Consider the following 144,179-nt stretch of genomic DNA (forward strand, 5'->3'; position numbering starts at 1 on the left):
TATTGCCTGACAGGCAAGCGCAACAGCACTGCTCTCCACACTCTGAGGAACATCACCTATTCATCATTTGCATCCTGAACTCCTTCTAACGTTGTCATCAGCCTACATCTGTCATCGCCGTCTGCAAGCAGAGGGGACCAAGCCGGCAAGTGTTTTGCCACTCCACATAGACCACTGTGTTTTTTATTTGCACCTTCTCATTTCAACCTCATTCAGGTTCCCAGACATTCATGTTTTCACTCGCTTCCTTCATGAAACAGATAAAGTTTGGCAGTAACTGGTCGCAGGCAGCCTTGCCAAGTTCCCAGAAGCTTGTCTCTTACGTCTGGTTACACTTCAAAGACGGTGGGGTTTTTTGCCTTTGAAGTGCACTCCTAAATCAACTGACTGCTTTGGACTCCACATCTAGTCTGTGTGTCATCTGGGCTAATGAACAGGAGATGTCTGGACATCTCTCAAGGTGTTTTAAGACCACCGCAGTATGGTTTACAAAGACCACAAACAACTAGATCTATTACCTAAAATAAAAAAGGCATTTGTTTATTAAATCAGGTTTTGCAGACTTTCTAATATGCTGGTGTTTTTTATTACTCGTGACCTAAAAGCACTACAGTTAGCATGTTACTGCGTTCTTCCTTGCTAGAAGTCAGGGCCAAATTACAGGCTAATCTGGACTGTCCAAACTTTGACTCTAACAGAAGAAAGGCTGAGTGGGAAGACAGTCTCTTAAGTGCTCAGAAGGGGGAGTGGATGGATGCTCACAGTATCTTTTTGACTGGTAGGAAGCTTCCACCGCTTTGTTTATACATATTTTCAATTACAGCACTGGCTATCTCTATTCAGGTAAAATTCCCAAGGGAGACTGATGGGATTTGTAGAGAAAAGAAATTAACCTAGAATTACATGGTATAATGCTTATAATCTGTCTTTTGGCGTGGAGTTGAGCCGGGAAGTTAAGGGTAAGCCTTTGACCAGCTGTCTACAGTTCTCCCCCTAGATCCTTACAGTAAGCCTCCAGCTTAGACAGAGAAAAGTAGCAAGATGCTGCTGTACTGGAGCCATCGCTATTTCGTCAGTGTTGTGGATAATACACAGCTTATATGGCTCTGAAGACTCCAAAGGAGGAAAAGGAGTTTATGAGGACAAAGAGGAGGGGATGTAAGTCGGAAAACATACACTGAGAAAGGAAAGGATGCTATTTTGTCACGGTACAGAGCAGGGTGGATGAAGCAAACAGAAAACCAGGAAAAACATTGCCTTCTGAGAGAATAAGCAAAGAGATTTTTTTTATTATTGTACAATTTTTTGCATCTTTATTTAATTTTGAAGTTTCCGTTACTGATTCTCTCTTCAAGACTTGGTAAACTGGATGAAAAGATATGCATTTTGGTTTTGTACTACAGGAATAAACTCCCACGACATGAAATCTCTTTCTCACAACAGAATTTTTTTTCTCTCATTTTGTTACCCAAGGCATCTTTGAGATGGTTATCAATAAATGACAGTAACTGGATAAACAGTCTGTTATCTACTTTTCCTTTCATCAGTTGTTGAAAAATCTGCACAAACTACATACGACAGCGCCAGCAGAAGAAAATACCACTTGTTTCACTCAGACAGACACATACTGCTAAATATAGATTTTACAGAACTCTTGGTTTCTAAGTTCATAGGATTCATTTCCACTGCTTCTCAGGGGCTCTTTCTCATCTCCCATGTCATTGTCTTTCATCTGTGCAAAATAGGCAGGAGAAGCTTTGCATTCATAGTGCCTGTCAAGAGATTTCAGGTGGATCAACATATGAAGAGCATAGGCAAGAACCAGCAGCAGAATCAGCGACATAACCAATCCCATAAGTATTGCTGGGGAGAAAAAGGATGCACAGTCTTTTGCATAGGCAAAATGTCCTTCTTGAACGTTAAAACCTTGAATCTACAAAGAGAACAAAAGGGCTCATATTAAATAAGGTACTTGTGTCTCGGTTACAAACCACTTCATGAATTTGCTCCTGATGGCAGTAAGAATTTTTAATTTAATACCTGCATATTGCAAAACTGTATCTATTAGTGCTAGATGGAGTTAATGCTCAGAGTTCATCCAGGTCAGTCTTCTAGAACCTGCCAGCTATTCTAATCCCCTTCACTCTGCGGCCCAAAGGATTTGCAGTTGTGTTTTAAACAAAATCTTCTATGATCACCCTTGATAGCCCAGTAATATTTAATTGTAAGCGTAGTACCTTTCAAGTTAATGGTGCATTTCCAGCATCACTTGCTGAGAATCTCCAGAGTCTTTGTTTCAAACTGCATAAACTTCAACATGACAAACAAGGAAATAATTGCCTACCCTAATATTAGATTTTTCTCACCTCATAAAAGTGTGTAAATCATCTAAACTACCTGAAGTTGCATACAACTATGGCCAATACCAGTAAGTTTCACGTGTGGCTTCTGTTCTAATATGAAGTTTACCACACTGGCATTCAGGGAATTGACTGTCTGCTCCACTAAATCAGTCCAGGGGCATTTATCACATGGTGAGAAAAGGGCATCAGCTTTCCCCCTCAATCCCCTTTTTCAGCTATTCGTGCCCTATGACTTGGGTATCTAAAAGCAAGACATCCTAGTCCAGTTATCTTAGGCTCCCTTATTGTCAAATGCAGAGAAACAGGCACTTCCAGAAGATGATTAATCTCATCCTAAAATAAGGACCTAAGATGAGTCAGAGGAATTATCCACTGGCTTTAGAGGCAGGCTGGGGTGACTATGATCAGGGCACAAGGTTAAAATTACTAGGCATCAAAAGTTAAATGAGATGAATCTCATACGTGGTGACTGATGCCCTCATTAATGCCAGGTTTAAGAGCCCAGCTCAGACAGATCTAACCCTGAAAGTTAAATTCACTCCTCACACTAAAGGGAAACCCAAGCAAGAGACTACAGAAAATCTATATAGTTCTTCATTTCCTTTGACAGAAAGATAAGTATAATAATTTAAGTCTTCATTTCTGTTTCAGGTTCTGTGGAGATCCTATAAACTGTACATGGAAGGTAATTATATTTTCTTGGCAGTGAAGTGCAAAATTCTCCATCAGTCTACCTATGGGACCCATTTGGAATAATTCCATGACATTACCTGGAAATCAATAAAAGTGACTTCCCAAAGCTTAGACAGGTCATTTGCAGAGCTGGGTATGAGAAGTGCATCATATCTCTGCAAGCTGCTCACATGCTCACAGTGGTAGGAGTAACTTGCCGGTGCATATATTCTGGTTGCATTAAACGTTGCTTGTATGGAGTGGTTGTAAAGAAGCTGCAGTCTGTGTAAACTGAACCAGTTCTGAACAGACAGCTCGTAATAGCTGGTTGTTAACAAGAACCTGAAATTATTGTATGGGGAAAAAAGATTGATAAGAAAGCAAGTCTAACTAAGGGCTGCAACTATTAAATTCACATGTTGAACAATCTTAGAAGGCACACTGGTATTATACTAGTGTTTCACCCATTTACATCAGTGTGAGCTCTAGCTCCTTCTATTTACTCTCGAAAATGATTTGAGTTTCTTCATTGTTGTGGCTGAAGGAGTTTGCTGCTCTCCCACACACTGAGAGGAAAGATGGGGGATTTTCCCTAAATGACTGAGAAAAAATGGTACAACATTGATATTGTACTTCCATCCAAGATACAGAAAACTATTTACCAAGAAATGCTGTTTTCTTTGATCACCAAGAAGCAAACATAAACTCAGTCACAGTCTGATGCCTGAGCAGCCCACACTATCAGTTCTTGTGGCAAAATTCCCAGACAAAAATGTAGCTAATTAGCAAGGTTTAGCCAAAATCTCAGACATGGGAAGACTCTATGCAAAAGAGATGACCTGAACTTTTCTCGTGAATGGAAAAGTCAACACAGAAGAAGAAATGCCTCAATAAAACAAGGAAGGCAAACGACAGACCTATTAAATGCAGGTGGCTTGATTATACAATCAACAGTTCTATCATGTCATTTTTGCTTACACAAATTCTCCTAAAACAAATGGCACAAACAACAGCAAAACAATGGGTATTAACACATGATTATCTAATATTTTTTTTATCAAATAAACTTACCTAATAACAAGTCCCTTTAGATTGCCAACGTCACCAAACTTCAGAGAAAGCCTAGGTCAAAAAGCAAGTAACATCAGGCTAGCTGAAAACTCCAGAAGTCTCAAGAGAAAAAGCAGCACAGAAGATTAAGCATAGTTATAAATGAAGCCTTTTGCTCAGTATACCTTTGAAATCAGTTGGAAAAAAAACCTGAAAGGATTAAATCTTCCTCCAGTGAAATTCAGAAGTCCACCTGTTGATCTGAACAAGGCCTAGACTATCCAGAAAGGACAGAACTGCATGCTTAATTTTCAACACAATTCAATCCCACTGCTTCCAAAATCAGTTGACAACTAGGTTCATTTGATCTGTGTTCTCCTTCTCTAGCCCTGATATCTTAGTCGTGTATCATGTCTGTGTGCCATTAGAAAGCATAAACAACCACACTATTCTCATCTTTTTAAATACTAGAGCATAAAAAATGCAGATGCCATTTCAGTTAAAATTTCACACGTGTTCATTATTAGAGCAATATAAATACACTGACTGTGAGGTAGATGCTCATCTGTGGTAAGCATGGGCACCTGAAATTCACTAAATTGAAAGGCCCCAGCAGGTTAATTGTAAACTAACGTATGATCTACTATCCTTCCACCATCTCTGGAATTAATGCACTGTAGCACTGCATGATTAAGTGGCATACATTATTTTTTGTTGTTTAACAATAATATTTTGCCTCTTAAAACCTGCATAATAGATTCTCACTGTTGACATAAACTTTTCAGACCAAGTTAGAGACAAAATATAGTGAAAACGTGAAGCATCTGAAAGACTTCCAAACTTAAACATGAAGAATATTTAAAAAAAAAAAAAAATAGCCCTATGATTTCATAGATCTACATTTCTTCTTGTACCTTGACTAACACTGGTCCAATAAGCCAGGACACTGGAGCTAGACTATCACTTGCTTTATTGCAAAGGGAAATTATAGATAGTTGAAGATTAGAGACAGGCAAATATGGCATTTAACTCACTGGCTCAATCCAGAAGTTAGTGCATAAAAAAACCCCATCGGCTGGATTATTATATTCATATGGCAAATGCATATGTGTTTGATGTCAAACATTTTGTTTGACTGGCTCCAGCTACTTTGCATTGATTAGACAGTACAAGCCAGTTTGGAAGCTGGCCTAAAGCCAGAACAGAGTATTGTCTTAACAAAGAAGGCTGGAGAAGGGAGAAGTTTAAGGGGCTTTTCTGGGGTGAGAAAAACTGGGCAATGCATCGTGTGAGCACTCAGCCATCCACTGTCATAATTTAGGTCAGTTCTTAAACCTGAGATTACAGAGTAACATTCAAGCCAGTTTTTCCCTTTCTTCCCCGCTACGGTCACATGCAGGCTGACTGAAAGTCTACCCAAGGCTCATATTTGGCAATTACGCTGAGTCTACTGGCTCATGAGCCAAGATTATGCATTTTCCTATCCATAGAGCATGACTTCTACATATAGGGACCTCGATCGCTACTTGGATGCTGTCAGTGGCAATGAATGAATGGATACTTGAAACATACAGTTTCTAATGACTTGATATGTGGAATCTAGCAGAGATGCCACGGATCTGTCAAATGTCCTGAAAAATCCCTCCTAGCAAGATCTCCCTTCTTTGTTAGGATTCTGGAGCACGTTCAAAGGGCAGGAGTTAGTGGGAGTAGTATTTCTTAATGTATCCCAAATAAGCAAAGAAAAGAGGACAAAATGCTCAGTAGTCACAATATGTCTCTTGACCCCAGCAAAACCATGCCAGCCTCAGCTTCAAAATAAGCATCAAGGTCCTGCCTGCCTTTAGCAGCTGTGTCCCTATTTTGAGGCTACTCAGAAACCTATGGGGGAAACAAAGAGAAAGATCAAAAGACATGGCATATAAGATGGCTCTGGACCCACAGATTTTGAAATCAAACTTCAGATACGGTGAAACACTCATAAAAGGCATGTCAAGGGTATGCTGCAGAGTAGTTCTGCTTCCCAACTCTTCCTGTAGCTTTTTTAATGAATATTGTGTTCTATAAATTCCCAAATATATTCCAACATAACACAACAAGCAGAATATACAGTCCTGTGGTGGGCTGACCCCAACCAACAGGTAAGACCCACGCAACCACTCACTCACTCTGCCCACCCCACAGCAGACGGGAAAGAAGAGGAACAGCAAAAGGCAGAGCACTCATGGGTCAAGATAGATTTTAGTAAGTGAAGGGAAAAGGAAAAAAAAAAAAAAGATCAAAGTTTTGCAAGGGCAGTCACTGACCATCTCCCATAAGCAGACCAATGCCCAGCAAATCTCAGCAATGGCCACCCTGGAAGACACAACCACTACCTACTTCTTCCTCTACCCCAGTTTTTATTGCTGAGTATGACATTATATGCCAGAGACTAAATATGACTTTGGCCAACTCAGGTCAGCTGTCCAGGCATTGTCCACTCCCAGCCTCTTGCCAACCTCAACCTACTCACTGTGGGGGGGCAAAGTCACAAAACGAGAAAGCCTGGACGCTGTGCAAGCACCGCTCAAAAAAAAAAATTAATCCATTCTCTACCTCTGCCTTTCAAAACAGTGCTGGATTAGTTCCCATGCTGATGACGTAAAACTCAGACTGCCCTGTTAAATACTATGATACCACAAGCAGAAAACATGGCTTCTTTTTCAATTATACTTTTAGTTTTCTTGTAATCTCACTAAAATTTCTGTGCATCTTGGGTTATCCTTTACAGATGTATAATTTCTGTGGAAACATGTTTAGATGTACAGGTGAAATGTTGTATAGGAGCTAAATGAAACTGCTGGGTTTGGTCATGTTATTTTTATTCTTGTGTGTCATTACAGATTTAAGCTCCATTTATGGGGTAGACTCAATGCTCATGTTCAGCACATACCCAGCTAGGTATTCACCTCCTAATTTTTAGACTGTTGCCTACCAGAGTGGAATCCACAACCTGATATTAGACACGAATCCAGCAAGCACGGTGGGAGAGAACTGGTCAGGTACACGACAAAGGAAATCAAAAAACCTACATGCCTTTCTAGTATAGCCATGGGATTGGAGAATTTTGGAACCAGTTAGGTTAATATATGGCTGTCACTCAGGTTTAGCTGAAGCAAAGCATTGTGCTCTTCATGCTGAAGAAATTAATGACAGACTGGGATGCAGAGTTCAGGTTTTCTGAGACTCTTTAGGTCTCATGCAAACCTGCACTGAATTCACTCTTTGGCTTCAGCAACTCATGGATCACACCCTGGGACTTGGGGCTGCCAAACTATGTTTCTAATTACACATTTGCACCTTGTACCAGTGGTTTATATTATTGATGGCACACACCCTATGAAGGGATAACTAGTCATGCAGAGCCAGCCCCTAAGCCGCCATATTCAGCAAAGGATCCACTATTCAATCTCCTAAGCGGCTACGTAAACCAGCTGGAAACTAAAGAGATCGACAGCTTCAGCCTCACAGGCACTCAGAGCAAAACTGGCTGGCCACAAGTATTGGCTACACCACTGCAAGAGACGGAGACAGCTATGTACATCTGTGTGCCCCATGAAAGACTGGTCTGAAAGTATGATCTTACCCATGCTGTCCTGCTGCCCGCAACATCAGGACATTATAGGAAAGAACTTGCCCCTGGGGGTCTGAACCACATAATACAAGGTCCGTTTCCTTCAGCATGTGTTTACTAGACTTGTTATCTGGTACTAGTTCCATTGGCAGAGTAGAATGCCACCTTACATTGCATTGTCTTCACTGCAGTTTGAATCTCCAACATCCACTGTTGCATGGACACCAAATGTCTTCTCTGTCAAATCCAGCTGCGTGTGGTTTTCAAACTTAATCATGATCCTCTTGGCCCAGAATAGAATGCAGGGGATGCCATTAACCGTGACGTTGAGAGGACTGTAGTGGCTGTGTGTGAACGGCCTCCAGGATGCTCTTTCCCATTGTCCTTTCCTGCTCAAGTTGTAGCTGACAACCTGATTGACCACATAAAAGATCAGTATCAGAAGATGTGTATTCCAGGAGTTACTCTCCATCCTACCAGATTAAACAAGGACAACACTTGGAGAGCATCTGTGGAGCCAGCTCTCAGCCACAACAATACTGAATTGAGGAAGCAGAGAAACCTCTGGATAACCCCTTCCCACCATGGGAATGGCACCACGCAGACCTCCAGCTCCAGCACAACTGGCCAGAGAACCAATATAAGTTATATTTATTCTACCAGGGTAGTATCACTGGGGCAAACCACATTCTTAGCATGCTCCTATCTCACCACAGAGCTGCACAATATAAAAAATTGAAGCAAAACGAGAAGACAATGTGCTCACCCCAGCAGAATACTCTCTAGAACACCTGTAAGAATTACTTCAACACACTAAAGAGGGCTCAGCTTGGGCCAAAGACACAGCCTACCATGCCAAAAGCATACTAGGCAGCTGTCCAGGTGAAAGAAATGTCCAAGTCTACTTCTACCTGCAGGCAGTTTGGCTCTTGATGGCTTTAAAACCAGGAAAATGCCTGCTGCAGAACAGGATGGCTCAAGTATGGATCCCTGCCTTTACAAAATCAGTCATTTGCAAGATTAAAACCTGAGGACTGCAGCTTCCGTGTCATCTGTAGACATCAGAAAAATGCTATCATTTCTAAGACAAATTTCATGGCAGAAGGAGGGCAATTTGGCTGTCAGACAACATAATTTGAGACAGTGAGTTAGAGCTCAGAAAGGACTTAAAAATTTAACTGTCATTTCCATATTTCAGACTGAGATTTCCAGACAGCAGCTCTTTCCCATCTACACATATGTGCAATTTGAATACTATATAACATATACAATCTCTGCATGTCTGTTTTGCATGTCATATGATTAAGCAAGTTCAAATCATGTACAAACAAGAGAGGTACTCTGAGTCTCAGTCATAAACAGCATCTTACCAGGCTCCAGAAGGGACGCGGTTAAGCCTCAAAGCTTTGTCTTGGCTTAGTGAGATTTTTTTTTTTCTGTTCAGATTAGCGAATCACATCTCCCAGCTCAGACCCTGAAAGACCCCTTTTGATACTTGACCTTACATATGGCACAAGGCTGCTTTAGGATTAAAATTACTAAGTACTCACAGCAACAAGCTGAAAACAAGGTAAAATCACGGTCAGAAAACATGATGCAACAGCCAGCAGGAAAATGTTGACTATGACTGTCATTTGTATAAATGATAAGGCTGTCTTCTCAGAATTAAAGATGAGAGAGATTTAATGAACAGATCATTTACATTAGATTGCATCATTTACAGGGGTTTTGATACGGAAGCCTTTTATGCTCAGTTTGTGAGAAGACCTACAGGCTGGAACTCAGGAAAAATGCCCACTAAATTTAAACAATCAGCAGTTTTACTTCAGCTATTCTTTCAGTACTAAGCGATGTATGCAAAATACTGCAGCAGTCAAATGGCACTGTACAGGATACGGATGACAGGATTTGGTTCTTTCAGTAAAAGCCTGTGCCCAAACTCACTGCCAGCCAGCATGAGCCAGTGACTGCAACTGAAGTCTCACCTCACTCACCTCTCAGAAAAGCAAAAGATACCTTGTACAGCAGGTGGTGAATCAGTACCACATCACAATGATTTAGACAGTTTTGTTGGCTATTGCTTGTAAACAATGCATTATTTAATTCAATAATGCAAATTAAAAGATCTCAATGTGCTGTGAAAAAACTTCACAGATCCAGTTCCTTCAAACATTACCTGTGTAATTGCTACTTGATTTACATTAAATTTTGGCTTCACACCACCATCATAATGTCGACCTGCGGAAGAAAATATGTTATTAGCCTACAAAGAAAACGTTCAATCATTTCTAAAAGCATAATCTTGCATGTTCTTATGCAAACAATAATTAACCCTGCACAAAATGTGTATTTCAGAATACCCGATTTTGTTTTGGAAAATATTTGGCTACGTGCAAATATTGACCTCAAATACATGCATTTTCTAGTTTACTTCACTTTAGTCATACAACGAGGTTCCTCTTCTTTTCATTGAACATCTTGCCACCCTTACTGAGAAGAATTTCAGTGTCCCAAAATGACAGGATTCAGCCTACACATGCATTTATTCATCCCAAACACACTTAACAAAAACTCTGTTGTCAAGAGGTGTGTGTTGAATTGCATGGCAAAAGCATGTAACTATGGGTGGGAATTTCTTCCCCGGCACTCTCCAGAGTTGGGAAGCTGTGACAAATAACCTGGCCTGAGTGCTTGCCAGGAGAGTGAAGTTTCACAGATGACAGATCATTTCGTGGACACTCTCACAGCTTCATCCTTCAAACATTTAACTCTGTTTTCATTTGGTTCAAAAAAAAAAAAAAAGAGTGAATACTTCTTTCTTCTACATTCTCACTCCATCTCAGAGTCGGTCAGTAAATTATTATTTTAACCAGGAATATCCCCTAAAGGGTATCTTTTAAAGAAGAATATGCTTTAACAATACATTTGACAGAAGAGTCACTAATGTCAACAGAAGAAACACCTGGGAATTAAGATCTTTTACATCCACACTAACAGAAACAGTATCCAGCCATTCAGCCCACTGAAGAAAAATAGCCTTACCATTTCTTTGCAGAGAATCTTGATCTGAAAACACACGTGAACTAGAAGAGAGGAGAAAAATATTTACTGTACAGCATCTGGATTTAAAGTCTGCAGCAAGTTTGCTGGGGAGACCTCCTGTTTCTTCTTCTTTCAATAAAATATTCAAAACGTAACTCAGATCCTTTGTTGGTTAATGCCACAGGGACAAGGCAAATTAATCCTAAAGCCACTGTACCCAGGCTAAAAATGCCTCCTTTTCAGAGACACCCCAGGTGAATCAGCCCCACCAGGCATTCGCATGTCCTTACCATATTGATTGAAGGCTTCATTACTCATCTTTTCCCTTTCCATGGGACATCAGTTCTGGGTTAGAGACTGAACCAGTTCCAGCCCACAAGCAGGAGAACATACGGACAGCGCTGCATCATCCTCAGCCCTCACTGAGGATCAGAAGCAACACATGGAATTCCTCCAGAATAGAGCAAATGCAGTGGGCTAGTATGCTTTAAGCCCAGATGTACAGCCTTCTAAAGACAGCTCCTGAATTGTTTCCAGGCAATCCCAAATCCCATGGAAGTCAGCTGCAAGGTAGAGAGCAAGTGAAGCACATCTCAGGTAACAACTACCAGGCTCATGAAATTTTCAGCCTTTGATTATCTTCTTTGGTATAATTTAGGGATAAGTCTTCAGCTGGTGTAAGTATGAGCTGCTTTCCTGAACTAGAGAATCAGGCCCAGTAGATTCATATACATCACCAAAAGACCTCCAAGGTCAGACAAAGTCCAAGAAACCAGGCTCCCCCTTAGGACCAGGCTCTCTTCACTCCTTGAGTCACAGGAACACCTTCCTGCCCCCTCCACACCACGGCAGCTTCCCTGGGACATGCAGCCCCCTACTGGGGATTGATCTACTGATCTGATGACACGTGTCTGCTTCTCAAGCCTGCCATCAGCGTTCCCTAGCAGGTGAACACACCAGCACTCCCACACTCACAGCTGAGTATGGTCCCACAGAGACCCTGTACACCCTGCCCCACCTTTGCCCGCACAGCGCTTTCCAGGCCATAAGTGATGGTGGGACCAGAGCTGCCACTTCACATGGAAATACATTTCCATCTTCTTTTCTTGCCTTGTTTCTTACCAGCTTTCCAACCCACTACAAAAGCAAAGTACTTGAAACACCAGCACATAAGAACTAGGGATAAAAGCAGTTTTCAGTACTTATGTGTAAATTGTACTATAAGGTATCTGAATTGCAGGGTCAAGCCTTGACCTCAAAACAGCTGGGTGAACCCACTCCCCAGTGGATTCCCTGGGTAGGGGAATCTGTGTTACCCACTAGCATGTACTGCAGGAGTGATCCCAGCCTAATTTCCATCGCAGCATCCTTACTGGCAGATAAATATGAGTTCGAACAACGTAACACCGTGAAAGGAGAAACGTGGGATGGCTTACAGCCTACCCTGCTTTGCAGACATGCCCTTGCGGCTCTGCCAGTTAGGGAGCTTGACCGCACTGAACCTGGCTTGCCTGAAACCCAAGGCAATATTACCCACTTCAGCAAAGCCCAGGTTTCACATGCAATGTGAAACACCCAAGGTTCAGGAGGGCAGGCTCTTTCTTCTGATCAGTGTCTCTCCAGTGAGAATGTCCTTTTGCAGGCATTCTTTCTGCTGCCGCAAATAGATCTCTTGTGTCCCCTTGCAAACTCTTCAAACCCAGAAGGCAAAATAGACAGAAGTGAAGTAAAGTCTGTATTCCAGCTTGTCACTTTGCCGCCAAACACCAGGGATGATGAGCAGCTTTGCTCCAGACCATCAGGAAGGCTGCTTGGTCCCTTCAGCAGCCAGGGCAATAAAGCAGAAGACAGTCTCCAGAGAAAATGTACCACAGCACGAAAAGATAGCCAGGCTCTGCAGCACCGCAGCAGTGACTGTGATCTGAGCTGAAAGAACCTTAAAAAGATCTTAAGTTCAAAAAAAGTTCAATGCAGGTAACACTTCAAAATTAATATGGGAGTTTTAATTACATATAGTGAGACCACCTCTCTCCTCAGTCAGAGCTGTAAATCCCAGGGACTCAAGGAGGCTGCGCGCTTTCAGCGTGCGTCCCACTCTCCCTCACCGCACTTTCAGAGCCGGGGTTAGCGGTAAGATGAGGTCTCTAGGCCGCTCGAAGGCCTTGTCCCAGTAGCAAGCGGCCTTCAGAGAAGGGTGGAAATAATCCTGGTTTTGACAGGTAACAAAAGACATGGCTAAAATGGGCCAAACCTAATTTTCTTCCTCAGGTAAAACTCTCTCTTAGGTTGTTTAACAATCAGGAACATGGGTTTTGTGATTTGATGCAGCCTTATTTTTCTTTTCTAGTCTTCCTTCATGACAGATTGTGCCTTCAGGCTGGAAAAGGCAATTTTGGGGCATTTTTTTCATGGTAATAGCTACAAAAATGAGGCCCACCAAAAGGAAATGTAAATTTTTTAGTTATACTAACTGCAGTTGTATTTAGTTGTACCTATCTATATTTAGTTATACTTTTAGCTCCTCCCTATATACATAATGAAAAGCTCATAGCCCATTACTCCAGTTTGGAAATCACCATGCTGTAGTGAGCAGAGTAAAACATTAGGATGAGGGGACACTGGCGTAAAGCTGTGTAATTAATTTAATTCTCTCACTGGACTTGAAAGTTTTTTATGTTGTTCTGGGAAGTGGAAGGATGATTTTTGTTTTCACAATTGTCAATTAAAAAAAAAAAATCATTACTTAGCTTCCTATCTGGGATAAGGCTAATACCACGGTGATGCTCATTAAATCACCTTGAGGAATGCTAACTGATAGGCAACACCACGCCTTGAGGAGAGCATACAATGAATATATGAGGCAGATGCCCCTGTGGGGTTACATCCTGAGCAGAACAGTTATAGCTGGCCCCCACGCAGCCCGCGGGCGCAGGTTGGGAGCTCGTGACAACGCAGTTCGACTCCCCTGCATCCCATGTAAAACCACAGCAATGTGCAGCTGTGCTGCTCCAGAAAAAATGTCAAGTGTCTGCTCTCAGCATGAAGATACTCAAATATAGATGAATGTGCACAGCTAATGAAATATTCATGCTTTCATAAGGAATGCAGCAAAGACAGTGACCCAGGAACCACAACAAAGTACTTTAGTATGACAAATACGATCAGCCATATGGCAGGCACACTTGGGAGGCTGGCGGAGGCGCACAAGTGCAGTAACTCCACCTAGGCACTCCTCTTTGTTATTCTGTTCATTAGCAACACTGGCTGCCTCCCTTCCTCCTGTACAATGCATGCAGCCCCGTTGGAGAAAGGAGAGGGAAAGCCATCGCGGCAAGGCCTGCAGTCTTTGCTTTGTCTTACTAAAGCCAGATTGCTATGGCACAGTCTATTCAGTGGCTTAAGGGGAGGATCATCTCCCCATTTCTGAGCAAGCACAAGTTGATGTTGATGTTATCGTGTCTGTCAGCTGCCTTTGACACTCATAACCCTGAGGTGTCACAGAAGTGTGCGGTCTGTGATGGGAACAAGTGGCCTTCAATAGCCATCCTGCTGTCAAATCAGCAGCCTCTCCAGTCAAAAGGCAAGCTGGGGAATTCACAGGTGACCTCTGGCAGCAGAGCCCTTTTGCCCTCAGCTGGAGCATGTTTCACTGAATAAAAGCATTGAAAGAAAAAACAGGAAAATAACACATTAAAAATATGTACTCCCTTTTGCCTATAAAGATGTTAATTACATATGCAAGAGACAGGAAACTAGCTAGCACTAGAGCCGCCTTCTCCATTGCCTGCAAAACTATCAGCAAACAGTGGCTAGACCGACAAATCAGTGACAGCAAATCATTTTTAGCACAATGAATTAGAGACTAGACTTTTAAATTTATCATTTTTTTCAGCCACTCTACCCTAAAACTTCAAATTCAGTTGCACACATGCTATATGTTGTGATGACTAATATTTTTCCTTAGCAATTCGTAAATAACTAGCCCAGATACACCCAGACACGTATGTTGAATTTACCATACCAAGTATGTCAGGAACCCACATGAAATTGGATTAGCCCTAATACAAAGCACTGGAATGACTAATCACTATGTAAACCCAATTAAATAAGATTATAAGTATAAAGAAGTGTAAATTCCCTCTTATCAGATGACATTATCCATCTACATAAGATGACCAAGTCTGGCTTGTTCGTCTGAAAAAGTTCATGCAGACTCCAGCCCTTGAAGACCTTCACGTGCACAGTCTTTTACCCACTGAAAGGATCCACGTGAATAAGCCTGGCGCTCAACGGTGATTGAGTGTGAAGGCCATGGACAGTTTTCAAAACATTACGTTAAAGGAAGCCATATTCACAGTGTCTTTTACTCTTCATATCGCTGCTCTGACAAACTGCATCAGACAGCAAAATGTACTGTACCACAGGATTTCAATTCCTACACAATTATCACACTAATACTAATATTGTCCAGCTGCACACTACCTCACTGGCTGCTGAACTACTTTCAAGTAATTTATGAAGCTTTTATTGAAAAATAACATGTGAACCTTCAAAGGCACTAAAAACAAAGTTATGATGAAAGGTGATGAATGTTTGCTGAACGCCTGGTAGCAATGAACTGGCTGTAGTCCTAGGGGCATTGGTCAAAAGTAATTTCAATCAAGTTATTAAAATTATAAATGTGTAAACCTGGGATCCCAGATTCAGGGCAAAAGCTAGTTCCTTCTAAGAAACATTCTAACACAAAATGTTATTAAGTTTTAAATGTATTTATTTAAGTTGTAGCATTAAGAAATATCTACAAAGCCCATGATTCCTATAGTTTTTAAATTTTAAGTATTCTGTGTCATATTTTGGTAGCCTCCTGTGTGGAGACAGATTTACATAATTATTTTACAATGTACTGAGTACTGGGGTTTGATTTGCACTTTATTGGATGTTCGATAAGAACTGGATCAGAATGACAAGATACCCAAGCTTTCATTTTTAATATAAAAAAAAAGAAATTGAGCTCATAGAACTTCCAGCAGATTAACACTGTGTAGGCACAATCCCACCTCCACTGAATGCAAAGGCAAAATCCCCATTTGATTCATTAGCATCAAGAGTCATTTCTTAATATTTATTAGAATAAAGTTCATGTAATGCTTCACTGCTTGCTCTCTCTCAGATTTTTATCTGATTGCAGAAAAGTGCAATTATGCTAAGAAGACGTTAACAAATCTGAAAACTGGCAGAGCAGAACAGCAAGTAAGCTGTTTAAATGAAAACATATTGCAGTATTTATTGGTAACTGACTACCAGATCTCTTAATACAAGCTTAAGCAAATCACCACATGTCCTTCTTGCCTTAAATGCACAGATTTTACTGCCAGCTGTGATCTTCATCAACATATTTGATCTGTGTGTTATTAGTGACTTTGGGGCATGATTCAACTAATACAGTTTAGGCTGTTTTCACTTTTGTAATGCTTGGCTCTAGGAAGTCCTCTCTTCTCCCTGCTATGATTTGGGCTTCCTATTTATATTTCATTAGAGAACGAAACAGCACTATAAAAAATGATAAATCCAAATCTCTACTAACTTCATAAGTTTAATACTTCTTTGCAATATTGAATTCATGCTTCAAATATTCATTCCATACAAGTAGAATATTTTAGCACCTATGCTTCTTGGAGTAGTTTTCACACCCTTGCTGTTATACTATTTATAACTTTGTTCTTACACACCCCAGAGAAAGTCAGGGTAAGAGTCATTAAAATGTAATGAAATATAAGACAGATGCCCAGAAAACACCCATTTTAAAACCACCATTTCTAGTATTGTCTATAAAATTGTTTTAAAGTTACATTTTTAATGCAGTGTAGACTTCAAAATAATTCATTTCTGGATTATCCCCAGGTGTTTTCAAAACTGAGAAGAAAATTAAAATCATGTCCTGACATTCTAAATTGCAATTGAATCTCCTTCTATACAGCACAAATGACCAAATTACACCATTTACAACATGCACTCAACTCCAACAACAGAGTTTGTGGATACACACTCCATTACTGACCTGCCGTCCATCGTCGCAATCATTTGCTCCACAGACACTGTGAATCCCACATACAGAAAGAGGAGCAGGAACCAAACGGCAGCGTTTCTTTCCATTGAGAAGAGAGCCAGCCCCTCCACAGACAGCACATCTGCTCCTCTGGTCCAGCGGGCAGCTGGGCACCCACGCTCTGCCCGGCAGCCTGACGAGCAGCAGATACAGCCAATCGGGGCCAGGATTCACCGCTCCATCACTGCACCGGTACCCACGGGAGGAATTCCTCATGTCCTCAGATTTATTCTGACAGCAGACACCTACTGCGGCCACCCTCCTGCTTCCTTGTGAATTACAGATTACAGTCTGGGGAAAATTGTAGCAGGATGTGAGCTGTTCGCTAAGAAAAAAATAAATAAAATCAGATAGCGTCTCCATGCTTTAAAATCCCATTGAAGAGCACTTCTTATCTGTATTCAACCCTAACCTTAAAGAAAGGTGAAGGTGCCATTTCCAAACAGCTTCAAAATTTCTCCTTCCATATGACAACCAGAGAATTACATGTATTTTAAAGTCTTGTAATACCTTCAGAGTAATAATATTATCCCCATTTTAGAGACGTGAAAGCAGACATAGCAAGTTTAGAAGTTAAGTATTTGGAATTGGTTTCCTATCTTCTGCTTTAATTCAGTTTGTGCATGTCTAGCTTTCTCACTCAATTGTTTCTATACTTAGAGATAACTCTAAGCCAGACCACAGTTGCTAAATGCCCACATAATTACAATGCCTCTGTTTCTGGACTGTCAGACAGAGACACCAAGGTGCATTCACATCACTGTGAATACAGCAGGTTGGTTCTGGGATGGGTGATTCTTAAAAGATAAGAGGGTCTCAGGCACCGGTACATCCTCTGCGGACCCTCAGTCCTCATCAGCCTTCTCAAAATATACATCAGCCGTGCACATGATGGCAAAGAAGAGGGCAGTCTGAGATGACTCCTCAAACTCTACGACCCACACGCGTTCTCCACACATTACGCACTAACTGCAGCTTGCATTCGAAGTGTCTACACAGGATCAGGAAAGCTGAAATCAGGATATTTACTGGTGGACTGGGCACAATGACAGCGCTCTGCAGCACACTTATGTGCAGTCTGGCCACCTTCATGAACACAGCCATGGATCTGTGACCAGCCTGGAAGGAACTCGGGGGCCCAAGCAGAAATGGGTTTTTGGTGCCTGCCTTCAGTGTGGGCAGCTCACTCTCGAAAGAAAGCTCGGACCAGTGCTTGGCTGACATTTAGTCCCACTACACCCTTCTCCACTTAAATATCAGACAGGACATCGTCACAACCCGCTCCTCCTAACAGCTACGTGTATTAATGTACATGTATATCTACCTATGTACACACATACCCTATACACCCCCACTGCTTTCTTCCTCGGCAGCTAACGTCACCTACGCACTGATGTGATCACGCAGTAAGCCCTGCTTCACTGATTAAGAGCTCTTGCCTATTGCGTTCCAGATATAAGATAAATATAGGGGCTTTACCATTGTAACTATTAAAAAGGATTTACAATCTTAATTCATTCTCTGTCAGTGACACAGAGAGTATTCACTAATCTTTAAAATCTCTGAAGAGCTTCTCCTCAATAGTACTGCTTCTATCCGCTTTAAGGAGGAATCCAGATACTTATGTGAGAATCCCAGCTTGAAAAATAAGATAAAGGAGCGTAGTGATAAACAAGTACCAGTTGAAAATAACCTCTAAATGTTCTGTGAAGCACCAGAAATATATGATGCTAAACTTCAGTATTTACACCAGCAGAGAGATACAGCACAGCTGAAAATTTTAAGCAGCCCTGGCAAGAGGCAGAAGTATCACACGCTCCTTTAAAAACTGTGAAGCCACTAATGTCACTGGCCTGTTAAATGGTTCAGTACTCATGACCCATACTCCCTCTGAAATAAGTGGGGGGAAAAGGCATAGAGAGGCTTTCTGATGGATGGTGCCTTGAGATTTCGTTCATGCGCAGCTATTTTCTAAGTATTCTTCATCAGCATGGTAGCAAAAGCGAAGAAACAAAAATGCTGAAATAGAAACCAGTATGGCACAAATGAACAAATAACATGTCCTCTGAAAGCACAGAAAGTTAGAGAAAGTAGTATAAACAACACATGGAGCACATGGCAGGCCACAGATAAAGTCAGTACAGGCTGAATCCAAGAAAATGTTCTGTAGTCCATTCTATGACAACACAATATATCTTTAATAGTACTTCCAGCCAGTGCGTTTCCGTGCTGCTATTAATTTCTAGAAGGAGCCTGCCTTCTTAGACCACCATTTCACAACGTCAAAGAGGGGAAAAGTAGACATCAATTTGCTCAGAAACAAAGGGGGTTTTGCAAACAACCAAGAAAAGATGCAATGCCGAACTGCTAACATAGGTTAAACCAGTATAAGTAAGTGAAAATATACTGACTTCCTCACTATACACTACCACTATGGGTGCTGATAGTATTTCACTGATCAGCAGTCATCATCTGAAGAAATGGCAGAAGCAAAGAGCATGAAGAAAAGTCTTTCCTTACCTCTTGACACTTGCTAATAATAGTAATAATAACAACAACAGTATTAAACATTAAAAAGTTGCTTTTTTACAAGGTTCAACCATAAACAGGCTCATGTGGTATCTAAAAAGAAATGAGATCCACTGAAAGCAAAGAAGTCATCCTAAGTATTTACTTCATTCTGGTGAAGAATGACAACAAAACCATCACCTCTGCACTACTGAGTTCAAAAAGTAAACTTCAATGGAGCCTTACATGCAGTAGTCCCGCTAAGGGCATGATTTGATGAGCTACTGTGATTCAGTGGACAAATCGCTGCCGTACATTTGCCTGTTCTACACTGAAACCAACCAACCAAAGCTTGCTAAGCCACATGCCTTCACCACATTGGACAAAGGGTGAACAGAGGATCATGGCCAAGCCCACATACTGTTTTACGGAACACACAAGGTCACATTCAACTCCACAATTCATCCAATGAGCCTCCTGCAGGACAAAGTCAATGGGAAGTCAACAGTTTTATTTACATCCTACAAGATGGGCCATAATGAACTAAAAGAGGCCAACATTCCAAAAAACAGGATTAAACTGCTGTTTATCAACTTCTTTTCCCACTCTGGCAGTAAGTTTTACTCGCTATTACTGTTCATACAAAACTCATCCTTTGATGATAAAGCAGCTATCAGTTGTTTCTCATTTGGCATCATGGCAGTTCAGGCACCTCCACTGCCAGGGAGGCAGCACAGCAGATCTAACCGTACTTTAAAGACTGCTCTTTTTTTGTATCTCCCTCACAGAAAAGGTAGTTAAGAAAGCAGATGACAACTATATTCAGCGTAAGGGCTCACAGTTTTGTGACGTTTGTGAAGCAAACCATCAGAGACTGATAGGTTAGCCAGTCTGTATTGTTGGCATCCCACACATCCCCGAATGTGCCACCACAGTCCAGCAAACCCTCTGTCAAACAGAATGATCACATAAATGTTGATGGAGAACCCGAGATGACAGCTGTTCTGCCTGATGCTGCAATGATTATACACACACTGAGTTTGCATGCAACGAATGAGACTGCAGACACAATTTTAAACATGGATAATTTATCTATTTGGCTAGCGTCTCCTCAGGCAGACAATGGCACACTTCATTTTCAACACAGTTTATAGTTACCTTCAGATGAAATATCAGGTCACTATGAACGGAGCAGCTTTCTAAAATAACATGACTCAATCAAAGTATGAAGTATCAGCCACTGTACAAGGTACCAGCACTTAATATATCATCACTATTTTTTTACTTTGTGACATGCATTGTTCCTCTGATTCGGATATATTCACAATGCACTGACAATGCAACAGAAGCACGGACAGAAAATTGGCCTTATATATAGAAAAAGCTTGTCTCAGTTCCAACAAAATCCTCTCTCTGGGCAACTAATTTGCCTGCAGGCCTTTCAGCCTTCATCTCCACCACACAGGCTGGGATGATGCAAAAATAAATCCTGTTACAACTCTCTCTTTTGCCTCCCTTCTACTCCTTGCACCCTTCCCATAAATCCCAAAGGATGCCATCCTACCTCCAGAAATCTCCGTACAGACTCCAGGCCCTACTACAGCTGGTTGGGATGGAGACTGGATCAAGAATGAAGCTTCTGATTCTTGGCCAGGGAGAAGACAGACCCCATGAGAGCAGGGCCTTGTGGCTACCTTTGCAAGCGTGGGTCTGCAGAGCCCGGCAGGGGGCCTGTCATGGTTTAGGCTGGGCTGGCCACTAAAAGAAATGACCGATGCTCTCTGACTTCCCTCACAAGTGAGAGAATGAGAGAACAAGAGACTTAGCAGTTGAAAAGAAACTAAACTACTTTAATGAAATATTACTAATTAAATAGTAAAAAGAAAATATAATAATATTAATAAGGAAATAATGAAATATATACAATATATACAAAACCACATCAAGCTCCCAGGATGACAGTCACATCACCATCAGACACTGGGGAAGTCCCAGACTGGACTCTGCAAGAGATGGGAACTGGATTGAGGATCTGGATTCAGGAAAGCATGGATCAGGATCAAAGGCAGACAAACAGACTCCTCCCCGGACGCCGACCATTGAAGAAAGAGGCCTGACCCTTTGACCCATCAGCTTTTATATGGAGCGTGGGGCAGATGGGATGAAATACCCTGTTGCTCAGTTTTGGGTCCCATGTCCTGTCCGCTCCTCCCCACAGATGCGACCCCTCTACACTTTTCTGCTTCCAACCCTCCAACAGGGCATATAATGAAAGTAGCTGACCTTGTTGGTCAGAGCAATAAGTATAAGCAGGAGCCTTTCTGCATACTATTCCTTGGTATTAATTATAAACATCAGGCCTTATCTCTGCTAGAAGCCGACAGTGTCCTAAAAATATGCTGTTAATTTCAGAGAGTTCAGTTAGTTAGAAGAGGCTTAGCTGAAAAGTAAAATTACAGAAAAGAAAATTGGTTCTGTTTTACCTCAAACCAGGAGAGCACCTGCAGCCAGGAGCGTTGGGGACAGGACCATCCGTGACTGGCACATTGAGTACTGGGGCGCTGGCAGGGACTGACCGTGGGGCTGCCCCATGCAAAGAAACTGCTGCTTAGTGTCCAGTTTGCTCCTCTGTCAAATGGACCTGCAGAAGTGAAGCAGCCCAACTCTGCCATCCTGCAAGGTGTTAATGTCCAGCTGATCCACAACAGCAGGAAAATAATGGCCCTCGTTCCCATCAGTGGTTGCTTGAACTTCATACAGGTAAACAGTCTGCATACAAAGCCAATAGAGCTAACTGTCCCAGTGTAACAGCTCAGAAACAGTAATGTTCCTCACCAGATGCTCTGGGGAGTGTAGAACTACTGTGTTCTGATGGTTAGTGAACACGGACTATGAAATCGTCAAGCTCTAATTTTCCAAGTTGAGGCTATTTCAACAGACTCAGGGTACAGCTATTCCACTGTACATACGCATGTAAATTTACCAAAGCAAGTCTTGACTTTATTCTTATTGGTTATTTCAATCAAATCATACAGTTGTTTTTAACAATCTGGTTACTGTTAAATTCTGGGAAAACGATAAAAGTTCTGGTTGCTGGTTTTGGTTGGAAGGGTCACCCTGTTGGTGACATTCATGGACTTCAAGGTTGTCAAAAGTAGCCAGTGTTTCTCTGTTGGGCTTGTACAAGGACAAGAAGAGAAGACCAAGATCGTAAGTTCTGTTCGTGCAAGCCAGAGTACTGTCATGAATGCCAGTTTTAGGATCCTTCACAACTCTGAGGTAGCAACAATTTAAGATTTATTAACACGGGCTGTATCATTTTTAACAATCTTAATCATCAGCCAATTATCAGAGTGATTTAAAAAAATTTGCTATAACCAACACAGCAACTTAGTTAAAGATTCAAAAATGGCAAGGTTCACATGAGACTTACAATAATTTCCTAAATCAAATAACACACATACAAATGCAAGACTTAAAACAGTGTTTCCTAAATCAAATCGCAGATGCACATACATACAGATACAGAGATTAACCTACATAATTGTTTCTCTTTCTCCAAAAAGTAGTAAATTATTGGTTCCAAACAATCTTCAGAACCTTGAGAAATACAATAGTAGTGAATTACTCACTCCTTTCCTGTGTTGGCACTTGTCAGCAGGCGAGCTCTGAAATCCTTATGAAATTTACTCTTCAAAATCCCTGCAAAATTTAATCTTTGAAATCCTTGTGAAATCTACCCTGAGTGGTGTCCCAACTCAGGGGGAGATACTGGGTCACAGCCTGCTGCGATCCCGCACTATTTGTAGGATCACTATTTATAGGATCACAAGATGATTGACTTTGGTCAGTATTTTTCCATTTTGGCCACAGTTCTTGTCAAGTAATTCCGGTATCTTCCAGAGCAGGCTATGATCCAGGCAGCACGAGTTTCAGGTATGGTTAGGGAGTGCCTAATCATGCTAACTCACTGTACTTGTAACCAGGACAAGAAAGTACCCGATTGTCCCAACTCACTGCACTTGCAACCAAGAAAAGAAAGTGCCAGATCGTCCCAGCCCACTGCACCTGCATCAATACAAGAACACAATGTTGGCTGGTCCTGACATCACAACATGGCCCAAGGGGATCTGCACCACCACAAGCACTAATAAACATTTTAATTTTATGATTTTTGTATGCCTCTCTGTGCCCTAATAAATGGTTTCTATATACAAATATATCCTCTGTGTGTTATAAACACTGGGTGACATATCTGAGTGAACATTTTTGCAACAGATGACACGACCTAAACCTGAGCACTTCTCTTCGCTTTTGGATCAAACAAACAATACTAATTTTGAAGAACATGGTGAAATGAAGCAAATCTGTCCTAACAGAAGTGTCCCAAAGTCCTGCTAAAGTTTAAAAAGAAATAGCAAACCCTAGAGTAGCATCATCTCAATCATCTTTCCTAGATCTTAACATGTTAGTGAATATTTACGAACCAAATGCCATAGTTTGTTTCACTATATTCATTTTATTTACTGATCAATTTCCTTCCTAGTCAGCTTTTAGTATTCCTAGTATTAAGATTGTAAAGCGAAGCTGTAGCATTTTTACAAGGTTAACTTCCCGATTCTTAAAATTACCAAATAGCAATTGCATTCTCCACATTGGATTTGCATCTTCTAAAGAGTTGCTTTTCATAATAATGTTTGCTGATGAAAATATTGCTGGGTTTTCTGGGTTATGTTTGTTATTTTTGATGGGTATTTTATTATTTATTTAATGGGCTTTGATTAATTATTCTATCCAGATTGAGCGTAAAAACACCCCTGCACGAACAAAGTATGTCTTTTCTGCTTAACCTGTAAACACAGCTTGTTTTAATAAAGATACATTTATATCTAATTATTGCTCCTTCACAGCAATCCCAAAAAGGCAAGAGAACGTTCACGACTTTTTCTTTCAGGGAGTGGGCTAACTGCTTGAATGAGGCTGCAGTGCCTGTTCAGTTGGCATCTGCAGATTGCTAGAGTTCGGCAGTATGGACTAACAGTAGCTTTCAGAATTTCAGCTTGTTTCTTTTACAGGATTTTACTCTGGTATAGATCCACTAGTTACTTAAGCACAAGTTGGAAATAAGAAACCCTGGCTCAGCTACCATCAGAGCTCCTTGGTATCTCCCTCGCTCACCGTAAATACACCATACGTGAGATTTCTGCTTTTGCTCTCGTTGTGAGCAGCCTGGCAGGAGTCTGATGAGTATGAAGAAGAACCAAGGGGCTTGGTGAGCTCCAAGAACACTGTTGAAGGAAGGGGCCTCGTGACCTGCAGCCAAGGCCACTCCATGCACAACGGGGACAATGCCACCATGCCCTCCTTGCTTTTAAGACTGTTCCACACCCTTTCCAAGCACTGGAGTCCTCCTCCATTCCTCCTAACCATGGGAAATCATAGAACCGGGGGATGGTGTGGGCTGGAAGGGTTCTTAAAGACCATCTAGTTCCAATCCCCCTGCCATGGGCAGGGACACCTCCCACTAGACCAGGCTGCTCAAAGCCCCATCCAGCCTGGCCTTGAACACCACCAGGGATGGGGCAGCCACAGCTTCTCTGGGCAACCTGGGCCAGAGTCTCACCACCCTCACCGTGGAGAATTTCTTCCTAGTATCTCATTTCCCCTCTTTCAGTTTAAAACCCTTTTCCTATTGCTACACTCCCTGATCAAGAGACCCTCCCCAGCTTTCCTGTAGCCCCCTTTAGGTACTGGAAGGCTGCTGTAAGATCTCCCCGGAGCCTTCTCTTCTCCAGGCTGAACAACCCTCGCTCTCTTTTCATAGGAGAGGTGCTCCAGCCCTCTGATCATCTCCGTAGCCCATTCCACGTGGGAAGTACTGCAAGCCTCCGTGATGCTACGGGGGAGGGCCGCACAGGCACCATTTGGCGAAACCAACCTGGCCCTCAGCGCCCTTCACCCCGACTTTCCTCAGAGAAGCTACACCGCCCTTCTGCTGCCACACCTCGGGCGGGCGGGCGGCCAGCCGCCGCACCGCACCCCCCGCCCTCCCCCCTCCCTACGAGGTCGGCAACTCCCAGAAAAAAACGAATTAAAAAAGTTAAAAACGAGCTGCACACAGCACTGAGGTGCCGCCACCCGCTGAGAGAACCGCTGTACCGCCCGCCCTCCCGGGGGGGCCGGGCCGCGCCGGGTCGCCCCACCCGCTGCCGGACGGTATTTTCAGTCAGGCGCGGCGCGGGCAGCCCGCGGCGGGGTCCTCGCGGGCGCACCTAGGCGGCGCGGCGGGGGTGGGCCTCCTTCTTTCGCGCTCGGCAGCCGGCGGGGAAGGATGGGTGAGCGCCGGGCGGGGGACGGGCGGGCCGGGACGGGCAGGGGCTGAGGCGGTGGGGATACCGCGGGAGGGTCCATAGCGCTCTCCTCTCGCTGCCCCGCCAGCTTGCCGCCGGCTCTGAAGCCTCGCGGCCTCGCCGCTGGGTTGGGCGGTAGCGCGGCCGCCGCCATTACCCTCCACACGGCCGCCGGGCCTCGGGAGCGGCCGGGCCTCACGGGCCCGGAGTGGGGGTGAGCGGCCCCCACATCCCTCTCCGCCCCCTCATCCCTCACCGCCTTTGTTCCGCAGGGAAGTGCCGAGGGCTCCGCACCGCCCGCAAGCTCCGCAGCCACCGCCGTGACCAGAAGTGGCACGACAAGCAGTACAAGAAGGCCCATCTGGGCACGGCGCTGAAGGCCAACCCCTTCGGCGGCGCCTCCCACGCCAAGGGGATCGTCCTGGAGAAAGTGTGGGTAGAGCTCGTGGGGGGGGGGACCATGAGGAGAGCACACCCCGTGTGCCGGGCGCGGCGGGGGGCTCTGGGTGTCCCGGAGAGACCTCCCGGAGAACGAGGCCTTCGGGAGAGACCTCGAGGAAGAACCACTGCGAAGCTGTTACGTTTTCTAAATATGTGAGACGTTTTGCTGCCTGTAACATGCCACATCTGTATGAGCTTCTACGTGCTAGACTGAAAACGTGGTTTATTTTTCTAAGTGGTAATACTGAATGGTATTTTTTCTCATACACGTGTCACTTGAAAAAATTCTGGTTATTTAGAAGCGAAAGAATAAAAACGCCACTTAACTCAGTTTAGGATTTAGGGTGGTGGATTTTCAGTGTGTGTCTTGCATCAAAGAGCCCATCTACTTGTATTCTGGCCTTTTTTTTTTTTCTTTTGTAATTTATAAGCTTCATTGGGACACTGCCAGGGCTCCAAGGTATTGCTCTTCTTCCCTCCCCTGCCCCCATGATTTTTATTTACTGAATTAGTATGTGTCTGTAGGTGATTAATTTTAAATTTTTACTCAGTTTAGGAACTGGGCTTTTATGTATTCAGTAGCTCTAAATAGGTAACTAATAGTTTTTGGTTTTGACAAGCAAATACAAGTTGCAATTAATACGAAGCAATACAATAATTTCTGGTGGTGTAATGAATATCTGCTGGTTTATCACACTGATGTTTGCTAATTTATTTCCATGTGCTTCCGTTTTAGTGGAGTAGAAGCTAAACAGCCCAACTCTGCCATCAGGAAATGCGTCAGAGTCCAGCTGATTAAAAATGGCAAAAAAATAACAGCTTTTGTTCCCAACGATGGTTGCCTGAACTTCATTGAGGTAATTATCAAGAAGTGATCTATAAAAAGTTGTATGTTAAGTAAAGAAATGCATAATTGATGGATGTAGGGGATGGTTAGTCAAGGGTTCATGCCATTCTGCACCATGTGTAGCTTAAAGCTGTAGTGGCAGAGGCAGATGGGAAATGTGAGAGATGTTCTTGTACTTTCCCCTCCCTTAGCAAAGCCAGTTCTCAGCTGTGCTCCTGCAAGCTAAATGTTACCTGGGCTTATGTTTCCTTTCTCCAAAACACTGAAGGGGATAACAGTCCGTTGTTAATGTAAACATATATATAGCCTTCAGTATTTCTACCCTTCCTTTAAATTTGAGCCACACCCTAGACTTTCTAATGTTACTCATTTCAGAAGGTTTAATGTACAGGTTTAATGTTTATACTTTTGTAAACCTTGTTTATACCTTTGTAACTCTGTGGCCTTTCCTTGCAGGAAAACGATGAAGTTCTGGTTGCTGGTTTCGGTCGCAAGGGTCATGCTGTTGGTGACATTCCTGGAGTTCGCTTCAAGGTTGTCAAAGTAGCCAACGTTTCTCTGTTGGCTTTGTACAAGGGCAAGAAGGAGAGACCAAGATCATAAATTTAGATTAATTTGCCAAGAATGTCAATAAAACTTTTGATTGGAAAAACTTCTAAGCTTGTTATTTAAGGCTTAATGTTTTTTAATGTCTATTTGCAAGTGATGTACCTCAGAGAAGCTGGGGTGTGCTGTCTTTGTTGTTTTTGGCTTTTCCTTCTGTAAGAAATGCTTTGCCATTGAAGGGCAGAGCATCTTTATGACCAGCAGATGAGCTTGAAAAGCACTGCGCTTCCAAATTTACCTTTGTAATGTGTGGAGCAGCACGGCTGTGCTGGGAGGTTCAGAAGTTTACTTTGTAGAATTAAAGGGTGTTTCAGTGCTTTGTGGACTGTCCCTGATTGCCAACACTTTCATGAAGGCTTCCTCAGCTCGATAAGAGTAGCGAGTGTCTTGCAGTCAGGATGGACTGATAGATCCCTTGAGGCCTTTCTTCCATCATAAACCCTTCTTCCCCAAAGAGGGCCCTGTGAAACAATTCCTGCATTGTTATGCTGCCAGTCGTGCAGAACCATAAAGATTTTGAAGGTTGGGGTCTAGTGTGACACCAACACTGGGCTAATTCAGGAAGGAGGCTGCGTTGTAGGGGAAGGGGAAGGTCTCCAGCATTTGCCTACATAGAGCAGGGAGAAGGAGCGCACTGTCACACGTGGTCCTGTACAGCTGCCATGTGCACCAAAAGTGAAAGTGGACTAACTGTTTGGTGTCACAGCCTTAATGATCCTAAGGGGCCTGCATCATCACAAATCAGTGCATCGTTAGGGGTGGCTTCTGCAGTGGAAGGGATTGCGGGAGTAACAAATTTGCTGATGCACCTCACAGTAAAGTTACGTTTCCTATGTTAGTAAAGGTCTGGAGTGGGTGTTTCTTACTGGATGTTAGTGCAGCACTTAGAGAAGGAATAAAACTCAGCATTAAAAGATCTGCCAGGCAGCAAGGTTGGATCTTGCATCTCTTAGATCTACTGTGACCTTTTGCTAGCCATTCAGTATTATTTTTTTTGAGGAGAGGTAAATCAAGTTTTATGGACTACCACTGTACTCTACAAAGAATGATCAATTGCTTTTCAGGAGCACAGGATAAGTACTTTTTCTTTCAATTACTGCACAATTATGTAAAGGTGGTTGGTTGGTGGGATAGTATATATACTCCCTTGTATAGATAGGCTTTTTCAAAGCCTGGAGTAATATATATACTCTGTTGTTTTTACCTATCTGTTCAGTGGCTAAGTGTAGGTACTGTTTGAGAAACATTTGTATTAACGGTAATAAATACTACACAATCCAGAGCTTAATTATCAGACTCGGTCTTTTTTAGAAGAAAGACTGATGTCTAGTGTCGCTGGAATTTTATCTTCAAGTCATCGTGTCAGTCATAAAATTCTTCCCATGGGAACTGAAACGAAATTTCTTACTGCTAGGTCTGGCCAAAAACAACCTAATTTTTCTCTGGGACTATTAAATTCATCAGGAATCAAAACATCCCCTCAAGCAAGCTGGGCGGAGAAATCGCATGAATTTTAATGCGTATTTTGGAAAACAGCCTTCTTCAAATTGAAAATGGTCACTGTAAATGTTGAAAATGGTATTTATTCATGGACTTCAAATGATGACGGCAGCTCTAGTTTCTAGTGTGAAGACAGGCAATGACACCTGACACACAATTTACCAGGTTTAGGTCTGAAGGGATTACTAAACCATTTATTTTACCTAATCTCATCTCTGTCCTGCTCCGCCCATATAACTTCACCCAGCTGCTTTCATGTCAAGTGCAAATTATGTCTAAGTAAAGTAGTTGGAGTTGGACAAATCTGCCTGGTTTGGAGACACCCACTTCTTTTTGAGCATTACAGCTATATTCTCATTTAACTGCTGTGTTACTGACCTGAACGTGTCTTCGAGTGTCTTTTTGGCTCTCTTTTTGCTAGATTAAAGAAACTTCTAAATAGTTGGATTTTTTTTTACTTTTCAAAGATGTCTGCACCATAATCTGGCTATTTGAAAGACCGAAGTATGTTGTCAGTTCATGTCTTCAATCATTTTGCTCTCTGTATTGTCCAGTTTTTCAACATCACTTTAAAATGCGGATGCCAGAACTAATACAGAATTACAGAACAGAACATCAACCAAGAGGCCAAGGTGTCCTCTGTATCAGCCTTTAAATTATTGCCAGATCTTCTGTCCTGTTGATACTTGCACTCATATATTTTATCTTGAATTTGGCCACTTGAAAGTACATTTTGCACAAAGCTTATAGTGCAGCGCTGGGTTCTTTTTTTCATGTATTTTATGCAATAAAACCTCAAAATATTTATTTGGCTGAAGGTAAACAATTCCCTCATTATAGTCACAATTCATTTATGTGTTCATCCATAAGATTATGCTTCAATTAGTATTCATTAATTTATAAGAAAATGGAGTAAAATTGAAGAACAGATTGAGAATCTCTATTACTGGGTATTTTGTAGTTTAGTCATCTGGGAATTTGTAAGATTTGGACTCAAATTCTTGTTCAGCGCAGAGGTGATGTTTAACTTGGGTTCATTTTCCTGTGTAAGCGCAGTTGCCCCAGCGATAATGAGAAACGGGGAACTCTGGGGGAACTCGATTCCAGAATTAAGAGTCCCGCTGTTGGAACCTGACTGAAATACCCTTTCAGATTTCCAGAGTGAGGCCTTTACTCCTTGGCGGATCTTGGACACAGTGTAAATGCACAGTACATGCAGTGTATTTCAGTCAATGAGCGCGTCGGAGCGTAGGGGAAGAGGTTGGGTGGATCATGCCATCAGCTATCCCCACGGCTACCCGGGGTAACCAATATCACCATTTTTTTTACTGTGCTTTCTGGTTTCTTGGATAGTGGAGGGTTAACTGCCTGCATTTTTTTTCTTTCATGCAACCATACATGTGTTCTGAATGTGTTGTTCTCCTTTCACCCAAAATGTTACACGGATGGAGTTTGAGGATCTTCTACATCTGCCCGGTTTTTCTTACAGCTTCACCGAATCAAAGCTACCGTTTATGCACAGTAATTTCAACCGTGCTATTTTGTGCTCAGAAATCCCAGATACGTCCTTACCCCGTCTGCTGTGGCTCTTGTCTAACGCTGCTGTGAAACTTGGAATACGTACGCAGCCATCGGAGGTAGCACAGAGCAGAGACGCATGTTCTACTACATAGTCTTTGAAATTCACCTTCATCCAGGAGCCGAACAATGTGAGCAGACAGCCAGGTTTGAAAGCATTGTCTGCCATCAGTACAGCTATACGTAATAATAACGTGCATGAAGCCAACTGCAGGTACCCACGTGAGAAATCAGGTACTCCGTTTCTTTTCAGGTGATCCCTGATTACAGTAAGACTGGCAGCTACTGGACGAGCAAACCTGAGCACGGACCTACGACTCGCAGCGTGCAGATCTGACAGCAGCTGCTGGTGCAAGAGACAGATCCCAGTCAGCTCGTTTAATCTAGAAATCACGGTCTTACGTATGCAAATGTTATCCTACGCAGCTTCTACTATTAGAATTCCATCTCAATTTCTACAAGAGAGACAAGACTTCAACTACAAGAATCAGCAGGTTTTGTTTTGTTATTCCAGCAAACTCAGTCTGTTTGGTTTTCTTATTTCCCTTTCTTGCGTAGCAAAAATTAATAGTAGGGCTGCCAGTAATGCTTCTTTGGGGGAAAAAAAAAAAAAAAAGGATTTTACTGCAGCCAGCGAAGACGACTGTTGAAGTCCTCGCGGTTCAAATTCTTTTCAAATTCTAAAGTCGGTCTGTCAGTAGAGGAGATGAAGATTTACCCGGAGGTAAATGGAGCTAGAGCAGTTCCCGAAAGTAGGGCATTGTCATGAGGTAATCTTGCCACTAGATGTTGCTATGAGTACAACGAGGGGAAAAGCTGGAACATGAGACGTGTAAGCCAAAAAGTTGTTTATGTGGACTTTAACAAAGGAAATCTTCAAAATGGGGAATTTAGCTTTTAACTGATTCAGTGAGTTCCCGTTAGGAAAATGGGACGGTTATTGCCTTTTTGCCTTTGCGTACCTAAATGGTGGCTAGATGCTACATAGAAGCACAAGAGCTTATGGAGTGGATTCACCCAAAATCTTGTTAGATCAAAAAACACAGAAGAGAAGAACACAGGTACTTATTACTCCATCAGGCATGTGTACATTTTACATTTTGCTGAATTATCAGCTTGATTTGTGTGTTTTTTTAAAACTCCTTGCAATGTAGTAGATGTGAGACTGCTATTAAGGTGAAGGGATAATAGTTACCAGGGGCAGGAGAACACACAAAACTGGGTGCAGGACAAGTAAAACACAAAGTTATTAAAGCTAATTTCAGATTTTGAGTTGCATTTTATTAGTTGTTTTACAAGCATGTTTAGCACATGACATCTAGTCAACACTTGGGCACCATGACTCTTCTAGCAAATATGTCTGTGGATTCCATCGGCCCCCAGGAATAACTTCTGTGTTCTGTACATCGTAGAAAGAAGTCAAAGGAAGAAGAGCCAAGCCAAACCTCATCACCAAGCCACTATTAGAGGGGTTTTAAGCCTAATAAAGAAGCATTGAAACTACGTGTTATACAACCCAAATCCTCCATAACGGAAGAGAATCCACAGAGATCAGCGGAGAACTCACACAATAGATGCAGCAGTCCGTGTTTCTAGTTCATTAGAAAAGCATGTGTAAATATTAAAAGACTCAGCTAAATGTATGAAGCCAACAATACCTGACTGCTGGATGCAGGAGATCGAACTTCACAAACCCTGGAGAAGCAATCGCTGCTTGGTGGAGTGAGGCCTGCCCGGAATCCACCAAAATTCGGTTCAGGACTTTGATTTGGATCAGGTGCAAAGGAAAGAATGATTAGTCCATTTTGACAGTTTGCCAAATCTTTTTCCACGTGTGCTCAGCCTGTATTCTCCCCTGCTCTACCTGCACCTGGAAGTGGAGTGGCATCAACTTGCTCAGCAGAAACAAACATCATTAAGACCAGCTTCTGCGTTTTAAGGTGTGGTATTCCAAAAGAGACATCGGGGATTGTTCCTGGTGATGCAGATGACTGCTGGTGAAAATGTCCTTACTGGGATTCTTCTCTATGTATAGCCTAATCCCGGGCAGCAACACAGGTGGGGAAAGGAAGCACCTGAACAGTACCTCGCTCCATCTGGCCTCTGCTGCTGAGGCCAACAGTGCCCGGCCACTGAACCCATCAGAGTGCAGAGCACGCAGCCTAATCTCTTCAGACAGGGCCACCTCCTCCAGTGTGCTGGACGAACAACATCACTGAAAAATAACACTACAGGAAAACATGTTGTTTTCTAACAGGCTTGAGGAAGAAGGTGTTCGAGGCAAGGCTCTGTAAAGCCATCCTCTTTCCAAACACAGCAGTGAACTCCTCTCTCACCTGAAGTTGGAATTCATCTTCAGTAGGTGACAGTTACAACAAGCTCTTAAGTGGTGCAGTGAAAGCTTCCTTGTGGCGCAGCGGTTTTTAAGACTCTAATGAAATGTAGGGCATAAAGATAACAGGTGTGACACCTTCCTAATTCTTCCTGAGCCCTCAATACATGGCTACTCTCTTTGGGGCTACTCTCTTAGCATGACTCTGTATCACCCTGGGTTTTTAAATTTAGGAAATAAAGCTGCAGCTACTTGACATGGCAGCTTTACAGCTATGAACTTCAGCTATGTATTTTTTTCATTCTAGACAATACGAACTCATTGCTAAGAAATGCTCCAAACTTTCTGAAACGCTTTTAAAAGCCTACATGGTACTAAAAATATGCACAGATATTCATACATACACTGTTCTCTAGAAGAGAGTATTTTGGAGGGAACAGTTGTAACTTCACAGTTCAGAGGAAAGAGCAATTGTTTTTCCTTTGTGCTGGAACTGAAATGCTATGCAATATAAATATAGATGTCCAAACAAACTCATTAAACCATAGTCATAGCAAATGGCCAAAAAAAAAAAAAAAGTTATTGAGAAAGTTTTGCTGTCATTCATGAAGTTGCAACAAGAATTGATATTGATTGCTTCACTAAATTCAGGTCTAATTAACTAGCTCAGCATTTACTGTTGTGAAAATAAGCATGCAATTTGACCGATGGAACGTTTCTTTTAATAACCAAAGCCAACCAACTACAAACCTTCTGGCAGACCAGATGGGGGTTAAATTCTAACCTGATCATGCTGACATAAATGAGGGCTTATGTAGGTAGCAATTGCATTCCAAAGAAAAGCATATTTTTGGCTTATTTGAACACATAAAATTCATTCTTCTTGCTGATTCTTGTAACCAAGGGCAGGTATGAGTCAGTTCTCTTAAAAAGAAGTCCCTAGAAGCAATGGTCCTCAATATGTCTTCCCAGATTAGCAAGGATGAACGACTGAGCAAATCTACAAAACTGTTTGGAACTGGAAATTTTCTTTTTTCGTAAGCTGCAAGATTTCAGATAATGTATGTGGCCGAAACCCAAGTTCAGATCTAAGAATTTCAATAGATTTGCTAAATAAAATTACAAAATAGTGCTGCAATTAACTCAATTTTGAAATAAAATAGGATTTTTGTACATAAACATTCTGTATAAAATACCCTATGAGTCATTAAGGCACAAATGGAAATCGGAAATTAGATGCCTATTTCCCACTTAAGCCATTAGAAAGCAGGTATCTAAACAAGATTGTATCTCTCCTTGATCCCAAACAATTATGTTATCCTGTATTTGTTTCTCAATCTAAGCTTAGGGTGTTTGTACTAACTAAGCTGAGTTTTTGTCTAGTGGTATTCTAGACAAATTTTAGGGAAACGTTGGTACTGATGATGACACTGCTCTGTTACTTCACTGTTTATGGTGTTAAACAGTTAAGAATTGTATCAGGGCAGGGAACTGCCAGTTTGCTTATCCATTCCATGCTCCCCATGACCACCATCGTGTCTCAGTAACTGTGGGAACAGGGTCGAGGCCCTGAAGAGGAATTTGGAGGGGCGTTATCAGCAGGAAGGAAGCGAGACAGAGACAGCTTCAGAAACTGCGAACAGCTTGAGTGTCCAGCCCAGTGAATGTACGGTTCTATCTAGGAGGTAGAGTGATTGCTGGGAGAGGACGTCTAAGAGTTAAGAGTGTGGCTGTCAGGACATTGGCAAAGCAGTATCCCGCTGTGTGCAGCCATCCATTAGACAAGTGCCTAGGGTTGTCTCTGACAGCGGAAATCTTCAGTCTAGTACAATGTGCAATGCCCTGTCCAAATAATATTCTATTTTGTCTACAAATGATAAATCAAAGTAATGGGCGTTGAGAATTCCTCCATGTAAAAGAAAACTATTTATTTCTTATTTACATACAAATTCCGCTTTTCTTGTAATTCCTGAAAAAAAAAGAAGAGAATATTAAGGTGCAACGGAAGGCCGATGGAGTGGAGAAAAGTGACTGGGGTATATTCTCACAGTCCTATTTCACACTTGCTTTCTTTTGTCCGTAATTACAACCTGTAAGTTACAGTACCCCATGCACAGTGTCACATGGATGAGATGCTGACATTCGGAGTACAGCAGTGACACTTCACAGACCCGCCATAAGCAGCCTTGCCCACAGTGAAGAAACCCAACTGGCTAAATCCTATTATGAATAATGCTGTTGTACCGCAGTTTCTGCTTCCAAGACAGAAACAGGAAGAGCTGGTCTCCAAGAAATGCTTATGAAACTACGCTTATAAATTTTGCACAGCAGCATTTTAGCAGTTGAATCTTCTCAAAGTCGAACAACTAGTACTGAAAATAATACTCAGAGTTGTTTGGGCTCTTTTCTTCTCCTTTATCAAGGAACAGCTCTTGCCCAGTATATGAGAACACCAAAACCAGCATTTCAGCTACAAGTTATTCCAAAGCCACTCTGTATTCAGGATTGCATTTTATTATTTCTATTGTTTAAAAGTGGAATTTCTTCTGTATAGTCAGCCCTCAGTGCAATACCAGGTAACACCTGTGATGCTTTGGGAAAATGAGCATCACTGATGCTCAGACATGCTGATGCAGCTCTCAGTGCTGGTGGTTCACAGGGAACAACTCCCTCAATCCTTTCCACTTCCCTGATTCTAAGGACAGCAGGAGCTCATTCAGACCTTGATTTAAATAAAGCTACCTGAGGCCAGTTCTAAGTTATACTGAGAATAAAGGTCCCAAGGGCTAGCCAGCACAGTGTGAGTGTGCCAATGTGTTGGGTAGAGGCAGGAGAAGCTGAGAGAGGGCTGCTTACCAATGCAGGGCAGCTGAGGAGGGCTGATTGCTTTTTCTCCACTGTTCCTGGGTATCACAAATGAAGATGAACATTTAACAGCTCTTAAAACTGCTGTTGTCTGGTGGACTTTTTTGTTTTTCCTCCTATGTAAGTCTCCCTTAAATGTGAAAATGGGCTATGGATGCAATTATCAAGCATATGTTAGCAAAAGTGTTAAAAAAGACAATGTAGCTACTGTCACAGTACATGAGCGGAAAGCTGTATTTTATAAGTCTTACATGGAAAAATGGCTTTTCAGGTTGTTATGATCCCGACCAGAATAAGTTATGTGCTTTCATTATTAATTCCAAATGGCTGGCAAAAGAATTCTGCACCAATGGAATTTTAAAGACTCCACTGTATTTCAATCCACCAATAACATATGATGTAAGTTAAAAATATGCAACCAATCAAAATATCCGAAAACCCAGAATCTGAAACCCAATACATTTCACATTTCCAGCTCTGATGTGGCATACATTGGACTCTGGATGCAAGTAACATATTGCTGAACATAGAAAGTAAAATCTGTAATTCCATCTCAACTGCTCAGGACTTGTGGTCTGGTTTATACTGCAAATAAAATGTGATTGGGAAAGAATCCAAGATGACTTGTATGGAAGTTACTTCTAATCTGTTTTTCACTGATTGCACTACTATGCAATTCCTACTTGCCCAAAATTCACCAGCTGTCAGGGGAGGCTTGCACAAAGACTGCAGGACAGGGACCGAACCTGTGAACAACTACTAGTACAATGAGAAATACTAATCGACTACAACAGTAACTCCCACAGGGTACGGTGAAGCTTCCTTTGGAGGCAGTGAAGCACAGAAAAGCCAGATGTTCCCACTCGATAGCATGAGGCACCTTGAACTCTAGAACTACAGATGCAGACCATAAGTACTCTGTCTACAATTCTGATCCTGTCTGTTCCCTGAAGCATGACGTACACAAAATATTCTCAGCAAAGTATTATTCAGTCCTTGGATCAGGCTATTCTGTGTGTGGTGCGGAAGACAAGGATGGTCCGTGCATCAGGCTGTGGTGGAGAAGGTGGTCCCTAGGCGAAGTAGTCTCAGCCCATACACTGATTGCCACAAGCTTAAACCACATCCTGTGAGTATTTTTCTGTACATATCCTCACAGATGGTTCAGATTTTCTAGGGACATGGTTTTTAATAGATAAGTTTAGTAGATCCAAACCCATCATCTCAATTCTGTATCAAGGAACCATAGGCTTGTGCACTTGTGTGCAGAGTTACTAAGGCCATAACCACAGTAGGACAGAGGTAGGAAATGAGTCACTTCAAGGGGTCAATGCAATCACAAGGGAGTTCAGGTCTTGGTGATGCTTGAGAGTTGTTGTCACAACTGCAGCCAACTCTTAGGTCTTCGACTGTAACCAGGCAAGTTCTTGCCAGAGAAAGAGCCATGAACAGTCCTATTTCCACATTGCATTGCTCACCAGTCAGGAAGGATTCCCTTGTCTGATTTCATCCATAGGAAAGTCTGCAATAGCTTTACTACAGCTAACCATCATCTGTCCTTCAGCTCAGAGGTCTGAAGTGGAGACATAAAACAGAAAAAAAGAGAAAAGATTAAATTCAAATCATTGTAGCAGAGGTATGCTAGATCATACCACCAACCACGTGCTGGAGGGACCACCAAAAAATGCTTTCACACACCCGAGAAAGACCCCAGGACATCAGGGGTCACCAGAAGGGACACCCTTCTGACAGTCATGAAGGGTGTCAGCAATGTGCCAAGCACATCTCTCTCAGTGCAAATTTTCATTGCAAAGTAAGTAAGGCAACAAGGCAGCCATGTAAGCTAAATATCGAAAGGTGAGTCCTAAACAGACCGAATGAAGAGCTCCAAGGGATAAGACAATGTTTTTGCCAGTTATCCATCTGATCTTTTAAATTTCATAGGAGGATGGGCAAGAAAAAAAGGTGCTTTCATTTCCTCTTACCTTTCAACTGAATCAGTGTTTGTATTCTGCTCAGGTCCTAGTTTTGCATAACTCAGGGGCAGATTTAGACCCACAACTGGGCCTACAATACTGAGCCACAATATAATGTAGTTTGTGTGTCTAGAAAAAAAAAAAAACAACACAAAACCACCATAAACAACTTATCCCAACCTTTTCTGAATTGCAGACAGACTTGGCAGTCATAAAATAACTTCAGATGGGGCTATTCTTTCACTTTATTGTACCTTTCAGGCCTTAGGTGACAATCCAGAACCTTATTCTATTTGGACCAAGGAAGTTGTTTTAACCATTTCCATTTCCTGGGTGATTTACTTTATCTGCATTGCATAAAGTGTTGCAAGGCACAGTTCTGTTTCTCACCTGTTCTGTTTCCGTGAACCAGTCAGTATAGAAGACATGAATTCATTAGTCCGGCAGGGGTGCAGAACAAAAAATGGCTGCCCAAGTAAGGGGTGCTCCTAAGAGGGAATATCAGTTGTTTTATTATGCAAGAAGAAAACAGAAAAGACACCATTTGCATTTGGAAAAGACAAAGCAGGGGCAAATTAATCTTTGACGCAACTTTTCTCATTTCAGAATCTAACCCACATTGCTCTTCTACTGATAGTCACTGACAAAATAATATCTGAGACCATATTTTCTAATCTTCAAAGGGAAATAAGCTCACCAACCAGGCTATGCTACCGTTTTAGTTAAAATGTAATGGTTTTCGAAATTAATTCAATTTACTGTATCAGCATTACCTGAATGCAAGTAGGCAAAGTTACTGTGTAAACAAGTAACTGATCAAATGTAATACATAAAACAAATTCTCTCCATGGAAAAGCTCTTTAAGAACCTTGACTCCTTATCCTTGTGTCTTCTCAAACTGGTGCTGGGAAGTAAACACAGTTTAATTTGGAGCCTGTGAGGAGGAGCAAGAAGGAAGAATGAAGAGCCCTCAAGGTGGCTTTAACTTCCACTAGGTGGCATATCCTCATTTTAGGCTATTGTACTGAAAAATGTCCTAAATGGGTTGATCTTCAAGAAGCCCCGTCAAAACTGCCCTGAGGAAAAAAAGAAAATCATTTAGTGACAGTTAAGTTTGCAGTCAGATACACTCCCTAGAGCGTGGTAAGAGTCTGTTCCTCTACACCATCACACCGCACATGGTGCTGCTGAAAACACAATGCAACGCTCCATAAAGCTTTCACTTTCATCTCCAGCCGACACTCGAACAAAATACGAATACATGTTCTGACTTAATCAAGCTTGCACTCAATGCAGAGCCATAACAGTGATCTCATCAGCTCTTACATGAGTGATACCAGGAGATCAGCAGATCTGACTGTCTGGCGCACCATGCCCCAGGGAAGTGATTTTCCTTTAACGCTACTGAGGTCACTGCTACTACTCCTGCACCAAAATAAACAAATCCTGCCTCATCCACACACACAGTAAGGGGCACAACTGCAAAGGAGGGAATGGCTAGAAAAGGATTCCAGATAAGATGTCAAATATGAAATGCCACAATAGCCTGTTTGCAGTCAAGCGCTTAGATGTCGCTAAGCCCAGGACTCTGCCGGAGCCGAGAAGCACACAACGCTAGGTAGTGAGGTAGGGAGAAGCAGGCATCGACCGCAATGGAGAAAACAGCAGGATCACCACTTCTGCATGGTGTTCCTCGTTCAGCCATGTGAGCCTGGTCCACTGCGCTATGCTACGCACCAGAGCCGTGGCAGAGACTGACTATGAGGATTAACGTGACGGGTGTTTTATCCTGGGTAAAGACCCTTGTCCTTAGATGTGCTTCTTGTAGTGGCTCTGTTTCTCAATAGCAGAGAAGAAGAAATACTAAATTTATGCTCCAACACAGATTTCCGTTGTCCAAGCTGGTACAGTTGTAGCCAGACTCCCCTAGTTCTGTGATGGCATTTTACTTTAGCAGGTAGTAAACTGCTGCACTGAAGACAAGATGCTCACAGAGTAAGTCTTCCTGCTACACAGTAAAAACATCTTCTTCAACCCCTTGCAAGAAACAAAAACCAAATCCTGGCCTGTCATGTTCAGCAAATATGTTCTATACTATTAAATATTAAACAAGGTCTCTTACAGCTGAAGCACACTTGGTTCTTACATTGAAATGTATGCATGAAGATCAGTTTCTAAGACAACTTTGAAAAACTTCTAGAAGCTTTAGAACTACAAAAAATAACGTTCAGAAAGCTTTGCTTTTGCACTGCAGTGCAAACAGGCACCTTGCACAAGAATGCTACCATCTGCTGTTGGTAAAAGTGAATTGATGCTTTCTTCCATTGAGAAAAAGTGGTAGTTTGACTTGAAAATCCTTTCTAATTAATCTCCTGGCTTACATCAGTTTAGGTCTCCAAGTAATTCTGGAAAATACATGGATTGTGCCAATGGTATTCCTCAAAGATGGCAAGAAAAGACAATTAATAATATTTACAAAATTATTAAGCAAAGGAAAAAAAAAAGTAAATTAAGCAGCAATTTCAGCGAACTCCCTTACACAAGAAAGAGCATAAAGAATGAGCACGCACTCCTGAAAAGAACAGAGGAGATACAGGCTTTAAGTGACTTAGCACTCTGAACATGGCATAAACATAATTCCAAAAGCTGAATATTCAGCTTGAAGTCACTCCCAACCATCCTGTCACCTGGAATCTGATTCTATCCTGCACTTCTTGCTTCGGCAAACCACCAATGAGCGATAAATGGAGGCCAGGCTTGATTTTTTAAAATAGCTTATTAACTTTATATTCTACATCTTTCTTCTTTTAGTCCTTCCTCTTCTTACAACATGACAGAGTGACATGGAAAAAAATCCCGAACTCCAAAAATTAGACGTCCATATGGAAAAGTACTGAGTGCATTGCTACTCAATTTTTCAAAAGGGTAACATCCTTGGTCCCACCATCTTTGGCATCAATCTATAACTTACGAGCACCTTACAGAGGTGAAATCTGTTCAAACTTTGAACTCCCTGCTATCTCTCCTCCATGGGTGGAAAGGCTCTTTCTCCCCCTCAGGATCCAGCAGATGTAAAGGGAGAGGTTTTGCTACAGGACACAGCCATCAGCTTCTGTGTTGATATGAAGGCTCTGAGGACACTTGGTCTTCATTAGTCAATCCTCCTTCCTGGCTTATTCTTTGAATTTTCAAGGGTTGCTTCATACACTTCCTGAAGTAACAGCTGTGCCAGGATGGTGCAAATCTCACTATAATCCACAGAATTTTGAATGGCAACAATGAAATGACCCAGAGGTTTAGTTAAACCCATGCTGCTCCTTGGCCAGACTCTTGGAACGGCATGCATTGTCTGCACACTCAGGAAGAGTTCAGAAAAGCTGTATGTCTGCATATTGAGGAAGAGTTGCTTTAGCTTCCATTTAGTGTGGTATTTTTGAAAACTGAGCACTGTCCCTTATTTGTTCACCTCTAATCCAGGAAACTGAAGTTCATTATTACACAGCGCTGAAAGTCCACAGGCATGATGTCATGCAAAACAGATGTGTCTTGGAATTTTTCAATAAGCTTGCTGCGTGTATCTTTCTTACCCTAAATAAAAGGCATGAAACTGTAAGAATGCCACGCTGTTTATTCAAAACCTGAAAGACAGGAATATGTCACACACTGATAGGAAAAACACAAAAGCAGAAGAGGTTAAAGGAAATCCTGAGCCAAGACCCATTAAGTAGGAGCCTCTAAAAGGGAAAAAGGCTGAGGCAGGGAAGAAGAGCTCTTGAGCATCAGGGAAAACTCTGAGAGCATCGGATCTGATTTAGTCAAATCCTAAATTCCAAATCCTGTACATAATGGCATCCCCATGAGGCTTTAATGTATACTCCAGGTTAAACCACTGACACAGCAGCTCTGAGGAGGAAGTACCGGACAGCTGCCAATAAAAATGCAAGAGTTATCAAAGCCCTGAATGATTTCAGAATTGGTAACAGGCTACAGAGCGTTTTCATTGCCAGGTCACCAGTTCAGATTTGGCCCGGGCTGGCAGTAGCTAGAAATCATTACTGTACAGCAGCTGCATATGCACTTGTCGGGTTTCGCACAGTCAAAGTGCCATTAATTAGTGCCCTTGCTGGTAGTCACTGCAGACGAGTCCAGAACTGAAGATGGTGGTTTACCTCTCATTGCAGGGGCCTGTCCCTGTAGGTCAGCTCTGAAGTCAGGAAAGGCAGGAAAAACGCACCTCTGCTGCTCACGGCATGCCCTGAGAGAGAGGGGCTTTGTGTCTGCAGCACAACGAATCCCACATACTTCTTAAACACCATCAAAAGTGAGAGAATGAATGAAAGTTTGTGCTGCATCAGCTTCATGAGCATATTTACTACCTGCCGCAGTCATCTGGTGGAATGATGATATTCCATGTGCAGTGAAATGTACCCTGAGCAAAATATTACTGCAGCAATACTAGCCTTCAGCTAGCCTGATCCACAAGCCAGTTACATGAAAAATATAAAGTCCTACTGGGATTTCATGCAAAAAAACCCCCAAAAAAACACTTTAAATAGTATAAAAGAGTCTTCCCACTTTCAGTTTACAATTAATCTTTTTCCAATTGGTCATGTATCAATGCATTTTAGAGAGTAATGCGTAAGAGCTTCAAGTCAATTCTCACAATTACTCGCTGGCATTGTACAGCAAGAACCCATTTGCGGGTTGCCCACAACTCTTCTGGACAGTAATGCACTGACATACAGTTTATTTGAAATCAACAGCATTATTTTCTTGTATCTATCTATGATCTTGTATCTATCTATCTATGAGGCTGCTTCATAAGACCGCTCACTGGAGTGCATCATGCCTCTGCATGTCCCTCCGAGTCTGACCCACCTTTCCTGGGAAATAAAATTTTTACAGGTCACAACTAGCTCCATTGAATTTAAAAGCTCAAAATGTTGCTTCATTTATTTTCTGTAGAAGGACCTCTTTGCTAGGTGACTTCAAGAAAGGTTTGTAAGGATGTTCTGCACCCACTTCTGTAGCCGTTACCTCAGCTCCTCCCATACAAAACCATGCAAGAGATGGATGGGTGGAAGATGTGAAATGCTGCATTGGGTAGGCTGAAAATGAATGTGGTTTTGTTTAGGAATGGTACACAAGATTGAATCTGACTGAGCGCGGGCAACTCAGCTGTTTACTATTCGTTAGCTGCACAACTATAAACATTGGTGCACAGGATGAGCTGCCTTGGTTGGGAGGTTAAACTGGTGAGCTTAAACCTCTTTCATTGAGGTTTATCTTAGAAAGTATGCCTGAGCCCTCGGCAACAACAACAAAAAAGGAACACCACAGGCTCCCAGAGGAGTGAAAAACATTTCGGTTGAGCATCAGCTTTCTCTATGTGGTGTAAGAAGGCCTCTTCCCATAAAGTCCATGAGGGACGTGAAGGGTTGATCAACCGTCCTTCACCTCTCCTGTCATCATTTACCAATGAAACAGGACCCATCACAGGGTCACCAAGAGTTAAGAGGCAACTTCATCCCCACTCCTGTGCAGTGCCTACAGCACAGTGAAACTCTAATACACGAATCTGAACAGTGGCAAAGACTGAGTAGTTCCTAAGTACAATTAAGTCTAAAACTTCTGTCAGACTGGATTATGTCATTTTATCAAGCAGTGCATATAGGAAATACTATCCATGTCAGATTTAAATTAAAAATAAACATTACTTCAGGTAACGGGTAATTGCCTGTAGGTATCTGTACTGTGCTCTGCTCTTCACTTCCCCAGCCAGCAGGTATTTTGTTGTCAGTACATCTCTTGTAACAGCACGATTTATTTTCTCTGTCATAACTGGAGCTCTTCCAGTAGTAATGACTTCTATTTTCTCCAGTGCTACATTAAACTGCCTTCAAGCATCCATCATAACATTTATGGTCTCTCCATTTATGATAGTGCAAGGGATTTGTGCCTGAAACTGCCTCTTCCCCAATCCAGTTTGCATGATGTTGCTTTGCAAAAATAAATTCATGCGGGGGTGTCAAAACTTTCATGCAGGATACGACCACCAAACACCACAGACAGGACCAATTCTTTTCAGACACTTTCCCAGCAGTGTTCACAATCCCAGTCATCAGGTCAGAAAAAGAAGGCAGGATTAATAGAATACGTCCCCCACAATCTCTTCCATTTAGGGAAATGGAAAATACTGAAGCAACGAATAAAGAAGTTGCATGCCCTTCCCTTTTTGCCAATTTTTGACCACACTTACTGAAACAAATGCCTGTTTTTAAGTAAAAATCCTTCACACATTATGATACTGTATTTTATGTTCTTGAATTCAGTGTATCCTCTTTTTCGTTCCTTATTTTTACATACATCAATAGTAACTTGCTTGTTAATAAAATCCAACTTTCCTCATTCAGAAAGAAAGTAATAAAATTTTGCTCTTCACATGGACTGCATGTCCCACAACCAGAACAGGAACTGGGCAGCTGTGGAACTTAAACTGTGTTGAACTTGCAGTTAAAGGGATTACTTTATGCTTAAATTACACATGTGCTCAGGTTCGCGCGTAGAAAGTGAGTAACATTTTTATGAATGAGGGCTAGGGAGACTTGAAGCCTGGACACTGAAGCCAGATGAGTACATGAGTGTTGTGTTTACAGGGACCAGTAACAGTGCTTGCAAAGGCAACAGGACAGCAACAGTTGTCACAATAAAAATGTTCCAAACTCCTCTCTCTCCCCTTCTCCTCGCAGAAGATTTTCCTCTAATAATGGAATTACTACAACAGAAACCCTATGGAATCACTATGTTGCAGACACAACGCTAAGGAACTATAATTACACAGGGAACTTTTATCATCCTGATAGAAGGTGTAGATCATAGTAATAAGGCAGTTGTTAGGATGCTAATTGTACAGGGCTTCTCCACCCTACTGACACAGGTCGCAACATTTCTATCACTATGGCCATTTCATAAAAATAATGTTTTAGTAATAGGATTGGCATTGGTTACAGAGAAATTAAAATTAAAAAAAAAAAATCAGAGAGGGCAAAATGGCTGTTGAAATAAATCTGCTTGCTGTAATAGCCATCAACTCCAAAAAAGCCTAAAAAAAAAAGTCATCAGCTCCAAAAAGCCATTTATCCTAGTGGACATGGGATACAGTTTATTACCTGGGACAGGTGACATATTTATAGTCGCCTTGATTTCAATTTACAAGCAGAAGCCAAGCCATCCTACCGATATAACTGAGGAAAGTTTCTACAACTTTGCTGTAAAACCCAGAGAAGCGCTCCCACTGCTAAGCCCGCTGAAGATGAAACAACATTCTTCTGCCTGTAACGGGTGCTGAAGAATGACTATCAAAGTGCAACTACTGCTCTTCTCCTGCATTTTCTTCGACAATCAAAATAAAGCTCCAACAGTACTGAGCAAGGGAAAACTTGAAGGGACCCTGCTGAAACAAAGAAGTGCAAACTAGACCAAAAAAGCACATTTCTGTCATTACTGAACTTCTTTTTGGAGGAGAAGGCTGCAGAGGGATTTTGATTTATGCTCAAGCTCCTCTTTGCAGATGAGCAGTTGCAATTGCCCTGATGATTTAACGTATGTGCTCCCTGTGTATTTCAAAAGACACACCAACTAACTTTAGTGACAAGTTTTTATTAATACTTTTACTGCTACTAACCCCACACAGCCAACTAAGCTGGATCCTATCCTTCTTTCATCAAATATGAGGCCCAAGCTAAAAACAAACGACTAAGGTTTTTTTTCCTGAGGAAAACAGAGTTGCTTTGGCAGATCCTAGAACACATACGAGGACCCTTAACGCAGCCAGAATTTCTGTAAGATGAACCACACCTACCACTTTGTACCTATGGTTCCAAATCCATCACAGCCACAAAAGTGGAAATGCAGGTTCTGAAGGAACAAACACTTCACGGCACAAACTGCTCTTTTCGTAAAGTCCTGCTAATGTCATTAAGCCTGGCAGATCACAGCCTGAATGCCGCCTCTTGACTACAGATTGCAGTAAAACCGTGTTTTCTTTCGGACAGAGCTCTGGCCCCCACGCTCCACGCACACACCACTTCTACACTGCTAACTTATTGCTGTGTATGTTGACAGCTGCGGCTTCTGCTGACTGTGACAGCTGAATATGTCTACACTTCGATGCCACAAAAACATCAATCTTGCTCTGCCATTTTTAAAGCTATCAGAACTATCAGGGTGCATCCAAAACAGGAACAATACCTCTATCCACGATCTTTGAAGACAGCTTTACTTCTCTTGTACAATGTGCAGTGCAAGTCAGAAAGTCACAGAAAAAGCAAATTTGCCAGAAGTGCTTTCAAGAGTGGCACACAGAAATTGTTTTAAATCAGAAGTTGTACTTCAGTTTACTTTACATCTTCCTATTTTAGGTGTATTCAAAAGATAAATATATTCTCCATATAGTGATTTCTATAACTAGGACAATGATAAAAACAGAGAAGACTGACACAAGATCTGGTGTGCATATGCGCTTTTTGTGCAGAGCTAACCTGTTATTGTAATACTTGATACTACAGAATAAAAACATAATAACTAGATGACCAAGACCTATTTCATAGTTCATCCCCCAGGTCAGTTCATCTGCCTGATTCTAGAATATTAACAGTTTTGAGGGGGTGGTGATCCTGTTTTACAATTTATAATTTTATTATTTTTTGAAAAGTTATTAAATAACTTTTGAATATTGAATAACACAAAATCCTTGAAAGACATACCTAAGAGGTAATGGAGGACAAGCACAACGTTAGAGCCAATCCTGCTGATATTTATATATCTATATATTTATATATTTTCATATTTTATATATAGAATAAGGTTTGAATTACTGGTTTTAAGAAAAAGAGGAATCAAAGCACTAGGTGACGCTCAGACAAAACTATGTCTTTAAAGCTTAAACTTTTCACAGGCATGTAACTTGCGTTTAGGATTCTTTAAGAAAACTTTACAGTTAAAATTGGCAGGACCATAGTTATATTGTCAAGAAATGGCATCTCAACCATTTTCCTAAGAAAATAAACAGATGATTCTTCTTCCATGCTTGCCAAAATAAGATTAATTCAGTTGTCACCATTTCAGTTATGTAGCATATAGTCTTAATTAATTACTATTTAAAATCTGTTCTTAAGTTAAGAGATTCATCTAAGGTGCAAAACTGCAATATACAACAAGCTGTGGAAGTACGGAAAAGATACTGGAGACAGATTTCCTACCCTGATTAAAAAATGGTAAGTTAAGAAAAAAAACCACACTGGCATTTGACAAATGTGCCCCAAAAGGGTTCATTTTATAATCCCAGGGACTCCTGGACAAAAAGATACTGGGAAGACAGATTTCATAAGACTTTTGAGTTTGAAATATTGTAACCAGCAAATGGATGGCATATATTCCTACCTCCTCTTTACTGTTTATCAAGAAGCTGGTATGACTGATAGCTGTAACAGTCACAAGACAGACAATTACCACAAGGTAATGAATGGAAAGCAAATTTCTGCTGCAGCAGAGCAGCAGAACACTAATTTAACTATATCAAATATAAGGAGGCAATGACGTGCCCATGGAACTGTGACTCAACCCTCATTTTGAGTTCAGGCCAAAGGAAGACTTTCTTTGTTCCTCGTCTCTCCATATAGTGGCAGATGTCTGTGCTCCCCTCCTCCAGTCAAAGCATCTTATTATGATACTACCTATCATTTGAAATAACTTTTGTTGGACCAAGTACTCTGAATCACTATTGCACCTGTATACCCAATGTTCTTACGTGGACACTGTAGGACTGTCAATATTCTTGGTGATTCTCCTAGTGACAGACTCAACGTAAGGCTACAAACTTGCTACTGCCTGAAAGTCAGTTCTGTCACAAGTTTGCCCAAGGTACTTATGGATGCCTACATGCAGCATGGTGGAGTCAGAGGCTGAACAGGAATTAGCAACCACCACAACAGCAAAGGCTGGCATGACAAAGGTGGGCAACAGAAAACAACAAAAGGACACTGAAACTGTCTCCTGCAAGGCTAAAGTGCCCGTCTCAGGACTGTAGCTAAATGTTTTGATGAAACAGGTATTTGGAGTTTAGAAAAGACTTTGATCACATCAGTGTCCTGGTCAACACAGGCCTGAAACGCCAAGCTCTTCTGAGAGCATGGAAGAGCTACAGCTTATGGAAGTTTGAACCCACCATTTCTATAGGAGCCATAGCTCCCACCCTGTGGGTGGGTTTTGGGTGGTCTCTCTCCTTATTCTTGAAACAGGCTGTTATGCAGTCAGAAATACAATATATAAAAAGAGGAGCCAAAAAGGGACTCCAGTTGACTTTCAACTTTGAGGGCTCTCAGGTGGTCTTCTGAGCATTGGAGATTTTACGCAGCATCATAGACAAGTCTGACAAGATGGAGTAAATTCATGTCCTTGGATGAATTCACTTTCTTTTTTGAACCTCATGACTGCCATGAAAACCTAGGAAATGCCTGACTGGACTGGACCAATGGCCCATCTAGCAATAGATCCTGTCTCCAACAGCGGCAGTTGGAACGGCTATTTTGGGAGAACATGAGCCTGGACTTTTTCTGTGGTTCACTCACCTTGTACTGCTCCAGCATTTCTGCTGTATTAGGGGTGATGGAGGACACATTCCTGCCTGGTAATTTTGCATCCATTTATGGACAAGTGGTCTCATGAATTTGTCTAAATGCTTTTGAACTGCTGATACCATCTGCTTCCACAACTTGAGAGCACAGGTGCTTAGGCATAAATTGCTTTCTGTTAACACGGATACCTAACTTCCATTTAAATGGCAGTTATAATGCTTTTTATTAAAAAAAAAAAAAAGGGCTTGGCCAAAAGCCCTTGCTGCAGAAAATAAAAAGGGAAATTGTTATGAAGTTTTCAACACCTTGTGACCATTCCAGTTGCCTCTGAAATGGAGCTGAATGTGTCATAATGGTATCCACTTCTTCTATATTGTGCAACCAATGTTGTTGTCTATTTTACAATTTTTCACAAGAACATTCAATAAGGGGGAATGTTCAGTAGGCAGCTCCATTCCAGTACTGAATTGTTAGAGGTCATGGCAAGAGCAGAAGAGCAACCAACCTCTGCCTAGAAGGAGAAATGCCAGACCAGGGAGGGAACCCGCTATTACAACTTCTTCCACAACACCTCTACTTGGGAAGTTCTGTGGAAGCAAAGCCACTGCCAGATAAATTATCTGTAAATGCAATGTGTAGCACTGAAAGAGTTTTTCTACAGAAGATGAAAAGAATAAAGAGAGTCAATACTATTACATCATAATTCATTCAATTAATTACATATCTTGTGGAAAATCTCATCAAATCTTTGTTTCAGAATAACTGATCAACTCAAGTAACAACAGTACCAGGACTTGAAAGTCTACCCTGAATTGTGCCCCAGAAATTGGCAAGGATCCTCCTAGAGCTTTTTATCTCTATATGTAAATTATCCATTAAGCCTCTGTATTTGTTCTACATCATTTAGTATTAGTCCACTATTTGGTCTTTTCCTCCTATGAAATTAGTCGGACTAGGTTTATGTCCATAAAGTCTTAATGGGAAAAGAATGATTAAACTGTAGGGCAGCTACAGATTATTAATTAATGTTTAGCTTTAAAATAAAACCTACTTGCTAGCTTGTGCAATGCTACCACTTGGTTTAAACCACAGAAGTTCAATACATCACGGAAAATTTTAATCGGAAATAAATATCCACACAGCTTTCCCATTCTTAGATTTTTCCCTATGAAACAGCTTTCCAATCCATACTGGTAAAACTCCCTTTCCTCAGGAAGTTGTACTAATAATTTTCCAAAAATATTATCAGGGGATCCATAGCAACTGTTGATATGACTCAAAATGATTTAAGAGCGATCTTAGCAACCTTCTGTTAAGATATACTGTATACAGCCTCCCCCACTTAGCAAAATCCCACAATATGGCAAGAAAGATTTGTATGTCTAAGAATAGCTACCTACACACATTTTTCAAGATGACTGAACCATAATGATTTAAATCTTCCCTACCACAGTTTCAGCAAGATGTGCCTCTACAACACTACATCAATGTGTTCTGTTCAGAGTTTTGAATCTTTCTCCTTTTTTAAATCAAACCATTAACATCCCTGACATTTTAGAAATAATGTTTATTGATTTTCCTGTTAACACTGCTATAAATTAAGTGATGTAATGGACAGGATTATTGAAGTACTATAAAGAATACATCTTCCAGATTCTTAACTACATATTGAAAAAGAGCAGACTCTGGATTAATACAGAAATAGTGCAGTTCTATGCTGTTATTTGGGTAGTTTAGGTTTGCTTGACTACTTTTGATATGACAGAATGGACATACAACAGAGATGGTATTACAACCACCTGCTAAGTATCAAACGACAGAAGAAAAACACCTCATTCAGATGAAATTGAGAAATAAGTGTTGCAAAAAAAACAGACGCAGGAGAATTCTTTATCACTTACTATTTTGAAACTGAAGACAGAGTTGCAAACTCATCCCTCTTTGTAGTAGAACTACTATTAGTAAATGGAAGCAGCTTTACTCATTGCAGGTGAGGACTCCAAAAAGGGCTGAACAGTCTGACCCTGAAGGTGCATGAACAGCGCAGAAGGGAACCAGCAGAATCCCCTTCAGTCTTCACTTGGCTAGCATTGTTTTCAACAGTCCACACCTTTTTATTCTAAAGTGAGCCTTTAAGCTACGACTTGAAGCACTGCAGAGGATCTTTTAAAGGACTATCACATGGACAACAATGATCTCCCATATTTAAGAATTTATTCAAGGTTATAGAACAGCAGAAACACACCAGAGGAGAAATAAACTTTGAAAGAAAGTGTATTTGCAGAGATCGTTATTCATAAGTTAGACCATTAGGTTTATCTTTTCTGCATGCCACGAAGGAGAGGCTCATGAAAAAGAAGTTTTATGAGAAGACGGAGTGACAGAATAACACAATCAATGCTGCCACAGGAGACTTCTCATTCCTAAGAATCCTGAAGGTTTTTGCATCCTTCTGGAAGCAGAATTTCAGACTGGCAGAAGATCTGAGTTGATATCATCCTAAAGCTTAGATTTGCATTATCCTCACAAACTGCTGCATTTACAGTCAGTACCAGAATGCTCTGAATGACTTTTTCTGGAGAAACAGCAAAGTGTTAAACGAGCAAAATGATGATTTATTGTTGGCAAATCCAGAACCAAGGTATCACACATGAAATGTGTCCACTCCTGTGTCTGCAGAAAGCGCCCTGCACACACACCCCTAAGTCACATTTTGGTAACAGAAGTAACTGTGTCTGAACAGTTTTGGTTAAAAATGGTGGGAGGGGGAGGGATGTACGGACACATGTGCTCTGTGACTTCCATAATCCTTCAGTGTCCTGACTCACAGATTAGTGTTTTAGACTACTTCTGCAGGACCTTCGAGTCACCAAGCTTTCATTCTTCTTTTATTGGGCAGTTTTTCAACTGTTGAGCCTCCTGTAATAATGCAATTCGATTTCTATCCTTGGATGTTTGATTTTACATTCCATCATCACTAAGCATTGATTAAGCCTTAGCACATATATTTGATTGTGTTTATGACTATGTTTTCTCAGGGGAAGGTCAGGCTTTATGACAACATCACACTGTTAAAAAGAAAATTTTTGGTGATACTTGGTACTGACTGTGATTGGGTTCTCTCATCAGCTTTTAATATTCTCTTGCTAGTTTGCTTCTATGCAGGAAAATATAACTAAGACATGGACTTGCATAAGCGATAAGAATAAAAAATGCACTTGAGTACATATGTTCAAGGGCTTTTATCTAAAATTCATAAAGTTATTACTTAGCTTCATTGTAGGCTTAGAAATTCATGTTTTTCAGAGTGTTGCCTCTCCCCACAGGAAAAAAAACCCCACACCATTTCTGTTACTGGGCATGTGCATAAACTACATCTTGAAAAAGTGATCAGTTTATGGCCGATGCCCTGATATGACTCCCAGAGTATGTGTGTGACAGCAATGCAAGTAGCCCGTAGGTGTTCACGCCACATGCCTACCAAAGCAGGTCTTGCACAAACACACCAAAAAGGAAGACGAGTAGGCAGTTATACCTCCCCTTTACTCTACAAGCAAGTAGAGAACTCACCTGAGACACAAGAGACCCAGATTCACATTTCTTTTCTGCTAGATTTTATCTCTTGACCTCCTCGGAGAGCAGTTCACCGTTGACCTACATGGTATTCTGAGGTGGGAATGCTTCACTTCCCCTTGTTGTTCTACTTTTTATACACTTTTATAAATACCAATGAGGGCAAAGACAGGATGAAAATTTACTAGTGTCTTTACCCATTTTTTTCAATCTGATAAATAATCTACTATTCTTAAACAAGTTTCAGAAGGTGCCTGTGAAATAAATGGGTCTCAGTTTACCTTCCAATAAGTGCGTGTGTACATCAACAATCCAGTACCGTTTCACACTCTCCACAAAAAACAATGACTCAAGTGGATGCGGAGACTACACTACTGTCTTGGTCCTTGCTGCAGGTACTTTGAAATAGTTTCTGAGCACCCATCCACACCAGGATGAAAACTCAGGCACTGCCACTGCCTATCCCATACCCATTCTAACAAAAAAGGGCTTCAGTCAAGACTGTCACCTCAGCAACTTTCCATAGAAAATCAGTTATCTTATCGCTGGAAAAATGTAAACATGGATGACTAGGACAGCTGAGCAACTCTGTTCATTGTTTTTTAATTTATATTTTTAAATAGTTCAATTATTATTTGAAAGTTTGGCCATTAGACATACAGTAAAACTTTCAAAGCAGCTTTACTGCTATATGCAATAATGTGTATAGCTTATACGAAGTGTGTATATAGTATCTAGGGAAGTTATTATGCTCTTAAATCTTCATGATTATCAGGCCATAATTTTGAAAAGCAGGTTTCTAAAACTTAAGAGGACAAAATCTAATATTCTCAGGTACTTATGACCTCTGTATTTCCAACTTTTACAGCAGGATCTAATACCACATAGTCTGAAGACAGAAGTTCTGACTATAACCATACAGTCACCTCCTGCTGCTTCACATCTCCCATTCATCTTGGTGGAAATTTCCAAAATGATAAAAGGCAAAATGTAGCCTTTACAGACCAAACTTTAGTTATCCCTGTCTTTTAAATTCCTGGTCGTTAAATCATGCACTACTATGTGGTAAAATATGTTCACTTTTATAATCAGAAAGATTTCTTCCCCTTTGTTTCATTTCTATTCTCTATTCTCTATTCTCTGTTGTGGAACCTTTTTCCTGTTCTTGTGTTTTTTTCCTTTAGGATTGTCTCATCATTTAGCATTCAACTATGGCACTTTGGACTGCTGCCAACTTAACTATGCCTCTGGTATATTACACCTGGATATTAATGTGGTGGATCTGCTGTTCAATTACACAAAGAAGGACAGTTATGTTTGAGCTGTTTTACACAATGCCACTATGTATTTACCTAAAACTGTGCTGGAGTTCTCTGCTCAATATCAAAGTACATGAGAGAAGAAGACATGTCTCTCCTGCTGCCATCCATTACCACAATGCCTTACTTCATCATTCTTTTGTCTAGACTTTTCTTCCCATTTACTGTAACTTAACTTTCTTTTAGGAGGATATATTTGCCTGATTTTTTGGATAATGTGTCTTGTTTTTGTTTTCCACTATTACTTGAAACCTCTCCAGAACCTTAGCGTTATTTTTACATTCATCCTACTTGCCGCTTCTCGCAGTCTAACATATCTGTCTTTTTCTCCCCCCATCTTCCAAACACCTAGATCTCTTATTTGCTTTTATGGCTGCTATATAAGTGGCTTAACAAATACTTCTAAAAAGCAATGCAATCAGGAAAAACACCAGGGCTGGCAGCCTGAGGAGCCCGGAAGGTTACCCAGCATGGTGGTACGGGGGATGCAGGGCCGGGATTCCACCCTAAGTCAAGCTGAACGGGAAAATCTAACTGAGAGCCAACAGAGGAAAGCTCTGTTTGTCTGCAGTTCACGAAAGGCTACAAAGACTTGGAAGGGAGCTTCTTGTAAAGAGTACATTTCCAGCATCCATTAATTCAAAAAGGTGAAGAGGCATTCTTTTGTGTAGAATGTGTAGAGAGAAATAACTATCTTCAAAAGCACCCACCAAGTTACAAGCAAACTATTCAGGAGACAGGCATGCGATTTCTGCAATTCCATTACTGACTCTTTGTAAAAAGAAGCTAAAATCACAGTTGGCAACAGTTCTGAAATGCAACAGTAATCCATAAATACTCCTTAATTTTCCTGTCGTTGCAGAATTAAGCTACTTCCAGCTCACACAGATCTTACCAGGTGTGCTAAATTGATGTCATTATAAGCCATCAGGAAATACCCACAGAGACCTGTAGCAACATTTAGAAGTTTTGTTAAACAGCTGTGTGTTATAATTGATTTGTATTATTTAAAACAGCTAAAGCAAGTTACCGACGGATGTAGAAAGGGATGACTGAAGACTCCAGGGAGATTTAACTCAGAAGAAAGCCAATCATAGGAACTTCATTTGAGCATTTTAAGATTATTACTAGAGGAAGTGCAATTAAATCATCACCATTTATCAATTATCATTATAAAATACTGTGCAACCTTATCATGTTAATTTATTTATGAGAAGGTAACTAGTTGACTTCTGCTTTTTGCAACAAAAATAATATAGTCAGTAAAAATATTTGAAGATGCTTTCTCTGAAAATGAGTGTGACTTTCCACAATACTCAGAACTAACTAAAAAAGTTCAAATGTTACATAAAATTACATTTTGCCAAAAAGCTAAATTCCTTGGAGCTTAGGCAGTGTCTCAGTTCCTGATCTCAGATATATTTTACCATATAGAGTATTAGTCAAAATACAGTTGTATCAAAAATGTGCACAGGCATGGAACCCATATTTCATAAAATACATGGACTATAAGTCCCAAACGATTAGTGTAAGATCGTGGCGTTGGGAGAAAAAAAGACAGTATGATTTTCTTTTTCTAATCTGCCAACTATTGAATGAAAGTGCAAAATCAGCCCTAGTTAAAAATTCTGTAGCATTATGTGTGGAGAGTGGTAAACTCAATTTTTCTTCCCAGTGGTGGATTGCTTGTAGAATTTAAAATTTGTATCTGTTTTGGAGCAAAATCCTAAAGCTTTTGTCTCTGTCGTTCACGTGTACTGAGAGTTCAAGCCTGATTTGGTGAGTTTGCCCAGTGACTTGCATTCTACGATCTGTGTCCCTGCAGGCAAAGCCTAACCCACATAACAAAATGGGTCAGCAGAAAAGCAGAAAAAGAGAAAACTCTGTATTTCAATTCAGAACCCTGATTCATTTGAGGTGGAAAAATACTCTTCTTCTTATAGACCTAACTCTTGCTTTGATCTGAGGCTTACAGGCTAGTGCTTACAGGATGTTTTTATTATCTTTCATAATTCCTTTGAGAATACTCTGATTTTTACTGCTGTTTTATAGTTGGACTGGCATATGCCTCTCTCAGTTTACAAGGGGAAGTGTTTGTTGCATCATTGGTTGCTGGCACTGAAAATACGATAGTGTTGATGCTGCTAATTGTACTGGTGCTTTCCTCTGCCCTGATTCTGCTCCAGAGATGTACGTGTCCACAAGCCATGCATTCCTTTGTCTTCTCATCATTTGACTGAATGACCATAAGCAAATGCACCCTCACTGCCTGGTGCCTTTCTGCTTTCATCTAAAATTAAAACTGTAGACCTCTTAAAGCTGCGTTCCCAGAGGCTCTCTCTCACAGCCATGTGGGAAAGTGCATTTCCAACCCAGGAATGCAGCTGGGGCCTTTGGACCAAGTTCAATACCGAGGTAAAGCAGGCTAACCTCCCTGAAGCCAGTGGAATTCAACGGCATTGAGACACAAGTACACAGTGTTCTGGGAGAAGGCGTACATACAAATGGTGTAGAAAAAAAAGGTAAAGTAATCCCAAATTACGTAGTGGGATTGCTGGAAAATCTTAACTTCTCTGGCTTCTGCTACCTGCCAGCAGTTCCAGTTCTGTGCTATCAGCCTGAGGTACAGCATATATTACTCTAGGATAAGCAGCTTGACTTAGTTTGTAATCTCCTTACTTAATGGAAAGTCAGCTTGATGTTCTGTTCAATAGTATTCTGCTGCTATAACATTGCCAATTTCTCCAAAATGTTTTTCCTTACATCTTAGTTTGTGCTCGTCACTGGACCCACATTGGCTGAACCGCCTTTGGAGAGGTGTCACAGAGACAACGGGTTCATCATTCCACACGTTTTACCACATATAAAACCTGTTTCTGCAAGCCTTTGTGTGCATGTACCTTACGCACATCTCTAGTTATTAGATGCAGGACAGTTTTACTTTACTGCTCCTTTAGAGGCAAAAATAATGTCTGTGTGGGAGTGACCAGGTTTTCCTTTTGGCCTGCACCACTCTGATTTTACACGTTCCAAACATACTGTTTACTCTTTATTCTCAGTAGTATTGCATTACGATTTATTACCTATAGAGAGCTGTAGGTTCTTGCAGTGCTTTGCAGATGAATAGAAAGAGACTGCTTTCTCCAGAGGAGCTTGAACACGGCATGAGGCCACAGCATAGTCTGAGCATAGAGATGGCCACCACCTGGACATTTTTGCAGGTGGGAATATAAACTATCCACAAGCCAGAACAGCTCAGCTGGGAAATACCAGAGATGTCAGCCCTAAAGGATACCTAGCATCTGACCACGGGGTTACTGGTCAATGTCTACTGGGAACAGAAGAAGGTGGATGGAGTGAAGGCAAAGTTAATCGCATCCTCTGCCTCTCTATGCAGAAACAGTTACGATTTAGCTACAAATCTGAAACTTCAGCTTTAAATTATAAAACTTTACTGAGAAATCTGAACTGCAATACTTTCTTGTGCAGAAAATCACTTATCTGCTACCATATTACATTATTTTATTAAAATCTTCTTTCATCTTCATTCTGCAGTAAACAAGTCAGGTAATACTTTATGTAAAAGCGTGTATTATGAGAATCTGCAAACTCACAACCAGAATTCAGACATACAGAGCAAACATCAGAAAACCAGTGCTTGTTAAGTTCTCAGGGAGCTATTATAATATAAATAACAGTCCGTGGCTGCAAAAACATGAATGCTGCTTGTGTTCCCATGATTCAGTACCATCTACAAATAGGCATGCTGTAATTAAATTGTATTAGTTGAATTAAGGAAACACCTGTAGAACTCAATTGAGGTTACATCCCTGTTGTGCCAGCTGCTGTGGTAAGAGACCTATGTACCTGGAAACAGCTAAAATCAAAAAGTCAAGGAAGGAAAGGGGAGGAAGAAAGGACACATTAATGTCTTTGTCCGATGATAAAAAATTCACACCTGGAGAGTTTCCATTCTTTGTCCAAACTTGCAGTGGAGCCCTGGAGCTGAGGGAATAAACCAGAGCCACCAACTCTGCTCTGAACCATACCTCGCTCTTCCATGAACAAGTGTGACCGTTTTCAAGAGAGCCATCATCACAAGTCTGGGAATGGTTGCTGAAATGATCTGGTGACTTTAAAACCACTTAAATAAAAGTGGCTTGAATAGCTCTAAAAAAAGGCAGTGATATCACAGTTTACTAATCTGCTTCCTCTTCTAAAATGTGGCATTCATTAACTACTGATTCTTAAGGACATTAGTCAGCAATAACATTATTTGATTGAGAGACCAATTTTCTCTCCTTCAATCCTAAGGATTGCAAGTCTATTTAAAATTGAAAATTACACAGTCTTTTTTGGTAATTTGATTAATAGACAATCTGTGAAATGTTACCCTCGTATATTTTACTTACATAAATAAGTCTACTTTTGTATTTACCCAAACCCACGATTACTCAGAATTTGCTTGAAGTTTTCAGGATTGGCTTGAAAAAGTATTTTAAAAGAAAGATACTGTCACGTTAAGTCTTACATTGTGAACAGCCATACATTCCTCAAAATCCAGGACTAAAACTATTGTTGGTAACTGGCTCAGCACAACCTCAGTTAGACTTTTGTCTATTTTACTTGTATCCAGGAGGGGAATAAGGCCATGGAGGATTCAGGCATATATTGCATTCATTAATTTTGTAAAGGACCAGTGGTTTCTCACCTGCTGTGTAATAGTGTCCCAGGGCCCCTCCAGCAGACGAGCCTGGTAGCATGCATGAACACTTTTCCATATTTCATCCAGAGTTAAAGGTCTTCCATCTGTGAGGGGGGGAAACAACCACCCACAGTCAAAGCTCTTAAACATGCTGTATCTTTAATACTGAATAGCAAAAGTAAATCTGAAAATACTGATTATTTGGAAGCAGATGGAAAAAATAATAGCAAAACGTGACTGAGCCCCTTCTGGCCCCATAACTCCAAAGGAGCATTGCTCAAATCCTGACTGAAGGTGCATATAAAACTATCCTAAATTCCCTGTTCACCTGTATTCTGTCACCTGAGTTTCTGGTTGTAAGGTGTGAAGTTAAACTGATTTTGTGAAACAATGCTTGGATAAAATAAATTTAAAACCACAAAATAATATAATGAACAGTTATCTCAAGTAAATACACGCAATTCATAGTGAAAGGGCAGAAAAAAATCTAAGGAATTCTGCACACAAAATTTTACTGGATTTTGTTAACCTGCATGCCGATAATTTGTTCTTGAGCTGCATTTATATACCATTGTTGCATCAGGTTTTTAGTTGTGATGTTAGAATTATGCCAAGATATTAGTGTCTACCACTTAGAAAATAAGCATGTCAGTTTTTCCTGAATATTTGATTTTGGCAAACAGCAACAGAATATTTTGATATACTTTCAATAAGTAGCTTCATCTTGGCATTTATTAGGTGTCAGAAACCATTATCCTGTAATAAATAGCTTTATTCTACTGACAGTTTCATGTCTGTAAAATGAACAAGATTTATTCACCCAATTAACATTTGAATGCCATGTTTAGATATAAGTTAAAACCAGCTGCCTACAGCCTCTGTTTTATCTTATTTTCTGCACATATTTATAAAAAAAGCACTGAGTTTATATAAGCACCATATAGCAGAAGCATGTGGCAAATATAGCGTCTGAGAGGGTAACAGCATATTAACTAGCTATACCATGCCATCCTCATGAATGTGAGACTTGTTAGACCGTCCTGCTCTCTGTCTTATGATGGCAGATACAAGACCTGTGCTGGAGACGGTCTAACATTTGCTAAGAAATTTGTTACAAGAGCCTAGGTTAACTTTAGAAGGATGTATTTATGCTCAGATCATCTGTGTGCAGGTAGTACAAGATGCCATGCTTACTTGCAATTTTCTGTTTTCTATCCAACCTGCAAAGACAATCCAGAGAATGTCCAAATGTAAAATCTAGAACAACACATGTTCTAATGCAAAATTCGATTTGCCACTCTAGATTTTGTTCTGTACACCTTTCTTTGTATCTGTGAATTTTTGTAGCAACACTTGAGCAAATTCAGACTGTAGACATGGAATGGATTACTCTGACTCTAACCATTAATCTCATTTACAGAAACGATCAAATATTATTGAAGCATTAATCATATTATAGTTAAAATTGAGTTTTGCCTTTACCTCATGGATTTTATTACTTCATGTATGAGAAGCAGTATATGTTCCATCATATATCAGTATAGATTTATTTTCATTTCATGGAAAAATACAAAAACATCCAAACTGAAAGTTTCACTTCACATTAGAGTGAGATCACAGACAGTAAAATACTTAAATAGTTAATACAGAGTAATTGCAATATTTCATATAGGAACAAAAAAATGATCTGGGCATTCTGATTATATATTGATTATATATACTTATTAACTTATATATTGAAATATGCTTGGATTTAAATTTCCCTAGATTTTGAATTTTCTGCTCTATTTTAATATATTTCACTAAGCTTTAAATGAGTTTGAATTAAGAGTGTTTTTTAAACCAAGTAAGCTTTTATACCTGCTCCCAAATATTGTGTTCCTGTAAACTCTTATTTAAGTGACTAGCTCAGAAGACAGGAGGCCATATGCAGCAGGAAAGAATAAGTTATCAATACTTAAAATGGATGTGAGGTTCAGCTAGCCAGGTTAGCTGGGAACTGCAAGACCCTTGCAAAAGGAGAGGAGGGCAGATGGGCAGTTTCCCCATCCTCTTCTGTGGGGTGAAGACCTGAAAGTGTATTGAAAGAGTCTCCTCTCTCCACAAAACAAAATTAAAATAAAATAAAACAAAACAACTATACTTAACATGACTGACAGAAGGACCCACTTTAGGTAATCTGGCTGGAGGTGTGTTTTGTACTTTAAAACTCCTCCGTTTGTGTGGTCATCTGCTTAGGATGATATAACAGAATCCATTTTATTCATGAGCTCCCATATTTGCACAAAACACATCTGTATTCCTCGGGCACTTTTAGACCCCCTTTTTCTGGGGCTGCCACCACACGCATGTTTAGCAGCCCTGTTACACATTCCTGCAACCCACTGAGACCTCCAACAACCAGCTGGGCTGACAGAGCAGTCCATAATTGTTGCTGCTAGCAACAAGGGGCCACTGTGGCACCTGCTGAGCCAGGAAGCCTCTCCGCTTCTTGCCTCACTCTTTCCTGTGATGGAGCCGAACTCAAAAAGTTCAGACAGAAAAAGAAGGCAACAGCAGCACCAAGCCGAGAGAACTGGCAGGAGAGGAATGCAGAGGTTTCAGATGCACCCAGCAGTGCGTTTACTCACCATCCACCCAGGAGGACATGGCTGCTGAGGTGCTTGCAAGCTTGTCCCAAGTCTTACCCCAAGTCTAGCTGGGAGCGGGTGTGCAGACAGAAGTGGAAGTTTGGGTTATATGTACATTTTGTATCATTCACCTGATTTAAACAATCACAGAGAGCAAAAGGAAACAGCTGCTTGTGGGTCATGTCAGGTTTACTGTACGTCTCTCTGAAGCTCCATGTGTGTAATGCCACCAGTCTGGCACACGACACAGCATCAGCTCATCAGTACTAACCCAGGCTCTTGGAAATGCAGACCCTGAAACAATAAACTTGACATCTACCCAGCCAAGAAAGGCCAAAAGAGCCTGGGAAGTGACCAACTAAGATTTTTGTTGAGAGAAAGGAGATAAGGGATGGGAGTCAAGAACTCGTAAGTATGGGTTCTGTCCCTCCCATTAACTATGGGCTTGAGTCAACTAGTTCATCTGCCTTAATAGTCAGGCAAGAACAACTACAGCCTTTCTATCACAAACCCAAACTTTTATTATTTAAACTGTGTAGACTATAAGAAACATTTCTGAGAAAAGCTTCTTGATGGTCCATTTGGGGTTAACTCCTTTATGTCACCACAAATAAGAAACAGTTAAAAAGCACATGGCTGAGTGCCCTCTCATAGCAGCAAGGTGTGTCATTAAGATGACATATGAGTTGCAGCTCCCAGCCGACTTGGCACCTTAACTTCTGCAAAGAGCAGAAATTCTTTAGGCATACACATTTTATGTACATTTTCAAAGAAAAATTTCAGGCTTCCCATCTTGTTGTATTTTGTTTTCTTGATACGGACTGAGAGCTTTTAATAATTTCTTTGATTTCTAATTAAAGGTTATTTAACACTTCTGGTGAAATGGTGCACAAATTGTTTTGAGGCTTCATTCTGGCATACTTTCCAAAGAAATAGTAGGTTTTTGTACTCTTAAGAAACCACTGCTACAAAAGAAAAAACACCCTTACAGCTTAGGAGAATATTTGATTATACAAACTATTCAATTTTATTTATGTCCAAAGCCATGATAAAACCAGTTCCGACAGGACATGGTCTTAAGAGGAGGTATTTTTCTGAGAAAGGACATAGTGGTTACATGCTTTTGAGTTCAGGGAGTAAGTCTATATTCCGGAAAGCACATCAGTCAGGCCCAGTACGGTTATGAATACAGAAATTCATGCCTTCAGGGTTGGAGGAAGTTACATTATCTTATAAGCTCCCTCTCTCTAACCACTGATTAGCATGGTTTTTATTGGCAGGGATCTATCTGCATGTCAGAGAGCTAGACATATTTTGAGCAGGTCAACTTGAAAGTCCCATTCCTTCTCTCTTTTCTAGAAGAGTTAGGCTGCAGTCCTTATTGACTCCCATTAGTTCTGCTCTTTCTTTTCAGTGCTTAGCCAGCATTCATGATTCCTCCTCTACCTTTGCAGGAAAAATAAGAAGCAAAGTGTGCAGTAAGCCATTATTTTCTTAACATACAGGGTGATTCCTGAAAGATGCCCTTGTCCACCTGTGACTATGTTGCTGCTACCTCACCGTCGGTGCAAGAGGTTTTTGAATGTGTGGATTTAGACGACTACAGTTCAGGAAAAGACCAAAAGTTCCTTGACATCTTAAAGACTAAGAAAAGGGGAAAACACTCTGCTGATTAAAGAAAGCTTACTGGACCTAGCCCAGCCCATCTGGCTGATGCCAGCATTGAAGGGGAAGGCTAATTGCCTATACCATCTGTCTCTAAGAGGGCTAATTGCTGACATCAGATATCAGCAGGGCTTCATGCATTTCTTCAGCTACCTATTTGGTAATTGCAAAAGCCAGAGAAAGGAAGAAGGGCTCCCATTTCTGAAAGGTATGGCATGCGTAAGACTGATTTTGGAGAAAGGACATCTAGTTCTCTGAGACTCTGAGGTATGGAGGACCACTGCCTCAAGCTCCTGACACAGACTAAGACTTCAGTAGGTCTGAATTTAGGAATATATGCCACATGGGGAGTATCATGAGGTAGTGAAAAATGTTTCTTACGTGTATATATATAGCCTAAAAATATCTTCTTGTACCCTATAATGTTCCCAAACATCTTTCCAGACATAGTCATCACACTTAATCATTATAAATACAATGAAGTATTTGTCCTTTCACAGAACAAGATCTTCCCTGTACATCTATCCCCAGAGACTACCAAAAACCTTTGATGTCTCTCAAAATGTTTTAGGCCTGTTGCAATTAAGATTTCAAAACCTTACCTTGTACTACCTTACATATCAAACTTCATCTCACGAAAAAAAGAGGTCTGAAGATGACTTCCATAAAATAAGTTATTTCATACAAATTAGACAGCAGCAAGGATAGGGATACAATGCAACTTTTGTCCTTCTGCAGGAATAACTGATCTGTACTGTTTGAGCAAAATTGCTAGCACAGAGGAATGAAAACTGGGTGTCTTCACTGACACAAGCTCCTGAAGATGCCAACCACACTCAAGATGACAGCAAAATCTCCCCAGCAACTCTCCTGGAACCTCCTTTTCCTAGGAGGGACTATGAGAGACCCAGTGAATGAAAACTGGACTCACATACGATGGAAGAAAGGCAGGATTTAACTGTTCTAGATTTAAAGAGCAGAGATTTGGACAGGCTGGCACCAGTTGCTATTATAACACAGAAAGTGAGGAAGTGAATATTGCAAAACAAGCAGAACTACTTAGGTAGGTCGAACAGAAGAATTATTATTTCCTAGGCAGGCCTCGAGGTGTAATGGCCACTTAACATACTGCCAGAGAGGAAGCAGAGTTTTGAATTCAAAGTCTGTGCCCTGCTGCTGGGGAAGACAAGATGGGGCAGGGCGGTGGAAACACTGGAAGGATTATAGCTCACCTTCGCCTCCTGCAACAAGCTCTAATTAACATGAGGATCAGTATGGACAGGATTCAAGGGAAACCATGAACAGCTCACAAGAGACTTGTGAGGAACCGATTCTGTTACTTAATCTACAAATAATGGTAGGAATTTAGACTGGGAAATTGATGTGGGTCTCAGAAGATTCTTCCCTGGTTATTTCAGATGAGGAATGCGGTGAATATTACTAGTTGTCTGAGAAACAAGGTGAGGAGCTTATTACATGAAGACTATTACCTGAAAGGAAAAAAATCAGGGCATTACCAAGAGTTTTCCTCATGCCAGGTTCAAGACAAGACAAAAGAAGCTTTGCTCAGATATCTCAAGTGATTGTGAGTGACTGTCATCTGCACATTCCTGAAAACCCCATGCTGGGACCCTCAGATACAGACACAGTGCAGCATAAGTGGGCAAACAACAGAATTTTTCATTTTCAAAAGTAAGATATCCATAATTAAAATCAGAGAATACTAGCTGAAAACACTGTAGGAAAAATACTTATTGCCAGCATTTTGTATCCTTCTCTCTTCAAGAGTCAGAGAATGTTAAATGTTAAAAGAGAATGTTAAAGGCTGACGAGAACCCAGGTGACTTCAGGAATTATCTAAAAAAAGTCCTTGTTTTTCCATTGTGGAAAATTCCCAAGAAGTGTTTCAAAACATAATTGTACTTGTAGGAACAATTACAGTTTTGTACTGCAAGGGGAGCTGTTGGCACATAATACTACGATTGTGCATTAGATCATCCACTAGCTTCTGTAATATCCACTTCCAGCTATAAGGAGTCATGTTTCAACACCTCCGATTCCCTGATGCTGACAAGCTAAACAACTTGTTTTGTCTCTGGGAGCTCTTCTCTGGTGATTAACTGCTTATGGTGAATACTAATTATATGAAAGTACAGTACAGTAGAAATAGTGTCCTATTTCCTCTACCTGCAGCGTCTCCATCCTCTTCTGTACAGACAGTGCACTATTAATTCAGCTAAAACCAAGAAGATGTCATTTTTCAGGACCACAAATAGGTTAATCTGTCTCTTACAGCAAAACTTTCTTTATCTTCCTGTCTGCACAATAAGTTTAAAGGCAAAACACTGCATATTTGTAAATGCCTATAATAATTCCAGAAATAAATTTGCAGCAGGATGTGTGCAAATGAGTTCTGTTGGTGGTAAAGGCAGAGCAATGTCCCCAATTCCCCACGTCCCAGTTTGAAAATTTACCCCAAATTATCCATTCCTGAAACTGCACCTCAGACTAAAATCTTTCCACCAGGGAGTCTATGAGAATTTGTTCTTCAATTTTAAATCTGAAGTGCCTTTTAAAACGCTAACACTGCAAAATTAGAAACCATTAAACAATATAAGGCAGAGAGTGATTAAATCTACCAAACACATTCAAAGCAGCTTAAGCTACTTTTTAATTAAAAAGGAAAAGATATCACTGGCAACATTCAGACATCTTTATCTAGATAAAGTTAGGAGGTTATTCAAAACACAAAAGATGCTGATGCTACCATGCAGGAGACTGAATGAAATGACTTGAAGATTTCAATCCCTCCGCCCTAGGTACACAGTCCTCAGGCAGAGAGGAACAGAGCACAGGCAGTGCTGCAGCGTGATCACTCTATGTTTTCTGATTAAATAAGTGACACTAACAGCGGCCTTGGAGGGAGGCTGTGTGTTCCTCCTTCCTTCCTGACAGGATGGTGAGTGAAATCACAGTGGCTATAGCAATTGAGTAATGGGTGACAAGATGTACGTATCAGGCAGGAAAGAAGATCAGTTAGTGTTTCAAGAGCCAGTTTTAATATATAGAAAAAGGCAATACCTTATTGGCATTATTTTGTATTTTTTTAAGGAGCATATTTAAATAGAAAACAGCATATGCTTTTAAAGGTACATTCAGACCCCACCCTTGTGGCTCAAATTCAGGCTCCAAAGAAACAGACACAGTTCTGCTGAAGCACTGTAATTATGTCCACTTATTTTGTAGCCAAATTCGAACCTGCAGCTTTAAGTTTTTGTATTCATTTAAGGGAAAGAACAAGAAAAATGACCAGCAGTTTTAGTCAACCACAGGCAAGGTGCCAGGAGCCAAAGATCAGCCTCCTTCAGGCTGAGATGATATCATCTACTCCAAAGTCCTGAAGCTCTGTGTCTGAAGTATTACAAAATTTACTGGTGAACAGCCTCATCTCTTACTTTCTTATTACCTATGATCATTACTCTGTTCCTCAATTTAATACAAAATCTGTGGTTTTAACATCTATTGCATCCAATTTATTTTTATTCTTCCCTTTGTCTAATAGAAGATTGGTCTTACCTAAAAAGCATGCCCTAAAATAAAGCACAGGGACTTGGTAGCTGCTGGAGTACAAGATGTGATATTCATAGCGAATCACTTCTTCTGTTGCACAAACTCCAGCTACTTGAGAATCATCCAAAGACTCCTAAAACAACAAACATGAACACAGTAATACATCAACTTTTTTATTTGTATCAAGAGAAAAGTAATTACTACTATTGTAATAAATTCAATAAATATACAGAACAGAAATAATGGCAATCACCCCTTTCACAGCACTACTTATTTAAATTCCCAAAGGAATTTTTCAATACCAGCAAGAAAATCACAAAAGTCCAAAACCTACAGAGCATCTTACAGACTTAACTTCCATAAACAGTGAACTATGTGTAAGCATTTACAGAACTGAGGTCTTTTTAAGTGCAGGCTGCTTTTGTAAGCAAAAGACAAAAGCTCTCTAAAATCTTTACGGCATGATGACTAGTACAATAAGGTGACTACAGCTGCATATCTCCTCATTACCTTTAGTGTAGACCATTTTAAAAGTGTATCCTTAAATAATCTGGTTTTGCTGGCCAAAACCAAATCAAATGTATCTATCAAAAATTCCCTGTTCTACTTTCTTTAAAGGCTTTTTGCCAGAGGTTGTTTTTGCTAATAATACTTCTGAAACTGAGACAATTTTTTCCTGTTAATGCATATTTCAGGTGTAAATTTAAGTAAAGTTTATTGTAGGTTTGAAAGAAATCAGAAGAGATGGAACTTACTGTGTTGAGATATACCCCAGCCGCAGCATAACTTTCCTAACATTTCAAATTTATGTTCGAACAGTGCTAAGCACCCAGTTGTTTTGACTTTTCTAAAATTTGTAGATACTCAACACCTCTGAAAATGGAACCATTAAATTAATAATGCCATTAAAATTAAGTGTTAGAACAAACTTTCCAAGAAGACACTATAGGTGTGGACTTGTTCGGTTTTCAAACACCCAAATTTACATGCATGAACTAAGCAATCATAATGCCCCACAGGTTGGGTGTGCATTTCAGAACTTGACTATTGCCAAGCAACTGTGAATACTGGCTGACTGTCTCTGTCCAAGCAAAATAAAAAAGACTGAACAGGAAAGAAGAACCAGCATCCTTTGAACACTATACTGGTTTAACACACAAGATATTTAAAGCTATTTTGCATTTTTATCTCACATCCTTAATTCAGCTCATGAATTAATACCAATGAATCAATCTATGAAGAGATGTAAGAACTGACAAACTACAACAATAATGACACAAAGTATTTTCAATTTTTTTTTGATAGCCCACATAAAAGTGACTTCCCCCAAATTTAGTGTGCTAGACAACCAGATGCTGCTAAGGCACATGGACAGAAGATCACAAATGGAAAGCCCACACCTCGGGAAGCTACAGACAAAGGTACTGTAAATATATTTTTGGACATTACATGAGAAAATCGTAGATGCTCATAGAGCAGACGGTTTCCAGGAAATTCTGGACAGCTGCAGGAATGGTTGATTTTAGCTCATCAGGAAACAGATATCTAAAGCACTGAAAGGGAACGCTAAAGAAAGTGCTCTCTTCATTAACCTAGTTTTAAAGACTGTATGTGAAGGGATACGAAAGACAACTTGCCAGAAGGGACAATGATGGTTACCCTAACTGACTTCATGGGACAGGTAAAGTTAGGTACGCTATGCCCAGTTCCCATGTAAAGGTGTAACAGACTAAGAAGGCAAGTTCTTTTCCTCACACACATCATACCCTCCGATCAGATGTGAAATACAGACTAAAAAAATCTGTCGAGGAAAATAGAAATTTCTTCTCTACAGTAAGCTGAACTTACTTTAAGAGGGATCCATATTCAATGCTTTAATGAGAATAGTAAAAGAAAGAATAGCAGCAGCCTGTGGTAACAGAAAACAAAACACAACTAGGGGTGGGAACGAGAGAGTCCACAATCACCGCTGAACCTACATTAAAATTTACAAAACCCTTTCAGAACAACCTCCTGGAATCAAAACCATACTGCTTTACAGACATTAATGTTTCATCAGATACTATGACCTTGCCTATTGCTTAGTCACTAGCTTACCTTGGCCTTAAAAAATAATTCTCCTGGAAATGGTAAGACTACCTGTTCATGTATTAAGTACTATTGTTCTAGAAAAAATCTGTATTATACACATACTTCTCTCTCCTGCTTTCTTTATATAAGGTAAAATGACTGTATACCCTCACATAAATATTGGTATCTAATTTATGACTATTTCAGACTGAATGATAAAGAAGCCATATGCAAATGGCTCCAAATAGTCCAAATACTTAGGAAGAGAAGTATGTTAATGCTCAAAAATGCAATACTCAAAACTCATATACCCTTAGGGAAAACACGCTTTATACATTGCAGAAAGTCATAAATTAAGCTAGGAACAACTTCATCATTAGGATTCAACTTCCTGGGTTAGCACTGATTTCAGCTGGTAAGCAACTTCTATCTTCATTTTCTGGATGAGGAAAAGGAAAACAAAGGAGAGACTTTCTAATTTCATTGTTCCTTGAGACGGCCACTGAGAAACCTTGAGAATTGCTGCCATTGCCAGACAGACATTAGATGGTGAGGTACTTCCCAAAACATACTATAACTTCCAGAGAAAGGTGGTTTTATCCAGTGGCCTTCCAGAAGATGTGCACAGTTTGATGGCAGGAGAGGCAGCAGAGAAGGGAAGAAGGCAGCTTTACTGCTTTACTCTTTAGGGCAGCAGAATATCTTTGGACACATTTATTTTGCATTATCCTGGATTTTTTTGACTGATAGTTTAGGCAGTTTCCAAAACCAAGCATTCAGCTGAATACCAAGTTCAAAGAAGCTTTGAAACCGACATTCTTCTGCTCTGTATCAAGACAGACTTTGGTCTACTACGAAGTTTCTACACTTATTCATAAGTTTCTGATACTCGGATCTCTTTTTCCGCTATTTCTAGTAACAAGTGGGTGCATTGTATTTGTGATCTGCATACAAAGGCAGACAGTTGAATCCTTAGGGTTACCTCTAATCCCCTTTCCCCTTTCAGTAAACAGCAGTTTCAAGACTTTTTACAGAGAAAGATACAGCATTGATGTGTAATCCTGTACTTTACAGTCTCTGTAAGTACGATGCACTGTATTTATACAGAGAGAGTACATTTTGGAGCCTAAAAGTTTTGATGGTATCTCTCTAGCTGATGAGATGAACTTTGCTGATGAGATGAATAAAATGAGTACAGTCATTTTAGGTGATCTTTGGAACATCTAAAAATCTATGCATGGCTGAATAAAGCCATGGAGCCTCAGAGTTCTATATCAGCCCAAAAGAAGAGATTTATTTTTCATTCTTTCACCAACTACTGATAAAGCCATAAATATAACACACAGGTATAACGTATTAAAAAAAAAAAGACCACAGAATTTTATTTCTATTATTCCTAAATTTCTATTTATGTCATATGACAGGCTATTTAAGTTTTTTTTCTTCAAGTAACTGTTCTATTTCCCTTCTTTATGTGTACTGTTGTTCTATCTCTTTTTGAGCTAATGCTTCATTTTAGTTACTCTAATAGACAATATTGAAATCAATTTTAACTTCAGAAGATTTCATAACTGCTGCAAAACACTCATACATGCACAGACATGACAAAACAAGTTCATAATTTTGCTTAGATCTTGTAAAGACAAAACGAAGATACTTGTGTTAAAAAAAAAAAAGTTAAAACATTAAAAAAAGGAGGTTTGACCAAATTGCAATCATTAAAAATGTTATGAAGTAATCTGATTTCTCAATTTTTTGTTTCTGCTTTGCAAATTTGCTTGCATGCTTGCCATGCTTCAAGTTAAAACTGTGAATCAAGGACTCACTCACTGTTCCCTAAACAAATTGGGAAGTTGTCATCAGGAAGATTCTGCTCCTCTATTGCTCTCATGTAAAATCATTCTTGTGCTGTCATAATGGACTATTGAGCAGATGTTTAAAAGCAATATATATATTAGAAAAAGGATAAGCAGCAACTACCTAATTATTTATATTAGTTCCATCAGAAATGAATTATCAAAAAATTTAATTGATATGAAGTTATTCTCAACCTTCAAGTATCCCCTAAAGAAATTAAGTTGACTTGTTCCTTTTTAAATGCTAAATTCTTTAAATCAATAAGAATTGATTTAAATTTAGAATAAGAAGATAGGAAATGTCATTCTGAAGGTGAAATAACATATTTGTACTATTTTTATTCCTCCTGATGAAGAAGGCAAGTTAAAAACCCCTGTTAACAAGTTAATTTGACAGCAGGAGAGAGTTAATGGTGTGTTTTGATGCTCTTCAGTAGTAACTGTGCTCGGCAGGCTGAAGAGCAGCAGCAAGGTATGGGTTAAAGCAGGTCACCTTTGGAGGGAGGGCTCCAAAGGAAAGGGAAGGGCCAGGGAAGTGATGGACAGGGTAAACTGGGAAGGCGACAGAACTACCTGACAAAAAAGGTATTTTTCTCTGCTGACACCAAACATTTCCCCCTCTCCACCTCACCCACAGAGGATGGCTGAGCAAGCCTTCCTTGCTCAGCCCAAATTCCCTTTGAAATGCAGAAGCAGGCCCTAATGCTTTTTTTGGGGGAAAAGCTGAGAGAAGTGGTTTAAAGAACAGCAGGCACATTTCTCCTGGATCACAAGCCACTGCTGCCTTTCTCCCAATTCCCATGTTCCTCATTTCTTTTCTTGCTGTCCTGACCTCCATTTCCTCCTGCTGCAGGCCAGCCTCTTGGGAAATTCTCCTGCAGGAGCACGGCAGGATTGGGCTGCAAGCAGGAAAGGAAGGGAGGAAGAGGTGACGCAGGCACAGTTACTGGTACTGCTGGTTTCATTGTGAAGGGGGGAAAAAAGGAGATGCAATCCAGATTAGTAAGCAAATCTGATTTCATTGCCTGGAATACATTAACACTTAATTTCATTTCAGCCTCTAAAGTTGAAAACAAACGTATCACTGTGCTCTCCAGTGCAGTGCTCCTCTTTCTTCAAAGAGGATTGTGAGCTCCCGTGTGAAACACAAGAGCTTTCAAGGAGCAGCTCCCCTCCCCATTCAACACTTCCCCTTTGGCAAACAGGGAGATGTGAACCTGAAAACTGAATGGTAGTACAGTGTTCATCAGATAGAATTAAAACAGAGCTTAATGTGGAGGGTGCGGCAGCGTGGTGAGATTGTATCTGTGCTCTTTATTCTTCCTCCTGGGTGTTCTCCACATTTATTTGGACCATGTCTCACTTTTTTGCCTGCAGCCCCCAGGGGTCTAGTCTCTGCAGGTCAATTTTGCTGCCGGTTTTTGTCCCTCCCGTGCAGAGTCTCAAGTCATCCCCCACCCTTACAGGGACCTCGACTCTCCAGAGATGATCCTCCCTTTCTCCTCCACGCTGAAAACGCAGCATGGAGGGGCAGTGCTCAGTAAGTAACCCCAGTCAAGAGGAGAAGAGTTGGACCTCTGGGCAGCAATCCACCTCACACCCTCACGATCAGCTCAGATCAAACCCGTAACCTGGAGGATGGCAGCAGATGGGAGCTTGGCTGACTGTGTAAAGGCTGAACTGCCAGTATGCCTAGTGCCTGGATTCACCTCAAAATGAAGTATTACTTGAAAATTGCAAAGAGGCCTAGAAAATTGAAAAAATCTCCCTGCAAAACTAAACACGCCAAGGGAAAAAACCCAACAAACCAAAACTTGCGAGAACCTCAAAACCATCCTAGCATATGTTTTTTTAAATTTTAATATAGTAAGAAAATGTCAGTTTGCATTAAGTCATTGTCAGTATTTTCCGTTCACTATTAAAAATTCATACTATGCTAAAATTTATTGGCTCTAATCAACCTTACCCCACCGTATCATGGCCTGTAAAAATGCATAAAAATGTGGATATCTTCCTGAATAATTTAAGTGTAAGACGAATGGTATACAAATGCCTTTGCCAACAGTTGCAGCATTTTTATATACATTAATATATTGCTCTTTTATGTGAAGTATATATGGGGAAACAAAAATGTCCATGCGTTTTCCGGTGCCACCATCACTAGTTACAGATGAGGCTATATGAGGATACCAAAAGAGCTCTGAAGAATAACAAACTTACCTTATGGATTTATTTTCTGTATGCAGCAACAAAATCCTCACCACTATCTTGGATTTTTTCAAATTCAGTTAGCCAAGTGAAGAACCCAGTTAAGTACTGCCCCCTCAATAACAGAGAAAGAAAGTGGCCCTTAAATTAGACGATGATGTTACTAAATGCCACGTCCAAAGAGCCTCCTTTTAGAAGACACAGCTACCTTGAAAAGCCACTAAGCCAATACTGGAAAAGCTCAGAAGTGACTTAATGTAAACAGGCAATGGATTCCTACGGGTACACAGATCCCTGAAATACTTAATTTCCTAAAGGAAAATCTGACTGCAAGTCAGCACCCTGACCGTGACACTGTTAAAGCATCCAGTCATTATCAGAATAACTGTTTTCCACAAAAAAATACAGGTTACTAACAAAAAAAAAAACAAACCACCACAACCTTTTGTCATTCAAGGTGTACTAAAAGACCAAAACCAAGACTTCCACCCCAAAAAGACACAGCACATAAAACTGCAGTAGTCCCTCATGCATTAACAATTGCTTCTAATGGTTGGAAATTAGATTTGTCTTTTGATTGCTTTAAAACTGCTATCAAAGTGAAAGCAAAATCTATTCAAGCAAAAGAAGCAATGGACCATGAAAACAGAACAGTTGTGAATTTTTTCTCCACATAAAGGTGGGGAATTCTTTCAAAATCACTCTTCATTCTTCCCAGTTTGTCACATATAAAATGCAGAGTTTGGTAGCTTCTCTCCTCCCCCAGAAGAAACGTTTTCTCCTTTTTTATATTGGAAGTACAAGACTCTATTCTGAACAGGGCTGAAGTGCTAAGACACAGCACGTTAGGAAACCTCTTCTGGTGGAAACTACAGCTAACACCCAGCAAAGCCCGGAAATGAGGCGAAGTAATCAAAGGAGCAGGAGGGACGTGGCCCACCTGCTAAGGGAGGATGGACTAACCAAGATTATTTGAAATTCTTAAAAGAAGAGTGCACACAAAGCTACGGACACACACCTTGCAGAAGAACCTCATCTGTAAGCTGTATGGATGCATTTACTTCCACTACCTCCAATCAGTATGCTTTGTGAATATTATTCCTCAGAATCAGGCACTTAACAGCAGTCCTTCTTTCTAAGGAAGTATGGTGAGATAAGAACCAATTCGAGATGATGGTACCCGTACCTCCTCTTCTTTCACACTAGACTTTCTGTAAGAAAAGTCATGCAGGAGAGATAAGGTCTAGAGACCACTCGGCATATGTCCCTCTGCAGGGAGACTCCAGCCTCTTCATCTGAGTACTATAAACATCAGCCCAAAGTCCTTTCCTCTGTCTCATCCAGTGTATACTTCATTATTCCATAAGAAGCAGAAGAGCTTCCACAATACCTTAACACCCAAGGCGTCAGGCACTTTCAAAGCAGCTTCCAGCCCCTCTGCCAAAGGGAAGAACTGAAATCAGGATCACCTGCAACTTTCCTCATACTACAGGGCAATACAGGACAACCAGCATCTCCTCTGGCCATCTTTTGCAGGGCACATTTTGGCACTGAGGTTCTCAGAAGCCTTGCTAGATCCAGTCCTGAGGGTGAGACGGGCCATGGAACTTCACAGCATGACCAACCTGGGACTGGACTCCCACCAGGGTCCCCAGGTTAAGGCGCAGGTGAGAAAGTGATTCTGTCAGACCAAATTTTGGCCAGTGCTGGCAAGTGCATACACGTCCTTTGGTGGATATGAACTCTAGGGATTCAGATAAGTGGATTCCCCCTGTACTCAGCACTGGTGAGGCCCCACCTCAAGTACTGTGTCCAGTTTTGGGTCCCTCACCACAAAAAAAGACATTGAGGTGCTGGAGCGGGTCCAGAGAAGGGCAATGGAGCTGGTGAGGGGTCTGGAGCACAAGTCCAGGAGAAGCACCTGAGGGAGCTGGGGTTGTTCAGCCTGGAGAAAAGGAGGCTGAGGGGAGACCTTCTCGCTCTCTACAACTCCCTGAAAGGAGGGGGTAGAGAGGTGGGGGTCAGTCTCTTCTCCCAAGTAACAAGTCATAGGAGAAGAGGAAATGGCCTCAAGTCGCACCAGGGGAGTTTCTGACTGGATATTAGGAAAAATTTTTCCACTGAAAGGGTTATTAAGCATTGGAACAGGCTGCCCAGGGAAGCGGTTGAGGCACCATCCCTGGAGGTATTTAAAAGACAGGTAGACACCGTGCTTAGAGATAGGGTTTAGCAATGGAATATCATCTACAAACCTTCATAAAAGATACTCGCAAAATACACCAGTCCTCAATCCTGCTACCATATGAGAACAAGCTACGCATATACACAGGGGTGCACAGTTTTAAAATCTCCTGAAATACAGATCAAGTAGGTATAACTACACATTGTTGCAGTTAGTTTGCAACAACTATTAAAGTAAAAAAATTGACATTCAGGCACAAGCAAAGTTTTATATCATGGAATTTCATCCAAACAGGATCTTCCCATTATTTTTGTCATTATCATGCATTTATACAAATTGGAATAAGTTACTACTTTGAGGTTAAGCACTATTTCACAAGATTATTGTTTTTTTGAACTGAAGTGCTTCCAGGATTGGGTTCTATGCTTTATAATCGGCAAAAAGAAAAAAAAAATGCTACGCTAGAAGACAACAGTAGCAGTTCAGCTGTATTTTAGGGCAGTTTTATTTTTTTAGAAGAAGGATTATTATTTCCTCTTCGAGAATCTCAGCAGCAACCCAGTTTTGGCCATGCTTAATTCAATGGGGAGACTGACAGCAAATGCCTACAAACCTTTACGTTATAGAAGACAAACTCAAATCCTCATTAATTTCTCAGATGGGAAACTGTATGTAAATGGTGCCAAGACTGACAGACAGTGTTTAGCAGTAATTCAAGTGAAAAAGTTGCAGACAGAAATGCTCAAATTGTCACAAAATCTGGCATTACAAAAACAAGAAATCTGAATTTAAAGGTTAAAATTAAAAGCTCTGGGGTTGTTTGCTGTGCTCCTGGCTTGGAAGCCCCGGTCGGGCCGGGAAGGTCTTCAGGGGGTCTTGTCTGCACTGGTGCCCACCCAGGATGCTGTAGAGACAGGCAGTGTCACTGGGACAGTGACTTACCACAAGATGTGTAATAGTTGCGTGCTACCCACATGGAAAAGGAAATAGTATCCAATTAAGTTAATATCTGTCAAAATGATGCAACTTAAAAGTTACCTGAAATGCTAATCTAAGCTTGGCCATAACCTTTAAGCACCACAATTAGAAACAATAATCATAAACAATGTAGCTTAACTACAACTAGTTTATTTGGATATGAGAGGTCCAATTATATTAACTATACATTAAGGCTAAAAGCATATATATTATTCTCTTATTAAGATAACAGGAAGATGAAATTAAAATATAATGATCTATTTCAAATTCAAAATAATCCTAATTCAAAAATTTTAACTATCACTCAAAATAATTAGGAATTTACTTGTAAATTCTCCCCAAAAATCTTAATTTGTTCCTACATTTAAATAAAAATGGTAGTATATTAGGATCCACTGATTTTTGCTTTTCAGAAATGCTTAAATATCATAAAAAATATTTTATAATGGAACAGGGCCAGACCCTACCAAGTCAAGTAAGTTCAGCTTTTGCTTGCTCTGAAAAACTGCTTATTTTATTAATCGATGATGTAATACAGATGTACTTATTTTCTACTCTCTAATCACTGTTACATAGGAAATGCAAAGCTCTGAATTCAGATTTGGGCAGGTCAAAAGCCCTTCAGTTCATTTTCAAACAAAATACTCTGTAAGAATATGCTAAGTATTAATAAATATAATGTTATCAAATGTCATTGACCACAACCAGCCCAAATGTATATTGGAGACACTCATAGTGGCTGGAAAGAGAGTACTGAATGACTTCTTTTATTAATGTGATCTCAAATGAAAACTGCCGAGCTGTATTATATGATACTATTAATTTCCAGGAATGTGGTCCATAATAGATGTCAATGCAAATTTAACTGCTAGCAAGCTTTACAAAGAAGTAATTGTAGTTTGGCAAAATGCAGCTAAAATTCACAAAATTCAAATAAGATGACACAATACAATACATTCTTGCAATTAAAAAATGCCTGTTAAGGCTTTATCTGTCAATAAATATAGCTATACTATACTCCTACGGATGAATAATATGGTCAGGAGACTTCCGTGGAAAAACAAAGAAAATACTGAAGTAGAAAAGGATCTCAGCTACAGTAATCCACCACCAAGAGTTTTGTACAACTCAACACAACTGCAGCTTGAAGCCAGTTATACAAAAAAACTCAGAATTTGGAATTTGCTTTACAATTTTTTAAAGACAAGTAGAAAATTTGTATGAATGTTTCTGTCTGGAATTAATCTTCTAATAGTCTCTGTCTTCACGCAAACTCTGTTTGATTTGACAAGAAAGCACAAAAGAATTAGGAATACCCAAACATTTCCATCGCAGTATGTGGTGGAAAACACCTGTAATGGTCAACTGTACTGCCTAAATACAATGACAAAAAACACCACTGTAGCAGAAGGTGGTATCAAGAAATGGTACACACTGTACATAGCTACATTGGCCAAGCTTGTGTACAGTGTTACTGTAGAAACTTTACACAGATACAAAATCGACATAGTAGGTGAGCTATTAAATACATTAATTTATCGCATTTCAGGGAATAATTCTTATAGTTGAACTGCACAGTTCTAGGTGGAGGGACCTGAAGAGATTGTTGTGTATACAACTGCTCAACAAGCAGATCTAAATTTTCCTTCAAACTTGACAAATAAGCTATGTAAAATACTTCAAGAAATTAGCAAATTGTTCCAAAAAAAAGTTCATATTTTTCTTTTTTGGGAGCAGCACAAAACTTGAGAAGGAAATGGAGAGCTGGCATCTTTTGCCTCCTTGCCCTCAATGCTGCATTCACCCATTTTGCACAGTTCCTCCTTCCGTCTGGAGAAACTGGAAGGCGCGTTTCTCCTCCCCTCACCCAGACACCGCTTCAGACACTGAGCCACAACGCACTTGAGGTGACATCTCTCCCATTCCACCAAACGCTCGCTGAAGCAGGAAATGGAGCCCAGGTGCTCCCAGGCCCCGCTGGTGGACACCATGCCCTCCTGGCCTCCATAGGTGATGTGTGTGTTTGGAGGGCAAAAAGCGTAAGAGGCTCCGCAGTCCCAACTTCCTTAACCATATCAGAAAGTGGTTCGCTCAATATCCATAGGACCAGAACTCAATTTCCCATAGGACTGGAAACACAGGATACAAGATGTAAGGAAAGAGCTAGTAATTGTGTACATGTGCAGAGAAAGAGCCAGAACATCGCTTTGACTGCTGCGGCATTTTGTCTGCTCTAATTTCCCTCAAAAGCTACTCTACAGCTACTGGAGTTAATTTATTCCTTCAATTCGATTAAGGTATCTCAGGAACTATTTCATATATGCGTCCCTATTTACAACTAGCTGAAATCATAGCTAAGACGATGAAGTATTTAATTGGTTAAATTGTTCTTCCTTTTCAAAACGGAGATATTCCAAGTGTCCCGAAGGCATTTAATTCCAAAACAGGAAGCCAAAGAGGAGAGCACTCAGTAATTCTAATCGTGTGCAGATCTCTTGGAAAGTATTTTCCTAAACATTTGCTGAAAGAACCTTTTATTGTACTGCATGCTGCTGCATGTACCCCAAATAAGGTCCCACAGAAACAGCAAGATATTTACTACTTAAATTATTTCTGGTTATGTAAAGGAATCAATCTAGGATCAACTAAAAGCATGCTTTCCTAAATAATAAACTTCGGTCATGTGCAAAAGAAGGGATGTAGGGGAAGAAAAAGCAACTAAAAATACATTAAATATATATTTTTAACAACCTATATGATAACTTTATTCATAAGGCAGAGGCTATGAATGGCAGTGCTGCACCAGAATCAAAGACAGAATTTAATTGATTTTTTCTTAACTTTGGTTTATAGGTTTCTGCAACTCAACTGCAATACCTGAAGGAATAATTTTAGAATAAAGGCCTGGTGTCCATATGATATTTCAAATAGTACTGCTGAGGTCCCTATTCTGTTATGTTTCAGGTAAAGGAGGACCTCTGCATTTTTGACTTTGCTGAGTCTGGAAGTCATATGTGAGCAGATCAAGAATTTATGGTCGTAGGAATCAGTTCCCAAGTACCAGGATCTTTCATATGTCGAATTCTACAGGATTGTACGCAGTTTGTAGAAGAAAGGCAAATGTTGGCTTTTTATATCAGTGTGTATGTTTCCACAAACATTTGCACACTTTTGCATAGCACGAGTGTAATATATGTAATTTTTTTTCTATAGCAGAGAGTAATTTTTTCCCAAAGGACTCTCCACCTCGCTCAGCAGACAGGACAGACAGTCGGCAACAGAACCATACTTTTTATTGTCACTCCATAAGCGACGTCAAGCCCTGGATGAAGACAAAGTGTGGGAAACTCCACTGAGTGTCCTTCATACTGAGACAAACCATAAATCTGCATTTCTACAGAAATGACTCACAGACAACTGCACCAGGCAGAGGAACATGCTCGAATAAACAAAGGTTTCGTGGAAATTTTGTGACTCTGGGATTTGGCTTTTCAAGGGAAGAAAGGTGGAGGCATAATATCATAGCTTTGACTGGCAGACGACTTTCCAATTAACTTTGGAAGGCTGAAAGATGTTTCATTGTTGGCAGGCACTCACACAAAACCGACTTCTCTCAACAAAAAGACATCATTTGAGTATGGGTCACTCAGGTTTACAGTCACGTCCAGTATAGTTAGTAAGTGTTTTAAAACCGAAAATTGGGACAAAAGTGTTGTGAAAGATTTTTCTGTTATCCAAACAGAGAATAAAACTGTAAGTAGAGAAATAGTAAAATGTAAGTATTTTTTAAAAAAAAAAAAAGGGAAAAAAAGGAAAAGTGCTAGAAACATCACTATCGGAGAGGAATTATGATCCTTGAAATTATAGTGTTCACAGTTAGTGAAAGGGCTTTATTTGAGTTACACAGGAGATGGGGAGAGGTCAAAGGGAAGCATTCACGGTCTCAATACACTGATACAAGAACTCTGGCAACAAGGGAAGAACCAGAGACTTCTGGTGGATGGCTGGTGCAAGATTGGAAGGAAAAATACCACACTTTGAGAGAAAATGCTTTTGGTGCCTATATTCCAGTTGTGAATGCTGCACAGAAACACAAGTTAATGCAGATGAAGATGCCTCAACTTGGGTCAAAAATCACCTGGGGGAAGAATTACAAAAATAGGGTCTATAAGAGTACAAAGAGGACCGACAGGATTTTATTTGGATAACAATCTCTCAAATACTGCTAGAGAGATTAGTAGTGCCAGGAACTGCAAGAGATGATGTTTCTAATATTGGCAAGACTCACTTTTTCTCAGATGAAATACTTGAATTATTTCTTCACCAAAAAGTCACAAAGTATTTTTATGTGGATTAACAAAGTTTCAAGATGATTATGGGATAGCTGCTTATGTAAAATAAATGTGACTCTAAGACGTCAATCACATATAAGTGGAAGCAAATACAGAAGATAGGTGCATACATGGTATTAAGTTTATTTGACCATTGTGTCTTGCTAAAGCTCTAAAAAACAACCAATTGCAAGACTGCAAGTCAGGTGGGAATCTATCCACCGCCAGACTGGCAGAGATCACTGAAATTTTAATGCCTTGGACAGAAGATCAGACTGTGCTCTGCTTTCTAGGATCAGCTAGGAATTTTACAAATTATAGAAGTGGCTGTTGGTATTTTACAACAGATCTTCACGAACTGAGAAATGTGTTTTGGCCTGCAATATGCAGATGTTCACAGAACAGGTATTTTATGGATCCTCTGGTACTATCTGTTGAGAGAGACTGTCCATGATAAGCCTTTCTAAATCTATGTTAAGATTTTTTAAGATATTTAAGAGAGATAATGTGTTAGAACAGCCAGAGAGGTGAAGGACTGGAATTTGGAAAAGGCTTAAATTTATTTAAATCAGAGATACAAAAACTGCCCAGAATTTATACCTTAAACGACTGAAAAAAACCACACTGTAGGATAAAGCTGCAGACTTAATGGAGTGAATAATCACCTCAGAAAGGATACCAAGAGTATGCAAAAAAACCTACAGAAAACAGAAAAGAGGAACAGCAAGCAAAAACGCTATACCTTGAAGCCTAAGTTAGAAGGAGAAAGTGAGTACTGCCAAAGTTCAAGCTGGATTTAGACTTAAAAATGGCAAAAGGCTCACCAGACATGAGTAGAAGAAAAACAAGGAAAAAAGTGGTGCAAAAATGGAGTTAAGACTCAGGTTCTAATTAAAAATAACAAAGGAACAGCCTCAAGTGTACAGGTTTTGTCTCTGTGCCCAGTATGCACATTCAGACCACTAAAGTAGGAGATGGGAGCACAATATAATAGTTAACAAGGATGATGGAACATTTTTCCCACAAGAGATGACCAAGATGGTCACTGGTAAGAGATCCAAGGAGGGAAAACCGGAAAAAACTCCAGTCTAAAAGTCTAAAAGAATGGACACATGAAGGTACAGATCCAGCAGCAGAGTTGTTTTATGACTGAAGAATGAAAAACAACAAAGTATCTGCATTTAAGAAGGGGGGGCGGGAATGCTAACTGGGTAACCATCATCTGACCTCAGTGTATACCGGGGCTAGTACCATTTTTGAAGGAAAGAATAATTAAACATACAGAGCTATACAGAAACTGAGATAAACTATAACATTACCAAAGAAAGAGCATGCCAAACTTACCTGATATCTTCCTCTGATAAGATAACTAAATTAGTGGACAAGGAAACAGAGGAGATTCAATCTGTCTGGATTCAGTATAACATTTGATACTGCGCCAAATGGGAAATTATTATTTAAACTGGAGAAGATGCGGATTATGTTAAAAATGTAATACATAAGAAACTGGCAAAAGGGGAGATAATAATGGGATATGGTAAAAGGAGAATTATTGACAAGGAAACAGTTGAACAACTAAGCACTTCTAAAACTGGTCTGTAAAGTAACCTTAGTTAAAATATTCCTTAATAACCAGAGCACAAAAGCAAGAGATTTTTTACAAATTTTGCTGATGATACAAAGCTGGGAAGTACAGTCAATAGAGCAGGAGATAGAAACTGTTACAGGAAATAGAGTTTATAACACAAGTGTTGCCGCATCAAGATTACCCACAAGCTGATCTCAGCTCTGCTCTCCCATTTGTCACGAAAGTATTGAGAGTACCAACTATCAAAAGACAAATGTTCCTCATTCTCCTATTGCAACTAGGGATTCTCCCCACACTTCACAGATCCCATTTGCCCAACCATGTTTTACACAAAGAAAAGAGAACTCGAAAGGCTGAGATCTGACCAAACGCTGCAATTTCCATTCCACCAGAAACTCCAGTATTTTAACATTTGCCTATTTCTTTAATCAACAGAAAACTTAAATATGAACATTTTTCACACAATAAAAAAAAAGTCCATTTAGAGATGGTGAAATATTAAAAAAGAAAGTGTCAATATTTCCAAATTAAAGTGTACCACATAAATCTGCTGAACCAGTTCACTTAGAATCAGCTGGACCTTCAGCTTGATAATCCCAGTAGTGTGCATAACCTAATGCACATTGATGCCAGGGACATTTCAAATCCTTTTACAAGGCTTTTACTACGTGAACATACCAAGCATACTGAAAAAGTACTTCAAGAGCCAAAGCATGCATTTACATGACACAATGTGAAACCAAAAGGAATTTATTGCAGCTCACCATGTAGAAGGCTACGGGTACATCAGTTTTGTTCTTTGCCTCTGAAAATAACTGACAATACATAAATCTGAATTAAAATAAAATCAAAGGTCTAACTCCAAAACAGCCCAGTCCCCAAGGTCTAGAATTAAAGCATCTACCACCTCTACAGATCTGCCTCATATATCATCTAAAACATTTAAGCTGCTCAATAACACGAAGTAAGATAGCAGCAGCCTCAAATACGGTGCAGGAGGTGCAGTCATGCAGCAGACAAATCTGTGGGTTTAACAGCCAATTTTGTCTCATCTGGGGACGGGGCTGGTCCTACCTGCTACCGCAGTAGCAATGGCTAACGGTGGCTCTTGAGCTACACCCAGACCAGCAGGACTTCGCTGGTACAGCCTCCTGGCAGAGCACGCTTGCTCAGTGCAGACTTGCCATATTACTGAGACACTTCCAAGTAGTCTCTTACATTTTTCTAAAAGAGCTTTTTAAAATGTCTGTATTTCAGTGGAATTAGAAACAATGTTCCTGTTTTTCCCTTGAGTATAAACGCTCACCATTCCACCCTTCCCAACACTTAGAACACATCCAGTAAGAAAAAAAAAAATAAAAAAAAAATCGTATTTTCCTCCCACTTGCACTAGAGATGAAGACCACCAACAGGAAGTTGTATTTCAAATTAAATTTGAGGGTAGAGGGGGTTAAGCTAGCCCTCTAGTCCTCCTTTAATGCTGTTTCTTTTTCTTAATTTTGAATTGCCCTCCAATTGCTCAGAGATATGGGTCACCAGAGAAATGCACTAACTACTTACAATACAGTATGTTACTACTCAAAAAGAAAACATGGTTGCTACTCAAGCCGAATAAACAACTTGCAGCAGGGGACTCCATAATGATAAACATGCTCTCATTACTACAGAACATGCAGTAGGAATTCCTCACATCATACACTCGTTTCATTTGGGCAACATAATGTTTCCCCCTCTCCTCTGCTCAGGGAAAACTGTAAAATTAAAATTACATGACAATAAAAACAAGAAAAACGGGGTCAAATGTATCCCTTGCTTAATTCTACATGGTTTAATGTGTCACACAGAAGAAGAATGTAGACCATTGCACTAACACCGGTTACATACAGTTCTATCATGAAATACAGTTTGTTCTAACTTTGAAGTACAGGCTGATCATCTGTAACATAAATACCGAACAGCTCAGTTCTGAGATTTTTATCCTCACAAACTGTCTTCACTCATGCGAATTTTTAGTTGCACAATGTTTGCTTATTCTATAGTTCCACCTTTAAAAAAAATCAGGCAACATTTTGGTAATAATAAGCCCAGGTGGACCAAGATATATCAGGAAAACACAAGGTCATAAATATTCCTATTCCTTTTTAATGATGGGGATAGTTGAGAGGAAAGTAAAAACTACAACGCAATGAAGTTCTTGCCTTAGTAGTTTTATTGAGGTTTTTCAATACAAAGTGGCTATTACAGAGTTCACTGCATATTCTGCATCAAGATTACTGATAAGAAAACTTATTTTGTTTTGTTAACTTCTACCCCCTACAAACACAAGCTACTCTGTGAAAACTGAAACAGAAAGGTGAAGTGCTTTGATCGAGCGTACATGGTAAATTCACGACAGAACTGAGAGTATAATTTAATTATTCTGATTCCTACTGCCAAAATGCTGCGTATTTCCAAACACTCAAAACAATAATTACCTACTTTACAACTCACTATTTTAGCAAAATAACTTCAAAACCAGTTCTGAAGCTTCAGTACATAAACCACTTATGAACATTAGCAATCTTTAAAACATGGGATGTCAGTAATATACACAAGACATATTAAAAAGACGTTTTCGTTTTCAAAACCAAACATTCCAAAATGAAGATCAAATATTATCAAGGTGTAATCATCCAGTGGTAAAATATCAACATGTTTAGAAAGCCCTTTTCATAATTGTTTAATTTTAAAATTGAAATCAGTACAAACCACGCTTAACAGTTTATCAAAGGTTGGCACCATCTTTAACCACTGGACAATATTAACATAACCATGCCTCAGATGACCTTATAATACATCCTGTGACCTTCACAGCTTTAGCCACTGTCAAAATTGTGCTTTGAAACAATCTAACAAATAACTTACAGAAGAGTAATAACTCTCTGTACTAAATACCTAAGTTTAAGAGTAACTGCCAAATTGTTCTGTGAACTATTACACAATGTGCTTTCGAAAGCTGGATGGCCCTACATCAGCAAAAATAAAATTTAGTTTTCAGCAACCTTGAAGAACAAAACGCAATAATACTTGAATCTGGTAACAAGATTTGTGAATTTCTTCAGCTGGTGGAGGACTATTACTAGATATAACCAAGGAAAACCATATGACTGGGCCTGTAAAACTAATATTATCATGGTAGCAAGTACCTTCCAGTGTAAACCCAGGCACAGAACTTGATGCCAGAGAAGCGAGAGAGTAGATGCAAAATGTGTTTGCATCTTTAACTTAGAAGCGCAATTTAAACACTGAGACGGTTAACTCTTTCACAAATTTGTCTTCTATTCAAATAAGGATTAATCACAGAAGTAGGTGCTGAAAGCATACTTAAAGCATAGTTCAACATATTCTGATTAAAAATTCTCTTTCCACGTTTTCCTCTGTTAGCATTCCTGTTAGCTCAATCATAGTTTTTCCGCACAGTAAAGAATCTTAATTTTTTTACATGCAACAGTAATAGAAAACCTGAATTCTTAACATAATATTTGGAAAAAAGATGGAAGTGGGAAAGAAAAAAGAAACATGAATTTTATAACAACAACTAAACATACACATATTTCCTTAAAATTATGAAGGATGATGTGTGTGTAAAATAGGGCCGGTATCAGCTTTCCAAAAAAGACTGACCAGCTACAGTATTTGCTTTGTTTCATTTTGCAATGGTTCATGGTGGTTGTACACGAGCAGCCTTCCTGATCCATGACACAGTTTTACACGATTCCATTTGATTTGCAACAAAAAGGAAAAAAAAAATATGTACAAATAAATGCAGAATACCTGAATTGTGTTAGCCTGACAGATCGCCTGTTGGGCTTTACTGAGGTCCAGATTTTCCAAAATTCATAAATGTTACATAAAACTTCTGCCCACACATTAACTGATACACTTGAAGTGTGAGTTGGATGATGATGAACAAAGAAGGGGACGCAGCATCAAGCCTGGTACCGGTCTTGCACAGCAATCGTACACCAGGTATTCTCTTAGAGATGCTGGCTCCATCTCAAAACCATTAAGTCTCCTTGCCTCACTCCTCCTCCTGACAGTCTTGACATTTCACAGTGAGAAACAATGTAACTTTCAACAGGATTTCTCTAGCTTTCATCCCTTTGGTATCAGGTGCTCTCAAAATAACTTTTTCTGGCTTATCTCTTAATCACACCACTATTGAAGGAACTGTTGATATTGCAGATATTAAGTAACACACATAAAACTGAGCCAAAAGATACATACCATTTGGAACACAGAGAAAAAAAATCAGATGCTAAAGAGAAATAGATACCTTTTCTAACTTAAAATAGATAGAAAATAATGATATTTAATTCTTTCTTATGGATATAAGACTCAAGAAAACAGGAAAAATCACAGGCCATGTTGGGAAGTTAAAAAAAATTATTAGAGACTTTATTTCAGTTTCAAGGTTTAAGGTTAGACACTGTTGAGAAATAGCAGCTACATAAGTTATATCACTCGCATAAACTCTAAAATCCTTGTTTCACTTCCTAAAAGACCATGTACCTAATACTGTTCTACTTTAACAAGCCTCTCTGAGATGCCAGAAGAAGCTCCACTCTGTTTCAAATTTCTAAAGGGTACTTATAAAATACCTGTCATTAGCTACTGCTGCAACGTTTAGTGTGACTTTTTAAATGTCCATTCTGTTTTATATTTACACTTCCCTATTCTTACATAAGACTTTGTCTCTGGTACTTTTACACATTAACTTCTTCAGCCCCCATGAACTCATTCTTTAGAAGACAGCAGAGAAATCATGTCTCTATCTGTGCAGAAAAGCAAACAATTATACTGTCTGCTCTGAGGCTTGTCATTTTGATGAAGAAACATGACTTAGTGCTCGTATTATTGCTATTGATTGCCAATCACAATTGGGAACTGAGTCACTCAGACAAAATTAACCTAAAAAGAGCACATTAATATTAGATTTCCTCATATAAAACTATAATTCTATAACCAAGGTTAGCAATATTTTTATTTTTTTTTTCTGCAGTACAAACCTCTACTAAGACACTGACTATACAGATGGTCTGTCCTCTTCCCCACTTGTGGCTGCGTGGACGTGCTTTAACAGGCACACCTGACCAAAGGATAGGCTTCCACAAGCCTGTATGGAACTTACACAAACCTTAGATGTCCTACTGCTTTGTCTCCTGAGAAGCCTCCTAAGGCATCGAGGCACATTATGGGGAGAACAGTAATACGGGCCAAGAGACCAGTACCTACACAAACCCAGAACTTCTAGCCTTAGTCCTAATATGGAGATAAAGGCTGCTGAGCAGCTGGGTATAAAAAAATGAAACAGAAGTGAAGATAATATTTCCGAAAAAAAAGCAGAATGGTCTTCTGGTTTAGGAAAAAGGAAATGAAAATTCAACACATTTGTAGATGAATTCTGCAGAGTCTTCACTTTATCATCATCAAAAAAAGCGTTCACCTCAAACTCTTTACTATGTATTGGCTCATTATTCTAACACGAGAGTAAAATAATAAACTTGAACCAAGTTCGTGAAGATGCGTGGGGTTCAGAACAAGGGCACGGGAAGTTAAGAACAATGTTAATATTCAAAACTCATCTATTTCACTAGGGCAAGCTTTCAGCACAGATATGTAAAAATCACACTTTTAAAAACGTTTCTTCTTTTTGCACGTAACTGCACTTTCAGCCACTGGAAGGTAAGTAATATGGACCATTTAATAGCACATATGCTTCAACTTGTAGCATGGTTCCCGAATACCAGGCATTTATAAAGACTGGGTAAAAAGTGCTTTTCTGAAGCTGGAAGTGTGCAGAAGCATATAACGATCCGGGAGATTGCCCAGGGCTCTGCTTTACTCCACCTGTACGTTGCCTGCCAGGACGTTTTCCTACCAGTCAGCAGCTGATACCAGGGGCACATGCACCCTTTCAGTTGGCAGGACTCACGCACAGCTCCAGAAAATCCCACCCTTCTCTCAGGTTGTAGATCCCTGCTTCTTGGCAGCTTTACATGCTGCTTTCCTAGGATATATCTTCTCTGGAGAAACCTGTCTGTCAGTTCTGTTCATTTTTAACAGTAGATGACTTCCAAATGAAAACAAATTTCACCTAGGAAAGCGAAGATTCTGTTCTTGGTAATAGAGTTGGAAAAAAGATTACCAAGAAACAGGCAAAAATCTAAAGCTACAGATAATCCAAAATTGTGTTTCATTAAAAATAGCGTTTTTAACCACCAGAGTGTTTCTCTGCTTCAAGGCAAAGCTTGGCTAAAAAGGTGAAATAAATGACTAACCTTGCAGCATCCTCCGTCTTTAATCCATCAGAGCTCAGCTCTAGAGATAAGTTGCAAGGGCAGGGACCAAATTTTCACCCTCCGAGTCTGCTCAGAGCAATGCCCTCTCCACTCGCTTTCTCTGATTTGTGTTCAGGATAGGACTCCTCATCCCCTCCGTTCCCCAGCTTAATAATCACTTCCTGGTTCTTTTTATCAGATAAGAATATAGCTTTTAGACTGTTAATAGTACAAATGGCTACAACAGCTCACATTTCCAATGTCAGGGGAAAATAAACCAAAAAGCAACCAAGGGGATTTCATCATTTATTGGTCTCATCCCATTACAATTCCCAAACGTCTAGCACCAATTACAAAGTAGACACAAGCTACCTGAAGTCCATGGGCACTGCTTAGTGTTACTAACAATAATTTTTCTGAGCAGTGGTATCAGGTTTGAACCATGGAAGCAGAAAAGTTCCATGTTCAGCCGATGGAGGAAAAAAAAAAATGCAATGCATACCATCATTAAGCAAGTTTTAGCAGGGAACAACCTTAGTCCATACCAATGACTGTCTGCTTATCCCAGACTTTCTCTACCCATTTGTCTTCACAGTCCAACCATAGAGAACACTCCTGCCCTCACACACATGAAGGGTGATCAACATGCAATCTCACCAGCAAATTCTCATCCCACTTCCACTAAATAAACCAAATTATTTCCTCATTCTCTTTTGAAAGCTTGCCCTAAAACAGGCATTCCCCAGGGTACACTGGACTCTCAGGATTCCAAACAATAAGGGGTAAATGCTAGCTAGCGCTGTGAATTTTCACCTAATTCTTGATAAACTTCCTGTATTTTCTTCCCTCTGTTTCCTCTACTGTGAAGGTAAAGCATCTCTCTGATTTCTTTTGAGAAGAAGGAGAAATTCCAAGCTGAACTTCACACGAAAACAAAACTACGGACCCAGATTTTGAAAGAATGAAATCTGAGGGATTTTGAGGATCGCATTTTCTCAAAATCATATTCCACGCTTTGAGGACTCTTTGTCAAGGGCAAAAGTGAAAATCCCTCTCACACATAATGTGAAGATGAGGGTCCTGTTTTACAAGGGAAATCGTGCATTCTTGTGAAATCTCTGCTCTAATTCCCTGACGCTCCAAGAAGCCTTGCAAAATCTGAGATATATATACACATATGCATATATATATTCATCAACAAAGGCATTAACTCTAAATACCCATCCTTCATCACAGTCATGGATAACAAAATGAATAAGCATGGTGTATGAAATAGGAAGGCAAGAGGCCTTCTGGGTTATTAAGTTCAGTAACTCATTATCATACGTATCAAACATCATACAATTTTTTACTAAATTTATACAGTTTTACCTGAAAACTAACTGGCTTCAGGATACTACTGTTTATTTTGAAAAGCTATTTCAGCATCTCACTGCTGCTTCGGTTCTAGTGTAAGTTTATCCAAGTTCAGTTTATAACTTTTAATTCCAGTGCCAACACTTCAGTTTAGTTTAAATAGCTCTTTCATTCGCTGGCATTTCCAACTTTTTTTCCCCAATGTATTAACAGAGATAAATTATATTTTCTTTCAGGCCTTGGTTTTTTTTCTAGGCTAAACAAGATGAATTCTTCTGATCTCTTCTCATAAGAGAGGCTTTTCCCAATCTGATTTTCCCAATCACCATAACAATTCTACTTTTTTTTAAAAAAAATATTCCTTTTTTTTTTGAGTGAAGTAACTGAAATTACACATATAGCACAACAGATGAGTCCCCAATATCCTTGTTGTATAATACCAATTTCAGCTGAGAGCAACACCCAGACAGAACCTAAAACTGTCTTTATTTCATTCATGGCCATTAGCAGCTCACAGTAACCCTATGATCAACTAAAACACCCATTTCTTTCTCCTTCTCAGTCATTTCCATTTAATGAGCCAAGGGCTTCTGAAACAGAATTATCTTATCCTTACTCCCCAAGTACACGACCTTATATTTTGCACCACTAAATTTCATCCTGTTTCTGTTATGCCAGTCCTCAAGATCCTCTGGTTCTGTCTGTAGGAATTTCTTATCTTCTCCTATATTGCCAATGCCTCCGGATATTTTATTACCAGCAAATTTAATTAACCCTCTCCCACTTCCTGTACTACAATTACTAGTTAAAAAATTTGTCCAAGGATGAATTTTTATGGTATTATTACTCAGCTTTGTTTTCCTGTGTGCTATTAATATAAAAAGTTTTACTGAACTCTAAATGGATTAGAAGCACTGAATTTTCTTTCTCCAACAAATCAGCTATTTTGCCAAATAATAGGTGATGTTCATTATATTGACTATCTTCTGTAAACCCATCTTGCATTCCACCTTACTTCCATTTTCAACCTTCACTTATTTATTCATTAAGAATTTATTCAAAAACCTTGAATACCACTGATGTTAGGCTAATAAACCTATAGCTTCTTGCCTTTTTAGATAGAAAAAAAAAATTCTTTTTTTTTTTTGCATTTCAGCACTATCACCCACCAAGACAGACACCCGACAGGAATTCTAGGGTAGAAGTTATCTCTTGCCTTCTACTTCACAATCTCCTCTCAAATTTTGCTTCTCCCTTGATTGAAGAAATTTCTGTCTACATACACCCCCATTCTCATTAGCCATCCTGCCTTCTCTGAAATTGCTTTTACTGAAAATGGGAATTCATTTCCATTTACCTGGTCGAGACAGTAAAATATAATTTTGTCTGCCATCTTTTCCCTGGGCTTGCTTCTCTTCCTTTAATCTTTCTGTATGCAGGCTTAAAGGACCTTTTGACATTTGTCTTAGCATCTTTTCAGACCTATTTTCAAGATATAAAGTAGGTTCTCTTTCTGGGAATTCTTATTTTGTATCTAAAACATCTAAGCTATACCTTTACTCCATTCCTTAAGGTTGCTTTATTTTCCTGATGATCTTGCTACAATGGTTAGGCTTCAGACTATTCCACACTTTCAACTAAAAGGAAGCCAAAGCATGCTTCAGTCAAAATCATTAAATATGTTTAAGAAATTACAATCTGTCCTTTTGAAATTAAAAAACTTAAGTATTTAAATTGTCCGTCTATTTATTTTAAACAGAATCAATTCATGATACATCTATTCAAGCTTGTTTTCTAAGGCCAGCTATTCTATAATTCTTACTACACGCTAAAACCAAATCTGAAAGAGTTTCAGGGTTTTGCTCATTAAGAAACCCAGCTGCTGAAAAAAATCCATCAGCTGTTACACACAGAAGATTCTTACCATTTTTAGAAATAATACCAGAATAATAATTCAATTTAATAATGCCATAGTTATCAACAAACCATTTTCAATAGACTAGTGGAAAAAAGTAATTCTACAAGTTTGCCTTCCAATGCTATTATTGACATGCTAAAAACTTCTTGTTTCAACTGCTCTTTTAAACCAAAAAGTTGTAAATCCTCCAGAACTGATTTCTAGTTCCATAAAAAACATTTTTCCTAATCTATTTTTGGCAAGATGCGTTAAGGAAGCTTTCTGTATTCTTCCAAATTCTACGTATACGATTGTTATTCGTTTACCATTACTAAAAATAGTCAAGAAAAACATTATAAAGTGCAGAAAAAGCAAAGATGGAAAAAAAGGAGAGAGAAAGGATTACATGTGTTCCTGCTTATTTTACAGTAAGATTCAGGGAATAACACACTACGGAACACAAACACGGAAGGTATGGACAGACGGAAACTATTCAGTGTATGCAGTCATTTTATTCTATTGTTTGGTTGCTGACGATATCAGAATGAATCATACGTTTCAGCAAAGCACGTTCACAACTTCTAGAGAGAAGTCTCAGGTACCAGAAAGAATGTAGCCATATTAGTATGATACTCTGCTTGGGTTAACATCATAACCTACTCCTCTATGAGGTTAATTATGTCTAACAAAGCAATGCATGAATAACAGCCACTCTGCCTCCAGAAGTAAGCTCTTATAACTCCTTCAAAAGGAGAATAAATAGAAGGTCCTTGAAAAATAGCTTACAACCTAAGTTTTTCCTTGTTATAGTCATGTTTGAAACACCTGAAAAATGTATTCTTATTTTATCTCTTCTCTGTTATTTGCAACATACAACATGTAACTGCAAATTGTGTGAGTGCAGGGGGAGAATCCATTTGCAAGGGTTCTCCCCACTCTAAGTGGCATCTGCTATTGGCTAATTCAATACATTTCATAAAATTTAACCAATGCTTTGAATTTCCAGCACATTACTAAATTATTATTTAAGGACAAACATTTTACTTCAGAACCAGCTGAATATAATTGTATTTACAGTCAGAAATCATATATTTTTAAATACTTGTTCTTTGATGCTGGTGGAGGAAAATTTCAGAGACAGATCAAAAGATGGAAAGAAAAAAGAAGGGATGGAAAACACACCATTCTGCTCTCCTGATCCTAAAAATGAAACTATTTGTAATCTAACTTCCGGCAGTCTGAAACTGCTCTAAAAGTAGTCTCTAACCAACTAGAATGGGCTCATCCCCTTCCTTACCAAAGTACTGCATCAGCTCACTTCCCTCCTACCCTTAACACTTGTTTCTATCCATCCATTCACTCCTTGTATGTCTACATATTATTAGTCAGTTCAGTTCAAAGTGTTAAGTGTTCAGTTCTTAATTATTATTATTTAAAAATTTTCGAGGTACTTGATTTTGATTTGATTTGCTTAAGCACTTTGTTGTATTACTCATGAATGGTTATTAAATGTTCTTCAATCACTAAAGAAAACTGATTATCCTTTTCAATTACATATTATTTACATCTTTGAAGAGTGCTGTCCTTTATGAAGGACTTCACATGTATAAGGGAACAACTCATCACAGCAAGGTTTCTACACCTGACTGAAAAGAGATACCATTCACTGGAACACCTACAACATAACCAGCTGTCAGTACAGTAGACTCTTATAAAATTGATGTTTACATATAGTTAGGAGATCTATGATAAAGGGCTGCCTTTGAAAAACAAGAGGTAGAAGTTAATTCTCAGATAGGGTTTAAAACAACACCAACGGACAAAATCTGAAATACTGTGAGGACACCTCCCAGAACAGTAAGTGTATCAGATTACAAAAGGGATTTCAATTCAAGATAATGAAGTTCATTAACTGAAAAACATCAATAACAACCCCACTCATGTTATTTTTCAATTTGTTCCTTTTTACCAATATCTCTGTCACAGTAGTATCCAGGCAATTTTCAGAAAGAAGACTTAAAAAAAACGACGTTAAAGTCTAGCTATTTTTAGAGGCATTTCTAGAGATGGGTTTAAAATAAAATTTTGTAATGAGACTCTAGTGTGGCAGCAGAATGCTCCTTTTGTGCAGAGACAAAGAAAATAAGTAATGCTAGTAGAAGAGGTGAAAAACATGGAGCAGTAAATAAAGTCTAATACAAGAAATCTGATTAGCAGTGGCAAAAAAATACCTTGCCTAGATTACTGATGGCCAGATTACTCCGGGCGCCCAAGAAGCTCTATATACAAGAAGTTTAGACTAGCTCTGGTGTTTGAAAACATGGTTTAGAAATACCTTTACTTCATCAGTAAGGTATGATTCACTTTCATTCAAAAACTTGGATATTAAAGAGTTTTGCATGTCTAGCTATTAAGACTGCTACCTGTAAAGCAGAATCAGATGCAGTACTTACATTAACTTCTGTGAAAGCTGGACAGAATTTGAATAAATCCTTGCTCTGAAAACTGCTACAGTAACCAATGCAATACTGTAGTTATACAAGTATGAAATCAACCAGCAAAAAATAATCTTCAAATACGCAAAAAGATAGGGAAAGTAAGTATTCCTCATACCGTATTAAAAAAAGAGTATTTCCATTAGATGTTGCTTTCAAAGATAGCCATCTAACCCCAAGTATGAGAGATGCCTAGCACCCTACAGTGCCTGCAGAGTAAGTCCAATGTTTTCCCTGGAAGTGTTACGAATTTTTCATGTAAGAAGAACTGGGTATAAAGCTTGGTGGAATCATTGCGCTTGCTCTATAGATTATGGATTTACTTTAATACCACACAGACACACAGCACCTTCGGATAGGATCGAACAGGTCCATAAATTTAGCACAGACTTCACAAGTCCAGAATACCTATAACAACGTAGTATACAAAATGCTACCAGAAAGGTTCAGCACAATTTAACTATTCACGGAGAGTCAAATCTTCCATTGACAGGGACAGACGTAGCAACTAAAGTTATGCTGGGCTTCACCGAAGAATGCCATGTCGTACTATCCATACACCCAGCGTATTCTGACAGGGCTACAAGGCTGCCCATCGGGAGACTTTACTCAGTCAAATGCACTCAGTGTCTTCCCAAAGCACTGGTACTTGAGGAAAGAGGGGGGAAAAAAAAATCAATAGCAAAAAAACAGTCTTTCATTTATGTAAGCATAGTTTTTTAATCAACTCATGTTTGTTTTTCAGACTGCATCAAATCCACATGACAAAATATTTTTAAATTGCTTATCAAGTTGCTTCTTAAATACTGTATACCCAGAATTACCTTGAAACGTTTTGTCTCATTGATTTTTCTTTCCTTCAGATTTGCACCTTCTGGTCAACTGAGTTTTAGGTCCAAGGAAGGACGGGGCTTTTCCTTCATCTGGGACACTTATAAGGTCTTTCTCATGTGGATTCTCTGCCACATAGTAAGTTATCAGCACGTGCTGCAAGTTTTCCCTCAGGCAGATAACTTTTACGGGCTCTGTCCACTACTCAACCATTTAATTCCACGAAACTTACAGGAGCTTAATTATCTTTAAAAATCTCTACCTTGCTCAAATGTGGTTAACATCATTCCACTGATAGAAGAATTTCTGAGTAGACACAAGGGCAGAGACAGAAATACACACCACAGAAAATCAGATTAAAACAGTTTTTCTAGTACAATCCAAAGGAGAGTATTATACCTTGCTTACTCTTCGTATAGCTGACTTTTTGCATTCTCATCTTTCCAATGTTTAACATTTTTCTTAGAAGGCAAATCTGTGCAGTTATGCTTTACACAAAACTATGTCTTTGATGTTAAATGGCAAGTATGTTTCTACCCTTTCACAACAAGTGGGAAAAAACCTGGGGAACGTGAAAATAAGCATCTAACAACAGACAGCAAATAAAAATATTTTTAAAATTAGAAACTTGTAAGAGTTTCTAGCATTTACTTTTGTTTTTAAATTGCTGCAGTAGTAATATTTATTTTTGAAAGCTAAGTAATTCCAGCTAATACCAGACCATGGGATCAAAATTTGGATTGCATAGTCTCTTCAATTGTTATTTAACTGCATTTCTACATCTAAATCACTGGACTACTTAAACATATATTAAACATACATTAAAACACATGTTGTGATACTGCTGAAGCCCAAGGAACCTACAAAGGAGATATTTAAATGTATACCATGCATCCCACCTGGGGCTTAGGATTTTATGTAGGTAGCTTTTTCTTGCTCTTGTGTTCATTCTTGCAAACCCACGTAACTACTCAAGACAACTAACCTTGCCTTAGCTTCTAAATCTTGGACACAACCCTCAAAATCAGAAACTTCCATTTAGATTACCAGGTTTCCATGTAAGTACCTACGTGGCCTGATTTTCCAAAGCACCATGTACTCAGAAGCCTCTAGTAAAGATAGCCAAAGGACTCACGACTGCTAGGTATAATGTCTGTTCATAAACCTACACTTAGCTTCTAGACATTTATCACCCAAATGACAAAACCAGAATGATCTTTAGTCATGTTTAACTAATGTTTCTGACACACCTCACTTCTAACATGATCAGTATTATCTGCTAATATCCCAAAAGTGTGGATGTGACTGGGCAGGGCATAAAGGGGGGAGGGGGGGTGCGGGGGGAGGGTGTAATTAACTAATGAAGCTGGAAAATGGGATTTAGTTTGTTCAACCTAGAAACTTAATTCAGATTCATGAATTCAGATTCAGGGCTTAAGTTTAAACTCAGTTAGTGAAGAAATAACTGGCTTTGAAGGTCTCCAAAAATAGACCATGTCTGCCTAACTGCTGCCTAAACTCAAGCAGACAAGATCTTTACTTAGAGATACTCAAAAGCACATACTGCTGACTGACCACTCAGCACTAACCACACAGGAACTCAGGTCCTTATTTTAGGAGGACTACTGTATGAGGCACAACTGATACTAAGGTACGTAGGGCTACGCCTGCATCAGCAAGTAACGCCGCACTACAGGAACAGATCAAGGGCATCAATAGTCAGTGCAGAGACCCCAAAACCCACAGTGTACGTAGCTCCAGGATTCTACTGCAGACGGCTTAGTCTGATTCTCTGAACTGAAAGACCAACTACACATGGTTCAAAGCTGTACATAAAATTCAGTCATTGCTTTGGACCTTTACACCTCCATTACAAGCTGATGCCCACGCAGTACATACCTGGAACAAATCTCCTACTTTAGTTTCCTCCAAAAGTAATCTAGTTCACATGCACCAAACCCAAACCAAATAACTCATGATAAGTGGGGACAGCTGGGCGCTTTGCTCCAAAACTACACTATTGCTCTGAACCACAGTACTAATGTAGACACCAACTAAATAAATCTCACGATCTCACTATGGTTTCCACCCCTCCCTCCCCTCTTCTTCATACCTGGGTGGAAATCAGTCATTTGAGTTACTGCTAGCGCCTTTCTTCTGCATCTCACTGACTGATATTGCAAAGCTTGTTAGAAACTTAGCATCTTCAGAATATGAATAACCTCTGCCAGATGTGACTGATCTTGGCAAACAACTTCAAAAGTACATTGTGGTGGAGTGACAGACCAACAGTATGACCTCTAAAGATCATTTCCGAAGGAAATCAGTCAAAAAATGGTTACTCACAACCACTGGCTTTCCCCATATTACTGCCCATAGGAGCTACTTTCATTTTAAAGGTCCTTGATACTAAAACCCTTAACAGAAACTTTATCACAAACCAGATTTATACAAAGTTTCACATTTATTTGTTTCTAAATCTTGTAACACAGTACCCAACTGTTTGAAACAGAAATCTATATGTTATCAGCCTGTTATAATAACAAATTGTAAAAAGCGGACAGTTGTCAACATTTTAAAACTGTGTGGGGAGTACGATTTTAAAGAAACGTTTATAAGCACATATACTACACAGATTGCAATGCTATATCGTTTATATATATATCGTATATACCGTCCCAATTTTTTTTCTGCACTACCAATCACAGCTTATTTCTTCAAACTTATTAGCTATAAGACCAAAAAGGTCTTGCTTAATTGAGCATTTTCTTTTTTGTGAAATATTGATTTTTTTTCTACCACAAGTAACATATCAATAGTAGATGAACACTGGTGATGTTCTAGCTACTGTGAACTGCTTCTTCTTCACAAGGGCTCTACAGTCCAGTAACTGGCAGTTAGTATTTCAGTCATTGCACCTGTAGCACATGTATCAAACCAACAGTGACAAATTCCGTAAACAACCCTCATAGTTACATTAATACAGAGAACAACAAATACTTCAAGAAAAAGGTGAAAAAGACCAAGTTACATAGTAAAGATCCCAAAAGTTTCCATACGTCAAAATGAACATTTCCAATGTAGCCTCAATTCACTCCCTTGTTGCTCATACTTTCTGAAAGCAAGACAAGATTTACATAAATGCATATTATTATATGACACAACTAAAATGGGCAGAATGCTAGGAATTCATATAATACTTTCAGGAAAACTATTAATAAAGTTCATTTACCTGCTCCCTCCTGTAGGACTGAAGAGATTAATTCATATTCTGGGAGAACAGAATGTAAGATAGGTGACGGCTAACCTGGCAAGCCCATCTTGCTATGAACACATCATCAAAGACTCTTGCAATATGAACATGGTTATTTCAGATGTCCAGGGAGGATCAAGAGTTGGACATTTTTAACAGGTTTGTGCTCAGAAATTACTTATCAACTCCTCTATCTCCTGGTTTGGCAATATGAAGTAAGTGTCCTGTCTCTGTCACCCCTCACTATCCTCCTAGCAGAACTCTGAACCTTTCTTTACCTATGAAAGCTGTAAGTACTAACCCTGTCAGCAGGCTGGGGCCCTTGTTTCCTCATGAGGACCTAAGATGGTCCTTGTTCTGCAGTAAAGTGACAAAACTGGCAACTCCGATATTGCCCCAACTGGCAACCAATTATAAGGAAATGAGGAGGCACGTTCCAAAACAAAGCTGTCTCCTTTTGCTACTGGGAATGAAAAGTGCTGGCTCCAACAATTCCACATCTTTTAGTTCATGAACCTATTCTTCCCTTTCAGAGTAGCTTCCAATCAGTAGCTATCTCACAGTCCTGAAAATTAACCGCTCCAGATGTAACAAAGAAAATAAATACAGAGATTCTAAGAAAAGAAGGAAATTTAAGGCTGGGATGATAGCTAACGTAAGCCAGAAAATTTAAAACAGAAATTGAAATTTCAGTCTAAGACAGGCATTTTGGCACAGATATTGCATGATTTTCCTTTGAGTATTGTCAGTCAAGATCCTCACTCCTGGGACTACACCTTCACAGTACATTCCAAATATACACAACATGCAGAGACGCTTTGAAATTTGATGTTATTTGCATTTGGACTGACATCTTCTTGTAGTATGTTTGACACTGAGCACTTCTGTAACAAAGAACTGAACCGATTTCAACCCAAGTCTTTTCCAAAGAATAACGGGCAGCTACACATGAATGAATAAGTGAACAGTTTGCTACAGCAATGAATGCCTCTGAAAACAGCAAGTTTGCAGGCACCAGATGGAAGAAGAACATTATTGCAATTCCTGCATCCCATTGTGTAACAGCCAACAGAGCCGTTAACGCTTTCTGGTGATTTCTAAGCTTTTTAATGTGCTTTCCTTTGAAGGTGTTTTTTTGTTCCCTGTCAGTCTGCAAGCTAGGTTCAGATGTCTTGGAAAAACATTTACTGGCAAGCTTTCAAATAAGGAAAAATAAAAAATATAGATGGAAATAAACAATGATCCTATTAGAAAAATCACTAAATGGACACAAAGCTTACATTATAAAATATGACCTATTACCTAAAGCACAAGTCTTTTGCCTCTTACAAGCCACAACCTTCCTACCCTAAAGCTGTCTGTCTTTCTGCATCTTAGTTTACCACTTATCCGACAGAAATGTCTCTCTCATGATTCCAAGGAGTTCTTACACTTTATTGTCTTCTTTTTCAGAAAGCAAATTTAAATCTTATTTACCATACGACACTAGGTCTTCCTCCAGAATTCAGAGGAAAATGGTAAAAGATGTTTGCGTTAATTCAAATTACTTATTTGCACTGCTACCACCATAGATAATCATAAGAAAGCTACCCATCGAGCAAAACACTCCTGGTTATGGACATCCATTTATGCTAAGCGGTGTATTTTCCTGTCCCCAAACACATATGAAGATTTAAACAATGTTCCCTTTGCTTAGAATGTGCTTTCAGTATCTTGCATACAGCAGAAGTGAGAGTGTCTCATTTAAATTGTCAATAAGCATATCTCACCACTGTCTGAACCAGTCCCTGGCAAACCAGGGCAGAAAGATTACACAACTTCAACAATTTGAATTCAAGTAAGAAATACCTGTTACTTGTTAAAGATATATTGTCTTGCTCATTCAGGAAAACACATGTATCTCATACAAATTCACAGAACCAAATTCATTTCTGCTGTAAACTAGAATAATAATTTTGAAATTAGGGCATTCACAATCACATTACTACCAAATTTTAACACACTGCTTTGGCAGTATTGTATTAAGTACCAGTCCAGTATGAAAAAAAAAAGTCTTATTTTCATAGCTACGTTTTTAAAGGACATATGCTAAGAACTTGACTCCTAAAAGGTAAGAAAGCCGTGTTTCCTCATTGTATCTATGTCTATACAAGGAAAGATAAGTTATAGTCATTATTGACAACAAAATGTTTCATAACTCTAGAACATATTTTCTGGGAGCAGAAGTTCCTAAATCTCAATCAACTTCAATGCTATTTAGTTATATCTAGGAAGGACTAAACGTCAAATTCATACACTAATTACACAGTACAACTGCAGCATCCTTGAGTAACACTGCATTCTGACCTCAAGAAGAAAGCACAGTCCTCTCGATTGCCTGCTCAACTGCAGTCCATGCTATACAATTTAACACAGGAAAAGGGGACATTACTTAATAATCTTTCTAAGAGAAGTAAAATAATTTTCAGAAACAAATAGAACAAGCAATCTAATATTTTTAACACTGGAATTGTCTACAAAGCAGCAACATGTGGAAGTCTGGCCCTTTTGCCTGGTTCTCAGGAAACCACTGCTCACGCTAATGCCCTAAATCTGCAGTACTCACCACAAGCCACCATGACCTGTATGATGCATGCCAATAATCCAAGCACACTGAAAAGATGAATCATATAATGCTGCTACAAAATACAGGCACTTGGCCAAAATAAGAGTATTGCTCCAATACACATGAGCATTGTCCCTAGAAAATTAGAGCATAATACTGTACCAGTACAACTTAATTTAAAAGAAACAAAGGAAAGCATATACGCAAGACTGTCAATATGAAGTATTTTGAGGCTCACCATAAAAAGTAAAATGCTAACAATTGACTAGATTGTGATTTTGTTTCCTTTGTGGTAAAAAAGTATTGACAAATACTATAGTGTCATGTTTCTTGTTTGTGAGCTAATGTCATAAACATTTGAAAAATACAGTCTGGACAAAAAGACAATGTTCTGCCTGGAGTTAAGGCAGCACATCATCAGACTGCCCCCGGAGCAGCCAAATGCTGAAATTATGATTAGGGTGTTGCAATCTCCCTTGGGAGGGAACAAACTAATCTACACCTGGCACAGCATATACCGCCCAATGTGCTGGTGCAGCAATGCCACCCAGAGCGCTGGGAGCAAGGACCATTCTTCCTCACTCCGTCCATCCCTACTTGCCACCATCACTAACTTATGACATATGTATGGGCATAAAACAGAAGCACGCTTTAAAACTCAGGCTTCCAAAAAGCTACTCATGGTTCGGGCAGCTCTCTTACATCTCCATATCCTACGCTGCCCAAACCCAAATATAATTCTGTAGCAAGCAATTTCAAAATAATTTCTATTGCTCAAAAATCCCTTCCCTTTACCTTCTTAAAGCCAGATTATTACAAACATGCATGAAGAATTTTTAGGAATGCAAGAATTTTACCATTAATCTTCTTTCTGTTATATTTAACATCACTGTTAGTTTCAATGTACATGCTTGGAGCATAATCCTTTTGCATATCTCCATGATTAATCAATTCTGAACAACTACCACAAATAAGTATCACGTGTCCTCAAGTCCTAAAGTGTATAGTCTAAATATAAAAATGCACATAATTTAGAGATAAAGCAACCTATGAGGGTAAAATTCAGCGTAACACATGTGGGTCTTTCATACATTCTAGTGAGCTTTTAACCACATGCTTGTCCCCATTTATGAGTTGTACTGAGTAAAAAGACTGTAGTGCACAGCCTCCTTCAACTCCTGAACAATCTAGTTTGGGAGGTTTAACTGGGGAAGTGTTTGGTATCTGCTTGCTCATACGTGATGAAGAATCATTGTATCCTACTGATACGCTCCCCCCAAATTCTTAATTTCCATTATCCCCATGTACAGCATCGCTTAGGAAACGCCACAATGGTACTATAACATATATATATATAATATGTACTATAACATATAGTTAACATATACTATAACATATAGTACGTATTTTATATATATATAAAATATATATGTTATAGTACCATTGTGGCATTTCCTATGCGATGTTATAGTTATATATATGTTATAGTACATATATATCTTGTATGTGTTGTGGTGTGTGTGTTATAGTACATATATAACATATATGTACTATAATACATAGTACATATATAATATATATGTTATAGTACATATCTTTTTATATATATGTTATATATCATAATAATATAACATATATAATATATCTGTTTTATACATTAATAATAATATAACATATACTAAAATATGTAACAGGATGCCACAGTGTAGCCCTATGTGCCACCATAAGCACTGTTAATACGCCCATCACTTCAGTATCTCTTCCACTCACGGTAGCTCAATTTGAACTTTTTTTGGAGGGGAAAAAAAGGCGGGGGGGTGGGGGGCAGATCAATACATTATAACAACAAACCACCATATTGTGAACATTTTTTTTTAAATAATAACACAACAAACACAAAATGTCTGTTTTTATAACAGTTTTTCTTATTAAGACTACTACAGTAGTATTTTTAAACTGAAAACAGAAAAACAGATTTTAATTTCTCACAAGCCCTTCCACTGGTAAAACTGTAGAAGTTGGCATCTCTAGATGTTTTACCTCGGCATCAAGGCATGTCAAGTATGAAGCCATCAGAACATTTGATGCAAAAGTCACCAAGCCTTGTGAAAAAAGACATTAACCTAGCAAATTGAGAGTGGAAACACACAGCCCTTGTAGGTAACTATCTCAGTTTCAGGCCTACATATTGCTGATACTTCTGATGTACATGTAATTACACACAGTTTTAAGGTAAATTAGTCAGCATAATCTACTGGGCAAAAACAATTGCTGTTGAAGTCCACTCTGGCACAATTTTTAAAAATTATTGTTTACAATTTCATAATAAATGACTTTATTAAAAAGGCACACATAAAAAAAGACAGACTATACACTTACAAAATTAAATCACACTTTAAAATGATTTAATTAAATTTTAACTTGAAGAATTAAAAAAGTTTAAAGACTTCAGTCTGGATATTTTTTGTCTAGATGAGCCAAAACCACCCATATAAATTCTTCAAAACGACTTTCTAGATGTCATGAAAAAATGCACTAAATGGAAACAAAGTAACAATACTTCTTTTTAATATCTATAATACTGGATCACCAGGCCAAATGAGGGAGCTTATAAATAATTTTGTCAGTGGTATTACTAGTCACTCAAAGTTCATATTCTAGGAAAACCACCCTCACTTACCAGAGTCTCAATGCGTGCTCCATAGGAAATGGAGGTTTATTTATTGCAGAAGGGAAGACATTCCGCTGGGATTACACCAGGCCTTCAGCCTCTAATGGAACTGTCACATTCAGTTACCAAACCTGAATTAGAGCATCTTTTTCTGTGTTTGATGTAGCATTTATTTGCTAACATTAAGCGACAACTCTGAATGCTAAGATAGCAGATGAAAAGTTGAAATGACTCTATGCTAACATGTAAACTAGAAAGAAATCACTTTTGGAGGTCATACAATGCGCTTCTTCAGTTCTCCCAAAAGCTTTATAATTAGTTTATATATTTGCTTTGATAAAATTTCTAAGGTTTGTGGATGCTTATTAAAGCATATCCTACTGGGTAAAACAGAACAGCAATCAAAGAATGTATAAGACAGAGAATTAAGATCAGAGTCCCACCACCCACAATGACAGTCAAGCCAACAGCATGTCATCGAAAACGTTGAAAACTAAATGTAACTACTGTTAACAAGATTTGCAAGGATACCAAAATGACACACTAAAAAAGATCTACAGAGGTCTGTGCATGAGAGACAAACACCTCCCATGTCTCCAGAACCTTACAGGAGCAGAAGCATTTAGCCTCTTCCATGAAGACTGAGACATCCCATCGACAAAGGAGGCCAGAAGCAGGACATATCTGGGATTCAAGTGACTTCTGTCACCACAGCATTCTTCCTCTATTGAGGTTTCTCCAGCTCAAGGAAGCGGAGTAATGTCTACACCAAAGTTTCTTCCAGCCTTGATATTTCTAAACAATGTCATTCTTTTGCCAACCCTTTTCATGTATAACACAGTTAATAAAATCCACACCAGAATATTTTCTTGTGGTTTAATAAAGGCTAATTCCATTTTCAGATTAATATATTTTTAAGCAAAATCACAAGTATCTTCACTGCATTTTGCAACACACTTTAGATCTCCCTAGAATAAGTGGTTTCTTGATTTATTTTTCACCGGTTTCCATCAACAATTTAGGTTTCCTTTCTGTGACATGGCATTTGAAAAGGTTGCTGGTAAATATGGAGACAATGAAGCATTAAGGAATTTGGAAGATGGGGCCAAACACTGATCTGGCTAGCACAGAATTATGGGCCACAAACATGTACTGTGGCCCAATTAAGGCTGACTAGCAACATTTTGGTTAGCACCAAAGGAAGAGCTCGCTCCTGGGAGACCTAGTGGAATTGGAATAGGAAGCCAAGCAAGTAATTAGAATACTGCCTTCCTATCAAAGCTACCAAAGCTTCCCACATCAGTTTTTCCAAGGGAACATATTTTGGGTTGAATACAGATGCAGCATGATCTACTTCCCTTCTCAGAGCAGCAGGGTAACTATGGAAAAGAATAAGGGTAAACTCACCTGTTTCTGAGCAACTGTACTGCTCTTAAGCTTGGATCATTCACTACAAACTGATGTTTTATGCTAGTATGTCATACTTGATTTTCTCCTTCTTTGCTAAGGTCCTTTCATTATTTTCTGCAGCGAGTGCTGGATTCCATTAAATGTATTTACATTTTTCTCCTTAAGCACTGTTTGCTGGGTTTTCAATTGACATTTTTTAACCATCCAACAAATACTGTGGTTACAAAAATGTTTACACTGAGTTCATCTTATTTACTTTTGCACAAAAAAAGGAGTTGTTCTTAATTCTAAAAATACTGGATTTGTTTAGAGAAAAAATGATTAATAATTACTAAGAATTGTAATTTTCTAGTTGTTATAAACTGAAATGCACAGCTGAACAGCAAATCACACAGTACTATGAAGTTTAAGAAAGATGTCAGACTCATTCTCACATCCTCCATCGGGAAGATCTTCACTAACACTAATGAACATCTGCCAGCAAAGTACACGTAAAAGTAAATACATAACTTAATCAACATATTTGTGAAGCTCAGTGCTGATTTTCCACAGGCAACATCAGGTATTAACAGACCTTCAACACTCCCAACCTGCCCACTCCTTCATAAAGTAGCAATGGCTGTAGCTTCAGAAATGGTTCCACACTGACTCACTTCTTCTGCAATACCCAGAAGAGCTGAGACAAACCACACACAGAGAATTATTACTCCAATTTATTGCTTCCCTTGAGCTATTTGAGTACCAAACAAAAGGAATGCATAAAGTGAATCCAGATTTTCCTACTTTACTCTTTTAGAATATAAACTCTTCGAGGCAGGAGGACTATCTTCATTTTGAATTTTGTATGGTATTTTTCACCTTATCAACAATTCACATAATGTATGTAACTGTTCTGTCATTGCTTAAAATGTGTCTACATTGCACTTAACAAAAGCTGGAGCTGGACACAGCTGATAGTAAATACTAAAGTCCAGAATGAAAGGCACTGTTTCAGTGCAGTTGGCTACCTGGGCTCATAACAAAGTAAGTAAAATACGACTTTGTAGAATTTGAATAGTTAAATCATAGGAAGAAAAAAACCATCCTGTTCACTGTGATATACTTAGACTGGAAAAGAGAAACATAATTGAAAAGGAAAAAAAAAAAAAAACCAAACAGAAATACAGGAGGATAAGACTCCAGTTTCAGTGGAAGTAGAAGGTACTGCCTCACACAGTCAAGATACCCGTGCCACAGTATCCCTCAAAGCCAAGCCCAGGTTAAGTTCAAACTTATCACCTCCCACAGCTGGTTGTCATTGCACCTACTCTCAGTGAAGGGCTTGTGATCCAACTTACATGCATCTCATTTATAAATTCAGGTAATATAAGGTTGTAAATATATCTTTCCATATATAAAATAAGTCATATAAAAGAAGACACAATTCCGTGTTCATTGATACAGACCCTGACAGATCTCTTGGCAGAATAGACTTGATTTGGAACAAGAAAGAATATACACTGAACATTGTTGTTGAGTTAGTCAGAACACAGTATGGTGATTACGTAAGATTTATGCTGTCTGCAGAAAAGTATAGATGACACTCATCTGGCATAAAGTCAGGACAGCACAGAAAGACAACAACTGATTCAATAAAAATTTAACCAGAACAAAATTGCAACTTTAAAATTTTCAAATGGCACACTGTGTTTGTATCAGTTCCTTGCTCTGCATCTCATGCTACTTTTATTATATTGGAAAATACTCTAAAAGATTTATGATCTCTTCAGTTCATATCCCAGGGACTGAACCCAATCTCACTGGTTAGAAGGTTCTCCACAAACTCGGTCAAAAGTTTGTTTACGGTTAGTCACAATGTCATTAGTAGTTTCTGTTTACCAATCTGGACGTTAAAACAAACATCTCGATTAAACTAAATCCACAGAGCTCAGAGAATGGCATTCCAGAGAAACATTCTCAATCCTTTTCCAGTACGATGGCAAATGGGAAGATAGGGTCAGCATAAAACAGGATCGACAGACACCTGGTTAGAGAAATGCCTTGACAACTCATTTACTGCCAGGTATAAAGAGAGAAGCTTTCTTAAACTGCTCTCAGTAGATACTAGCATTTAAGCATACTTGTCTCCAGATACCTTGGCCTTCATAGTGTCTGTGCATCTATGTGGCCATAAACCCTTTTTTACATTTACTTTCATCTAAGCTTGCATTAAGGGTCATTTCAATATAAAGAACAAAATCCAACTTATGATGCTTATACTGCACTTACTTAGAGCTGTGAGCCTTCTCTACTGCCTAAGACATCTCAGGAATTAGCAAGACTGTGTCTGGAAACCAGGAGATATCAAAGGTTCACTGACAGGCGAAAGGATAAGAAGGAGACAGTCTGAATTCTGTAGGCTTGTCAATGAGCTGAAGAAACTATCAATTAACTATTATGTGCAAGGCAGAAGCCTTCATGTACTGGAAAATGGAAAATCCGCCTCATACTAGGTAACACGCCAACTTGCTGCAGTACAGCACAGTGGTTCCCAAACCACTACTTCTTCACTTCTGCTGTATCCCTGTTGGTCCTACAGAGCTGGCTGCCACCCATGACAGCAAATTACTGACAACCAGGTGATCCTTAGTATCTCACAATACCTGCAGTACGGGAACCTCTGCGCAAGTAAGAAGTTCCAAAAGAAGCTGGAATACAGCAACCCATACCACCACCACCTCCCAAAAAGGGTGGTACTTTGGCATACTATCATGTGCAGATCCACCACATGCACTGGCTGTGACTGCCAGTTCTGACCCACAGTATCACAAAGGCCACAGCGTTCCACTGCACAAGCATGCCACAGTCTCACTGTAAAGATTTCAATCAATGCTTAACCCAACGTCAGTTGCTCCAATGGTTTATCCTTAAATCCTGTTTGTTGTTTTTTTTTTTAATAATTACATTACAAAATACAGTCTTCAACCAAATAAAAGCTTTACCACCAAAGTGAAATCTCAGCCTCAGTGAAGTCACCAGCACAAATTACTACTACTTTTAATGAGCTCAGATCCATATTTGGTTGTATGAAATTGACACGACAAAATGCAGACATCTACACCGAGGTTAACCAACTAGCTTTCCTTGATCACCAGTGAAGAAAAACAGACACTTTTATACTCATCTTCTCCTACAGAAGACACCTAAAATAGGTTGACTGATTTATAAACAAAAATGCTTTTTTACGTCCCTAGGCTGAAACAAAGATTTAAATTACAAGATCTATATTGCAGATATCTAAAATAAGCAGAAAGAAACCCACACAGAATTTTATTCTTGGTTTTCAGATGAAAACACAACTTGTGAAAATGGAATCAAGCATACCACATAATTCAGACTGCTCTGTAGAAAAGACCAGAACACATAGTTATTCATCACTCCTTCACCAGGAAGGCTGCAAATATTTGGATATCAGACAAAAAGATGGAAAGTTGGAAACATTAACTCTCCGTGCAACCAACAACCTGAAATAAATGTTTCAAATCATTTGATCAGGTTCCCTGGAGAGTCCATAAGATCAGCACATTTTTCATACTGTGATAACTGATAATCGATTTTCTATTTGAATAAAGTTATTTTGGCTATTCTGTGTATTTTCTGCACTGTATCATTATACTTCAGTATCTCTTCTCAGACTAAAACTGAACAGCAGAGTAACAATTTTGTTTCTTTACAGTTCAACATCCTAATTGTACTCTTTGCTACAACAGGATATACTTACTGATGTATTCATCACCGCTTCCTGGACATATCTTCAGTTCAATTACTTAAATAGGAGTTACATGGATAACTTCCCCATATTTCCCGCCAGCTTCAAAAATCTGTCTTCTAATTTTCCTCGTAATTTTCACATTGCCTGCCAAAACTAATGTTCCATTTCTAATCTCTGAACTGGATTCCCAGGAACTGGAGAGGAAAACCTTGTGGCCTCTTATGTCCTGTCATAAACCACAGCACATTTTTTTCGTTGTCTTTTTGTTAATACTGGTTGTTCCTAACACTGGACATTGATTACTCAGACCTTAGTTTCCTAATTTTTCCTTTTTTACCATTCCTAGTTAATTATCTTACATAAAAGTATGCATTGTATCTTCTACCATGCCTCGAAGGAGAAGATCAGACTACTGACAGTCAGAAATAACTCAATAAGACACAAATAGTAGAGACACAATATAGAAAAATCTAGATCACAACCACAATTCTGAAACCGAGATTTCAGACAGTGGCCACAGTTTTTCCAAAATAAATTTAAATTCTTATCTAGACCTCCTTTAGATTTCAAATATAGAAAATGTATAAATTTTATTTTTATAAGGAAAAAAATGCTAAATATTGAAGGCATATAACTAGTGGAAAGCTTTCCAAGCTCTATCAAGACCACGATTTTTGCTGAACTCTATTCATCAGAATGTATTTTAATAACTTATTGAAAGAGGTTGTAGGAACTCTGTAACACCATGTGATTTATGGGTCCAGCGTGTATTTTTACAAAAACAAAACCTATTCAAATAGCAGACTGTTAGAACAGTGCATCAGGACTCCCACATTCAACATCTGTGGAAAAGAACATGCATCCTATACATGCACTGCTGTGCTTGAGCAAATTTATCCCCTCTGCAGTCACCATTTCCATCTTTCCCTTAGTGTTAAATATACGGTTTTATTTTACGTATCCATAGCAAATTCCATTTCCCAACTTATTGGTGTACTTCTCCCATTTTCTAGATTAAATAACTTTAACAGCCTGGTTACCCTTCAGTTTAATGAAGAATATAAATTTGTCATAATCTCTATTAGGCAGCGAACGTTTTGGAGAGGAAATTCAATTTTTTCCTTATGCATAACCTCATGTCTTATAATCTACATAATTTTCTAAGACCTTTCTCTTGCTTCCCTCTTTGTCTTTACTGCTATTACGCAACATGAACAAAGGCTCTTTTTCAGAGAGGACCAGCTAATGTTCGAGGTCTCTTTCAACCTAGACGTTTCTGTGATTCAAAACATAGGAATCTTGCACAATATTTCAAGAGGTAATTATTAATATTAGTATCTTGATAAACCATAGAGTTTGGCCTGGAATCATATTTCAGTATATTAAAGATTGTTTATAATTATTTTCAGTATATAAGATACTCTTTAGTATGTTACAGGCTCTGAAGCCTTTTCCGTGTTGTGACACTTTTCTATAGCTGATACTTATTTTCAGAAGAAGGACTCAATAGCTTTTTACAAGATGTTCTTTTAAAATATACTCTGTAATGAAGACTCGATTTGTTATTTAAAAAAAAGTCACCGTCGTTAAAAGCAACTTTGAATGTAAACAGTAATCTGTTCTTACAAATCAGGATTGAATTATAAACACTGCTGTAGTGACAATTAAGTAACAACCTCTGAAGCACTGATACTAGCTTTCATTTTAAGAAACACTAGAATTTAAATTAAAGAAAAACTGAAAACGCTTCAGATACCCTTCAGATGACTTACATACTATGCTTATAATTGGTACTTATCAAACAAATGCAAGGTAATGATTCTGAAGATTATATGGATTCCAATTCATATCAAAGCTAGTGTATCAGCAATAGACTTGTAAAATTGTCTCTTTTTTTTGTTTTTTAGTGAATTGAACAAGTTGCCTTATTGCTAACAGAACCACGCCTGGCTTCCAGCTTACTTCTGTCATGTGAACCCTAGCTGTTCCTGATGGAACGCTGAGGGACCAATGTGCTGCTTTAGTGCAGTCCTGCACTTGCACTGACCAGCCACACAGAACATAAAGATCAGACTTTTACCTGCTGGTAAAAGTCATCTTCATCTAGCCAGCCATCTGCTTTCACAAATTTTTTAAGAATCAAATGCTTTTCGATATCTACCCCTCCTCAACACACAGCTGAAACCTGTGAGTGAACGCAAAAATCAGTAGAAATGACTACATCACAGACTAACAGACAGGATGATTGTTTTAAGTGCTGTTTCCATCAGAAACCAGGCCAAAGAATACTCATTTCAGACCCTGTATCAGTCTCTCTGTGGGAAAAAAAAAATAAAAATCAGCATGCTGACAAAAAAAGAAAAGGAATTGTTGCAGAAAAAGGTATCTGGAAAATACACCACATCCATCTATCCAACAGCTTATAATAGATAAAGTACATTGTTCTCAGTCAATTATAATCAAAGATTTCCTTTCACATTTATGGTAACATAACAAGGGAGTGAATTTCTACTCTTTATAAATCGATTAGTCAATAATCTGGAGGTCTAATGTAGAATAAAACAAGAAAATAATTATTCTGATCAGTTCACCCTGAGTTTAACGAATGGTTTTAGTTTTCTTGAAGAAATAAGTCTATTCTCCTTCAAGAACACCAAATATATTTGATTTCCCACCACCAGTTCCAAAATATTGCTCAGTATTTTAAGTTAGTTCCACAGTAGAAAAGTATACACTGAGTACAAAATTCTCATACACAGCTTATTTATTTGGTAAATAACACTTCAAATTAATATTAACCTCAGTTTCTTTTTTTTTTAATTACTATTTACCTCTAAGATAACTTAATCTTGATGCTAAATCATTTTCCACCAAAAAAAAAAAATGTTTCCTTAATGTTAGTGAATCAATGTGCAAAGAAATATTATTCTTCCATGGTAAAAGATGCTGGAGTTTCAACTCTCCATTTCCCCCAGTTTTCATCACCAATATAGCTGTACACCTGAATGAGAACAACTGTAAGAAGAATAATTAAAAGCCACTGGTAACGTAAGATCTGAAGTCTTTCTGGAGGGACTTAATTTAATGGCGTAGTCTTTTAAAAAATCCTGTTCATGATTTATTTTATATACACAGAAGTCTAAAAGCTGTACTTACTTCAACACGTGTAAATAACATTTGTTCAATGTTATCATTGTTTTTCTCCTTGAGGTCTGATGGGATGTTTCTATTTCTTACTTGAAAGTGTGTTTTACTAAGATAACCATCACCAAGGTCCTGTGTTCAGAAAACAAGAAAGAAAGAAAATTTCTGTAACTAAAAAGCTAAATGCCATCACTGTTCTAGAAAATAAACAGAGCATGGTATTTAGGCATAAGGTCCAAGTCTTTTTATAGGCACCAATGACTGCATTGTTTTTCAGCATCTTCTCACAGGTAGTTTACACTAGTTTTTGGTGTTAAAGACCTAAACAATAAAAATAAAATTTAACATAGCTACTAATTGAATACGGCAACTGCTACCTGGGATCAGGATGAGTGCCAGAGAACTGGGAGACAGTGCACTAAGATCATGAAGAGATGAGCAGCTATTAACAATTTGGACCTATCAATTTCAAGCAATGCATTCATACCAGTATAAACTTCCCAATCCTCAGTAGATTAGTTTGGTTTTGCTCTGTTCCCTCTCTAACTTTCTTAAAGCCCTGGAAAAAAAACAACCCAAAAACCCACTTCAGAACTCATGTGTGAAGAGTCACAATTTGTTCCCTTCTCTTGATCACCTCTGAGGGTCAAACGTTAAGAGATAACAGATAAAGCTATACCTTACCCCAGTTCCCTTTTTATCATTCTGCTTCCCAGGCCACACAGTCTACTGTTGTAAAAGGCCCTTGGTGCAATTTCAGAGTGGCAGAAGGTTTTAGGAGCTTTCCCCCCCTTGCTGACCTGACTATCTGCACACATATACAAACATTATTTTTTTTTTAATGAGAAGTAAGAGGAGAGAAAAAGTTTCATAACAGATCACTGGAAAAACATACAATCTGAAAGGGAGAGAGAGTATAAGAACACAAGGAACAGTAGTTGCATGTCAAGAACTTATTTCTCAAAGGAAACAAATAAATTGGGGGTTTATTAGCTGTTTCATTATGTTTTATTTTAGACAAACACAGAAAGCATATGTGCAACATCTGATGAAAAAGGATTCTATTCAAAAATTCATTAATGTAGCATTAAATTGCTTGACAAGGCTGCAAATTTAACCATAGTTTAACTCTTTGGTTAATCTGTCATTGCTGACACAGTTTACTTCATGTATTCTGACCTTTAAATCAATACGTGTTTTATTCTGACACACTAGTTCTCTCTTTTCAAGGACACTGTAGAATATATGCACCTCCAAAATCTGCTGTTTGTTTTCTTACCAAGTTTCACACATAAAAAATTATAATACTCCCTACATATATTTTTGTCCATGAATTTTTAAGCATGAATCATCCTATCAGCAATTACCTTGCTCATAACTTCTACTGCATGCCTTATTTTCTTACTAAATCTCATCAAGACCACAAATCCACCAAACTTTGCTGGATGTCCTGGCTGCAGAACCAACTGCATCCTGTCCAATGAAGAATCAAGCATGCAGAGGACAACAGTGACAGAAAAATTAAGCCTGTCTTGGTGATACAAAAGCCACTTCACTCATTCTCGACACCCTCTGTCAAGTCTCTCCTTGTGAAGCTTCTTGTGAGTGTCAGCAGGGAGTAAAGCTCCCTACATGGGTATTTATTCCCCTAAGAGTAGCAAAGAAAGTACTACAGCCACCCACAGAGGTAAAACGCCCCAAGGCACAAGGAGCTTTGCCAGAGAAGGGTTAGATGTAGCATTCACCTCCCTGAACCAGTTCTTCCTGTCAGCAGAAAGGAGCCAAGATCACAGCATTGCCTTTTCATTCTGTAGTATTTGAGTGCCACAAAAAATACCTATGGATAGCTGTAAGCGTGGAGTTAGCAGTCTCTGCATTTGACAGCTGTATGTCAGAGGCTAGAGGAGATGTGCCACGGAAGAGAGGCATCCCTCCTGTGGTACTCTCTCAAGTGTTATGTATTTTGTACACTTCTGCCCCATAAATAAATTAATACTTAAGCAAGGACTTTGGTCCCATCAATGTGGAAAGTCCATTTCTACTCCAGCTATCTTGTCAGTATCATAAGCAAAAGTGACCTGATATAGCCGTTGATATGGTTACCTAGATTAACGCAACTAAATATTAAACAATCATAAAGCAAATGGGGGATAGCCTTCACGGCCAAGATTTAACTATGCATCCCTAATAACAGCACCTAAGTTTAGCTCCATCAGGTCCTACAGTAGAGGCGCTCTTTGCTTTTTTACAGCTTTCTTCTGGGCAGAATAAAAACAACAAAACCAAACCAGATTATAAAAATAACATAGTCTAGAACATTTCACTTACATAAATACATGCTTGGGCCACGTGAGCTTAGGCCACAAGAGCCAGCTTCACAAAAACAATGAGCATTTCATCATCTAAATTTAATCTCTACAGAAAACATAGGACACAAGAACAGAGTTCTACAAGCCTGGTTTACTTGTGTGGTCTTATTGCTATCAATGGGTCTATTCACGTGAGTATGGAATGAGGAATGGGATCCAAGTGCACTACATCAGCAAAATTACGAGTGCCCTAAACTACCCACAAAACATACATTGGTTAAAAAGGCAAAAAGACAATACGACATCTTGTTAATGAAAAGCTTCCTTCCAAGACTACATACTATAAATGGATTGTCTCAATGGCCAGGTTTTTATCACACACTGAAATCACAGAGTCGCCAACTTGGCCCATTAAAAAAAAAAAAAAAAACCTCTTACAATTTTTTTTTTATGTGAGAACAAAAATCTATCTCATTCTGCTATTTCCAGCAAAGCTTCTTATTTCACAGAAAGTTCAAACTTTGACTCATGTATTAAATTCCCAATAGAGGCTCAGAGCATCTTTCTTTGTTGAATAAATCCTCACAAACATAGCCTTGGACTAAAATCTAAAGTTTCAAATGGTTCCCTGTAAGAAAGGGTGCATTGTCACGCTTGGCTAATATTTGCAGTCTTTTAAAAAGTTCTAAACAGAATGCACCTAAAGCCAAGATCCTGCTTCTTACTGAAATTCTGTTTCATCTGTGATGAAGTGTCACAAATGCTAATGTACAATTGCTTATGTACAAATCATGGCATACATTTACTTTGGAACTCCTTATGTTTCAAACTGGTACAACTATGATTGTTTTCCCCAAAATTCATGAAAGCATAGGAAACCATTAAAGCCATTAAATTAAAAAAAAAAATAATTCAAGCAGTAAGTTTTCTACAGCAGAAAGAAGAAATACACAGACAATAATGAGTATCCTAAACCATCCGTTATTGAAAACCAGTCAGAGAAGCAGGAGAACACATGAAAACCTACATTGCCCACCCATCAAAAAAAGCACATCAAAGAGAAAGCCTAGAACATAGTGGATTTATTATTAGATGGAGAATAACAGAAGCATTCAAAGTAGAAAAAGCAAGTATTCAAAAGATTTCTATTGGTATTATAGAACAAATACAAATTATGTAGCCATAACTATTACAAAGCAGTGGTTAAGCAGGACATTGGCATTAATTGGCTATCACTAGGTATTTTTAAATCAGTACTTAAGAACCACAGATTTTCTTCAAGTCTTTGAGCACTGCGTAAGTTTCAGAGAACTTTGGAGAAAGCCAGCATGTATTAATATATCTTTATATACTGGCTAATTTGTGTAACTGTACACATTTTACCTCAACATCATCCCAAGCAAAAGAACAGAAGACATTCTGTTAAAAAGAATTCAGTAAATAAAGAAATATATACACTAAATGTACTTATTTTTTAAGAAAAATAGATTTTGTCAGGGTAACTTAAAAAGACATGTTGATAAACATAAAAGTCTTAACTAAGCTCAGACTTCCATAAGATAACTGTTGATTCCACAAGCAGAAATAAAAAAAATTAAAATAATCCCACACACAAAACCATCTGACACACAGTAAAGGATAAAAAAATCATTCCTTTTTAGATCTCAAATGTAACTTAAAAAAATGGGGAATCATCATAAAAGAATTGATTCTAATGGGGTCCTGTGGGACTAGTCTTGTCCCTGCACTATTTAAAATTTTCATTAATGAGCTAGAAACAACATTTAATTATTATTGGTGATGTTTGAAAGTTACGGGAAAGCAACAAATAATGAGGATTGATCACTAATACAGACAGATTCTTCTGGCTGCTGTATGCAACTAACATGTATTTTAACACAAAACATTAAGTCACACATCTAGAACAAAGACTATTTCAGCTTATTATTACTATTTCAGCTTAAACAGTTAAAGTTATCCTTGGATATATAACCACAAGCACTTGCCCAGAGTAGGAAGGTTTGAATTTCACAGTGATACAACATTCATTGTCTAGTTCTGCCCACAGTTGAAAAAGGGATTTTATATACTGGAAAGGATTCAGAGGAGATCCACAAGAATGATTAAAATATCGGAAAACACGTCAAATAGTCAGGGAGCTCAACGTGTTTTGCTTTTAGACTGACAAGGTTAAGGGATGAATTGATCTGAATCTAAAGTACCGAAACAGGGAGAGTTCTGATAAAAGAAGCGTTCTCAGCTTAGCAGACAAGGTACAGCTACCAACAGCTGGAACATGAAGCTAGGCAGTTAGGATTAAAAGTAACAGCTTTTTTTTTTTATTTTAAATTCATTTAGCATAGCCAACCATTCCAAAGGCTTGTTGAAAGCTGTAACTGTTTCCCCATCATTAGGGATTCTGAAAATTAAGGCTCCATAATGCCTTAAAAGACAATTTCCGATCAAAACTGAAATAATCTCATGTAATCCTACCCCTCTGTTATACAGGTTGCATTGGGCGATCCCACAAGTTGCTTCTGGATTCATGATCCCTATTCAGTACATGTACTGGCTTAAAACCTCATGTAAACCACCTATGCACTATTTTGTTCTTGGACCAGCTGTGTAAAATGCCATTTATTTCACATGTTTTAAACCCCCCTTAAAGGATGTTCCAGCTTGTGGTGTGTCAACAGCTCAAAAAGGCCACTGAGGCCTAAAAATTAATACTGTGATTATTTTACCTTGCTAGTTCTCCACTCCCAGCCATCTCCTATTTGCTGTGAATGTTTAATAAATTCTTCACAGTACTGATTGAACCTTTTTTCTTCCAAAAAGAAGTCCTCTTCACCTGCCATGCTACAGGATATCTGCAGAGCAAACTAAACGTTAGTCTGACAGATAAAATGAACAATAAAAACTTTCACTGGTTTACAGCAATTGAATACTAGAATAACAAAGCTCTGGGAGAAAAAATTGTTTAAGTAAAACAAAGAGTCATTTCTTTAAGTACATAATAAGATACACAGAATGGATGCGGCTGGAAGGGACATCTGAAGATTGGCTAGTCCAATCCCACTACTCACAGCAGGATCAACTACAGCAGGTTGCTCAGGATCATTTCCAGTTGCGTTTTGATTATCTCCAAGGACAGAGATGCCACAACCTCTCTAGGGCACCTGTTCCAGCGTTCAACTACCACAGCAGTAAATAATTTTTCTTCTGTTCAAATGAAAATATTTAGGTATCACTTGGTGCCCACTGCCTCTTGTGCTTTCACTGCATAGTACTGAAGTCTGGCTCCACCTTCTTTATTCCCTCCCACCAGGTATAATATAATAATATGTATAATATTCATAAGATGCCACTGACATTTCTCTTCTCCAGACTGGAGAGACATAGCTCTCAGCCTTGCCTCATATGTCAGACACCCTTAATCGTCTTTGTGGCCCTTCACTGGACTTGCTCCAGTATGGTGTTGTCTTTCTTGTACCGGGGAGCCCAGAGCTGGACACAGTACTGCAGCTTTGACGTATGTTTCCTTAGGCAGTTAGTACGGGCCAACTGGCAACCAGCTACCTGAATCCACTTGTGGGCTACTTCGACAGGCATCGCATCTTTTCCTTGGGGAAATGAACAGTTCCACAAAAGCTTAACATCTCTAGTGTTTGGTGACTCAGACCCTACAGGATGGCAATCAGAGCCCAGCTGAAGCAAATGCTCCTGCTCAGTACAGCTCTCAATAGCCCAGCAATGTGGCTTCAGGGGGTGCTTCAAATGAGCACCTTCCCCACCCCTCAAACGCTTCCCTCCCAGGGTCTTAACAGAAAAACTCTCAAAGAATCTGTCCAGTTTTACTCCCCCTTTCAAGGGGGATGTACCATAAATACAGCTGTTTCAATGTGTTTATAGACATCAGGCATCACTGCGGCACCACGTACTCAGTAACCATTACAACTAGACCGCAACTTTTCTTAACAAGAAATACAAAGGACACAGCACCTCCTGCATGTTCATTATTTTTCAAGATCTGGCCCTAAATTGCAACATCATCCTGTCCGCCCATGACATCAATTATTTACCTAGCACTTGAAAATACATCATTTTCAACGGCAGTTAACCCAAGCCCCTATTATTGTTTGTGCTACCTGAATGTCAAGAAAGAGGAAATGTGGAAAACGGACACTGTAAACGTTTCTGCAATTCCTAAATTTCCCACCCCAGATGATGGACTGCAAAACTGCCCCAAGCGCATTAATGAAAGCATCGGCCTCACACATGTTTTAAGCAGAACTTTGCACTTTACAGAATTAGCGCCTGTGAAGAGATACTAGGCTACCGGCACCTGCGCAGCACACCTCCCTTCCTTTCATAAACTTTCATAAAATACAACCTTTCGGAAAGAGCGGCGAGCAGATCCGAACTAATCCCTCCCACTCGCCCACGGGCCCCGGGCAAGCCCCCGGCCAGGCCCGCTCCTTCTCCTCCTCCTTCTCCTCACTCCCCACGCCGAGACGGCTCCCCCGGCTCGGCCCTCGCCCCTTCACATCCCCCCGCCGCCAGGGGAGGGCTGGCGGCCAGGACGGCCGTGTGTGCCGGGGGAATGGCAGCGGCGGGGCCCGGCGTGAGGCGCGGTCGGCCCGTCCCGCCTGAGACGAGGCGAGGCGAGGCGAGGCGAGGCGAGGCGAGGTGAGGTGAGGCGAGGCCCGGCGCAGGGAAGAAAGGGTGGGGGTCGCACACCCCGAGCGGGGCCCCAGAGGAGGCGGGGGGGGGGGGGGCAGCCCCGACGCACCGCCCTCCACATACCGTCACCCTCCTCCTCCACCTCCTCTCGTCGGCGCCGCGCATGCGCGCGCGCAGCTGGGCCGGGGGGGGAGGGTGCGCATGCGCGGAGGGAGGCTCTCGCTGCCGGCTGGAGCGGGGGCAGGGCTGCGGCCAATGGCGGGAAACCGGGGCAGACCGGGCCGACAGGGTGGTGTGTGGAGCGCCCGATGCCGGCTATCCCATCCCATCCCATCCCATCCCATCCCATCCCGGGCCTGCCGTATGCGCTGCGTGAGGCGGGGTGCGAGGCGGCAGCGCTCTGGGAAAAGGCCTCCTGCCACCCCAAAAAAGTGTCGGCCCCCCGATAAATTTAGGTCAGGCTGGCCTTCTTCCAGAAGCTTGACCGCGCCAGTTCTTTCTGAATGTTTCTAATTGTTTTCGCAGGCTTAATCACCCTTCTTTCTCTACAATATAAGTAAATGCTGTTATTACTTTTCCCTAGCGCAGATGAGGGGCAGGGAAGGTGAAATTAAAGTGTCCAGGTCACCCAAGCAGTGTCTTGTGACATGTAGGGTAAGTAGAAGAGTAATCCAAAATGGTGATGCAGTTGTCTGGATGAAAGCATGAAGAAATGCAAGGTCTCACCAAAACCATAATCATAGAATGTGTTGGGTTGGAAGGGACCTTTAAACACCATCTAGACCAACCCCCCTGCAGTGAGCAGGGACATCTTCAACTAGATCAGGTTGCTCAGAGCCTCATCCAGCCTGGCCTTGAATGTCTCCAGGGATGGGGCCTCCCCCACCTCTCTGGGCAACCTGGGCCAGTGTCTCACCACCCTCAGTGTAAAGCACTTCTTCCTAATGTCTGATCTAAACCTACCCTGCTCTGGTTTAAAATCATTCCCCTTGTCTTGTCGCTACATGCCCTTGCAAACAGCCTGAGCCATTTCCAGGAGACGCCCAATGTGGATTTCAGTGTTCATTTTGTTAGCCGGTCTTTATAATTGCTTTTAGATCTGAGAATTTGGTAGGTGCACACAAGCGCTTTCGCTACACAAATGTTAGAAGACTTATTTTTAAATTTACAAGTCTGTTAAACCGTACATTTTTCAGTGGTAAGGTCTTGTCTGGTGTGACTAAGCTATCCACACTGTAGTTTGTGCTGAATGCATTATATTTGGATAGACAAGTGGCACGTGAAACGTTGGCTTTACTTATTTTGCAACAAAAACTGCCATTTTAAAGAGTTTTATGACTGTTGCATGAAGAATAAATAAAAGCCGTCCCATCAGCTTTGGAGACCATGCTGCTCGGTGCAGAGCCTCCATATGCAAATGGTGCTTTGCTCCAGCTGGTTGTGATGGGGTGTTCTCCGACTGTGAAGTTCCTAATTTGCTTGTAATTTGCTGGGTGTGGAGAGCTCACAAGGGCCGAAGCATTTTGCTAGGTGTATTCCTGAGGTTAACCATTTCTCTTTGTTCTTAAAATTCTGTTTTCTAGATCTTGGCTGTTAGCAGCCTAGTTCTTAAAATACGTACTATGATTCATATTTAAAGAAAATTTTCACTATTCTTTGTGAACCATTAAATGTTCCATCTAAGTCTGTAGTTTTCAGCATTAGATGTACATATGAGCAAAGTTTTGTTTAATGAAGGTATTTTGGATAATGATTAATTGTGCGATGTGCTTTGAACAGATTACAGTGCCTTCATAGATTACTATTTTGACTGCATATATTATTTTTGAAAGCAGTTGCATAGCTTGGCTGATGCCATTATAACTACAAGTTATGATGCTATAGTCATTATTTAATAATCAGAATTAATTATTTATATTGTTCTTCACTGTTTCTTCTAAATGTTGGGGTTTTGAAATTTAGTAAGTAAACACCATGTTGTCATCCAACCCTGAGTTTTGAAGGAAGATTTTTACATTGTGGAATATATTCTGTAAGCCATTTTTGCTAACAGAAAATGCCTGTGGTATTGAAAAAATGTCATGTAATGTGCATTGCCTTGGAAGCTACAGCTCCTGATTTCTAATTTTAGCTTTGTTACCGTCTCTCTGGATTTTCTTAGGGAAGATTCATCAGGTTTAAGACATAGCTCATTTAAAAAGTGGCTGATAGGGCCCTGATTTTGCATTGAAGTTAGCAAAGGAGTTGCCATGACTGGCAGTTTCCAGAAAACTAAGCCGTAGTTTGCATATATTCAGATCCATTTACTTTATTTAAAACTGTGAGTACACAGACCCTGTAAAAATCAAGGAGATCCAGTAACTAGTATAGACTTTAGCCGTACTGTTGGACTGTCGCAAACAGGCAGAATTTTCTATGGACCTTAGACTTAACATATACAACGTTAAGTAATTATGTATGGTTAAAAATAATAAAGAGTTGGCCTGAATATCCCCTTTCAGGACTTGCTGGCTTTCTCATGACAAGCAGAAATAACTCTTCATGGTCTAAAATGCTTAACTTTGAAAAACTGTTAGTATCCATACATCGTAGCTAACAGAAATACTATATATTTCTATGTAGACAAGATACTATGCCTACAAGAGGTGTAATCCTGGCTCTTGTTTTGACAAATTTGGGCTAATAGTTGCAGTTTTCTACGTCTGTTTCCCTTTTTGTCAATCTGCAGAGCAGATCAGATTCGTGGTATGTTCTTACAGCATCTGATATCAGCTTGGTCATCTCCAGTATTGCTGCCAGGGCATTTCAGTAAGTTGCAGTGAGTGCCTCGTTATCAAGGGAAATGCATTTGCTGTAGTTCTAAAATTACTTGACAAGAAGTCCCAACATGGGGGTTTCTCTCCTTTCTCTTCCTTCTTTTGCCTGTGCTCTGAATAACTGCCTCAGGTTTCCATCTTGTCTCTGGCATACAAAAGCATTAATAGTCCTCTTTCTTGTATCACTACTTAGATGTTTATATACTTAAAACAAATGCAAAATAGGTCATCAAACCAGTTTGTTTTATTCTAAATATGTTAATATTATATATATTAATATATTATCACATATTGATAATTTTGAGAGTAAAGTACAGTTGTTGTAGGAAGTTTGTTCGTTGGGAATTTTAGAACTAAACTAAATAAAGATCTTGGAGAATAAACCTTCATCAACCAGGTGGTGAACTAAATGATCTCCAAAAGGTCTTTATCAACTCTTCGTCCTGTTGTTTGGTCCCAAGAAGCACAGCTTCATTCAAAACCCATCGATCAGTCAAGCAGTTCAGACAACACTCTACTCTCCAAGAAAAAAAGGTAACAGTACAGCTCTCAGACTGATAGAATTAACATGATGTACATTCAATTTCACAAATCCTCCTTAGTATGGTTTGGATCCTGAGCAATTCACAGTAATTCTAATGCTATTTTTCCACTTTGGTTTTTGATTACTCTTCATTTCTGATGCTAAGCAATGTTGCTAAACAAGAAGAGATAATAATCTATTATTGCCAGTGCCTGGCAGTACCTGAGTTGCAAAGCTTTATAGTAAAAGAATATTGCCAGGTGAGCCAAGTAAGAAATAATGGTAGAGCAAAAGCAAAATGCTTGTGAAAAATGTCTTGTGAGGCTATCAGACAACATGTTCAAACCGAAATATCATTTGTGCTATAACAAATAGTTTCTTCATTTGCTGTACTAATATGGTCACAGGAGCAAAGTTACCCTATCTACAGTTTAAGACAAATTGGATATATTGACTATACAGGCAACAACTGCAACAATGAAATGCTGGATTTCATTCCAATTGAAATGGATATCAGCAAACATTCACCATGGCTGACTGCTTAATTTAAATCTCTTCATTGTCTGTCATTAAATTAATAGTTCTTATGGAGATTCTGCACCAATAGTAAGAATTAATAGTAAGATATTCTGTATTCTTCTGCTTCATTTGTTTAGGATACTTAATAGTCGAAATTCCCCTGATAGGACTTGGTAGGTGGAGTGTTACTATTTCAAAATTGTTAACAAACCTTATTTTGCAATAATCACTGTAATATTACAGTGCTCTTATAAAGTAGACAAGTAGTATTATTTTCCTTTTGCTGTCAGAAAAAGACGAATTGAGTAACTCATTGAAGGCTGCGGTGACTGTTGGGCTGGCGAATGGAGCTGAATTTTGTAGATGCGTGGTCTGTGCCTTCAACATACTTGCTCTTGGGCCCTGTGATTGTTCTAAGAGAAAGTTCAAAAGGAAACAAACTGAGAGGTGTACAAACAGCATACATTTTTCATGAGTATTTTCATTGCACTCCAGCAGCTACCAATTAGCACTGAAGAAAATGCTAGCATAATGCAGCAATTGTTGCCACCTTCTGTTTTTGGAAATTTTTCCTACTTCTTTCTCCTTACTTTATTTTATCTAAAAGCTTAATCATTTTTCAGGATTCAGATTTTTTTTCTCCATTTGTTTTGTATTCTCTTTCTGTTACTGTTATTCATGTTCCATTCTTGTTTTATTTAACTTTTTTTGCTATTAGACCAATACATATTGAAACCAACTTGAGATAGGCTACACGTGAAATACTTAGGTCATTAATATAAAAGATAATAGCAGTTGAAGACCTCAAAATTCTTGCTCCTAAGCAGGGAAATTGGATTTGGAGGATGTTGAGAATAACGAGGAGGACTAATTGATACAGAAAGATAAATTTTTTAATCAGCTTACAAGTTCATGATCAAAACAGCATTAAAATATCTGCAGACAGTGAAGCAAAGGTCATTATAACACAGGATTATATGAAAGCACAGTACAAGAATACTGTTAGAACCTATAGTAAATATATATAATTGTAATAAATAAGCAGGTTACTGTCTATCTCTCTTGTTTCATTAAATCAGCAAACCTATGCTACCACTGTCTGGTTGGCTAAAATCAGCAAATTCGAAACCACTTCAAAGTATGATGTGTGAAATATTTTTGTTCAGGATGCTAGCTAGATCAGAACAAGGATTCATGTTACACATATAAGGTAAAGAAAGCCTAGTGCTAAGCTACAGCGTAAATTATTCCAGTTATTCATCTGGTATAGGTCTGCAGGCCCACATATAAAATTAGCAGCTCATAATTAACACTGAAGTGAGTCAAGATGGACAGATATTGATGCTAGGAAAACAGGATTTTATTCTTGATTCCTACAAAATATTATGAACTCAAAATTATATAATGTAACATACAAAGCTGTGTTTTGAGAATGTTTTCCTCGGATGATAGATAGAAAGGTCAAGAGGGAAGCTGCCTGGATGAGAAATGACAGGCAAGAACAGACCAATTATCATCTGCCTTGGATAGAGGAAAGACTTGGAGCTTAACTTGGTTTACTGTAAAAGTTAAGAACTCTGCTATTTAAGAAGACTGACCGAATTGAAGAATGAGAGGAATGAAGAATGACAGAGTGTACATTTTTTGTAAAGTAATTCAACAATAGAAACTATCCAATACTTAACAAAAAAGATTAAAAAAAAAAAAAAAGAAGCTTGCACCCCACACTGTCATTTCTGCAGACAAAAATATAAGATGAAATTGTCCATTTAGAAGCTAAGCAAGAAGTAATACAAGTAGTAGCGGACATCACATACCATCGCTGATCGTTGGTCAAAAATTGCAGATGAATTCCCATCATTACAAGGCAGACACTTTTGGACAAATTTATAGTGACAAGAATTCAAATTCCACCAAAATGCATAAAGCATTACATTAAACAAATGCTGTTTTTTAATTAAATGGGTAGAAGTCATAACACCCAGCTGTATTTACTACGATACTCAGGGCACCTCCTTCTGACTAATCTGACCAAGGTGCAGCTACTGAAGAATCATCACATGGGAAAGGGCACCAAGAGGCGATCTTGTCTGTCGCAGCTAATTCCCGGCCGCGGGTGTGCAGCCTCCTCCAGGGAGGTGTACAGCAGGAACTCTTCTGCGCTTCATTCTTAACAAGCTCTGTTGAGGTGCAAGCCAGAACACACTCCCAAACCTCTGCGACACAACCTGCACGGTGAATCAGGACCTTAGCCTTACCTTTATGGACACTGCAGCTAAGTGAAGGAAAGCCGAGGAGGCACAAAGCCACCTTCCCTCGTTTCAGGCTGTCTAGGAGACAAAATTTCCCTTGTGGCCGTTTTTACACTGGCTGAAATAATCCCTTCAAGAATGTTCTCCAGTCCATACCAAGCCCTTCTGCTGCCTTGGAACCCCCTCTGAGCATTTAGCGTTCAGCCAACAACATCACGAGAGGTACACCTGTCAAAAAGTACTGACGTATAGTTGAGTGCATGTTGTATCCCAGCAAGTCCGACTTCACGTACGCTATTCATGTCACAGCATTGTGTGCACACAACATCCTGCACACTAGGGATGTTATGAACTATATGTTTGATTTCAGGATTTCTGAGGGTCATCATAAGTGTCTTTCCAGGAATTAGATTGTTTCTTGGGTTTTGTTTTGCTTTGCAAAACCCTGTATTTCCCCTTATGGTCCCAAAGGGGGAAATAAATATCTTTCAGAGATGAATGTTTTGGCAGCTCAGCAAGGTCCTGGGTAGCTCAGGAGTTACTAAGGGGCTGCAGATGCCCTCAGTTTGTCCTTAAAGAGTCACGCCAGCCAAAAAGGTGATGTGCTCTAACTCAGTAAAGGCTTGACAGATGATGGGGACTGCATTTTAAACAGCAATGCGGGAAATACGGCAAGGCCTGTGACACCAAAGTAATGAAGGCAAGTGCTTAAGCTTACAGACGTAATGAGGCCCTTCCCAGTCATGTTGTTACCCATGGAGTATTACTGCTCACTGTTATTTTAGTAACAAATAATTTCTCTTATTAAAGACCATGAAATCCTTCTCTAACTGCATAGGTCTCAAGAGAAAAACCAGTCACGTGCCTCGCAGTGGAACGGTAGAACTGGAGTGTGTATTTGGCTGAGTGAAGACACAGCTGGTGCTGTGAAAATAACTTCTGATGTCAGCTAGGTGAAAGCTGTGGATATGACTCTGGACTTCTGTACCCTAAAAAATGTTTGTTGGGGTATGAATATGGACCTGTGAGACTGAAAGTAGACTGACTGGCACTGTCAGAAAGTATGCCTGTTAACACTAGTGCAAGTTACTGAGTGGCAGATTGGAGATACTTCTGTAAGAAATTTACAAGTTTACTGGGAGAGAATGCTATTAAGTATCTCACATGGGCAGATGCATAGCCTGGTGATGATCTTTCGGTTTCCAGTTCAAAGCTACTTTTTAAAAGGTAAGCCCAGTGGATGGGAGAAACAAAGTCTCCATACCTAAAACATGGAACTTGAACTTAATATGCAACCAAGAAAGCAATAAATAAAACTGCAGCCAGATGGAGTGAGAGCTGTGTTTGCTGCTTGGTGTGCCCCATGTTTGTCTTTCCTCAAACAACTTCTTGCATCTGTTGCACTGGTTCAAGCGGAGCATCGGGTCCATTGGCCTCTTCCCACGCCAAGGCTGCGGGTCTCCAGTTCTTAGGATTTCCACATCCTGCAGAGTTGTGTACAGCAAGGAACTGGAGGGGTTTGCACTTGCACAGCACTTCCATGGACACCCCTCATGGACACCCTTGGATCTGGTACTCGCGGAGATCCACTGCGGATAAGCTCAATGACTCTACAGTTCTCCTTCAGACCTCTCCTCCCTGAAGGTAAGGCTTTTTAACACTTCGTTACTCTCTAGCGTTCCCCATACAACAGTTGTGGATACCAAGGAGTGGACCAAAGGGGCAAGGCTGGCTTGTTTTCCTCCTGCTGCTGCTACCAGAGACAGACTAGTCATCTGCGTGGGCCCTTGGTCTCACCAGCCAGGCTGACTCGTAGGTTTTTGACTTTCTGTTGCCAATTCCCTTTCACAGCTGCCAAATCCACTTCCTGTATTCCTCACTCCATGTTGTTTCCCAAACACATCGTCTACCGTTTGTTCTTATTTTCTGAACAGCTGGACTGTTCACTTGTTCAGCCTTCCAAATGGCAGAGCTACATATTATTATTTAAGGGCCTGTCACAAAAATGGGGGAAAAAAGAGTATTTACCCAGATTGATGTAAAGCGGTGGAGAAAAGCCCCATACTTTATTGTCTTCATCAACATAAGATCACAGCCTCTAACTTAATTTTTTTTGTATACCTCTTCCTCCCATTTGTGAGAAATCTAGCAAGTGAATAGCCTCAGCATGATAAGAACATTATAATCCTTTCTAAAATTACATTCCTTTTATCATACAGCACATACTACAAATTGAGAATATGGTTGATCACATAATCTTCTGTTGTCGTGAGTCCTGTGTTCCAAACTTACTGCTGAAATTATAAATGTACTGGGTGTTTCAGAATGCAAGACAAAATGTCATTTCAGCCAGTGATGGGGTTTTCATCAGGATATGCAAATGAGATTTTTAGAACCCAGTGGAAGAACACCATATCCATTAATGGAGAGTTCAGAAGTCAGTCTGCTGAGTTTGTTTCTTCGTCAGTTTGGACTGACAAAGGAAACTCCTGTTGCCTGAAAAATACATCTAAGTGTCACCTGCCACGATTGGAAAAATCAGAAGCCATTCTGATGAAATGATGAAGTGAGCAGCAAGTGATTGACCATTCAATTGATATTGAACTATTAGTGAAGAGATTTTTCGTTACTCCACAGAAAAGGCCTGCCATTTAAAATGGACAGGTTAGCACGTGCTAAAGTATTGTCTCTACACATGACTTCACAAAATTCTCCGTTAACTAACATAGGTTAATATATGACACACATGCTTTTTTTAATCCTTATTTGGACAAGGCCAAAGGCTTTTTATCATTCCCTTGAAGTATTATACTCCAGGAATTTACCAGACCTTCAAAATTCAAATCAGCTGTTAAATTATTGAGATACTATCAAATCCAGTTTTTGATTATTTTTTTCCCCAGAAAAAATTGTACTTTTATTCAGACCAAGTTTAACTTGCAGCAAGGCTGCATAAAATCATTGCATATATCCAGTAAGATGATACTTTGAACGATGCTGGAATACTTTCCAGTCCCTGAAACTGCTGATGATTGCCACCAAAGAAATGAGTGCAAAGAAAGGATTTATAGGAGTCCAGTTCTCCAACATAAGAATTCCAAAATATGTTGTCTTGCAGTCTCTGTACTCTTTCTCCCCGCCCCCAGTACTCACCTTGTCATTTCTTGTCTACGATTCCCAAATGCACTGACCCAGTTGACCAAATTTACCCTGTCATAAAAGGCTGTAATTCCACTTCCTTTGCTGAAGGTATATTTACTTATAACACAGTTACACTGCGCTGGAATATCTCACGCAGGGAAGGTGTAGTGGTTATCCAAACCACTTCCAGTCCTGAGCTTCAGCCATTGTCCTTTAGCCACATGCAGCATTTCAACAGGGTAAGTAACACTGTAAGAGCCAAAGTAAGTCAGGAAGGCAAGAGGATGAAGAGCAGAGTGTCGCTGAAATGGGAACGATTTATTTAATAACACTGTGAAATAGCATGCTTTGGTCCACCAGCTCATCGGTGTCACCTCCCCTCATCTGTACACGCCACTGACAGTTTAACATAACAATGAGATCCACGGGCCAAGTTTGCCCCTGGTGTAACTCTGCTGAACTGGATGAAGGTATGTCAGAATTAATTTAGTCCAGCAGTTACTCTCCATTATCTGGAGTAACGATGGGGCTGCACCACCTGACGAATGAAAAACCCAGATAATGCAGGTACCGTTGTGCATGGCTCAAAGCATCAGTGCGACCATGCTTGGGAATAGCAGAGACCCAGTGTAGCCAGCACAGGTGCAGAACTGGAGGTGGAACTTCTGCAGAACTCCTCGGCTGTCTTTGTATGGCGCTCCAGAATGCTGCTGGTCAACTAGATGGTGCAGAGATGGCGTGTCCTCCCCGAGCAGAGAGAAGCATAGTGCGAAGGGGCAGGAATTGGCTTCCGCCTGGACGTATTTACCAGCTCTGTTGCGGCGTCAGCCAGAGAGGTCCATGCAGAATGAGAAAAGAAACTGCACCCCCGTGCTCCTCCTAGCTGGAGAACATTGTGGCTGGATCCGCAAGGGCTGGTGTGGATTCATAGTGGGGTTTAGCTGATAAATAGCTAAAATATAGCTTATAAGTGTTTAGCGTACATATAGCTCTATACCAAAATGGGCCACATCTGGCACATATTGTCCACAGCTAATTGAGCATTAACTGGGATATGATTCAAACTAAATCATGTTTAAGAGACATCAGCTCGCAGATTTCTTCCTAGGAATTTTCATGAAAACAGCCAAATTCAAGAAGCAAAGCCAAAATAAGATGTAAATTTAAATTGTGGATCCCCGATGTGTGCTATATACTTATTGTATGGGATTTGTAATTTAGAGGCCAGAGAGGTAGTAATTTCCTATGTAACAATAGTGGAATGTACCCCCAAGCACCAATTCGAGTGAGGACCCACCCAGCAGAAGTGAACTGGAGCGCTGCATTCTCCCAGCCCTGTTTCTTTTGCCTGCCATCCAGAAGGCTTACACAAATCCAGGTCGCTTTCTGCTTAATCCCCTTTATCCCAACACTTTGTAACTTCTCCTGCCCTCTTACCTGCTCACAGCCAAACCGCATGGCTTCATGGGTGGGTGTATTTTGTAAAAAAAAAAACTTTCATGTATGTTTTCAATAGCACTTAAGGACGTTTTCTGTCCAGTAAATGTCTTCCCTTTTATAGGAAAGTGTTTAGACACAGAAGTGGCTAAAACCAGCGGCTAACACCCTGGGAGTGACAGCTCTTTGCAGGGATCCAGAAGCTGAGAAACAGCTGCTGCATCCTGTTTTGTCAACTGGAGAACTACTGGGGGCTGATGATGAGGGTGGTGTCATCCATTTTCAGCTCGCATCTCCTTCCATCTCTGCCACTGCCTCCCTCTATTACCTTTGGCAGGTTACCTGCTTCTTGCTGTTATTTTAATCTAACTGAGGAATGAGGATGAGGATGATAATGTAATAGGTGTTTTGAAGATTACCTCAATAGTACCTAAAGCCCTTTCAGTCACTTAAGTGAAAACATGGGTGTATAGAAAAAGTATAATTACTACGAAAATGTACATTATTGTTTAGAGTAAAAGGGAATCAAACGCAGGATGATGAGATAATCAGACCACTGGAACTGAAGGATTTTGAGACATGATATTAGATAAGTAAAAAGCAGAACACTTAATTGAGCTTAGGGAGGGTTTTCACAGCAAGCAATGTTCATTTCCTTCATGATTATTTTCTTTTTTTCATATTGGTATCCAAAACAAGATGTAAGATGTTGCAGTATGATTGGAAATAGGAAGTTTTAAAGTAGTATTTTAAGGGCCCTGTTAACCATATTCACAGTCCCAGTGAACACAACATTCACAAGGTAAGCCCAGATTTAGGTCCCTACTGTTTTATTATTGGTTATATCATCAGATAAAGGTCTACCGGAGACAATATCAGTTTATTATAACTGCGAGACTTCTAAAGAATTATGTAATCAAAAAAGTACCTGGAGATTTACAATATTTGGATTCATGAGCAACCCAATCTAGTGGGAGGAGTCCCTGCCCGTGGGAGGAGTCCCTGCCCATGGCAGGGGGTTGAAACTAGGTGATCTTCAAGGACCCTTCCAACTCTAACCATTTGGTGATTCTGCGATTAGAGAGGAAAAGTCTGAACCAACCCACCTTGCCCTCAGGTCCCCTGGCTGCTCCTAAGAAGCCAATGTTACTTCTGTAACCGATGTTCTTTTTCAGAGAACATTTAGTGCTTCATGAAATGGAGTACCTACAACTCGATCCAGAAAAGGCTAAGGGGATGACATTTATAAAGCTCAGGTTGCCACAAATCAGATTTAACTATAGCTGCACTGCACGTGATGTAAAGTCAGACATAAATGAGATATAACACTGAGAGAGTGGAAGTTTTATTACCCTATATTACATTTATTGAACTTTCTTTAATTTATCTGCTTGTTTGGATTACACAGTATCATGAACACTCCAGCAGCAGCCCTGTAGTTGGGATTTCTATTTATAGCATACTCTCTCTTCATTGGATGCCCCTCCAAATTAGTTTCAATGAGGCAGTAATTAGGCCCTTAAAGCAGAATTAAGATATCTTTAATAATTGAATTTAGATACAAAATTTGCCCAGTATCCTTTCAAAAGACAATATTTTTTTATAATTCTTTGGGACTGTGAAAGAGGATACATTTACAAACGTTCCTCTTCTACATTTTCTCCTGTTTTTCTTTTATGTATTTTGGGGCTAAACAGCCACCATCTCCACAATGTTCAGATTTCACACATGCACATATTTAGCCATAAGGCAATTCTGAACTTTCAAAATTAAGCATACAGCTATTCCCTGTAGGATAGAAGATTTCTTTTGCATTCTAAATAATTTCTGTCATGATAGCCAGGGGAAATATTTAGCTCTATGTGATGCTTAACTAGACTGAGACTTTGTCACTAAATTGGAAAGAGATGGGTTTGATGGGTGGACGGTTGGGCAGCTGGACGGCTGCATCCAAATAGTTGCAGGCAATGGCTCAGCATCCAAGTGGAAACCAGTAACCAGTGGTGTCTCCCAAGGGTCCATGCTGGGACCAATACTATTGAGTATCTTCCTCAATGATATAGACAGTGGGATTGAGTGCAGCCTCAGCAAGACTGCAGATGCCACCAAGCTGAGTGGTGCAGTTGGCTCGCTTGAGGGAAGGGGTGCTGCCCAGAGGGATCTCGACAGGCTGAAGGAGTGGGTCCATGCAAACCTCATCAACTTCAACAAGGCCAAGTGCAGGCTCCTGTGCCTGGGTTGGGGCAATCCCCAATACCGGTACAGACAGGGGGATGAAGGGATTGAGAACAGCCCTGTGGAGGAGGACTTGGGGAACTGGTGGCTGAAAAGCTGGACGTGAGCTGACAATGAGCATGCAGCCAAGAAAGCCAACTGTATCCTGGGCTGTATCACAAGCAACATGGCCAGCAGGTCGAGGGAGGAGATTCTGCCCCCCTGCTCTGCTCTGGTGACACCCCACCTGGAGTACTTCATCTAGCTCTGGAGTACTCAGCACAAGAAGGACATGGACCTGTTGGGGCAGGTCTAGAGGAGGGCCACAAAAATTCTCAGAGGGCTGGAGCACCTCTGCTGTGAGGACAGGCTGAGAGAGTTGGGGTTGTTCATGCTCCAGAAGAGAAGGCTCCAGGGAGACCTTATTGCGGTCTTTCAACACTTAAAAGGGGCTTACAAGAAAGATGGAGAAAGATGTTTTACCAGGGCCTGTAGTGACAGGACAAGGCACAATGGTTTAAATTGGACATAAGGAAGAAATTCTATACAATGTGGGTAGTGAGACACTGGGACAGGTTGCCCAGAGAAGCTATGGATGGTCCATCATTGGAAGTGCTCAAGGTCAGGTTGGACACACCTCTGAGCAACCAGATTTAGTGAGAGATGTCCCTGCCCATGGACTAGGTGATCTTCAAAGGTCCTTTCCAACCCAAACCACCCTATGATTATACAATTTTAAAGGAAAAAAGAAATACTCAACAACCTTAATCCTAGAGTACCTTTGCTAGTGAAGCCCTTACTGCAGTTTTCAGTATTGTAGCTGATGCTACTGGGAATATCAACAGTGGCATTACAGACAAGTATTCTTTCATCACCATCTCTTGTCCGACATTAACTCAAACACCAGTTAAAACTATGTGCAGGAGTTTTCACTACGTAATGTATGCAATATACACTAACTGTGCTTATCATCAAAACCTAATTGTACGTGCTGTGGTGTGCCTGCTCAGGGTAGGGGGGGGGTCAGTATGTCAGCTGCAGACGGTGGGGACGACATAGCAGGGGCTTAGAAAGGAAACCTGTGAGTACCCAGGGGGCTGAAAGACAGAGATACGTATTTCTTTCCTCTGACTGTTTGGGTTGTTTTTTTCAGTGTGGAAACTTTACTCCAAAATTACCTTTTTAGTGTGTGGGAATTAGACAGATAGCAATTTTGAGAATGTCTTGAGGGAGCAGGTGATTTGAGTGATGAGACTCATAAGCCTTGTAATTACAGTAATTATGAGACCATACCTCTACAGGTAGGAACTCATAAGTAAAAACATTAGCATGACCATTTAAGCAGCTCAATAATTCATTCCCGGGCATGTGGTTACAGTGCAATGCTTAACATAAACTTCATGACTATGCTGGCACTTGGTCCTACCTCTGAAGCATGTATTCATCTTGTAAGTATAGATCCCTTTGTGCTGTACTCTTTGTATGAAGCCTTTTCAAGACAAGTCTATAGCATCCATAGCAGCTGGTTACAAGTGGTCAAATCTTACTATGTGTTTTAGTCATCATTTCCCCTGCAGCTTCACAAAGAAAGAGCCTGAAACACTGGAGTGTTCTGACACAGGTTTTACTCAGGGAAGTGCATGTTGGAAAAAGCATATACTTCACAAAGGAAACTTTTCTGTCCTACACATGCTTTACTCCAGCCCTGACCTGATGCCTAGTGGGATGGATGAGTGAGGGAAGTTTGGTAGTATGAGGGAATGCCTCCTTCCTAGTCATTCTGTGCTCTTTTTTCTTATTTATTTACTCAGCACTTCAGTGCCAGGTATGCCTTCTGTCACTGTGATCTAATGTCACAAACCTTTTGAACGGTACTGGGAGAAACGTGATAGAAAGAAGTAGACATGCTGAGACAGAGAATACAAAAAACACAGGGTCATTAGACGGGATATTGTTAATATTCTTCAAAGTTTATATCCATGAGCTATAACACTAAATGCCAGTCATAAAATGATGGTATCATATGGAAACTGCAGATGATCCTTTTGATCGCAGCAGTATATAATATTTCTTGAAGGTGTGTGCAGGACAAGTCTGTACAAATCTGAGCTTGTTTATTTTTTATTTAGATCTATTTTGCTGAGTTTTACTCTCATTGGGGAATACCTGCATTATTCATCATTTACATTCATGATGCTAACAAACATATTTTATCATCCAGTGATTTTTCTATTTCAGTGTTACGATTTTGTTTGGAATTTGGAGCATTCTAATCATACAAAGTTACTACTCCATACTAAAATCATTTTTAATATCAATCAGTTTCAGCTACAGCTGAAATTATATATTTATTTAAAACGTGATCAATGAGGAGCTGGATTTTTGCAATCCAATTACAATATGCTTTTTAAAAATACAGTGGGCATAAGCTGAAACAAGAGAAGTTCTGGCTTAGATACAGGGAAAAAAACTTTGCACCATGAGGACACTCAGAGTTGTCTGGAGAGGTTTTCCAGTCCCCAGCCTTGGAGGGCTGAGCAAAGCCCTGAGCAACCTGGTCTGATTCCTTAGCTCGCCCAAATTACCCTACAAGCCTACGAATTATTCCAGTTACCTGAGATGGTTGTCGGCAATCTGTATGCCAGCACTCAGAGCAGTAGGTGTGTGTTACACTCCTCAACAACTACCAGTACATTCAGACCTCTTAAGACTTTTGTCACAGACCTCAGTTTTACTGTACAGTTATGCAATTAACACATGAAATTCCCCATAAAAGCTGCAGTTTTCAATCAAATACAAAATCACTGCATGTCTTTCCAGAACCTGCAATATGAAGCAAAACCAGCCTCAAAACCTTTGCATTATCTCTGTCTTCATATTTGTGCTGATCTTGCATTAAAAGGTTGTGATAGCTACTTTCCAGATAAGGCAAGAATTTGCTTTTTGATATAAACATGGTTTTAAGTATTTTCTCCCTCTGGCCTTTTTAGCTTCTGTGTAATAAAACAACTCCCCCTAAAATTTTTCATCCTTTCTCACTTCCAGATATGTTTTTAAAGGAGATTTTGGCAAAATATATAAAATAAGATCCTGAATTGCGCTGTTTGGAAAAGAAGCTGAAAATTCTTTTTGGCTTTATTTTGGCTGAACTTTTCTCTGGAATCTTTGCTTCAATTTTGGTTGTGTTGGCCTCATTAAGAAGCGCCCTTTAGTATTTTAGGAAGACCGCTGAAGGATTAAAAATATATAGAGAGCTTTATTTCTTTGGGTACTTTTATGTTTATTATTTCTTTGGTTTTATAAAATGGGGATTTATCCAGGTCTTTAAGTGACCCTCCCACTAGTAAAGTGACCCTGTACTTTAGAGCATTTTTTATGAGCAACATTTATAGTATCTGCATTTATATATATTGTACAAAAAAAGAATATTATTACATTTGCAAAGTAAAGTACTTAAAAGTCACAAAATACAGAATTAAGCTTTAATTTGTCCGCCTTACACATCAGCATTCTGGTACAGTAATTAGTGACTGAATTGTATAAGTACTTGCCCACCTTTTTGGGGCACAGAATAGATGATGTTCTTTTAATGAGCAGCTATACATTTTTTATGCATTTCCTCATTCTCTAATATGTTGTTGCAGGTCTTATTTACTGTACTGAATTTAAGCCCTGTTTGGAAGACTGAATTATTAATTGTTTTTTGTGGTGTCTCATAAAGAAAGCATTCTGTTTCCTCAGAGGAATCTTCACAGCTCCTGTGTGAGATGGGACAGTACTCCCTATAACCATACACTGTTTTATAGGAGAGAACTATGGGGCACAGACAAAAACCAGAGTTATCTGTTAATTTGGTATGCCTAGGACATAATTTTTTTTCAGAGAACTTGCATATGCCAAGGACAGTCCCCTCTGATTTTGTTTACAACTGTGAACACTCACAACTTCCACAAATTAGGTCCCAGAGCTTCCAGTCAGGAAACTAGAAAAAGAGAAGGGCACAGACAATGATGACCTGTGATAAATTCAGTTAAATGACTTGCTTCATGTCACACATGAATCCCATGACAGGGACACAGTCCCTATCATGGGATTTACCAGTGTAGCATTCAATGGTTTTAATCACTAAAGCATCCTTCCTGTGTTACCAATATCCTGACTCACCAACCAAATACTTTCTACCTTCCAGACCAATGAGTAAGACAGAAAACATCCTCCCTTCTTACAAGCCATGGTTCATCTACAAGCAAGTCCATCCTGGGCACTGACAAGGGCAGAGCACCTGTGAAAAACATTACATGATCCCCCAACTCCAATATATAAGCATGTTTATGCATCTAAGTTGGATGTGGACACCTGAGCTAGAAAACTTCAGCCAGAAGATGTGAAGTTATTACCAACTGAACACACCTGCATCAGCAAGAAATCATAGGATCATAGAATTGCCTAGGTTGGAAGGGACCTTCCAGATTGTCTAGTCCAACCTTCAACCTAACTCTGACAAAAGCCATCACTAAACCACGTCTCTAAGCACGGTGTCTACCTGTCTTTTAAATACCTCCAGGGGTGGTCCCTCAACCACTTCCCTGGGCAGTCTGTTCCAATGCTTAATAACCCTTTCAGTGTAAACATTTTTCCTAATACCCAGTCTAAACCTCCCCTGGTGCAACTTGAGGCCGTTTCCTCTTGTCCTGTCATCTGTTACTTGGGAGAAGAGACCAACCCCCACCTCTCTACAATCTCCTTTCAGGGAGTTGTGGAGAGCGAGAAGGTCTCCCCTCAGCCTCCTTTTCTCCAGGCTGAACGCCCCCAGTGCCCTCAGCCGCTCCTCATAAGGCTTGTGCTCCAGACCCCTCACCAGCTTCATCACCCTTCTCTGGATATGTGAGTATCAGTCACAGAAAATTACTATCGATAACTATAACACAGGAAGTTACTATCCATACCATACCACCTACAACAAACTTTTAGTAACACAAATGTTGATAAAATAAGTGACCTAATACTGAGGATTACCAGAACACATGGACTGAGTGTATTAGGCCTGGATTAGTGGGAAGTACTGAGGGGAGAGAATACATCAGAACACACAGCTCAGAGAGCAGAGACTTGAAGAGACACACACAGGTGAAGACCAGGAATGGGAGACCATGGGCACACAGCAGTTCTCACAGATGAGGGGTTTTGTAATCAAAGGAAGGGTTTGGCTTGAAACTTTCTCCAGAGAAACAAAGGTGATGATGTTGGGTGAATTGGAAAGACAACCATCCTGTGAATTGCAGCAGCTCCTTAGCAGTTCAAGCAAAAGGCCTTTGTGATGAGACCAGGAGAAGGCTGGTGGTACAACCTGAGCTGATGCGTAACCCGAACCCCAGAGATGGAGGGAGCAATGCTGTTGTCACTTTGGGAGCTGTTTTGTCATCCCCAACCTCTCTGAATCACTCACCGATTATCTCCTCATGATTCCTGTTACCCACAAATGCATGAAGAATTTAGTCATGGGTTCTACAATCAGAACTGTTTTCTGGTACTGTCATCGCTTATGCACAAATCCACAAGAAAAGTCAGGGCTAGTTGGGTGTGGGGGATCCTGGCTCCCTCAGGAATCCCTCTCTTACTGCTGTCCTCCTCAATGGGCACAAACAAAACTTCCTAACATACCAAGAGGGCTTCTACTTCTAAGAAAAGGAGCCAGAAGTTCTAACTACTCCTTTTTCAAAAAGAATCTTAAAGGAACTGCTTTACTCTTTTTTTTTTTTCCTCCTTTCTTTCTTCAGGCAAAAAAAAAAGTTGCCCAAACATTCTTTTTTTCCAAATTCCTCACACACCCTGTTTTAACAAACAGCGGCACTAGCTTTGCTTCGGTTTCACTTCTTCCTCCTCAACTCCCAGAAATGAGTTTGTGATTATTGCACCCTGCTCAGCTAATTTGTTCAGAGGGAATACAACTTACAATACTCAGTACAAATGAGTAATCTTCTTCTTTAACACCAGATAGAGTCTTCCATGCTCGTATTACTCCCTCCCAGTTTACAACATGCACATTTTTAGAATACTTGCATAGATCTGTGCAACTCTGTTGATGCTATAGACATTTATTCTCCCCAGCCAAAAATACTAGTATGTAGACTTAACAGTGTAACAATAACAGTAACCATTTCTCCCCCCAAAAGAGAAAACATGGAAGGACACACAAAACAGTCCACACAGATTATAGTAATAACATACAATAATTAAAAATACAAGCATACTAGTCTGCAAAAGATACCTAATCATATAATAAATACATTTCCTAGTACCAAACAGATCAATCAGTTTAATTCTGTTAATAAAAAAAAATTCCTTTACTACACTAGCTAATCTCAGGAGGCATACACCCAGAAACTAAGCTGATGTGCGTTAATATACCTTGGAAAGGTACTTATTTTTACACCTTTGCTATGTCTAAGTAATGGTATACCAAATAAACAGGATACTTCTTTTTACTATGACAGAACAGTAAATTAAAGTTAAGGTTGAGCAGGGTGGCAGGCAATGGCGAATGCTTGCAAGGCTATGGGGAACAGGTTAGCTCTCCTGGTGCTTTTGCAGACAATATCTGGACATTATAAACTGTTGGTTCATTTTTGTAATGAAAACATAATATCGCAATTGCTCATTAGCTGAGCTCCCTATCCTTGTATTATCAAACTCTGCTCCTAGATGACAAATTTAGCCTTTCTCATCATCAGTCAAAACGCTTTTAATTTTGGGACATACTTAATATGCAATCTGAGAGCATCACAGCACCCCTTCAAAAAATGTACAGGTAAAAAAATGAGAGTGTTTTTCAAGTGGCATGCCACTTAGCCCTGGTGTATTACAGTGTAACTCTGGCTGAAGTTTGTGGGAGCTGCATTAGCACACACAGGTGTATGAAAACAGTCATTTTGCACTACTCTAAAATAACCTTTTCCGGACCACTCCAGGGGAGAGCTACACCCACTCCTCCTTAACTGCAGAATGGCTCCTGCTATGCTACCTTGCTGCCGGTTAGCACAGGCTGGTACTACCACAGGAGACCCATGCTCTTGGCACTACAGTCCTTGTTTGTACTGTATCACACCAATCCCTTCCTCCTGCAAAGGGCAATTCTGCATCCTCTGACATCACTGCTGAGGTCACCCACTTGGACTGACACATTCTCCTTCTCCTGATCAGCTATGTGTAGACCATGATGCTTTTTTTCAGCACAGAAGAAACTCTCTCAACACCAGTCTGGCTGTTCTCAGTCATACCATACATCTGAGCAACAGAGGTGCATGAAGGCTCCGAAATTGCTCCACGCTTGGATCAAGATTTGGCTCCAGATGACTGATCAGAGGAACGAAACACTCCCAAAGCATCACCCTAACTCACCAGTAGCCATGCCAGGATTCAGAATAAAATTTTCTGACAGATGCTACACATTGAAATGTTTTAAATAGTCAGAAAGCTTACTTGACACGAGCTGCACCTTGACAGTTCCAGTGTTTAAGTCCTCTCTGTCTTCTGTTAGATTTATTGTAAAAAAAAATAATTAAGATTAATACGATTGTTAACTTGTAGAGCTACAGGAATTGCAAGCAGATAAAAGCGTATGCAGAAAGAACAGGACAAGCTGGATGTTTGTTAGTTTTATGCATCATCATAGTAGTAGGCCTCTGCCCAGATAATAATAATTAATGAGGTAGCAAGCAAAAAGGCTTACCTTACATACGGACTTTCAGATACAGGATTGTGCGGTCACTATTGGCATCCTTTACTCTGTAGTTCAGACCGGTATCATTAGTGGGATATAAATACAGGTTTCAGTTTTCTTTTGATGACCATATTCACATTTTAGAAAGACACGTCCACACTTCAGGTGTGTATGTTTTCTTATTGTACATACTAATGAATCAAGCCACATGCTAAACGGGTATTTGGTGCATTATTTAAGTAATATCATAACAAGCAGTAAGCAAAAACATTTTCTAAGTTCTGCCTAAAGAAAGAAAAATTCAAGATTTTGTCCACAGGGGTAACTTAAATATTCTGCCACAATTCATGACTAGAAGATTGGTAGCCACTTACCAGTAAATAAACTGCTGCCCCAATCGAAGGTACTTCAAGAGATAATAACTGTAAGTTATCAATATTTTTTTTCAGCATTTCTTCCTTCTAGGCTAAGAAATTTCTCTAACAGTTACACAACACAATGCAATTTTTTTCAGAAAAATAGTATACATTGAGTATTTATTATAATTTAACCCACTAGCAACTCTTTATCCAGGCCTCATTAATCTACTTTTTACCACCTTCATTTTCAAACCTAAGCATTATACATGTTTTAGCTAAACATGAAATTAGCACACCTTCTATGTATCATACCTTCATTAGCACTGCTGCTAAACATGTAAAAACATGACAGAAACTATAAAACAGCCGCAAATTCCAACTTCAGGCAAGGTATTGTTGGGTTAAAACTGGCATCAACACTAACATAAAATTACTCTTGCACAAAACATCATAGAGATGGTTATCAACTGCAGTGAAGAACAAAAAGCATGAAAAGTTTAGAAAAACATGAATTTCATCTGCATAGGCCACGGAACAGCTTGTTTTTCCAATTGTTTACTCTTCTCCTCTTTTATTATTTCTGTTTATTTGTACTACCGTAATATTTTTAGAAAAGTGATCCTGTACCCAAGAGATCTCTGGGAGTTCCGTCACCAACTTCAGTGGAAGCAGTTGTAGGGTCCTGTATAGGTGCCTCATGTTTATGAACTTTGATTATTACTATTCTGCCAAGATATCGTACTGCCCCCTTCATTAATGGTAAATATTGCATTTGGATTAAAAATACACACACAATGCACTTACAGTTACAGGGCAGTTAAAAGTAATTTTTGTGTAAAATATGGAACAGATTATAGCTCAGATTAGAGTCAGAATAACCCTTCAGCTAATTGCAGAGGTTTTGGACACTACCTAGTTACGACCACGTAACACACAAGGAAAATAAGTTGTATCTACTATTTGGAGGACTCTCCGAAAACATTAGTCGATTATTTACAATGCAGTCAATTCTGGTGTTTTTCCTCAGCTGCATCTGAATTAGGATGTTAGGATTTAGCCTTCACTGAATATACAGGGGTTGCACTCTAAAGAGATTAAACCATTTTCTTCAGTTACTTTCATTTCATCTGTGTATGAAATCGTTACACCAGCTAACGGTGGACTGTGACTGTAGTGCACAAACTCTTTCTGTTTACCGTAGCTGCACCTACTGCCCCACCATATTTCTTTTGTGCAGAACAATGCTGCACCAGATTTATCTTTACTCTCATGCAATACGTTCTCTACACCTGCCTTATTATTAAATATGCATAAACCAAACCCTGCAGGACATGGTAAACACCTGGGCTTTTGTTGTAAGAAGAGTTAAAAAGTTACGGAATGAGAATACTAAACACCAAATTGATTATCAAAATATTCCAATAACTCCAGAGGCTATTTCACCATTTAATCAGAGTTTTTAACAGAAATACTAAATAAATGAAAAATTAAAAGGTGTGCACTTAAATGCTAACTATTGACAGGAACAATAAAATCATGATTACTGTGTTCTGGTCAACCTTGTGTGAATTTGCTCTCAACTGGAGCTGAGGACCAGCTTCTGTTAACACTGTTATAGATTGAGACATTTTGTAAACACAGTTTGTTAGAGTGACGTTAGGCTGCAATGGGAGTAAACAAACTAAGAGTACAGAAGACAAACTATCACACTGAGGTTACCTTTTATTCCCCAGACTTTTATTTTTCCTGTTTACCTCAAGTTGAAATAAATTTACCAAAATTTGTCATGGGATCTGTGTGACTAATGACAAGAAAATCTGAATGTTTGCTAGTTCAGTGTCCTCTGTGCAGGCACAAGTTATGCCTACTTGTGTGTATGAAGAGCAAATTTTGCTCTCCTATTTATGTGCCCTGCAAACAAAATGGTGGCGAGTGGGTGGAGTCAGAGAACAGGCATTCATTTCACATTTTCAGAGAAATTTGCATGGGCAGGCTCTAATATGCCTCAGCAAATTCAGACAAATGAATGGGTCATCTAAGCAATCGTTGACATTGTATACTATATAAGCATGCAGGAAACGACTAAATTGTTTAGTCATTCATTTTCAGTTACAAAAATGCTTCTATAGGTACAGATTAGAGAAGGAATCCCTTAAAAGTCTCAGAAGGAAATTTCTCACAATGATGAATGTGTGCCTTGAGACCTCATTCAGAAGCAGCTTTGATAAACAGCTTGATCGAACAATTTGCGTCTCTCCAAGAAGATTTAAAAAGTCAAACATACAAAAGTCACTATTTATCTGCAATGCTAAAGCCTTATATTATCCACAGATTTCTTAATGGCAGACCCACTGCAGTCAACTGAGGCAAGAGACTTAGGAGAGCCCAGGGCCCAATCCATCAAGGTGCCAACCACCTCATCCGCAAAGAGCATGGCTGCTTCCAGCAGAAGTCAAAAGGACTGAAAATACCAGCTTTGCCAGAGGCCTGAAGAGCTCACAGGGTCAGGTATTTAAATAGACCAGTAGTCCCATTAGGGTAACATAAAATCAAATACATCTGAAGCATCACACGGAATGATCCCTTAGTTGCGGTTCGTGTGGGTATGTAGCTCCAATGGGAAGGTACATATGAAGATCCCAAAGCCAAATGATTTCCTTATTAGTTCTGTGAGACAAGGGTTGCATCCACGCGATGTTATTTTAAAACAGGCCTTAAAATAAAACTTTTTTGAATGAAAATCACATAATTACAACCTGTAATTAACATGCAACTTTAAAATGTGACAAAAAGTTCCAAGAAAATATTCAATTAACAATACATCTCCAACAACCTCAGCACCCAGCCCCACATACCTTCTGTATTTAGATGTCCTCTTTTTGGCCCTACACTGAATAAGGCATCTGATACCAACATTTGCAAATTAATTTATTCTTTAACTTACAAGTAATTGAATCCAAATGAGTGCAGTGCTCAGAGTTTTCACGTAGGCTAATACCTTTCACTTAAAAGACTGGGCAATTAATGTTGGAGAAAAATCCAATTAACAAGGTAAAAGTATCACAAAAATATGAAACTGTGCTTATTTCAAATGTGTAGAGCCATACGCTCATTCATTATTTTCCTGAGTCAGTCAGCAATTTTTGAAGCTTTTAAACAATAGGCATAGTTTTCACTGCTGGTATAGTTTATTATGGTTAGAAATAAGGACTGGTGAAAATGACTTGGCTGCATACCTGGAAATTTGTCCCGAAACACTGTTGCTTATGTCTCATCTGTGCCCCACAGCTGGCAGAGCCAGAAGCATATACTGGGCAAATTATTGTGGGAATTCCAGCTCCTTTTCCCCAGAACATACCCATACTAACTAGAAAGACTCAAAAAAAAAAAAAACCCAAATAAACAAAAAAAAAACCCAAACCAAAACAAAAACAGATGGAAAAATAGGGCAGCATGATCTTCCTAGGCACTAAGACAGTATTTTCCAGAAACTTTGTAAGAGAACGGTATGATTCCTCTTAAAGAGCAGTGAGAGCATCTCTGCTTTTTGCTCAGGCAGCTCCAGACATTCCAAAATACATCACTGATCTTTCCTTTGTATAATCATAATTTCTATTAAAAAAAATCCAAAACACAGCTATTCACCAGCTCTAATCTAATCAAATTAAGTCTAGAAGTATCTCTCATCACCCCAAAATAAGTAGATAGAACTGAGGAGTCAGAGACAAGTATTCCCCCTCATCTGAATGGGAAAATTATTCTGTGCTAGTTTAAGATAAATATCTCTCAATCAATCTATAAAATATCTGTTCAGAGTTTTTTTATGGTTGGCATAGAATATATAACTACTATTTCATTCAAAAAGTCAATGACGATGAATGGTCTATAGCACAGCAAGTAAACCTGATTGTCTTGCTCAGTCCCTCATGAATTGGTTACCCTTGGCCAGCCCTCACAATACTCCTCATACCTTCTTCCCCGATGCACAGGCACCCACAGGCATGTTCATTTCAATATTCATCTTCTCCTCCTAGTTCCTTTCCCGTATTAGGGATGCTGGGGAGGACCGAAATGCTGCTGCATCCTTCTGAGATACCACAAGATTGCTGTGGACAGATGCTCAGTTGAGGCTGCATACGCAGCATGTCTGGGGCACTGCGAGCAGCGGGGTTCCTACACAGAGAGTACTGTGATTCCCCCCCTTCAGGGCTGTGTCCTGCCAAAGCAAGTGGGACTGCTCACTTGGCGAAGGCTAAACGTGCCCTTTGAGCGCTCCCTTAGCGTGAGCCGCCCTGGTGGTCGGCACTTTGCAGGCCAAAGCTTTTAGGCTTTTTCAATACAGACGAGGGCAGTGGTGCAGGCATGCTTGCTTGCCTTCTGCTCATTGACAACCCCGTGCTGTAAAACATAAAGTAAATGGCAGGCAGGGAAAAAGAGCCATCGGCAGTAGTTTCAAGTGTTACCACTTTGCCTGCTCTCCTTCCTCCCTTTAGTCACGACCCTTAGGTGTGCTAGGTTATGGCTGTGCTAAAAGGGCCACGTTATTTTTAAGATCAGCGCTGCAAAGCACTGCTTGTGTGGAATGTGCATTTTGAGCCCTGCAAAGAGTTAATCCTCCTTTCACAAAGCCTTCAGAGGACTCAAGAGGGCACGAAGCCAACAGAAAACCACCCCCCAGAAACCTCCAAACCCTTAAGATTTATGTAGCAGCAACTTCAGGCAACCTCGGCCCAACGCGAGCGGAAGGCATTGACTGAAGCCTTCGGCCTGCCTGACAACACAGGTGTGGGCATACCTGCTGCTGCACCACGTGTGTACGCGCGTGTTCATACACTCAGTGTTCCCCGGTTCTGCTCAGTTTCCAGAGGCGAGGACGGACATTTTTTGGCACCTTCTCTTTGTTCGAAGGACAGCCGCCGCAGGAGCAGATGCCTCCCTCTGAACAGCGGCCCTGACCCTGCTGGGCTGCCCTCTCCCGAGTCACACAGCCACAAGCACCGTCACTTAAAAAATTAAGTAACAGTGCTTAAAAAAACTGAAACGAAGCTTAAGAACGAACGAAAAACTCATGGCCAAAACCTGACCGCCTTCCACCACCCCCGCCGCGCCGCTGCGCTGAGGAGGGCACACGCCTCTCCTCGGAGATCACGACGCCCCCACAGTCCACCGCCTCACGCAGGACACCCCACCCCACGGAACACCCCCCCACACACATACACTGTCGTGACACCCCCCCAACACCCTTTGGCTGAGGGGCGAGGTGGCGGCGGGCACCCTCCCCGCCGGCGGGCGGGAGCGGGCGGCCGCGGGTGACA

General features: G+C 39.8%; 3 protein-coding genes across 5 annotated transcripts; 1 reads left to right on the forward strand and 2 right to left on the reverse strand.

Moving 5' to 3' along the window:
- Positions 1-1,340: 1,340 nt before the first annotated feature.
- On the reverse strand, positions 1,341-17,143 carry LOC134508599 (V-type proton ATPase subunit S1-like protein). The gene is made up of 7 exons (XM_063320424.1): positions 16,799-17,143; positions 10,741-10,781; positions 9,875-9,936; positions 7,869-8,110; positions 4,107-4,157; positions 3,134-3,377; positions 1,341-1,933 (listed from the first exon to the last, which is right to left on the reverse strand). The coding sequence occupies exons 1-7, from the start codon at positions 16,891-16,893 to the stop codon at positions 1,631-1,633; spliced, it is 1,038 nt and encodes a 345-aa protein (XP_063176494.1). The 5' UTR covers positions 16,894-17,143; the 3' UTR covers positions 1,341-1,630.
- Positions 17,144-25,551: 8,408 nt separating this feature from the next.
- On the forward strand, positions 25,552-27,645 carry RPS23 (ribosomal protein S23). Its single transcript, XM_063321157.1, has 4 exons — positions 25,552-25,689; positions 25,977-26,136; positions 26,882-27,002; positions 27,449-27,645. Exons 1-4 carry the CDS (start codon positions 25,686-25,688, stop codon positions 27,593-27,595), a joined length of 432 nt encoding a protein of 143 aa, XP_063177227.1. The 5' UTR covers positions 25,552-25,685; the 3' UTR covers positions 27,596-27,645.
- Positions 27,646-34,915: 7,270 nt separating this feature from the next.
- ATG10 (autophagy related 10) lies at positions 34,916-118,057 on the reverse strand. Of its 3 annotated transcripts, none has more exons than XM_063320192.1 (8): positions 118,007-118,057; positions 115,945-116,070; positions 110,904-111,023; positions 65,952-66,078; positions 58,087-58,184; positions 38,240-38,337; positions 37,859-37,978; positions 34,916-37,446 (listed from the first exon to the last, which is right to left on the reverse strand). In XM_063320192.1, the coding sequence occupies exons 1-8, from the start codon at positions 118,046-118,048 to the stop codon at positions 37,434-37,436; spliced, it is 744 nt and encodes a 247-aa protein (XP_063176262.1). In that variant the 5' UTR covers positions 118,049-118,057; the 3' UTR covers positions 34,916-37,433. The 3 variants fall into 3 exon arrangements, with proteins under 3 accessions (XP_063176262.1, XP_063176263.1, XP_063176264.1); XM_063320193.1 differs by lacking the exon at positions 118,007-118,057 and adding an exon at positions 117,594-117,873; XM_063320194.1 differs by lacking the exon at positions 110,904-111,023.
- Positions 118,058-144,179: the final 26,122 nt, after the last annotated feature.

This window comes from Chroicocephalus ridibundus, chromosome Z, assembly GCF_963924245.1.
Source record: "Chroicocephalus ridibundus chromosome Z, bChrRid1.1, whole genome shotgun sequence".
Taxonomy (NCBI): Eukaryota; Metazoa; Chordata; class Aves; order Charadriiformes; family Laridae; genus Chroicocephalus; species Chroicocephalus ridibundus.

Excerpts from the sequence above, each read along its gene's own strand:
- LOC134508599 (XM_063320424.1), bottom strand. The coding sequence starts at position 16,893 with ATGGAAAGAAACGCTGCCGTTTGGTTCCTGCTCCTCTTTCTGTATGTG. Across the intron at positions 9,937-10,740 it reads AGATTCTCTGCAAAGAAATG|GTCGACATTATGATGGTGGT; the intron begins GTAAGGCTATTT and ends TTTCTTCCGCAG. Across the intron at positions 1,934-3,133 it reads TCACTTTTATTGATTTCCAG|ATTCAAGGTTTTAACGTTCA; the intron begins GTAATGTCATGG and ends TTCTCTTTGTAG.
- RPS23 (XM_063321157.1), top strand. Across the intron at positions 26,137-26,881 it reads GGGATCGTCCTGGAGAAAGT|TGGAGTAGAAGCTAAACAGC; the intron begins GTGGGTAGAGCT and ends CTTCCGTTTTAG. Across the intron at positions 27,003-27,448 it reads GTTGCCTGAACTTCATTGAG|GAAAACGATGAAGTTCTGGT; the intron begins GTAATTATCAAG and ends CTTTCCTTGCAG.
- ATG10 (XM_063320192.1), bottom strand. The coding sequence starts at position 118,048 with ATGCGCGGCGCCGACGAGAGGAGGTGGAGGAGGAGGGTGACG. Across the intron at positions 116,071-118,006 it reads GGTGGAGGAGGAGGGTGACG|ATATCCTGTAGCATGGCAGG; the intron begins GTATGTGGAGGG and ends TTTGCTCTGCAG. Across the intron at positions 38,338-58,086 it reads GGGACACTATTACACAGCAG|GAGCACCCCTTACTTGGGCA; the intron begins GTGAGAAACCAC and ends ATTCCCTCTTAG.